Below are 121,896 nucleotides of genomic sequence, written 5' to 3'. Positions count from 1 at the left end.
GTGCCTCTCTCACTGGGTATTTGTTGGGATTAGAAGGGGCAATGGACCAAAATAAAAACCAACCACGAAGCTAAAAAGCTCTGTATGGACGAGGAATCGTTTATGGCACGAGTTCTTCAGATGCGGTCTGAAATTCTGTTTATAGATTCGAAAAAGCTTAGGACAGACAGGGCTTCTGTATCCTGAGAATTTGGGAGACCATTCCTTTACATAGGGTTTGGGTATTTTGTAACATAAGGGACACATCCTTTTAATATTTTTCAGCATGGTAGTATGGACAAGTACAACTCCCTTCTGTCTTCAGGCTATTGTTTTTATCCTGTTTTTGTTTTCTTTTACATGAAGATTCAGTGTCTCAGATTCATTGACTTAAAAACCCATTTTTCTTTAAGGTTTACTCTCTAGAATGTAAAGGGTTTTGAAAAGGAAGTGGTTTTCTTTTGCTCTAGCCAAGGCGATGTTCTGTAGTTTTTAAGGATTTCTTTAGAAGATTGAGTCTAAAGGACTCCTTTTGTGATGTTGACCAGAGTTTATTGCAAAGTCCTCAAACAAAATGCAAGCTTTAGTCTGACCAACCTAATCAGATTAGCCTGCTAGCATGTGGGTGACCCAAATCTGACTGTTGACAACAGAGAACTTTGCTTTGAAACAAGCTGAGCCTCAGTCTGTGATCAGTGTTGTGAGGCACCCACACAAGTTTTCTGGTCTGGCACTGTGGTAATATGTCCTTTTTTATTTTTTTTGAGACAGAGTCTTGCTCTGTCACTCAGGCTGGAGGGCAGTGGTGCCATCTTGGCAACCTCCACCTCCCAAGCTGAAGCAATTCTTGTGCTTTAGCCTCCTGAGTAGCTGAGATTACAGGGGTGTGCCACCATGCTCAGCTAATTTTTGTATTTTTAGTGGAGGTGGGGTTTTGCCATGTTGGCCAGGCTAGTCTCGAAGTCCTGTCCTCAACTGATCCGCCCACCTTGGCTTCCCAATGTGCTGGGCTTACAGGTGTAAGCCACCACACCTGGCTCTGTATCACACCTTTGAATTCACACATTCAGTTTGTAAAATTTTAAAACCAGATGAGTTCATATTGATTTCTGTATCTTCATGATGCTTCTTTTTTTCTCTCTGTTTTCACATGTGATGGTATTACTGAGAGTTCAGAGTTCTTCTCTGAAAGCCTGAAGGGGAGGTCAAGAGATCAAGAGCATCCTGGCCAACATGGTGAAACCCTGTTTCTACTAAAAATAACAAAAATTAGTTGGGCATGGTGGCATGTGCTTGTAGTCCCAGTTACTAGGGAGGCTGAGGCAGGAGAATTGAACCCAGGAGACAGAGGTTGCAGTGAGTCAAGATGACGCCACTGCACTCTAGCCTGGTGACAGAAGGAGACTCCGTTTTAATAAAAAAAAGTCTGAAGGGATTCTGTACTCTTATATTGAACTTGACAATAGTTAGAACCATTAACCTAGATGACTTCAGCCAAATTATGTCTTGTTTTTGTTTTCCTTTTGTGAGAGGGTCTCCTGCAACACAGGCTGGAGTACAGTGGCGCAGTCATGGCTCATGGCAGCCTCAACTTCCTGGGCTCAAGCTGTCCATCCCAGCTCAGCCTCCCTAGTGGCTGGGACTGTAGGTGCACACCATCCTGCCTGGCTGGTTAATGTTTTTGTAGAGACGGGATTTGCTATATTGCAGGCTGGTCTTCAGCCCCTGGACTCAAACAGTTTACCCGTCTCTGCCTCCCAAAATGCTGGGATTACAGGTGTGAGCCACTGTGCCTAGCCCAAATTGTTATATAGCTGTAACTTGTGACGGTCTATCTGTTTCCCCTTTGGCTTAATCTCATTAGAAAGTAATGTTACCGTAGTCCTTGGAGTACAGAAGCTTTCTCTGTACTCTATTGAGTATACTGAGTAGCTTCATTAATTTGGTTATCTAGGTGAGCAAGTCTAGCCTTAGAGTCAAATTTCTAGGCTCCTCAATCTAGAACCTTAAATCTTGAGGTAGAGTTGTGTGTGTGTGTGTGTGTGTGTGTGTGTGTGTATCAAAATTTAAATAACTTGTTTCCTCAGTACTGGAGGCTCTCAGGTTCTGGAGTGTGAAATGGAAATAGCCTTCATAGACATGTTTCTGAGTGTGAGGAGAGGTAGTTCTTTGTCCTGTGACCATTTGAAAGCAAACCAGATTGCCCACCAATGCCTAGAACTTTGTAAGTGGCATCAAGAGATAGAATTGTAAAATGATCCATCAGCAGTTTGGGGCTGAGCACCGTGGCTCAGGCCTATAACCCCAGCACTTTGGGAGGCCAGTGCAGGAGGACCGCTTGAGCCCGAGAGTTTGAAACTAACCAGGGCAGCGTAGCAAGAGACCCTGTTTCTATTTAAAATATCAAAAATGGTTTTTAAAAAAAGCAGTTTGGAATGCTACATATCCTGGCTTACTTACTTTTTAAAAATTTCTACCTTAAATTTTTCGTGGTTGACTTTGAGTGTGTTCTGGGTGCAGAGGAGGAAGAGTAATTTATTCCATGTGCTGATGGCTTTCATTTACTTTCCATTTTGGCGGTAGAGTGGGATGTGGGAAGCTTTTGTTAGGTGAGAGTCAGTCTCTCAGGGTAAATCTTAGAGCTGGATTTATGGCTTTTACTAGTTACTCTGTCTCCAGTGGAGACAGAGATGTTTTTAAGATTTAGCTTTAATGGATGATGCACAAATTGCAATGCAGACTATTGAATTTAAGTCCAAGATCAAGCATACAAGTGGGTAGACTTAACATATGAAGGGGTGTATGGCTGGTACCCATCTCTGACCTTTACTGAATAAATGAGGGAGACAGTGCTGTAGGTGGAATGCGATGGACCGAGAGTTAAGACCAGGGCCCTCTGCTAGTTCCTGCACCTGAAATCTGCAGAGCATGGCTTTTCATTGGCTCAGTGAGATGAGCCCTTCTGGTTCAGAAAAAGTTACTGAGGTCTGTAAAAGCCAATAGGAGATTGGAACAAGAAAGAACAGGAGCGTGCACAAGTCCCAGCAGACATTGCGAGTGGAGACTAATTTTCACCAGTGAAGGGCGATTTTGATAGAAAAGCACAGTAGCTCAGCTACTTTTGGTTTTGACTTTGAAAGAGGAGGCTTTGACAGGAGGGTAATACAAGTGGCCCACCACCTGTTTGGCTCTTCCCCAACAGGCTGCAAGCTGTGGGGAGCGCCTTGCTAACTAGTACCTCCATCCCTGAATCGTCTAAGTGTATTTTACCCAGGACTTGTCATGGTTTATCTGAATGACCAGTTTCCTCTCCTCTTGCTTATTTATCATGTTCATGTTTATATTTTTCACAATGGGGCCTGTTTATATATTCTGAAATACTTCTAGTGATTTTAAGATGCAGCATAACTTCAAGGTCATCTGGATTTTGGCATTCTACTTAAGTTTTCTAATCTGATTTCGTCTTTTTTGTTGTTGTTGTTGAGGTGAAGGTCTTGCTCTGTTGCCCAAGCTGGAGTGCAGTGACTCGATCTCGGCTCACTGCACCCTCCACCTCCCATGTTCAAATGATTCTCCTGCCTCAGCCTCCCAAGTAGCTGGGACTACAGGTGCCCATTATCACGCCTGGCTATTTTTTTTTTTTTTTTTGTATTTTTAGTACAGACAAGGTTTTACCATATTGGCCAGGCTGGTCTTGAACTCCTGATCTTGTGATCCACCTGCCCCGGCCTCCTAAAGTGCTGGGATTACAGGTGTGAGCCACCGCACCCAGCCTGTGTTTTTTGTTTGTTTGTTTGGTATTTTGTATTTTTTTCTGCAAAATGTGAGAGTTAAGCTTGGGAGAATGGGATAAGCTATTGTGTTTTTTGCAGGCAGCTATGGGATACCGCAGTATGTCCCTCCCTCCCCCTTAATTTTGAAGCCTGAGAGAAGAAGTAATATTTTTTTTTTCTTTTTTGGTAAAGATGGGGTTTCACTGTGTCACCCAGGCTGGCCTCTAACTCCTGATCTCAAGTGATCCGCCTGCCTTGGCCTCCCAAAGTGCTGGGATTACAGGCCTGAGCCACCGTGCCCAGTCCAAAGAAGTAGTAATTTTAAGATTCACTGTAGAGTGAAATAAATTTATTCTGAAAAATTTCTGAGAGTTGGCTGTGCGTAGTGGTCTCTCATGAGGTCGAGAGAGCAAGACCATTCTGGCCAACATGGTGAAACCCCATCTCTACTAAAAATACAAAAATTAGTTGGGTGTGGTGGCGTGTGTCTGTAATCTCAGCTATTTGGGAGGCTGAGGCAGGAGAATCGCTTGAATATGGGAGATAGAGGTTGCAGTCAGCAGAGATCGCGCCATTGCACTCTAGCCTGGCAACGGTGTGAGACTCTGTCTCAAAAAAAAAAAAAAATTCTAGGAGTCTTTAGCTCCCTGACCTAATATCCTAATATTTAATATTTTCCCTAGTCATTAAGAAGTGCTTTTTGTTGTTGTTATTTTCCAGGCAGGGTCTCGCTCTGTCACCCAGGCTGGAATGCAGTGCAGTGGCATGATCACAGCTCACTGCAGCCTCAACTTCCCAGGCTCAAGGGATTTTTGATTTTCCCACCTCAGCCTCCCAAGCAGCTAGAAGTGCTCAGCTAATTTTTTAATTTTTGTAGAGACAAGATCTGGCTATGTTGCCTAGGCTGGTCTCAAACTCCTGGACTTAAGCAGCCCTCCTCTCTTGGCCTTCCAAAGTGCTAGAATTACAGGCATGAGCCACCATTCCTGGCCAATAAGTGCTTTTGTTTGTTTGTTTTTTAAGTAGCTGCTGAACACAGGAGAATCTGCCTTTTTCTTAAATCGTGGTTTTTTGAAATCATTGGCATCTGAACCTGTAGCTCTCTCTGGCAGTGTTGTGTGGTTTTAAATGTCATGTGAGCTGAGTTACTGACCTCAACCTACTGACAGCTGAAGGTGTGATCCAGTGATACCAGTCTTGAGGGTCCCTGCTACTTCTAGCAGTCAGTGACTTCTCTTTTGTTTATTTTTGTTTGAAAAAGATAAGGCTCACTTTTTGGCTATGGAGTGGCATCTTGAAATTTTTGACAAGTTACATAGAGCTGAAAAGCAGGATACAAGTTTGACATCTGAAAATCACAGTGTTGGGGCTTGAAAGGACAGTATTGGCATTGCAGCTAAGTGGGAGTGTGAGGAAGTGCCTTCTCTAGGGCAGGTCATTGCTTCTGTTAATGTGAGTTGCCCCTTCCAGTCAGAATTTCCTTAGTATTAGCAAGTGACGCCTGAATTAATCTCAGGTATGACTTCTAACTCTGCAAGAATTATTTTTGTGCAGAGGTTTAGGAGATTTTTCTTCTGAATGTCCTTCCCACTTGTTTTATTGTTACTGTTTTTTTTTTTTTAATTTTTTTTTTTTTTTTTTAAATAGAGACAGGGTCTCACTATGTTGCTCAGGCAGGTCTCAAACTTTTGGGCTCAAGGATCCTCCTGCCTCAGCCTCCCAAAATCCTGGGATTATAGGCATGAACCATTGTGCCTGGCCCTGTTACTGTTTTTTTAACCTGAGTTACTTACGATCATATTTTCATTCTTTTTTAAAAAGGTGGGAGTTTTCTGAACTTTTCCTTAATTAAAAAGTGGGATCATCTTAATAGTTTCCTTTTTTTAATTCATGTTTCTTTCCAGGTAGGGAAAAACATCTTTTTTGTGACAGAATTTAACATATTTTAGACCATATTAAAATATTCATAAATGTATTAACCAGTGAAGATAGTTTATAGTGAAAAATATATACCATTTGATTAATAAATGTGTTATTGGAAAAATGAAGAAATTGCTGTAAGAATTGCTAACATTGTATTGGAAAATGAATGTTCTAAGAAACAGTAGGAAACTCATATTTAGGGCCATCAACCTTTTTTTTTTTTTTTAAATCCCTTCTAATTTATTAATATCTAGTCTAATAAACCCTGATTTATAGGACTTCTGTACCTTTTTTGACTTTTTATTCATCTACTCTTAATATTATTGTACACTATGACAAAATCCTTTGTCTCCATAATTGATAAAATGGAAGCATTTTTATTTTTGTATGTTGGTGTTCTCAGAGTAGTAAAGGCCCACTGTTTTGTTTGGTGGTCACTTAGCATTTGAAAACATCCACTTCCATGCGAAATGTGATTTAGCTGGGTATCTTACAAAATTTGGAATCCAGGTGGCATGGTGGCTCACACCTGTAATCCCAGCACTTTGGGAGGCTGAGGCAGGTGGATCACAAGGTCAGGAGATCGAGACCAGACTGGTCAACATGGTGAAACCCCGTCTCTACTAAAAATACAAAAATTAGCTTGGATGTGGTGGTGGGTGCCTGTATGTAATCCCAGCTACTTGGGAGGCTGAGGCAGGAGAATCGCTTGAACCCAGGAGTCGGAGGTTGCAATGAACTGAGATCACACCATTGTACTCCAGCCTGGGTGACAGAGTAAAACTCTGTCTCATTAAAAAAAAACAAAATCTGGAATCCACGTTCTTGACTGAAATCTCCATACACTTGACTTTCACCAACTTGTTTGCCAAATTGCGCCGTGGACCAAGATTGCAGTGGCTGCAGCAAGTCTAAGCCTGCCCTGAAGTCTGGATTTGTAAGTCTCCCATCTCACATCTCTTGTCTCCTTCCTATTTTTAAAGAATTAGAGCTTATGCAGAGGGCAGAGGAGCCACTGTGCTTTCGCTGTCTTGGAGCCAGCTGGCCTTTTGGTTTTGGTGAAGGCTGTTTTTTATAAAAGGACTCCCTGGTGTCTTCCAGTTTCCCTCCCCTTGTTTTATGTATGATTTTGTATCTGTGCTTGTCCTGGCTGTTTGTGCTTGTAGCTCCTTTCCCTGTCTGCTCTGTAAGTTCATCAACTTCTTCAATAAAAGAAATGTTTCAAATTGGATGAAAAGTGATTGTGTGCTTATGGTTTGTGGGATGGGTTCTGATGCTTCATTTTTGTTCTTCATATGGAATTCTGTCTCATTTCCCTGGTTCTAAATGTGACCAGCAGACCCAGAGTTCCACCTCGACTTCATAAAGGAGCTGTCTTGGACTGGGAACAGTTGCCAAGGTCTTTGCCGAGATGGAAGTTGGAAAGTGATAGCACTTTGCCAGCAAGATAACTGGGGAGATCGAATTGAGTCAGGGTAAGTCAGGGTTTTGGGTAAAAGTTGCCCTCCAAAAGATTGGATAACTCTGCTGAAGACCTCCACCTGAGCTCCAACGCCGCTCGGGAACCTGGAGAACAGTTGTTACCCATGTCCTGGCTGACTTTCAATGCACGTGTATCCCTTAGTCTTCTGCCTGTACAAATTCCTACAACCCTATCATTCTTCTCTCATCCCTAGCATGTTCTCCTAGTGGCTGCTCTAAGTTCTTACCTCTGTTCAAGATGGTTCTCTCCCCACCTGCCTTGCCCTGCCCCTCTTCTGTCAGCTCCAGACAGGTCAACATTCGGGAATAGATCGCGGCAGATGGGTGTGACTTCTGATCTGATCTGTTGCTCTAATTCTAAATATAGAGAGTTCTACATCTCAGCCTTCTCTTCCTTCCCTTCAACGTTGGAGGAATAGTCTTTCTTCTGCCCCTTTCTTTGGGGTTGTCTCTTGCCAGCAACCAGTATTTTTTTCCATGTGGTGCTTTGCCTCTTTTCATGAACATACATACATAGAACCTCTTCTGGTGAAAGTCATTTCTTTATAATTAAGAATATATAAATAGTTGTAAGACTAGTACAACGAATGCCCTTTTGTCCAGATAATTGTGAGCATTTTGCTACATTTGTGTTACTAAACACGTTTTTGTTAAACCATTTGAGAATTATATCATGCCCTTTTAAGTTTACATTTCCTGAGAACAAGGACATTTTCTTATAGTCACAATACAGTTATCAAAAGCAGAAAACACGAATACAGTGTCAAATGATGTAGAGTCCATGTTCACATTTTACATAGTTTCACTGAATAGCAGCCCTTGCAGCATGTCTGTTTTGTCCCAGTCAGGGATTCAATTCAGAATCGTGCGTTGTCTTTCGTTGTTGGGTCTCTTGAGTCACATCAAGAGTTCCTTAGCTAAGGCACAGTTCTCTAACAGTTCCTTAGCCTTTCTTTGATTTACATGGCATTTTATTTTGGCCAGGTGCGGTGACTTATGTCTGTAATCCCAGCGCTTTGGGAAGCCAAGGTGGGCAGGAATTGCTTGAGGCCAGGAGTTCGAGACCAGCCTGGCCAACGTGGTGAAACCCTGACTCTACTAAAAATACAAAAGTTAGCTGGGCATGGTGACGTGCACCTATAAATTCTCAGGTACTGAGGAGGCTGAGGCATGAGAATCATCAGAACCTGTCAGGTGGAGGTTGCAGTGAGCTGAGATTGAGCCACTGCACTCCAGCCTGTGTGACAGAGTGAGACTCTGTCTCAGAAACAAAAACCAAAACCCTTATTTTGTCGAATATCATGTAATTTGGGTTTGTCTGTTCCCTTATGATTAGATTCAGATTATGTGTATTTTTGGCAGGAATACTACTGAAGCAGTGTGCCCTGAGCGTATTGGATCAGGAGGTGTGTGATGGATGTCATTTTGCTCCGCTGATGGTGGTAACGATTTTTATTTTTTGAGATGGAGTCTCACTCTGTTGGCTAGGCTGGAGTGCAATGGCATGATGTTGGTTCACTGCAGCCTCCACTTCCTTGGTTCAAGTGATTCTCATCCGTTAGCCTCCCAAGTAGCTGGGATTTTAGGTGTGAGCAGCCACTGTGACCAGCCTATTTTTCATTCTTTTACAAAAATTGGCATCATACTGTGCACCCTTTTCTGCGTCTTGGTTTTTGTTTTGTTTTGTTGAGACAAGGTCTCATTCTGTCACCCAGGCCCCAGAGTGTGGTGGTGTGGTGTGATTACAGCTCACAGCAGCCTCGAACTCCTGGATGCAGGTGATTCTCCCACCTCACCTTCTTGAGTAGCTGGGATGATACATGAGTGCCACCACACCCAGCTAATTTTTTGTAATATTTTGTACAGATGGGGTTTCACCATGTTGCCCAGGCTGGTCTCAAACTCCTGGGCTCAAGTGATCTTCCCGTCTTGGCCTCCCAAAGTGTTGGGATCACAGGTGTGAGCCACCGTGCCTAGCCTGCAGTTAGCATTTCTTATTAGTACTTCATGGAAATCTGTCTTAGCAGCTGAAAGTCAGATTCATCTTTCTGCATATTTGGGTGATGTCCTAGGTACAGTTGTACTATTTATTCACCATTTCTCAACCTAGAATGGTTCACTTTTGGTTTTTGCTCCTGTGAACAATACAGCAGTCACTCTTCAACAGTGGCCTTTCACAAAGGAGTCATTTAAATTACCACCTTCCTACCCACTCCACTAAAACACATTTTAAAGATTGCCATGAGCCTTGTGTGGTGGCACACGCCTGTAATCTCAGCTACTTGGGAGGCTGAGACACGAGAATGGCTTGAACCCAGGAGGCAGAGGTTGCAATGAGGTGAGATCATGCCACTGCACTTCAGCTGGGTGACATATAATGAGACTGTCTCAAAAAAAAAAAACCCAACCCTGCAGTTCACAGACAAGGCTGAGGCAGGAGATCACTTGAACCTGGGAGGTGGAGATTGCGGTGAGCCAAGATCATGTTATTGCACTCCAGTCTGGGCAACAAGAGCAAAGGTCTGTCTAGAAAAAAATCTTCCATAATCTCACCCTGCCAGAGATAACTGCCATTAATTTCGTAGTTTATCTTTCCAGGCTTCTTTGTATGCATGTGACAACATGTATATGCATATATGCTTAACAGAAATGGACTTAACATTTTATATACAGCTTCTGCAGCTTTTTTCACTGGTAACCTCTTAATTGCCCCTTTCAGTGGCCATTTCTTTCCCTTATCACCTTGGCTTACTTTGTAGCATCCCATCTTCTAGCTGTCTTGTGTGTTTTTTGTTCTTTCTATCCCCTACCTGTAGCCACTCCTCAAGTGTCAGTCCCCAGATTTTCCAGGTATTTTGTTTTATGTGTGCGGGTTTTTGTTTTTTTGAGATAGGGTTTGCCCAGTCTTGTTGCCCAGGCTGGAGTGCAGTGGCGCGATCTCAGCTCACTGCAACCTCTGCCTCCTGCGTTCAAGCGATTCTGCTGCCTTAGTCTCCTGAGTAGCTGGGATTATAGGTGCCACCACGCCTGGCTAATTTTTGTATTTTTAGTAGAGACTGGGTTTCTCCATGTTGGCCAGGCTGGTCTCGAACTCCTGGATCAACTCAGGTGATCCACCCACCTCAGCCTCCCAAAGTGCTGTGATTATAGGTGTGAGCCTCTGCACCTGGCCCTAGGTATTTTTTTTTTAAATTTCTTTCCTTTTCTTTCTCTCTGTTTCTTTGTTTCCCTCCCTCCCTCCCTCCCTCCCTCCCTCCCTCCCTCCCTCCCTCTCTCTCTCTCTCTCTCTCTCTCTCTCTCTCTCTCCCCTCTCCCCTCTCCCCTCTCCCCTCTCCCCTCTTTCCCTTCCTTCCTTCCCTTCCCCCCCCTCCCTCTTGTCATCCAGGCTGGAGTGCAGTGGTACAACCTCAGCTCTCTGCAGTCTCAATCTCCTGGGCTCAAGTGCTTCTCCCACCTCAGCCTCCCGAGTAGCTGGGACTACAGGCGTGTGTCACCACACCTGGTTAATTTTGGATTTTTTGTAGAGATGTCTCTCAATGTTGCCCAGGCTGGTCTCAAACTCCTGGATGCAAGTGATCCTCCTGCCTCGGCCTGTTTTTTAATTTCTGATTGGACAGCCCAGTATCACATGCATTAAACCACTTTCCCTCTTTGCTCCTTTTTCTGGAGATGGTTCTGGCATTTCTGTTAGCTTGGTTCTTGGCTTCCAAGTCTCCTTTCCTTAGGCTATTCTCTCTCCTTTGGTGCTTAGGTGTGAGCTGTTACCAAGAGACTGCTAGGTTAGGGCACTCTTGACTAGCATTCAGTCTTCTTCCTCCAGCTTGTGCTGATGAATTTTATTTTTATTTTTTTGAGATAAAGTGTCGCTCTGTCACCCAGATTGGAGTGTAATGGCATGATATCTGCTCACTGCAACTTCTGCCTCCCAGGTTCAAGTAATCCTCCTGCCTCAGCCTCCTGAGTAACTGGGATTACCGGAGCCTGCCACCTGTAATTATAGGTGTGAGCCTATAATTTTTTTAGAAAAATTAACTAAATTGCCTGGCTAATTTTTTTGTATTTTTAGTAGAGAGTTTCACCATGTTGGCCAGGCTGATCTCGAACACCTGACCTCAGGTGATCCACCTGCCTTGGTATCCCAAAGTGCTGGGATTACAGGTGTGAGCCACTGTGCCTGACTGCTCATGAATTTTAATAGTTGCCCTTCATTTTGTTCAGACTGTCTGGTCAGGTATTCACATTCTACTTTCTGCTGCCAATGTTTGTTTCTTCTCTCCCATGATTCCTCCCACCCCTCTGCCCCCAGGACTCTTCAAGTCAAGCCAAGCTGGCTCACTTGGTCTGTCCCCTGTGCCTGTCTTGGGCTTAACTATTTCTTGGCTGTCCCCCTGCCATCCTAGAGTGCCCTGTGGACTCTTGCCTAGTGGGACTTGCTGATGAGGTGGATTGGCTCTCCAATTACCCTAACAAAGCACTGTCATCCTTCGCATATGGAGGCCTTGCTGACCCAATAGAAACGTTCCCTTTGTGTTCCCAGAGCAGAGCTCTGTTCTGTCTGCTCTCCCGAAGTCCTGACTTTCAAGGGCACTGGACAGCGGGTGGGGAGGGTGTATGCAGCAGAAAGTCAGGGGCCCTCATTTTTCTAATCTGTTTATTGTGCTTGGACCGCCACATGGCCTCCTAAGACCCTTCTACTTCTGTAGAAAGTGTGATCCCCATTAGAAAGCCTCTGGCATTAAGTCAGGAGTAAAGAGACTTGTGAAACCACACGGCTTCTGCAGGACAACTCCTCTCTATCAGGGGGAAGAAAGGCTCAGGTACAAGCCTGGCAAAAGCTTTTTGCTGGAGAAATCTCTGGGAAAAGGGATGCTCATCCAGTGCTTGCTGGGAGTGTCCATGGGCAAGGGGCAGCCACCCTCTCCCTTGACCTTGACTTCTTTTCTATCTTTCTGTGACCTGGTTAAGTCAGCCTTCCACATGGTCCTTACAATGAAGTAGTTAAGTTGACTATGATTCTTTATTCTAGGTCAAGACTAATGTCTTTGGAAGACTTAGCAGAGATCCCTAAACTCCAAAAGGTAAGACTATTATTTGAGCTAATAAAGAGTGGGGCATTCCAGAGTCACCCAAAACATCACTTACCAGCATGGAAGTGCAGTGGTTTCTGCATCAGGGGTTGCATACTCAGATACTTACTGGGCAAGTAACTTTTTTTTTTTTCCCCAAGATGGAGTTTTGCCCTTGTTGCCCAGGCTGGAATGCAATGGCGTGATTTCAGCTCACTACAACTTCTGCCTCCTGGATTCAATTGATTCTCCTGCCTCAGCCTGCCTAGTAGCTGGGATTACAGGCATACATCACCATGTCTGGCTAATTTTGTATTTTTAGTAGAGATGGGATTTCTCCATGTCAGGCTGATCTTGAACTCCCAACCTCGGGTGATCCACCTGTCTTGGCCTCCTAAAGTGCTGGGATTACAGGCGTGAGCCTCTGCGCCTGGCCACAAGTAACTTAAGTGTACTTTTTTCTTATTTTTGAGACTGAGTTTTGCTCTTGCTCCCCAGGTTGGAGTGCAATGGCATGATTTTGGCTCACCAAAACCTCTGCTTCCTGGGTTCAAGCGATTCTCCTGCTTCAGCCTACTGAGTAGCTGGGATTACATGGTGTGCCACCATACCTGGCTTATTTTGTATTTTTTAGTAGAGATGGGGTTTCTCCATATTGGTCAGGCTGGTTTTGAACTCATGACCTCAGGTGATCTGCCCACCTCGGCCTTCCAAAGTGCTAGGATTACAGGTGTGAGCCACTGTGCCTGGCCACTTTTTTTTTTTTTTTTTTTTTTTTGAGACAGAGGAGTCTCGTTTTGCTGCCCAGGCTGGAATGCAGTGGCGCCATCTCAGCTCACTGCAACCTCCACCCTCCAGGTTCAAGCAGTTCTCCTGAGTAGCTAGGATTACAGATGTGCACCACCATGCCCGGCTAATTTTTGTATTTTGTATTTTTAGTAGAGACGGGGTTTCACCATGTTGGTCAGGCTGGTCTTGAACTCCTGACCTTGTGATTTATCTAACTCAGTCTCCCAAAATGTTGGGATTACAGGTGTAAGCCACCATGCCCAGCCTAAGTGTACTTTTAAAGGGCTGCCCGAGGCTGGGTATGGTGGCTCGTCACTGCACTTAGCCTGGGCCACAGAGTGAGACCCTGTCTCTTAAAAAAAAAAGAAAAACCAAAAAAACAAAAAAGCTACATGAGCCAAATGCAACACACCTGAGCCCCGTGATGTGTGGTCTGTACGTGGACTCCACTTTTCCACTTAATTTTAATTTTGTCCACCAGGTTGTGATAATGGTGGGATGGGCTTTAGGAGTTTTTTTTTTGAGATGGAGTCTCATTCTGTCACCCAGGCTGGAGTGCAGTGACGTGATCTTGGCTCACTGCAACCTCTGCCTCCCAGGTTCAAGTGATTCTCCTGCTTCAGCCTCCCAAATAGCTGGGACTACAGGCATGTGCCACCACGCCTGCCTAAGTTTTGTATTTTAGTAGAGATGGGGTTTCACCATATTAGCCAGGCTAGTCTTGATCTCTTGACCTTGTGATCCACCCACCTTGGCCTCCCAAAGTGCTGGGATTACAGGTATGAGCCACAGCGTCTGTCCAGGTTATAGGAGTTTTTATCAAAAACTTTGATTAAAGTTTGTTATGTGCTTGGGGCTGGGGAATCTAGAGATAATTAATACAAATTAGATTAAGTTAAGATTAATTGAATATGCCCTCGCCTTTGAAGAGCTCACTATGAGATGAGGAGTAGTAACAAGAGATGTCATTTATTGTGTAATTATAGTTTACTGGGGCTTCACATGTATTCAGGTGTCATTAGGTCTCAACCACAACACTGCAGGTAGGGACTGTGGCTCTTTGTTTTGCAGATGAAGAAACGTGTGGTTCAGAGAAGTGATATGATATATCTCAGTTAAAATAGCCTGGGCTGGGCGCAGTGGCTCATGCCTGTAATGAGCCACTGGGAGCACTTTGGGAGGCTGAGGCAGGTGGATCACGAGGTCAGGAGTTCAAGACCACCCTGGCCAACATGATGAAATTCCATCTCTACTGAAAATACAAAAATTAGCCAGAGGTGGTAGGGGGCACCTGTAATTCCAGCTACTTGGAAGGCTGAGGCAGGAGCCTGGGAGGCAGAGGTTGCAGTGAGCCGGAATTGAGCCACTGCATGCCAACCTGGGTGACAGAGCAAGACTCTGTCTCAGAAAACAAACAAACAAACAAATAAGAAAATAAAATAGCCTGTAAGTCGGGGAGCCAGGCAGAATTCCAACCCAGAGCTCTGGGGCTCTGCAGCCATGTGCTTCCCCTCAGGCCTTGCTGTCTACATGTATGGACAGACTACACACTTACTGTGCCATGAGGGGCAGATATGAACAAAGACCCAGGAACATGGAAGTGGCAGTGATGACTGTCATGTGAAAGTTATGGAAGAGCTCCTTGGGGAAGGTTCCATCTGAGTGAGAATCTGAAGAGTGGGTAGGCTCACCTTCGGGGAGATGGGCTGCAATGTGTATGGGAGAGAATGTGAGTAAGCACGGAACCCTTGCTGGGCCTGGGGATGGTGGGGCAGGAGGTGTGTCTGGAACGTGGTGCATACTTGAAACTAGACAGGTCAGAGGTGGTTAGGACGTGCTTCGAATGCTGCACTCAGGAGCTGGGAGTGAAGAGTGTGAGAGTCAGGGTAAAGTCATCGATCAGATTTGCGGCCTAGAAGCCAGGAGTGGTGGCTCACACCTGTAATCCCAGCACTTTGGGAGGCTGAGGTGCGAGGATCACCTGAAGTCAGGAGTTCAAACCAGCCTGGCCAATGTGGTTTAACCCTGTCTCTACTGAAAATACAAACAATTAGCCACACATTAGATGCAGTGGCTCATGCCTGTAGTCTTAGCTACTTGAGAGGCTGAGACATGAGAATCACTTGGACCCAGAGCGAAGATCCCGCCACTGCACTCCAGCTGGGTGACAGAGTGAGACTCTGTCTCAAAAAAATAAAAATAAAAAAGATTTGCTGCCTAGAAAGATGACTGGTGCCAGTGCTGGGAGGTGGATGGGAAGAGAAGGCCAAACTTTGGTCTCAGTTAGGGGTGGTCATTGTGCTTGTCCCAGCAAAAGACTAGAGTTCGGGGTGAGCAGGGGTATAGGAGAGGGGAGCTTGTATGTAGGAGATGGATTCAGGAAGAATTAACAGGAGGGATGGTAGAATGCATAGGAGGAAAAGGGAAGAGCTGAAGTTGGTGCTGAGATTCCTAATTTGGGGCCTAGGTTGAGCGGGGAGAGCCTTCATATGCTCCTCTGTTGGGCTTCATGGAGGCAGGGACCCTCACTATGTTCACAGTGTATCCACAGTGCCTGGCACTCAGTCAGTGTGTGTAGACCCTGGGTGAATGAATGAAAGGTTACAGGAGGATGAGCACGTTTGCTTTTTAGTTGGGGCTAAGGTGGGGAGAGTGAGCAATTCAATCCCTTGTCCATTGACTTTTTGAACTAAAGTCTCTCCATCTTCCCAAGGCCCAAAGCAGTGTGTCTCAGTGAGCAGCACTGCCTGCCTGCCACCCAGGTCATCTAGTTGTCCACATTTGGAATCTTTTAGGGGAGGCAGCCTTTGATGGCCTGAGCTTTGGTGACCTGAAACATTATGCTTAGTGTCCATTTGAGTACCCACGAAGGGGCGAAGAGAGGAAGCATCGTGAGGCCTGGAGGGTGGGAAAGGCTTTTGGGGAGATCTGGGAAGAATGAGTAGAAGGAGGAGGTGAGGGAGAACCCCTAGTGGCGGGTCTGGGTGAGCATTGGTGTGTTAGCAGAGGCCAGGCCTGGGGCAGGTGAGCTGATTGGACTCAGATGGGATATCTGGGCTGGTCAGGACAAGATCAAATTAGGGAAGACGGAGCTGGATTCCCTGGGGTCTGTGTCTTCTGTCTTGCTCTGTCACCCAGGCTGGACTGCAGTGGCATGATCTCAGTTCACTGCAAACTCCACCTCCTGGGTTCAAGTGATTCTCCTGCCTCAGCCTCCTGAGTAGCTGAGATTATAGGCACCAACCATGCCCAGCTAATGTTTTTGTATTTTTAGTAAAGATGGTTTTCACCATGTTGGTCAGGGTGGTCTAGAACTCCTGACCTCAAATGATCTGCCTTCCTCGGCCTCCCAAAGTGCTGGGATTACAGGCGTGAGCCACCTTGCCTAGCCCCCTAAGATCTTGAATTCTGACCACTGAAGATTTGAAATGATGTAGTTACTGAACTGACGTTCCTTATAAATGAACACCCCATTATGAGTAAGGTAGAACTTGGCTGTGTCCTCCCTGAGTAACTCTGGGCCTCAGTTGTGGCATCTATAAAAGGGGAACAATGGTTCACTCTCCAAAGTCAGGGGAGTTTAGACTTTTCTTCATCTTCTTAGGTCTAAAAATAGTTAAGAATTGTATGTTTCTGTCCGTTGGTAACATTATAACACTACTTACCTCATTCTTTCTCAAAGAGTCTCTTTAAATCATGTGCTGAGAATGTTTGGCTCAGGAAATTAAAATGCTCAGGTCTGGTTCTTGTTATATTCTTTCCAGCTGTCCATCCCACATGGCTTCCAGAACAAGGAGGCTGTTAGCTCCCCGACACCATCCGGCCCCCTTAGCCAGGTGCTGGACCTTCAGCATGGGTCCCAGCTGTTTACTGAGGCACACCTGGCCGAGATAGAGAAGGTGTTTGAGGAGGACGTCGGCATAACTGGAGGTGAGGCTGCTCTGTAGACTCCATTTTGTGACTTCTGCAACAGGGCAGGATCCAGCACCTGGGGTGTGTGGAGGGTTCAGACATGATCAGCATTTTTTTTTTGAGACAGGTTATTGCTCTGTTGCCCAGGCTGGAATGCAGTGTGTGATCACCACTGCAGCCTCAACTTCCTCCTGCCTCAGCCCCTAGAGTAGCTGGGCTTACAGGTGCGTGCCACCACTCCTGGCTAGTTAAAAAAAAAAAATTTTTATAGGCCAGCTGTGGTGGCTCACGCCTGTAATCCCAGCACTTTGGGAGGTTAAGGTGGGTGGTTCATGAGGTCAGGAGATGGAGACTATCCTGGCCAACATGGTGAAACTCCATCTCTACTAAAAATACAAAAATTAGCTGGGCATGGTGGTGCGCGCCTGTAGTCCCAACTTAATATGTTGTACCAACTTAATATGTTGCCCAGACTTGTCTGGGATTACTGGACTCAAGCGATCCTCCTGCCTTGGCCCCTGGAGTAGCTGAAACTATAGGTACACGCCACCATGCCTGGTGAATGGGGCAAAAAAATTGTAGAGTCAAGGTCTTGCTATGTTGCTTAGGCTGGTCTCAAACTCCTGGGTTCAAGCAATGCCTCAAAGTGCTGGGATTACAGGTGTGAGCCACTGTGCTGTGCCTGACCTCTCCTTTCAAACTTTCAAACATTACATATGTATTGCAAACATTTTGGGGGCTATTTGGGATCTAGAAAATTTTGTAAAATACCCCTAGTCCGAATACCCAAATGTAACCATAGTTAGCATTTGGGTGTATTTTCTTTCAGTTTCATATGTATGGTTTATTATCTATTGCTGTGTGATAGAACCACAATCTCAGTGGCTTAAACCAATGCACCTCACAGCTTTGGTGGGGCAGGAGTCTGGATATGGCTTAGCTGCTTCTCTGTTCAGGCTCTCACAAGGCTGCAATCAAGTTGTTGGCTGGGGCCGGGCGCAGCGGCTCATGCCTCTAATCCCAGCAATTTGACAGGTCAAGGTGGGCAGATTACTTAAGGCAAGGAGTTTGGGACCATCCTGGCCAACATGGTGAAACCCCATCTTTACTAAAAATACAAAAATTAGCCAGACGCGGTGGCATGGGCCTCTAATTCCAGCTACTTGGGAGGCTGAGGCAGAAGAATTGCATGAACCTGGGAGGCAGAGGTTGCACTGAGCCAATATTGCAGCACTGTACTCCAGCCCAGACTACAGAGTGAGTCTCCATCTCCAAAAAAATAAATAAATAAAAAATAAGTTGTTGGCTGGGGCTGTGGAATGATCTTGGGCTTGACTGGGGAAGGACCCACTTCCAAGCTCACTCAGGTTGTTTGCAGAGTTCAGCTGGTTGCCGCTCTGTGACTGAGGGCCTCTGTTTCTTCCTGACTGTTGATGGGAGGCTGCCTTCAGCTTCTAGACGCTGCTCATTGTCCATGCGGGATTCACCAGCATACCTGCCTGCAAGGCTCAAGCCAATAAGGGGGAGAAAAACTCCAGCAAGATGGGTGTTGCAATCTTTTTTATGGTTTTTATTTTTATTAATTTTTTGTGTGGGAGTCTTGCTCTGTCAACCAGGCTGGAGCACAATGGTGTGATCTTGGCTCACTGCAACCTCCTCCTGCGATTCTCCTGCCTTAGCCTCCTGAGCAGCTGGGACTACAGGTGCATGCCACCATGCCTTTCTAATTTTTTGCATTTTTCATAGAGATGGGGTTTCACCGTGTTAGCCAGGATGGTCTCGAACTCCTGACCTTATGATCCACCTGTGTTGGTCTCCCAAAGTGTTGGTATTATAGACATGAGCTACTGTGCCCGGCCTCATGTGTTGCAATCTTATATAACAAATCATGTAATCACATGTACATCCTGTCACCTGTGCCATATTCTGTTGGTTAGCTCAGCTAATTTTTGTGTTTTTAGTAGAGACAGGGTTTCACCATACATTGGCCAGGCTGGTCTTGAACTCCTCACCTTGTGATTTGCCTACCTTGGCCTCCCAAAGTGCTGGGATTCCAGGCATGAGCAATAAAATAAGACTCCATCTCAAAAAAAAAAAAAAAAAAAAAGTGCTTCTGGTCAGGTGCAGTGGCTCATGCGTATAATCCTAGCACTTTGGGAGGCCAAGGTTGGAGAGTTGCTTGAGCCCAGGACATCAAGAGCCTGGGAAAATTCATCCCAAAGTACTGGGATTACAGGTGTGAACCATTGCATCCAGCCTTTATTTTATTTATTTTTTTAGAGACAGGGTCTGTCTCCATCACCTAGGCTGGAGTGCAGTGGTGAGATCATGGCCAACTACAGCCTCTACTTCCCGGCGATCCTCCCACCTCAGTCTCCCGACCAGCAGGCGCTATAGGCTCACACCACCACACTGGGCTAATTTTAAAATTTTATGTAGACCGGGTCTCCCTATGTTTCCCAACCTGCTCTCAAACTCCTACTCTCAAGTGATCCACCGCATGAGTCACGGCGCCCAGCCATACATGTGATCTTCTGTGTGTCCCTCTCAGCACCCACACTGGAGAACACGTGGCAGTGATGGGCCATGGGACTTGTGAGGAAGGGGATGATGTTCTGTCTTCTCTCTTTGAAGCCCTGGGCATGGACGCCTTCATCAAGGCCATGAAGAAGGTTCCGAATAGTGTGTCGGAGGACATGCTAAAGGAGCTGTTTTTGAAGGTGGACTCGGACTGTGAAGGCTTCATCAGCTGGGTGAGGAGGGTGCCCCTGCTGCCTCAGGTGCTGGAGGGAGGCTGGAGGCTCCAGTCCTTGACCAATTGGTGGGGCTGAAGATGGGAGGTCATCATGACGTGGGAAAGCCTCCCTATGGATTCCGGCCCTAGTTGAGGGACTTGCAGGGTGGAAAGGTCCCTCCTGAGACCTTTGTGAGCTGAGTTCCTGGCAGCTTATTCCCCAGGGACAAGTGTCATTGGCTCCTGTGTGAGACCTACTGAGGGTGCAGTGGTGAGCACAAAAGCTTCCTGCCATGTGCCTGCCCTGCCCACCAGCCCCCCCCCATTTGGCTTGGGGGATTCAAGCTGGTACCATGACCATCTCATGGCCCTTCACCATCACTCAGGAATAGGCCAACTTGGCCAGGCACGGTGGCTCACGCCTATAATCCCAGCACTTTGGGAGGCCAGGGCGGGCAGATCACGAGGTTGGGAGTTCAAGACCAGCCTGGGCAACATGGTAAAACCCTGTCTCTACAAACAATGCCAAATATTAGCAGGGTATGATGGTGCATGCCTCTAGTCCCAGCTACTTGGGAAGCTGAGCTGGGAGGATTGTTTGAACCCATGAGGTTGAGTCTGCAGTGAGCTGAGATTGTATCACTGTACTCCAGTCTGGATGACAAAGTGAGACCATGTCTCAGAAAACAAAACAAAACAAAAAAACTTACCTCAATTTGACAGATTGGGAAACTGAGGCATGGGGAAGTTAGGAAAGTTTGCCCAGGGCTTTAGCCTCATCAGCACTGGAGCCAGTATTCAAACCCAGGGAGTGTGCCTTGAGAGTCCCTGTGGTAACTGCAGTCTTGTAGCTCTCCTCAGCATAGGCATACACTCTGGGATTTATTCTTAATTTTCTTGTTTTTATTTCTTTTAATGTTCTATAATAAGCATTTCCTTTAGAACAATGAGGCCAACTAAAAGAAAAAAAAAATAATTTAAACCGGCTGGGCGTGGTGGCTCACGCCTGAAATCCCAGCACTTTGGGAGCCCCAGGCGGGTGATTACCTGAGGTCAGGAGTTTGAGACCAGCCTGGACAATATGGTGAAACCCCATCTCTATTAAAAATACAAAAATTTGCTGGGTGTGGTGGTGCATGCCTGTAGTCCCAGCTGCTTCTGAGGCTGAGGCAGAAGAATCGCTTGAACCCGGGAGGTGGAGGTTGCAGTGAGCTGAGATTACATGGCTGCACTCCAGCCTGGGTGACAGAGAGAGACTCTAGATTTACCCAGTGGTCCTTGTCCACAACCCCCACTTTCTCATTATAGCTTTGTATGATGGCTGCTTTGGGCCTTGGCTGTGTTTTCCAGCAGCTGGGCAGCGGGATGGAGTCGAGTTGCCCCAGTGGCCCTGGTTGTGGGTGCTCCCTGCTGTTAACCCGGGAAGTTTGAACATGGGCATATCACACATCCTTATAGGGGCCTCAGTCTTATTATCCTTAGAGTGAATAAAGGGCTCCCAGGGCAATGCCTGTTGTAGGGGTGATCTGAGGATGCACTTAGCACTTGAGGACGGCTAGGGAGGTGCTGCTGTGCTCTCTCATTTAATGCTGCGAGTAGCCCCTTCCTGTACTCAGGATTCGAGAACAGGTCTGCTGTCCAGGCTCGGCAGCTCACGCCTTTAATCCAAGAACTCTGGCAGACCACTTGAGTCCAGGAGTTCAAAACCAGCCTGGGCAATATGGAGAAACCCTGTCTCTACAAAAAAAAAAAAATGCAAAAGCTAGCTGAGCATTGTGGCATGCATCTGTGGTCCCAGCTACTCAGGAGGCTGTGGTGGGAAGATCACTTGAACCTGGGAGACTGAGGCTATAGTAAGCTGTGATCACACCATTGCACATCACAGCCTGGGTGACAGAGCGAGACCCTGTCCCAAAGGAAAAAAAGAAAAGGCCAGGTATGGTGGTTCATGCTTATGGTCCCAGCGCCTTGGGAGGCTGAGCAGTAAACTGTGATCACACCACTGCACTACAGCCTGAGTGACAAATAAATAAAAAAAGAGCGGGTCTGTTGCTTGACCACTTGCCTTGGCCAGTACTTGGGAAGCGGCCACCAGAGCCCCTTGGAAGAGCCTGGGAGAGATGGAGGGGTGGGGGGCTGGGAATCAGGTTTGCATTCTTGACACCAAAGACAGAGACTGTTTTGCCTCCTTTGTGTTTTCTTTCCGAGGCAGCAAAAGTATGTGGATTACATGATGCGAGAGTTCCAGGGAAAGGAGGACATGCGAAAGAGCCAGTACTACCTGCACTTCCACCTCCCCATGAAGGTCGTCCCCCTGTAAGGAGCCTCTGCCTGGGCCTTGGTGGGTGGGGGTGACTGGACAAGTGCTGGTGCCAGCTTGCATCTAGCCCCTCCCTCAATCCATGACCTTGCTGGTGCTGACCAGGGCTGGCGTCAGCCTGCTGCCTGATACCCTTTGGCTCATTTCAACCTCACGGCCCTGTAAGTGTTAGGGCTAAGGTAGGTGATTTGTCCCCATTTTATAGATGAGGCCACTGAGGACTGGAGAGGTCGAATGGCTGGCCCCAGGCCAATAAGTAGAAAATGGCAGGGCTGCTCTGTTTGGCCTTCTCAGCCCCCATTCCCCAGTCAATATACCGCATCGCTTCTCCTGCTTCCTGTGCTAGTTGGTGCAGAGTGGGTCTGGCAGTTTCATCACAGGGGTCCAGGTGGCCCAGGTGGCAGACACAGGCAGGGATAGGGGTTTCCTTCCAGGTGACAGGGAAGCAGCCCCCAGAGGGGACTACTGAAGCCTGTTTGGTGCATGGGGCCCTAGTTCCCCACTGCCCCTCATCCTCTTTGATCTCATCCTTGGGTTCTGTTCCCCCCTCTACCCTAGAGCACTAGAGCAGTTGCTAGAAAGTGCTGTTTCTCAGTTTTCAGCCTCAGGCTCCACTCTGCTCACCCTCTGTGGGTGGTTTTTCCTATGAAAGAAGCTTTGTGAGCAACCTCTGTTCTGTCTTCTCTGTCACACCATGTCACGAGGAGGCTGGCTGGCTACTTTGCAGGATAAGCTTGCTGCCTCTCGTTTCTGGAGCCCCATCTCATACCAGCTTCTGGGGCCCTTTCTCTTTTGGCCACTGTTGATGATCCAGTAGAAACCTGCGTGGAGGAGGGGGCTATGGTTTCCTGGCCTGTGTGTGACTGTGCGTGACGCTCTGCTGGCTTTTGTCCTTCCTTCTCAGTGGTTCTCTGTTCTGCTGCAGGTGCCCCCTCCCTGAGCTGTTTTTGCCTGAGCTCTTCTCTGTCTCATCACATTCCACAGGAACCATGGCTGTGAGGTGGTGAAGGTGGCATTTTTAATCCACCGGTTCAAGAAGATTGGGTGTTTCCTGACTGTCACCAAAGATGGGATCCTGCAGTTCTGGTCCGAGTCCTTCTCGCTGATCAGCTCCTTTAGGGTGAGTGGGACCCGTGCGCATGGTGCACATATGGGTCATCAGAGGGCCTCTGCCTTAGCACCCCGAAGGTGAAGGTGACCTGGACCCAGGTAGATTCATGGTCTGAGCAGCCTGGACTTGCAGTCACAGCACCTGGGTCCTGACTTGGCTTCCCTGTGGGAGCCGTGCATTTCCCTTCTGCTAAGCAGGATTCCACCTGGATGTCTGTCACATGCAGGCGTCTCCCAGAACCCCTCAAACCCATTAGCCCAAATAGCACGTCCCTTCAGCTGTCCCTGCCTACTGGGTTTCCTTCTCTTGCATCCCCATCTCAGTGAATGGCATTGTCATCCCCAAGACTCCTGTGCTAGGGTCAGCCACTCCCATGCTGTCCCCAGGTCCTGCTGATTCAGGTTTTTTGCCTGATCTAGGCAGGAAGTCATAGTGGTTGTGAGCATGGGCTCTAGAGCCCAACAGCCAGGGTTAGAATCCTGACTGTACCACCTGCCAGCTCCGTGACCTGGACAAGCTACTTACTATATACTCTCTGTGCCTCAGTTTCCTCATCTGTTAAATGGGGCTAGTTGTAGTGTTTCTTCCCAGTGCGGTTGGGAACCCTTGATGATGTAAAACGTGTGGTGCCTGGGGCAGGGCAGGGCATGCAGCAAGTCCCCGCTGGATTTAAGCTGACATCACCATTGTCTTGGTGCTGCCAGCTCCTGGCTGAGAGTAGTAAGTGAGAAGACGCTCAGGAGAACTGCTTTGTACTTGGTCTCTAGGCCAGTCCAGAATCTTCCAGCAGATGAGAAAAGCACTGCTCTCCAGGGCTCTATAGAAAGGCTTATTGAGAATGCAGCCCCCAGAGAAAGGGCTTTCTAAGCCTTTGTAAATGCAGATTGATTCACATTTGCATCAGGGCTCAGCCTTTGGGGAAGAAGAGGCCTGGGTGGAACTAGGGTGTGTGGAGGTCCCATGGCCCTCCTGGGTGCACCAAGAGGGAGTCATGATTGCTGTTCTGAGGCTGTGGCTACCATAGCCCTCTGTTGGTGTCATCCCATGTTGGGTGGCACTGTCGGGGTCAACACCTGCGGGGTCTGTCCTGCAGATCCCAACTCAGCTGTGGATGAATAAAGCACACTGACACACAGACATTATGCTTTGCCAGTTCAGATGAGGGTCCATGGTCACTTACAGACTCCCTGGAGAGTACTGTAAACAGTTGTGACCACCAGCCCCCACCAGCCAGTGAGACTTGCATTTATTCATAAAATTTAACTGACAAAGGCTTGAGTCAATACCACTGGAGTTTGGAGTTTCAAGCACAGGTTCTGATGCCCAAAGCAAACACCAATTAGAGGGTAATATCCCTGGTTGACCTTCCCCTGAGAGGACTATCTGGCTCAAAGGTTACTTTTAAGACCACATGAGTAAACAAGCTAGCTAGATAAACTACTTAAATTCCTTTGTATTTGCACCCTAATCTCTCTGGCTCCTGCAAAGAGACTCTGGCTGCCTTCAGCCAAGAACTACAGAAAAAACCCTTATGCCTTCCAAAAGGGTTTGAGACTATATTCTATAACTTTCTCTAATATTTTTCCCTTAATATTTTTGCTACTACCCTGAGTGAATTCCCACAGCTGTCCATCTTGCTTTTCTGTATGTGGACTGGAGCAGGGTATGTTGTAGCCAGAGCTCCTGCTTGTGGCTGCTACATGGTCACTGAAGCACCTCCAAAGGCTGAAGGGGACAGAGGAAGGCTCACTGGGAAGGCCCAGCAGAGCCAGTTTCTTCCTGGAGGGGCTGCTTTAGCAGGAGTTGGCATCCCAGGACCACACAACCACTGTCATGCAGATGGAAAGACCTCAAGTTTGAGTTGTGGGGAGGCGCTGAGCTCCACTCAAGAGCTATATGATCTTGGGTACAAGTCACTGAAACTCTCTAGGGCTCTTTGATTCTCATCTGAACAGTGTGGGTAGTGGGAGTTCCAAAGCCCTACCAGTGTATGTGGTTTAGACTCTAGCCCTGGGCAGAAGAGAGGGACTCAGGGGGTTTCTGGCCCAGTCTTCATCATCAGAACCACCTGGGGAGCCCAACAGCACAGTCCTCTCTTCTCTTGATGCCCTGAGTTCTGATGGAACAGGCTCCTCTCTGCCCCTGCCTTCCTTACTGCTTCTGAATACCCATCTAGAGGAATTGGTTTACGTTCCTCCCTGCTCCTTCCTCCCAGCTTTTCAGATAATATTTCTTTCTGCTTTCTTCAGTTCAGAGGCTGTGGTGTCATTCAGAGAATAAAATACAGGGCCAGGCATGGGGTCTCATGCCTGTAGTCCCAGCACTTTGGGAGACCGTGGCAGGTGGATCACTTGAGGTCAGGAGTTTGAGACCAGCCTGGCCAACATGGTGAAACCCTATCTCTACTAAAAATACAAAAATTAGCCAGATGTGATGGCGCACATCTGTAATCCCAGCTACTCAGGAAGCTGAGGCACGAGAATCACTTGAACCCAGGAGGCAGAAGTTCCAGTGAGCTAAGATCACACCACTGCACTCTAGCCTGGGCAACAGAGTGAGACTCAGTCTCAAAAAAAAAGAGAGTAAAATACAGATTCCTTAGGTGGCCACACCCATCTAATCTCTGATTCCTCTTCAACTCTAAGCCAAGTAGGCTGGCCTCCCCTCTTCCCTAGGACACAGCAGCTCATTTCTGCTGACCTGGCTTTGCGCGTGGCTTCCCTCGTGCAGAGTGCCAGCCCAATTCTGTCTGTGTGCATGTTACGTGAGCGCAGGAGGCACCGGTGCTGGGCTCCTACTGAGTGCTGGGCACCACCCTCAATGCTTTAACTTTCTTGTTTCTATTTTTGAGACAGAGTCTTGCTCTGTTGCCCAGGCTGGAATGCAGTAGCGTGATCTCGGCTCACTGCAACCTCTGCCTCCCAGGTTCAAACAATTCTCTTGCCTTGGCTTCTCGAGTAGCTGGGACTACAAGTGTGCTCCACCACATCCAGCTAATTTTTTTTGTATTTTTAATAAGACAGGGTTTCACCATGTTGGCCAGGATGGTTTTGATCTCTTGACCTCGTGATCCCCCCACCTCGGCCTCCCAAAGTGCTGGGATTACAGGCATGAGCCACTGTGCATGGCCACTTTAGCTTTCCTTATTCCATTCATCCCTCGCAACTTTGCAGAACGAATTCTTGTTAGTAAGCCTCTTTGACCAGGTGATACCTGCAAATGGAAAACAGGATTCAGATCTATGGAGGGGCAGACAGTGGAAGTCAGTCTTCCTTCCCCCAGTTCCTACTTCCTCTCCCTGCAGGCAACTGCTATGACCAGTTTCGGGGTGGTCTTCCATGACTAGCCTCTCTATATACCCCTCTCCTTTTCTTTTCTTTCTTTCTCTCTCCTTCCTTTCCTTTTACTTCTTTCTTTCTTTTTTCTTTTCTCTTTCCCTCCCCCACTCCCTTTCTTTTCTTTTCTCTTTCTTTTGGTCTTGCTCTGTCACCCAGACTGGAGTGCAGTGTTGCAATGACAGCTCACTGCAGCCTCAACGTCCTGGGCTCAAGGGGTCCTCCCACCTCAGCCTCCCAAGTAGCTGGGTCTACAGGCCTGCCCCACCATACCCAGCTAATTAAAAAAAATTTTTTTTATAGAGATGGGGGTCTCCCTATGCTGCCCAGGCTGGTTTCAAACTCCTGGGCTCAAGTGATTCTCCTGCCTTGGCCTCTGAAAGTGCTGAGATTACAGGTGTGAGCCACTGTGCCCTTTTCTTTTTAAATGTGCGAATGGAAGCATATTATAATGCTGCTTTTTACCTTGGTTTGTCACTAATATCTCTTGGCAACTCTTCTTTATTGGCATGTGCACAGCTCCCTTGTTCTTAGCATCTGGGTGTTGTCGGTGGTGTGGGTTGAGATCAGCTGTGCTTTCCAGGTGGCTTCTGGCCTGTTGCTCTAACAGCAGCTGCCCCATCCCCTTTGAGTACATGCAAACACCCCCATAGAAACGTCTTGGAAACAGATCCCTGGTTCATGAGCTATGCATATTCAAGACTTTGGTGTTTTTTTGTTTTTTTTTGAGACAGGGTCTCACTCTTGCCCAGGCTTGAGTGCAGTGGTGTGTTCACAGCTCATTGCAGCCAAGACTTTGATAGAACTGTGAGACTGCTCCAGAAGGGGATTGTAAAGAAGGTGGTCTTTTTTTTTTGAGACAGAGTTTCACTCTTGTTGCCCAGGCTGGAGTGCAGTGGTGAGATCTCAGCTCACCAGAACCTTCACCTCCCTGGTTCAAGTAATTCTCCTGCCTCAGCCTCCAAAGTAGCTGGGGTTACAGGCATGCACCACCAGGCCTGACTAATTTTGTGTGTGTGTGTGTGTGTGTGTGTGTATATATATATATATATTTTTTTTTTTTTTTTTGAGATGGAGTTTTGCTCTTGTTACCCAGGCTGGAGTGCAATGGTGCGATCTCGGCTCACCGCAACCTCCGCCTCCTGAGTTCAGGCAATTCTCCTGCCTCAGCCTCCTGAGTAGCTGGGATTACAGGCACACGCCACCATGCCCAGCTAATTTTTTGTATTTTTAGTAGAGACAGGGTTTCACCATGTTGACCAGAATGGTCTCGATCTCTCGACCTCGTGATCCACCCGCCTCGACCTCCCAAAGTGCTGGAATTATAGGCTTGAGCCACCGCCCCGGCCCTATATATGTTTTTCTTTTTTTAGTAGAGATGGGGTTTCTGCATGTTGGTCAGGCTGGTCTTGAACTCCCAACCTCAGGTGATCTGCCCACCTCGGCCTCCCAAAGTGTTGGGATTACAGCTGTGAGCCACTGTGCCTGGCCCCAAGAAGGTGTTTTTTAAGCCCATTTTACAGATGGGGAAACAGACTCAGGGAGGCTGGGGAGTTTATCCAGGGCCCCCATCTCTAGTCTTAGTGGTAGTGCTGGGCTCCATGCCAGGTCTGGGGTGGCTCCAGGGCCTCACGTGGCAGGAGTGGTTCACAGGGAGCTGTGCTGGCCTGGGCATGCTTCCCAGCCTGTCTCCTCTGCTCTTCCTCTGGCAGCTTAACCAGACCCAGCAGCTCCACAACCAGCCGATGTGGGTAATCGACATGGTATGTCTGCACAATATAAACCTCGTTGCGATTGCATCTACCAAGCAAAAGATAGGTGAGTCCCTGGGGGCGCCCCAGCCCTGCTCTCAGCCACTGGGGGCCCTGTATTGGTGCCTGGGAGAGGTCTGTTGGCTGAGCAACTGTGAACATGGATCAGAGCCCCTGGGAGGATGGCCAGGTGGTGAGGCCTCAGTGCCGAGTAGGCAGGGGATGGTCAGTGAATGCTCGTGTGACCCAGTGATGTTGAACAGAACTGCATTTACGAGCCAGAGCCCATAACCAGTCTCTCTCCGGTCCCAATTCTATTTCCTGCCTCTTGTCACTCCTAGTCCAGGCCACCTTCACTCTCACTGAAATAGCCTCTCCTGCATGCCATGCTTCCCCTCATGCCCCCAAAGGCAGGATGCGCATTTACAGTGCCCCTCTGCAGAAAGCCTTCACCCTACCCCAGTGCTCTTAGGATGGAGGTGGGATCCTCAGTGTGGTCTATGAGACCTTCAGAGGTCTGACCCCTGCTGCCTCCAGTAGTCCCCACCTGTCCCCTCCCTGTGGTGCTGAGGCCACTGTGGCCTCCTCTCGCCTCCTCTGACAGGTGCTGTGGCCTCAGTCTCTGCTCTGCCATCCCTCCTGCCCCTCTCTCTGCCCCCACAGCCTCTGCTTTTCCTTTGGCTCTCATCTCAGAAGTTGCTTCCTCCAGGAAGCCCTCCCTGACCTGCTAGTCCAAGATCCTCTGTTAGTAAGACCCCGTGAGATTGTACCTCTTCCTTTCAAGGTCCCCCTTTCAGTGTCATCTCACATGCATTAGTGTGCTTCTGTTCAGCACGTGTCTCCTCCTCCAGACTGGAAGCTCCATGAGGTCAGGGACTGCATCTGTTCTGCTCAACTCAGTATCTTGGTGCCTGGCACCTCCTGGCTGCTTGATGACTGTTGAATGGATGGATGATGAATGAGCCTCTGACTGAGCACACCTGTAAGGTGGTCAGGAAGAGGATATTCATACCTGAAACTACAGCTGGCAATGTGAGGCTGAATGGGGGGAGAGAGAGCAGCTGTTCTGGAACAAGCAGGGACTTTGGAATCAGAAGGATTCAGACCCTGGTCCCACTGCTCTGTAGATGTCTGCCTTTGAGCAATTACTTTACCTCCCAGTGCCTCACTTTACCGAGAGGTAAAATGGGGCCAATGATAGATGGCTCCAGGGTGGGTGTGGCTTAGTGGTTAGGTGTGTGAAGCTCCTGGCGTGGTGCCTGGCACAGAGTGGGCTCTTAATCAACATTGACATCATTATGAGGCTAAATTGTGTGATACAGAGAAAGCGGTCGGCCGGCTAGAGCAATCTCTCTGTAATTCACACCTGGGCTTTCCATTGCAACACTTGTTTCCTGGGGATCCAGTGCTGTCCCAGGCATTCTGGCTTTTCATCCTCAGACAGACCTGAGAATTTGGCATTAGAACCCCATTTTTTTTTTTTTTGAGACAGAGTCTCACTCTGTTGCCTAGGCTGCAGTGCAGTGGTGCAATCTTAGCTCACTGCAACCTCTGCCTTCTGGGTTCAAGTGACTCTCCTGTCTCAGCCTCCTGAGTAGCTGGACTAGGGATTCATTTATTTTTGTTGAAAAAAAAGTATTGGTTTCTGGTTCAGTGATGGGCTGGACTGGTCTTCCGGGCCTGTGTCTGTCAGCTCATCAGGCTTCTGGGTGTACAGGCACGCACCACCAGGCCTGGCTAAGTTTTGTATTTTTAGGAGAGATGGGATTTCACTATGTTGGCCAGGCTGGTCTCCATCTCCTGACCTCAGGTGATTCACTTGCCTCAGCCTCCCACAGTGCTGGCATTTCAGGCGTGAGCCACTATACCCAGCCCACAAACCCATTTTAGAGATCATATGTCATCACTGCTATCTGGATGTAGCAGCTGTCACCTGCTTGGAGGCACTCAGTCAAGGCCAGAAGCAGGGGTAGAAGTGGCACCGGTGTGACCTCTAGCCTTTGTGGCTCCAGCCCAGCCCAGCCAGGGCTCCTCTTCTGACTCACAGCCCTCTGGGGTGGCTGGCCATGCAGAGAGGCAGAGGAAGGCAAGAGACTGCCGTTCAGATGTGGAGACAGCCTGGCGGCGAGGCTGTTGCTCATCAGTCTGGAAGTGAGGCTGGATCTGTTGGAAGGAGTCAGATTTTTTTTAAATTGCTCTGTCGCCCCGACTGTAGTGCAGTGGTACAGTCACTGCTCACTGCAGCCTCAAACTCCTGGGCTCAAGCAATACTTTTCCCTTGGCCTCCCTAAGTGCTGGGATCACAGGCATGAGCCAACACATCCAGCCTGGGATTTTATTCCAGCTGCAGTGGGAAGCCATTGGGGGTTTTCAGTGGGGTTCCCAGTTGGGGGGTTTACTCTGTGAACAGCTGCTTATGATTGCTCTGGGGGAGAAGGGCTGAAGGACTGAAGGGGGCAGATTCCTTGGGAGAGCCAGGAGGCTGCTCATTGTGCCTGAAGACCTCCCAGTCATGGCCTGGGCTCCATGTGGCTTCTGTCTCTCCCCCAGAGTTCTTTGATATTAGTGATCACAAGTGTGTCCGGGCCTTCACCTTCATTGATCTGGACAGCTGTGCCCTGGTCATGGACTACTGGTGAGTCTCCCCCAGGTGCTTGGAGTCTTGGCAGCAGCCGCATCACTGGCTAGGGTTGGAGCCCCCTGAAAGCCTCCTGGGAAACAGCCCTGGAAAGATCTCCCCACTGGCTCTGAGGCCCCTGCGTCCTCCTCCCACAGGGTCACTCAGAGCTTGGAGTCATTGTCACTCCCTCACCCAATATGGCCATCAAATCCCAGCAGAAGCTTCTCTGGCTGTGGCTGAGGATTCTGTGGACGTCACAGTCTATTGGGAGGGGTGACTTGACAAAGGGCAGCTGGAGGACTAGGGATTCCTTTATTTGGTTGAAAAAAAAAATGGAATCCTGGTTCAGTGATTGGCAGGAGCTGGTCTGCTGGGCCCGTGTTTGTTGGCTCATCAGGTTTCTGGGCAAGGTTGGAAAGTCTTGTTCGAACTGCCCTTGCTTCCAAGAAGGAGGGAGGCTGTTGGGGGTCCAGAGAGGAAGCAGAGGCTCCACAGCCTCTTTATTTTCTTCTTTTTTTGAGATGGAGTCCTCCTCTGTCTCCCAGGCTGGAGTGCAGTGCCACCATCTCGGCTTACTGCAACCTCCACCTCCCAGGTTCAAGTGTTATTCTCCTGCCTCAGCCTCCTGGGTAGCTGGGACTACAGGTGCCCATCACCACACCTAGCTAATTTTTGTATTTTTAGAGATCGGGTTTCACCATGTTGGCCAGGCTGGTCTCGAACTCCTGACCTCAGGTGATTTACCTGCCTTGACCTTTCAAAGTGCTGGAATTACAGGGGTGGGCCACCATTCCCAGCCCACACAGCCTCTTCTGTTCCTGTGTTTCCCCAGGTCTGACTATCACCGAGGTGTGTTCTGCTATGGGGACGCCAAGGGCAACGTCATCGTCTTCACCTCCGAAAACGTGGCCAGTGGGCTATTCAACCCCCGTATCCTCCCCAGGGCCTCCAAGTGGGGTAGCTAAGATGCTGGGGGAAGGGGGCGGAGGCCTGGGCATGGCCTAGATGTGGGTGCTGAGCCCATCCTGATCCCCATGCCCCCCACTCCCTGTTTCTGCTTGGGAGCCTCTGGGAAGATGTCTTTCTGAGTGCAGGGTGCGTGCCGCTCAGCTCAGAGTGCAGAGGGAGAGGTGATGGGCAGCAGAAGACCAGGAGGGCTGGGGAGAGGGCAGCCTCTCTGTGGATGGGAGGCTGCACGGGTGCAGCCGAGGGGTGCTGGATGCTTCTCACCCCAGGATGATGCCAGTGGGGGGGACCATGGGGAAGTCCCTCATCCACTCTGATCCTGGGTGAGAGCGCTGATGCTAACTTCCTGGGATGGTGGTGAGGAGGCTTCTGCTCTCCTTGGCTCTGGTGTTGCCTTTGGGTGGGCAGGGGCTGTCCAGGAGGTGGGCTCTGTGGGGCTTGGGCATGGCCTGGCTGGCATGGGTGAGTGGGTGCACCAGCGTCTGGAGCACCCCCTGCTGGGCCTACTGTCAGGAGGGAGGAGCTGTGGCTGCAGCGCAGAATAAGAGGCAGAGAGGGGTGAGGTCAGCTGCTCACGCCCCTGCTGGGTGAGCAGGGCGAGGATCTGAGGTCAGGCTCCCTGCCCTGGAGTCTGTGCTGTCAGCCTTTTGTGGGCTACATCCCACATTGACTAAACGCAGGAGGGTCACTGGAGCTGTTATGCCCAGGTCACTAGATCTCCAGAGGACATGGCTCGGGGCCACCTAGGGAACCCATCTGAATTGGAGCCTCTCTGGAATCCAGCCTTGCACGCATATCCACCAGGGGGCCCACACAGGGACATCGACCCCTCTTCCAGCCAGAGATACTAAGCGGGACACCCCAGGGCTTCCCAGGCCTTGCTGGCAGCCCCCTGGCAGGCTTGTTGGGGCAGCCTCCTACGCTGACAGGGCAGGGACAGATCCTGTCCTGGACATAGCAGTGGGCTGGCACCTGCTTGCCTCATCAGCCTTGGGTGCTTGCCCTGCCCTGAGCTGCCCGCTCAGCTGCTTGGGCCTCGTCTCTCTGCGCCACCCTGGGAACTGGCATGGGAGGTTGTGGTGGTGAATGGGATATTGAGGGAGGCAGACGACACTGGAATGTTGGGCAGGAGTCCTTCCATGTCATCTGATTGAAGGCTGGGGACAATCATGAAGATGAGGTGGGCCCAGTGTGTGGATTTGGGAGGAGATGGACGGACCCACGTACGCACCCCAGCTCTATGGATGAGGTGGGCCCAGTGTGTGGATTTGGGAGGAGATGGACGGACCCACGTACGCACCCCAGCTCTATGGATGAGGTGGGCCCAGTGTGTGGATTTGGGAGGAGATGGACGGACCCACGTACGCACCCCAGCTCTATGTGACCTGCAGCCAGTTGCTTAACCTCTCTGTGCCTCAGTTACCTTATTCAAAGGGGTATGGGCCTACTTCATTGATGGCTTTGGTATAAGACATGTGGGACAAGGCACGGTGGCTCATGCCTGTAATCCCAGCACTTTGGGAGGCCGAGGTGGGCGGATCAGGAGCCGCAAACTCTCCGGAGTTTGAGACCAGTATGGCCAACATAGTGAAACCCCATCTCTACTAAAAATACAAGAATAATTAGCCGAGTGTGGTGGTGTGCACCTGTAATCCCAGCTACTCAGGAGGCTGGGGCAGGAGAATCACTTGAACCTGGAAGGCAGAGGTTGCAGTGGTGAGATTGTGCCACTGCACTCCAGCCTGGGTGACAGTGCGAGACTCCATCTAAAAAATAAAAGATCTGTGGAACGTTAGGCACTGAGTAAGTGCGCAGTGACTATGACTTCCTCCCTGCCCTCCCTGGGACCTGACAGCCCAGTGGGAGAGACAGGCAGGTAAACTGACAGCTAAACCACAGTGCATCATAAAGCCGACGCCTGCCTGTGCCCGAGCGCGACCAGCCCCACTTTGGCAGTCTTGGGCAACTTTCCACCCCTCCCTGGAACTTCCTTTGCAAGCTTCCTCCTGCCCTTGCAGGATGGGGCTGGTGACTTTACAGCAGTGAAATGCTTGGCCTGAGCCCCCAGATCGGTGCTTGTGGCCTCTTCCCTCCTCGAGCCCTGGGAGGAAACCTGAGCCTAGAGTGCCCCGGCACTTCTGACCTGCCTCCTTAAGCTGCCCTGACGGAGGACCCACATTTGTCCCTGACAGTGCTGGCCCCACTCATCTGTGTCTGGTTGGCTTGGCTTTCCCCGAAGATTCATCAGTTGCTGGCCTTGAATGGTTTTGGCGGCCGGGAGACTCCAAGCCCCGTGAGGGCTGCACCTGGCATGTCTGAATTCCTCCAGATGTGCTTGTTTTATTTGTTTTTAAGTATTTTTAAAATGGATTTTTATTTATTTATTTATATATTTTTAAAAATTTGAGACAAGGTCATGCTCTGTTGCCCAGGCTGGAGTGTAGTGGTGTGATCATGCCTCACTACAGCTTCAATCTCCTGGGCTCAAGTGATCCTCCCACCTCAGCTTCCCGAGTAGCTGGGACCACAGGCACGCCACCACTATTTCTGGCTAATGTTTTATTTTTTTGATTTTTTGTAGAAATAGCTTCTCACTGTGTTGTCCAGGCTGGGATCTTTTTTTTTTTTTCCAGATGGAGTCTCGCTCTGTCACCCAGGCTGGAGTGCAGTGGCACAGTCTCAGCTCACTGTAACCTCCGCCTCCCAGGTTCAAGCGATAGTTCTGCCTCAGCCTCCTGGGTAGCTGGGATTATGGGCACACACCACCATCCCCGGCTAATATTTGTATTTTTGTAGAGGCTGGTCTCGAACTCCTGACCTCAGGTGATCCACCCTCCTTGGCCTCGCAAAGTGCTGGGATTACAGGCGTGAGCCACCCGGGCCCAGGCTGGTCTCTTAACTTCTGGCCTCAAGTGATCTTCCCACCCTGGGCTCCTAAAGTGCTGGGATGACAGGCGTGAGCCACTGCGCCTGGCCCAGACATGCTTGTTTTAGGATGCATGCCAGGAACTTCTACTTTTTGGAACCTGTGCTTTCTGGACAAGGAGCGCATGTAGTTTGAGGCATGATGGCAAACACCCAAGTGATTACTTGTCAGAATAAAGAGCCTGGAGTCTCGATTCCTCCTCCACTCCAGCAAAGCTGGAGCTCCCTAATGAAGAATCAGCTTGTTTAGATAGCAGCACCAAGCAAGTGTGAGGAGTCCTGAAATCTGGTTCCGTCCTGCCGAGCACTAGCGGGGGCCCTCTGGGAGGCAGCATTGATCTGCCTGAGTCTTTTTCCTGGGGTAGAGCACTCCACTGAGCTCACCAGGACACGGTGAGCTGCCAGTCGGGTTTGGGTGGAAAAGCCTTCTGAGAAGCACAGGAGTTTCAAATCAACATCTTCTGAGGCTTTGCTTGCCAGTAAAGGGGGAAAGCAGCTGATGTGAACCTTGTTTTTTTTCCCTATCAGATCACTGGATCAACGTTTCCATGCAGACACTCTTAAATGAGAAGTCTGCTTTGTACAGAAGTTACTGGCTGAAGGTGAGTTGTTTCTTTCCTTGGTTTGTTACGATGGTAATTATCTGTACATGTGTACCACGCAAAGTAAATGCAAAAAGTGGATTTACTCCCTGGGTTCAGTCTTAGCCCTTGGGGTTTGGTCTCTGGGAACAGGTCGAGGCAGCTGTTGGATCCGGTCAGCTCTGTCTGTAGATAACATCTCAGTGTGGCCCTGCCCCTCTCACGACCGCCATTGCTAAGCCCTGGTCCTGGCCGACAGCGCCTCGCTCCTGGATGGCTGCAGTGGCTTCTGGCTGGGTTCCCCACTTCCTTTCTTCATGCAGCACTGTCTCCATTCAGGGCCAGAGAAATGATGAGTTAGAAATACAGTCGAGTTGGCCGGGCGTGCTGGCTCATGCGTCTAATCCCAGCACTTTGGGAGGCTGAGGTAGGCGGATCACGAGGTCAGGAGATCGAGACTATCCTGGCTAACGTGGTAAAATCCTGTCTCTACTAAAAACATAAAAATTAGCTGGGTGTGTTGGTGTGTGCCTGTAGTCCCAGCTACTTGGGAGGCTGAGGCAGGAGAATTGCTTGAACCTGGGAGGTGGAGGTTTCAGTGAGCCGAGATTGCACCATTGCCCTCCAGCCTGGGTGACAGAGTGAGACTCTGTCTCAAAAAAAAGAAAAAAAAGAAATACGGTTGAGTCACCCCAGTAGCTTCTCATCACATTTGGCAAAAAAATCTCAAGTCCTTACCACGGCCATCAGGACCTGAGGTGACCTGGCCCCTGCTTGCAAGCTCTGGGCTTGTTTCCAACCTTCCTCCTCCCCATTCGCTCTCCTGCAGAGCACAGGCTCCTTTGCTGTTCCCCGAATTCGCTCAGCCCCTTCCCACCTCTGGGTCTCCACATGTGCTATGCCTTCAGGCTGCAGGGCTCTCCCTGAAGGGCCCCGTATTCCCCGTCTACTTCCTTTGGTCCTAACCAGCCATCCTAGGACAGCCCTGCGCCCACCCACCTCTGCCTTCTTCCCTTTGCCCTTGGCATGTGCCAGCCCCCAGCTTTATGTGGTTCGTCCACTGATTCCTCACACTGTCACGTTCACGAGATCCACAGCTCCTTGAGGACAGGGACTTCGTGCCCTCAGTTCTGTCTCCAGTGCCTAAAACAATACCCCTCGCTTGATGGGCTCCCAGTACATTTGCTGCACAAATGAATAAATGAAGGACACACTCTGGGCGGGTCTGCGTGGTCCAACAGGCCTGCATTAACTCTCCCTTTTTTGGGGGTGGTCAGGGTCTTACTCTGTTGCCCCAGCTGGCATGCAGTGGTGTGATCATGGCTCACTGCAGCCTTGACCTCCCAGGCTTAGGTGATTCTCCCACCTCAGCCCCTGGAGTAGCTGGGAATACAAGCACCACACCCAGCTATTTTTTTGATTTGGGACGGGGCCTCACTATGTTGCCCAGGCTGGTCAACTTACCTTGGCCTCCCAAAGTGCTGGGTTTACGGGTGTGAGCACCACGCCTGCTCTTCTGTCTTCTGGGGGAAACTCATTTTGGGCTTAGGTTTCCCTCCATGCTGTTCAGCGTCTCAGGTCTCACTCAGTTTCTTGGATTTGGTGCCTGCATTGCGACAGATGCCTGGTGAGCCTGTGTAAAACCCGGCTCAGGGCCTTGCATGTGGAAAGCACTGAACAAGTATTTGATGAGCCAGTCTCTCCAACCCACCATTTCCATTCTTGTCCTGGAGAGGAAAATCTCCAGACTGGGAGGCCAAGCACTGGTCCAGGTCACAGAGTAGGAGCTGGAGAATTCAGAGCCCAGCCAGCCCTCTCGGCTGCGTGCCATTCTTCTGGGGCTCAAATTGCAGCAAAGTGCTCATGCTCATGGCGTCCGTGCCTCTGTGAGCACTGCATGTTCTGACAGACACGGAGGGTGGCAGTGGGCCAGGAGCACAGCCCATCACAGTGGGGACTCCCTGTGGATACCAGACTGGACGGGGCAGACTCCAGTTCATCCTTTCTCTCCCCTCCCGGGAGATTATTATGGGCCTGACCTTCCCCATCCTCTGACTTACAAGATTTCAAATGAAAGTAGGCTTGTGTGCTTTTATGCATTTTCAGTGACAAGTGGTGGCCAGTGCTGTCACAGGACCTGGGTGAGGACTTCGTGATCACCAGGAGAAAGGCATTAGACTCCATGATCTCTGGGCACCTCCAGCCCCAACACCTGGCCATGTTCTGGGGGCTGGGCCTGGAAAGTGGTCCTTGGGTGGAGTCTTCCACCATTGCCACTGTCTTTCCAGGCTCTCCATCCCAACTGGTGTGAGCAGGTCAAGTTCATCCCCCAGATGAACCTGGTGGTCTCCTGTTCGGCCGTTGAGAAGTCCTCTGTGGTGCTGACACTATTGCCAGCCAAAGCCTCTGAGAAACCCAAGTAAGAAGCGCTTCTCTCCTGGCTGAGGCGGTGGGGTTGGAAGGGAGGCGGGTGGTGAGTGGACCATGGTGAGGGTCTGGTTTCCCTTCAGCCACATGTGGACATTCCTGCCAAGAGGGGACCCATCTCTGTGTTAGTGGCATCTCCGGTGGGCAGACCAGTGGCCTGCAGATGGCACCAGGTCCCAGGAAGCGGGGCCTGTCCTCTGGGCTGACAGTGGGGGATGGTGGTTGGAGTGTGGACTCTGGAGTCTAGTGTCTCTGGCATTGCCACCAGCAGCACGGTGAGAACACAGCAGACTCTTTCATCTCCCAATTTATATGTAAAACTCAGCATGGAAGCCAGCACAGAGTGAGTGGCAGTCAGTGAAATGTTTTCTTAATGAAGGGATGACTATGAGTTACCTTCGCATCTGTGAGCCTCAGTTTCCTCCTCTGTGAAAGGATGTGAAAGTACGTACTTCCAGACGGGCACGGTGGCTCACGCCTGTAATCCCAGCACTTTGGGAGGCTGAGGCGGGTGGATCATCTGAGGTCAGGAGTTCGAGACCAGCCTGGCCAACATGGTAAAACCCCGTCTCTACTAAAAATACAAAAACCTAGCCGGGTGTGGTAGCTCGTGCTTGTAATCCCAGCTACTTGGGAGGCTGAGGCAGAAGAATAGCTTGAACCTGGGAGGTGGAGGTCGCAGTGAGCCGAGATTGTGCCACTATACTCCAGCCTGGGCGACAGAGTGAGACTCTGTCAAAAAAAAGAAAAGAAAAGAAAGCAAGTCCGGCACTTCCTCCAGGGTTACGTGAGTGAATCATCCATGGTATGTTCGGTAACTGGTAGCATTGGTTCTTTGCAGATGGCTCCAATCTGTTTCCTTGGCTCTAGATTCCTCTACTCCCGAGTGAATTTTTTTCTTTTCTTTTGAAAAACCAGTTAATCACACAAGAATGTATTAAATGCGTTGTCCATATGAAAGATGAAAACATTATAAAGAAGGTTGAACTCCTGACAGACCCCCTCCTCATTCAATCCCCATTCCCTGACCCAGTTACCAAAAACCACCACTTCTGTACTTTTATTGTGTAGCTTCTACTGTGCAGTTTCTGGTGGATGAACTGGAGGCGTGTTCTCTTGCAGAGTCTTCCGCTGGGTTTCTCTTGCCCCTCCAGTTTTCCTCCTGCCCCAAGTTGTTCCCTTGAGCCTCTGGGACTGTAACATTTTGCTCCTGCACAGGCTGAAGAATGAGCCCCAGGAGAGTCTTTTTGGGGAAACAGCATGGGCAGAGAGAGAGACTGGGTGAGGCCAGGGTGGAGTTGGGGCAGAGACTGAGGACCATTTGGACCCCTGTCTGTCCCTATCTGTCCCAGTTGTTTTTCAGAGGAAAATTTAATCTTGAGATTTTACAGATGGGAAACCTGAAGCTCAGGGAGGGGAAGTGACTATCTTAGAACAGACACTTGGGCTGGAATTTTATCTTGGGCCTCATTATATGTCCAGTGCCTTTTTTTTTTTTTTTGAGACGGAGTCATGCTTTGTTGCCCAGGCTGGAGTGCAGTGGCGCGATCTTGGCTCACTGCAACCTCTGCCTTCTGGGTTCAAGTGATTCTCCTGCCTCAGCCTCCTGAGTAGCTGAGACTACAGACATGCGCCACCATGCCCGGCTAATTCTTGTATGTTTAGTAGAGATGGGGTTTCACCGTGTTGGCTAGGATGGTCTCAATCTCTTAACTTCGTGATCTGCCCGCCTTGGCTTCCCAAAGTGCAGGGATTACAGATGTGAGCCACCGCGCCCGGCTCTCCAGTGAATATTAAATCAAACAGTGCACTGTGCATTCCTAGACAAGTCCTGGAGCTCCCTGCAGGCTGGGAAGGGGCCTCTGGGAATGTCTGATGTGCAGGGGAGATTTCAGTCTTGGGTTCAGTGCTTTGAATGGGGCTGTGTGGCAGGAGTTTGCTTGGAGCTGTTTCTGAGGCTGTCTGCATGGGTGCTGGTATCATGGTATCGCTTTGTGTCTATCAGGGGTGTCCAATCTTTTGGTTTCCCTGGGCCACATTGGAAGAAGAATTGTCTTGGGTCACACGTAAAATGCACTAACACTAACAATAGCTGATGAGCTGAATAAAAATTACATAAAAATCTCATAATGTTATAAGAAAGTTTGTGAATTTGTGTTGGGCCACATTCAGAGCTGTCCTGGGCTTCGTGAGGCCCCTGGGCCGTGAGCTGGACAAGCTTGATGTATATGATACGTGTTTCATTCAGATCTTGCTTTATTGAGCCCCGATGGCAGGAGGATATCAGGGGGTCACCTCACCAGGGCCAGGAGGGCCTCTGTGGGCCGGCCCTGCTGCCTTCCTGACCTCTCTGCTTCCACTTTCCCACTCAGCTCCGCTGGCCTCCTTCAGGCTCAGGTGTGCTCCTGCCCCAGGGCCTTTGCACAGCTCTGCTGCCCTTGGTATGCTCTTATTTTTAAAATCAATTAACTTTAAATTAATGTTTTTATTATAAAAAGTTTTAAACACAAAAAATAGATAAAATCATAAAATTCTTTCCTATCACCTAGTAGCTAGTCCATGTTACCGTTTCCCCAAGTACCTCAGAGTATCTTCTTACGATATTTGGAACAAGATATAAACACGGTTCTGGGATGGTTTTGAGCAGAGAACCGGTGTGGTCTGACTTATGTATTGCAGGTGGAGTGTCCGTGGGCAGGGGTGGCGATGGAGACTCCAGTGAGGAGGCCATTGCAATAGTTGAGGCTGCATATGATGGTGGCCTAGAGCTGGCTTGTGTTGTGGGGTGGAGGGATTGGTGGTGTATTTTTGGGGTAGGTAGAGAACATATTTACACACACAAACATAGAGACACATACTCCCTTCCTTCCTTCCTTCAGTCTGGGTGACAGAGCAAGACCCTGTCTTAAAAAAAAAAAAAAAGACTTCATTTAGGCCGGATGTGGTGGCCCACACCTGTAATCCCAGCACTTTGGCAGGCCAAGGCAGGAGGATCCCTTGAGGCCAGGAGTACAAGACCAGCCTGTGCAACACAGCAAGATCCCACCTATACAAAAAATTTAAAAATTAGCTGGGTGTGGTGGTGCACCCCATGCTTTCTTGTTTGCATGCAGTACAAAGTACTAGCCAGCAGGTGGCATCATTGACCACTTGCTGGTCTCCCATTTTGGCAATGCCATCTTAGGGCAAAGCCTCTGTGGGTGGGGCTGGCATTGCCTCTGGAGTCAGCCTCAGCCTCCAAGGCAGCGTGGGCCTGAGGGTCTGGCTTCCCGGCAGCCCGCCTCCCCTGAGTTCTCAGATGGTTCAAGCCAGGAGCAAATCTGATGGAGCCAGTGTGGTGATAGGAGCCGGTGCTGTGTGGACCGACCCCTGGCATCTCCCCTGATGCTCCCTCTTCCTTCACCCCTGCCACCACTACCTGGTTGAAGCCACTATCGTCTCCCATCTGAACTGCTTGCCCTGGCCCTCTTTTTTTTTTTTTTTGAGACAGAGTCTCACTCTCTCACCCAGGCTGGAGTGCAGTGGTGCAATCTCAGCTCACTGCAACCTCCGCTTCCCGGGTTCAAGCAGTTCTTCTGCCTCAGCCTCCCAAGTAGCCGGGATTACAGGCACATGCCACCATGCCCAGCTAATTTTTGTATTTTTAGTAGAGACGGGGTTTCACCATGTTGGCCAGGCTGGTCTGGAACTCCTGACCTCAGGTGATCCACCTGCCTCGGCCTCCCAAAGTGCTGGGATTATAGGCATGAGCTACCGCGCCCGGCCAGAATGGAGTTTTGGTGAGAGAGTATAGTAGAAGGAGCTGGCGGGGCAGGATGTTGAGGATGAGAGGCACAGAGCATCTGAGGCTGTGGGGCCCTGGCCTTCCTGGAACTCCTGTCTCGGCCTCTCTGGCCCTCTAAGCCTCTCCTCTCCTGGATTGCTGGTTACTGAGATTTCTGCCACCTCCTGCCATGCCTACCCTTGGTCTGAATTCTGACCCCTGTGCGGGAGGAATCATTTTTTCTTCATTCATTGCAAGGTTTATGGCTGAGACTGTGATAACAAAAGGCAGACTAATGAGAAAAGCATGCACATTTAAGTTTCATGTGACATTGGAGCCTTCAGGAAAAAAAAAAGCAAAGACACAGAGACACTTGTAGTTTTGTTTTGTTTTTTTTTCTTTTGAGATGGAGTCTCACTCTTTTTCCCAGGCTGGAGTGCAGTTGTGCAATCTCAGCTCACTGCAACCTCCGCCTTCCGGGTTCAAGCGATTCTCCTGCCTCAGCCTCCCGAGTAGCCGGGATTACAGGCCTGCACCACGTCCAGCTAATTGTGTATTTTTTGTAGAGACGGGGTTTCTCCATGTTGGCCAGGCTGGTCTCAAACTCCCAACCTCAGGTGATCCACCCACCTCAGCTTCCCAAAGTGCTGGGATTACAGGCGTGAGCCACTGCTCCCGGCCTCCTGTGTATTTTTATGTGAAGTTTGATGAAGAATGGATAGTCATGCTGGACAACGGGACTAGTTCCATCTGATGGTAATGAACTGAGATAGGAGCCTGTTGGTCCAGATTCTCCTCTGTGTCCCTGTGTCTTCAGAAATAAGGACATTCTGGCCAGGCACAGTTCGAGAGGTCAGGAGTTTGAGATCAGCCTGACCGACATGGAGAAATCCTGTCTCTTCTAAAAATACAAAAATTAGCTGGGCCTGGTGGCACGCACCTGTAATCCCAGCTACACTGTACTCCAGCCCGGGCAACAGAGTGAGACTCTAACAACAAAAAAAGAGGGCCGGGCGCGGTGGCTCACGCCTATAATCCCAGCACTTTGGGAGGCTGAGGCGGGTGGATCACGAGGTTGAGAGATCGAGACCATCCTGGTCAACATGGTGAAACCCCATCTCTACTAAAAATACAAAAAATTAGCCGGGCATGGTGGCGCGTCCCTGTAATCCCAGCTACCCAGGAGGCTGAGGCAGGAGAATTGCCTGAACGCAGGAGGCAGAGGTTGTGGTGAGCTGAGATTGTGCCATTGCACTCCAGCCTGGGTAACAAGAGTGAAACTCCGTCTCAAAATAAATAAATAAATAAATAAAAATAAAAAAGAAAGGAAATAAGACCATTCCTTTCTCCTGGTATAGGGTGGGCGCCTATGGAATGACTGTTCTGACCTGCTTCAGGGGGAAGGCGAGTGTGGCCCTCCTGCTGCTTCTGCTGTTGTCTGAAATGCCAAGGTGCCATACTTTGGTGTAGCGTGTCTTACACCCTGTAGCTCCCATCGTTTGTGACCTGTGTGACCTTGGGCAACCTCCTTGACTTTTCCTTTTGGTGCCTCTGTCCCTAGCACAGGGCAGTTCCATCTTGGGCACTGTGTGCGGCGTCCAGCTGACACAGGAGACAGCACCCTGTGTGGGGACCACACGTAGCCAGGGCAGGGCACCTGGGAGCTTCTTTCCGTCCCTCCCTTGGAGCCCCCCACTTTTTTCTTGATTTGTATCATGGATGGGAAGATGCCTGTCCCAGTACAGTTGATGTGAAAATCAAGTTTGTCCTTGGAATGAGGCCAAATGCTTTGCAAATGTTAGGAGCTGTCTCTGCCTGCCTGGGAGCTGTCTCTACCTTGAAGGTGCCATCTACCCCGTGGGCTGCTGGTTTGGGGCTGGGACTGGGCTACTGCTTTGGCTGTGGTGCTGAGCCTGGGCTTGGCTGCAGGGTGAGCCCTGGGTGGTCTCCAGGACTGCTCCTCTCCTAGGGTAGAGAGATAGTGACTCCTCCCCAGGCCTCCTGGGAGGCCCTGCCTCCAGCTCCCCCCACCACAGTCTTAGTCTCAGAGGCTCCCTTGGGGCCACTGCTCCCAGCCCTGCAGCCCTCTCTCCTTTGATATTATAGGTTGTCAGCACTGCATTTAAGGAAAGGAATTCTTTGCTTCGATTACTGTCCAGACAGAAACTTCCTGGGTAGGTCATCTTCAGGTCACCCAGAAGCTGCTGGGGGGAGGGCTGCTGGGGACAGGGGCACCACCTGAGCTGAGGAGACGGCTGCACAGCTCTGGCCTCTGTCTGGCTTCCTCTCCTGCTGCTCCTTTCCCCACTTCTGGGCACCAGGGCTGTGTGATGACAGGCCCCCTGGGAGGCGGCTGGAGGGGCTGGAGCAGGTGGGGCAGAGTCATGAGGGACCTGGCAAGCCTGCTGGGGGCCAAGGACCTGGCCTTGGATGAAGGTCCCCAGTGGAGGCCCCTGGGACTGACACCTATGTCTTGACCCCAGTGACTGGTGGCTACGATGCCTTCATCCGCCTGTGGAACCCCTTTGTCTTAAAGAAGTTCTTGTGGCTGATGAAGGGACACCAGACCTCGGTGACGCACATCCTTGTGGACAGCAGGAACAGCAGCATCCTCATCAGTGTCTCCAAGGACAAGGTCTGCCCCCATGGTCCGCCTGACTCCTTCTGTTCCTCAGGGAAACATACTGGCCAAAGGAATGGTGTGACCTCCCTGCCCACAGCCCCACATCTGGCTGGAGGCCTAGTGGAAGGGGACCCAGGTGGAAGGAAGGTGAGGGTGGCCATGGGCCTCTGAGTGTGTCCCCAGAGCTGGGTTCCCAGGTAACCCAACCTGGCTTCTGACTTTGTGACCCTGGTAAGTCCTTCCCTTTTCTGAGCCTCAGTCTTCCCATCCATGGAATGGGCTGTTGAGTGGTTTAGAGAACCAGCAGCAAAACAGCAGTGCAGCGTCTGGTGCAGGGGAGTTGTGCACTGCGTGACAGCCGTTCCCCCGTGCTGCCCTGCCCTGATCTTTACCTCTCAGTGGCTCTAGTGACCCCTCCTCAGCTGCCTGGCCATCAGAGCTGGGCCTGGCTTTTCCCACATTCCAGGGCTCCCACTCAGGACCCACCACTGTGCTGCTCTGTAGCTGCTGGCTCAGGATACTGCCCCATCTTCTGGGCTGCGGGCCAGCGGTGCTGCGGGCCCTCCTTGAGGGGACAGCTTGCATTTTCTGGGACTCTGGAGGTGGAGAATTGTCAGGGCCCTCAGAGTCACTTGAGCCACCATCTCCAACACATCCATACACCCTCCTGTCTGGCATCTTCCCAGAAGCCCTGGGAGCTGGGATCATTGCCTCTGATGAAGGGTCTGAGTCTGGGGGAATGGGGACAGGGACGGGCTCACTGAGGCCCCTAGTCAGCCACAGGCAGAGGATGCCTCCAAGAAGTGAAGGTCTTGGAAGGACTTCTGTGGGCCCTCTACGGAAAGTTCCTTTGCCTGGGATGAGTGGGAGGGGCTCCTCTGGGGATAGGCAGGCCATTGTGGCAACTGTTGGTAGCCACTCACAGACTGTGTCCCAGACTGGAGTGGCAGCAAGGGAGGGCCCGGGCCCAGCACGTGCTGCCTGGCTTGGGTATTTTGTGCCCAGCCAACTAATTCAGATGCTCTGGCAGGGCGGAGGCCTAGGGGCAGGCTGGGGAGGTGTGGGGGCAGAGCTATGCCTGTCCCTCGCTCACTGTGTACCTGCGTTATCTGAGCACAAGAGTAGCCTCTCTGCTGCTGGGTGTGACGGTGCCAACACCATGCGTGTGTGTCGGAAGTGCTTGCATGATGTGCCTGGCCTTGGTCGCCAGACGTACCCCCAAGGCTTCAGGAGCAGCTGTATCCCCAGCACCCACCCTCCGCCTCTTGTCTGTTTCTCACCCGCAGAACATTCGTGTGTGGGACATGCTGGACCAAATATGCCTCCAGTCCTTTTGTGGGAAGTTTTTTGCCCTGGGAAACTGCCCCATCACCAGCGCCTACTTCTTCGAGAAGGACAATACCCTCATCTGCAGCACCTACTCAGTGAGAGCTGTCCCAGGAGGAAGTGGGGTTGAGGCCACAGGGAGAGGGCCAGGGTCTGGGTCTGACATCCCATGGGACATCCGTCCCTCCTGCTGAGGCTGCGAGACTCTGTGGTCTGGCCTACGAGGGGCCGTGTCTTGGGATTTCCTGAAATCTAGGCCCCCAGCCTGTCACCCTCTATGCAGCCGCTGCTGCTGTCTGCACTGCTCCCACTCAGGTGTCCTCAGCCTCTCCCTCTGGAAGCCACCCTGAACCTCAGGCTGGTTAGGAGCCCTTCCTCCATGCTTTCTCAGCCCCGTTCCTTCCCTCGGCCGAGACCCTCGTAACTGCCCTGTCACTACCACATAACTGTTTTTCCTGCTAAGGTATGAACTCCAGGAAACAGGCCATCTGTGACTCAGGACCCAGTGGGGACCCCTGTGAGGTCTGTCCTCACCCTGGAGGACAGGAAAGATGGGACAGGCAGGAGGGTCTTCCTGTGGAGGATGAGGGCTTCGGGAGCTGCAAGGCTGAACCACAGCCCATAGATGGGAGCAGAAGCCCAGAAAGGAGGCGCAGGTGCCACTCATGGTTGAGCTCCACTGAGGCCTCCCATGCTCAGTGGGCTGGGCCATTCTGGCTGGTGACACGTGTCATCCTTATGCACTTGGCTGGCTCTCCCCTAAAGGCAGGTTTCTTTCTTTCTTTCTTTCCTTGTTTTTTTTTCAAATGGAGTTTTGCTCTTGTCACCCAGGATGGAGTGCAATGACGTGGTCTTGGCTCACTGCAACCTCTGCATCCTGGGTTCAAGTGATTCTCCTGCCTCAGCCTCCTGAGTAGCTGAGATTACAGGTGCCTGCCACCATGCCCAGCTAATTTTTGTATTTTTAGTAGAGATGGGGTTTTGCCGTCTTGACCAGGATGGTCTTGAACTTCTGACCTCATGATCCACCCACGTTGGCCTTCCAAAGTGCTGAGATTACAGGCATGAGCCACTGTGCCCAGCCTTTAGCTTCTCAGAAGTTATAAGGTGGGTTTCTTGAGAAGGAAGGTCGTGGGTTCCTTTATCTCCTTGCTGAGTGCCAGACATTTGTCGAGGACAGCATTTGTTGAATTAAATAGGCCTTTGAAGTCCATTTGAGATCAACAAACCTTACCAACCCCTGCCTTTTGTCGGGATCTGAGAATATATGACAAAGATGCTGTCCCATTTCTCTAGGAACCTAAAGGGTAGAAGAAAAACAGAAATTTCAGTAGAAAGTGTTATGTATTATGGTAGAATTCTGTGCTCGGTGCTTTTCAGAGCATAGAGAAATCCTTAGCCTCGCCTGGGACAAGGGGGAGGCGGGGCGGAGCTTCCTGGAGGGAACACCTGATTGAGCTTTTAGCTTCTCAGAAGTCATAAGGTGAAAGGGATACTGGACTTGGAATTTGGGGTTCCAGGAACACTAGGGTTTGGGAGGCTCAGTCCCAGGGGGCAGGGCCATGGAGTAGGGTCGAGCTATCAGCAGGCCTGCTGGGGGCCTGGAGTCTTGTTGGAATCAGGCCTGCATGTGCTCAGGATGTCTTAATGTCATGGTTTATTGGAAGTTTCTCCTGGCGGCCTGCCACAGTGGGCAGAGCCCTTCTGACAGACCAGCTCTCTGCCCCTTTCCTCACCTCCAGATCGGGATCCTGAAAGGGTACTTAAAGGCCCAGGGGCCTTCCAAAGCAAGGAAGATGACAACTCACTCCTCACCCCTGTGCGCTGTCCTCTACAGCAAGATCTTCAAGCAGGTGAGTGGCCAGCACTGGCCTCGGAGGAGGCAGGAGCGCCAGGTGCCATGGGGTAGGACCAGGCCTCCTGTGTGCCTGGGTCTGTAGTCACCTCCCATGGCACACTGGAAACTCTTACAACTTTGATGGTGGTGCTGGGGCAGTGGGAGAGGAACAGAAAGCACTGCTGCGGATGGGCTGGCGTGGGATCAGCTCTGAGCTCTAACCGTCAGCCACAGGATCGCCTAACTCCTCTGAGCCTCATACCCTCAGCTGAGCGCCTTGGGTCAGCTCTGGAGTGGGCCTTCTTTACGTGGAGTATGGGACGGAGGGCTAGTGATGGGGCGCTCTCCTGGGTTCCCAGAGCGGGTGCTGTTCGTGGGCATCGCTTTCCAGGGAAGCCATAACTTGGCTTTGTTCATTGCAGGAAGGGAGAGAGGCCCAGGCTGCAGGCCGCGCCTTGGTCCTGCGTGGAGTTTCTGGGTTGGGCAGGGCAGCTGGGCACTAGGAGCTGCTTCTGAGGAGTGAGGACAGGAGGGGCTACTGCCCCTCTGCTCTCTCCCACCCACTGGGACCTTTTGTCTGGCGCAGGCTCTGGACAGGGGCACTGCATCGGCTGCAGAGGTGGCCTCAGGCTGCGCAAGGCTGGAGCTCACCACTCTGGGCTTGTCTCCCATCCCGGCTCCTGCCACCAGCATCTCTCACTGCCTTAGTGCTCTTCAGTGCCTTAGAAAGTTTTTTTAAAATTAAAAATAAATTCTCAGCTTTTCTACATGTTCTCATTAGGAGGGGTTGTTCTGAAACAACCTCATCGCTACTTTTTTTTTTTAAGGCAGGGTCTTGCAGTGTTGCCCAGGCTGGAGTACAGTGGTGTGATCTCGGCTCACTACAACCTCCGCCTTCTGGGTTTAAGTGATTCTCCTGCCTCAGCCCGAGTAGCTGGGATTATAGGCGTGCACCACCATGCCCAGCTAATTTTTGTATTTTTTAGTAGAGACAGGGTTTCAGTATGTTGGCCAGGCTCATCTCGAACTCCTGACCTCAAGTGATCTGCCTGCCTCAGCCTCCCAAAGTGCTGGGATGGATTACAGGCGTGAGCCACTGTGCCCGGCCTCACCTGCTACTCTTGCGTTATAACAGTGGTCATGGTGGCAAAATGTTTCATCGAGTGGCTTAGCCGTCCTTACTCTCAACATTTCCCTACTTAGGGGGCAGTTAGTTTATTTATTTTTTTTTGAGGGGGTGGTCATGATTAATGTTGCTTCAGTAATGTTTTTTCCAGATAGGGATTATTTTCTTTGGCTAGATCTTGATAAATGCCACTTCTGAGTTAACAGTTCTTCACCAAATGTTCCAGTTTGAACTGCCCTGTGCTACGGGGCAGAGGAGGTCCTGTTTTCAAGAGTGGCTTATGCTGTAGCAGGGGGCCCTGAACTTCTGTTTTCTCTGTGCATGGAGGGAAGGGGCCATGGCAGGCTGGAGGCCACCTTTGAGAGTGGAGGCCCCGGCCTCTGCAGCAGCCCCCAGCCGTGTGCTCCCCACAGGTGGTGAGTGGCTGCCTGCATGGCATAGTGAGTGTGTGGGAGGTCGTGACTGGCAGGAAGACGATGGAGTTCTCTGTATCTGGGGGCCAGCACATGGAGCTCACCGCCATGGCCCTGGATGAGTCTGAGCGCTGCCTGATCACAGGCTTGCGGGATGGCACGATAAAAATGTGGAACTACAACATCGGCAAATGCCTGCTGACCTTTCCCAATCCGGACCAGCTGGAGGTCAGTCTGGCTTGTCAACTAGAGCCAGGGAGGGCCTCTTGGGAAGCAAAGCCCAGCTCCTGTGACCCTGGGATGCATTACATTTTGTACCTCCGTGAAGGGGTGTTGACCACAGTCAGGTGGCCTGGCTTCAAACGTCCCTGAGCCTCTGTGTCCTCATGCATGAAATGAAGGCAGGTAACAGTGCCTGGCCTTACCGGTTTCCACTAAGGTTAGCTCCTGTTGCATTTTAAATTGGCTAGCACTTCTCATTCCACGTCCCGGCGCTTTGGATTGCATTTTTAGCAGTGGGGTCAGCTAATTCATAGCCACCCATGGTCACCCCTATTTGGTAAATGCCTGATGGTATCATAGGACCAGTCCATGGGAGTAGCATAGGGCAAAGCCAGCATCTCCAACCCAACTGCTGTGTCACAGTCCTTTAACCAGCTCAGAAAGTGCACTCAGCCAGCTGAGTGGTAATCCCAGCACTTTGGATGGCTAGGGCGGGTGGATCACCTGAGGCCAGGAGTTCGAGACCAGCTTGACCAATACAACGAAACCCCTATGTCTATTAAAACTACAAAAAAAATTTAGTCAGGTGTGGTGGAGTTCTAGTTCTATTATTTTCTTTCATCTTCAACAGATTAGTGGGATTATCCATATGAACAAAGTGTTCTACGTGACAGGATGGAGTAAGAGAGTCACTTATTTCCTGTGAGTAGAAAGTGTGCATGGTGAGTAGTTCACAGCAGCTGCATGCTCTCTCTCCAGGTTCCTCCATTCCTAGCTTTCCTGGTGGTTGGAACACCAAGCAGGAAGTTAGCGGTGGTTAATGACGATTGCTTCATCTACGTATTCATCCATCCATCCATCCTTCCATCGTTCACGAGGCTAATACACTGTTGGCTTTTTGCTAGGTGCCTGGGATGGGTATAAACAAGAGCGCTGGAGTCTTTATCCTCCTGGAGCATCTAGTTCAGTGGGGGAATGTCTTAGTCCATTTGGGCTGCTGTAACAATATCATAGACAGAGTTGCTCATAAGCAATAGGAATTTACTTATCAGAGTTCTAGAGATGAAGTTCAAGATCAAGGTGGCAGCAGATTTGGTGAGCCAAGATCATGCTGTTGCACTCTTTGGTGCCTGGTGAGGGCCCACTTCCTGATTCATAGACAGCTGTCTTCTTACTGTAACCTTACATGGTGGAAGTGGTAGGATATCTCTCTGGGGCCTCCTTTATAAGAACACTAATCCCCTTCATAAGGACTCCATTTTCTTTCTTTTTTTTTTTTTTATACGAAGTCTTGCTCCGTCACCAAGCTGGAGTGCAGTGGCACAATCTGGGCTCATTGCAACCTCTGCCTCCCAGGTTCAAGCGATTCTCCTGCCTCAGCCTCCTGAGTAGCTGGGACTACAGGTGTGCACCACCACGCCCAGCTAATTTTTGTAGTTTTAGTAGAGATGAGGTTTCCTCATGTTGGCCAGCATGGTCTCGATCTCTTGACCTTGTGATCCACCTGCCTCGGCCTCCCTAAGTGCTGGGATTACAGGCGTGAGCCACCGCACCCGGCCCAGTGCTCCACCTTCATGACCTCATTGCCTCCCAAGGCCCCACCTCCAAATATCCTCACCTTTGGGATTAGCCTTCAATATATGAATTTTGAGAGCAAAATTCAGTCTATGGTGTTCCATCCCTGACTTCTCAAAATTTGTGTCCTTCTCTGATGCGAAATATATTGATTTAATCCCAGTAGCCCCCCAAATCTTAACTTGTTCCAGTATCAACTTTAATGTCCAAGTCCAAAATATCATCTGAATATCACCTAAATCAAATATGGGTGAGTCTCAAGGCACAATTCATTCTGAAGCAAATTCCCCTCTAGCTGTGAACATGTGATACTAACATGTTATGTACTTCTGAAATAGAATGGTGGGACAGGCATAGGATAGATAAAAGGGAGAGACAGGAAAGAAGAAAGGGGACAGGTCCTGAGCAAGCCAAAAATCCATCGGGGCAATGCTAATAGACCTTAAATCTCAAGGATAATCCTCTTTGGCTGGATACCCTGCCCTTCAGGCCCACTGGGGTGGCAGTTCTGCCCCTGCTGTTTTGCCAGGCAGATGATTGGAACCCTAAGATTCTGGGCTGCCCTGCACCTGCAGATTTGGTAGCCTTGCCACCATGGTGGCTCTATGCCTGGGCCCTGCCCCTGCTTCGCTTCCCTGCATGAGCGCCCTGGCCCTGTGGGGCTGGAATTCCAAGGCTGTGGCTCTGCTGGGAGGCCCTGTCCTTTGAAATCTAGGTGGTGGGGGCAGCCATGTCCTCTCAGCTCTGCTGGGTGCAGTCTGTGCTGTACCAGCATCCACAGGAGCCACATGTGAGTGGTCAAGGAGCATGGAGAATGGAGCCTGTGAAGTTAGGTGATGATCTTACATGGTAGAGAGGAGAAGGGATCTCTCTGGGCCTCTAATTTTTGTTTTTTTTTAAGAGATAGGATCTTGCTTTATTGCCCAGGCTGGAGTGCAGTGGCATAATTACAGCTCACTGCAGCCTTGAACTTCTGGGCTCAAGTGATCCTCCTGCCTCAACCTCCTGAATAGCTAGGACTACAGGTGTGTGTCACTATGCCTGGCTAATTAAAAAAAATTTTTGTTTTTTAGAGATGTGGTTGTGCTCTGTTGCCCAGGCTGGTCTTGAACTCCTGGCCTCAAACGATTCTCCTTCCTTGGCCCCTCAAAGTGCTGGCATTATAGGCATGAGCCTCCATGCCTAGCCTAGAACCTCTTTTATAAAGGTACTGATTCCATTTATGAGGGCTCCGCCCTTCTGTCTGAATCACCTCCCAAAGGCCACATCTCAGAATACCCTCACATTGATGATTAGGTTTTAAGATGAATTTTTGGAGAATATGAATGTTCTGTCTGCATCAAGAAGGCAGATACTAATCAAATGTTAATACTTTCAGTTATAAAGTATATTAAGTGCCATGAAAAAAAAGTAGAAGTTTTTATGCGGGTTGAGTAGATGGAAACCTGATTTCTTTTTGGGGGTGGTGGTTACGAAAGGCTCAGTGAGGGTGTTGTGGGTGGAGTGCAATCTGAAGTGTGAGAAGGAAGGGTCTCAGTGAACTCTTTAGTAGAATGGGCTTTCCAGGAAGAACAGTTCAAGGTCCCTTTCTTTTTAGGGGACCTCGGTAAGGCCACAGTTTCCCCTCCTTTAAACTTTAATCCTTACCTAGGTGTCTGACTGGGGGTGTATTACAGATTTGTTATCCGTAAGATTAGTTTATGTAAAGCCTCTACGACAAGGCCTTTGTAGAAGGCATGTAGTAAGTGCTTAGTAAATGAGGTTAATGGGGCATGGCTTCAGCCCAGCTCCGATGCCTGAGAGTATCCTCCTCTGAGCCGGCTCCCAGAATCCTCTCGGCTCCAGTGCTTCCCCAATGGATGGAGCAATAAAGGCTGAGCTCTCAGCCCTCCCACCTCTGGCATGTGCACAGGTTCCACAAGACCAAGCAGGTGCTCCTGTGTGACCACTGGCAGACCTACCATGTGCAGGACATCCTGAGCATGGCCAAGTACCAGAACCAGTTCCTCGGGACCTCCTCCTACAGTGGAGACATCCTCTTCTGGAACACCAGCACACTCAAGCCCATCTTCAGCTTCAATGCCTCTATAAGCCCCTTGCCCTTGCAGCCCAAGAGGGTATGTTAACAGGAGCACACACTCCTTCCACCCTTCTCTCAGCTATGAGCCAGAATCCTGTGGGGCAGGGAGGGTGGGGAGCACCCTGGGAAGCAGGAGGGATGATGGCGACTTGTTCTGGAGAGGGTGGGGAGCTTGGTTAGGTAGGTGGTAGTTTCTGGAATTTTCCTCATTGGACAGATGAGATGAGAAAATGGAGGCACAGAGAGGTTAAGCACCTTGCCTAAGGTCACACAGCCAAGAAGTAGATCCAAACCCAGGCAATCTGACTCCAAAGGCGCCAGCCTGCCATCTGTAGGTTACTCACTCCCTCCCATTGCCACTACACATTACCCCTCTGGGCTCACCAGTAGGGACTAAGGCAACCCATTCTGTCTCCAAATTTCTGCATCTCAGCAGATCAAAGCAGGAAGGGACCTTAGGGGCCACCTCATCCAGTGGTTTTTCCAAATGTGTTGGGGAGAGATGCTTGGAAGCTACTGCCAGGGGCTCTGGTAGGTGGGGCTTCCCCCAGAATGGCTCAGCTTTTTATCTGTTTTATGCTTTGGAGCCTCCCTTGAGATTAAAGGTAACCCCAAAAATATTTGGAAACCACTGTCCATTTTACAGATGAGAAAACTGAGTTCTTCATGGGAGCAGTGTCCTGCTTGTGGGGACTCCGGGCACTGCAGCTGGCCAGGAATGGGGTTAGAAGCTCTGGGCTGATGTCTTCAAGGGGCCTAGGTTTCTGGGAAGCAAGGCCTGGGCGGCTGGAGGGCCCCGTGGTTTTGGCATTGATCGGGGGCAGCCCAGAATTTACCTCTAGGACACTGCAGTGCCTTAGGGGCTGCTTTCTCCTTGGCACAGGCACAAGATGCGAACTACTGCCTGGCTGAGAGCCGGAGGCCCAGCGGACCCTGTGTGGAACGGGAGAAGTGGGCGTACAAGACCCGCAAGAAGCTCTCTAGTCTCGGCCCCAAGTCTGGGGCCAGTACCAACCTGAGGCAGAGCCTGGCGTCGGCTCCCCCAGTGATGAGGTTCCCGAGAGACAAGAAGTCAGACAGGCCTGTGCCCCAGCAGGTGGGAGTGAGAGCCCAACCCGAAGGCTACCCTCACTCTCCAGCCGCCGGCATTCACACACCTGCTGTGTGTGTGTTTCCTTACTGGGATGCACTTTTTCCAGAGTGCCTTTAGGTCCCTTAACTCACTTGTTTTGACCATTGTGGGCCTGGGTAGGGCACTCTCTGATTTTAGTCCCACTGGAAAAAATCCCACTGAAATCTAACCTGGAGCTGGGGCTTGGTCCCTTCCCAGGGCATGGCTGATACCAGGCCTCAAAGTCTGAAAGCTGAAAGGCAGGACCCAAAGAGAACACAGCCCCGGAAACCAAAAATTGGATGTTAGATCCTGGGCTGCATTCTCAGTCCTCGAGCGCAAGTCCCCTGACCCTGGCCCAGGTGCAGAGGTGAGCCACGGGGGCCTCAGCTACTTGGAGACCAGGCTGCAAGAGTCTGAGACCCAGACACAGACAAATCACTCTCTTCCTTCTCTGAGCCTCATCTCTGCTCCAGGACTAGCCCTTCCAAGAATGGCTGGCATTGTTATTTTACTGGGGGTAAGGAGAAAGAGCAGGAGGAGTTACTTTTCCTACTTGCAGGAGATGGCTTGCCCTTGAGCTTTCAGCCGTGAGGACAGTATTCCAACAGTCAGTGCAATAATCTCTTGTATCGGGGAGGAGGAACCAGCCAGATTGTTCTCACAGTCAAGGTCTGATTTCCATTCCTGGGAGCTGAGGCTTGAGTGAGAACCACCACCTTCCCCAGACACACAATAATTGCTAGGCCTAGGGCAGTCTAGACCTCGATTCAGCATGATCTGCTAGGATATTGTTTTGCTGTGAGATGGGTACACTTTACCGCCAGACACTCATACCATCTTTGAGTTACCAGAGCTTCCACCACTGCTTTCACATCTTCTAGGGCAATGGGTGGATGGGGATATTTGCTCCTCTATCCTTATTTTTATTTTTTACTTTTTTTTTGAGATGGAGTCTCACTGTTACCCAGGCTGGAGTGCAGTGGCATGATCTCTGCTCAGTGCAACCTCCATCTCCCAGGTTCAAGAGATTCTCCTGCCACAACCTCCTAGTAGCTGGGATTACAGGTGTGCACCACCGTTCCCAGCTAAATTTTTTGTATTTTTATTTACTTATTTATTTAATTATTATACTGTAAGTTCTGGGGTACATGTGCAGAACGTGCAGGTTTGTTACATAGGTATACACATGCCATGGTGGTTTGCTCCATCCATCATCCCATCATCTACATTAGGTATTTTGCCTAATGCTAATTTTTTGTATTTTTATTGGAGACAGGGTTTCTCCATATTGGCCAGGCTGGTCTCGAACTCCTGGCCTGAAATTTTCTGCCTCGACCTCCCAAAGTGCTGGGATTCCAGGTGTGAACCACCATGCCCTGGCTTTATCCTCATTTAACCAGGATGGTCTCTTCCAGGACAAAGGGTCTTCCCCAAAGGCAAACTCAAGTCTTTGCCCCAGTTTTGCTGCGACAAAATTTCTGGGAACTTAAAGTGGATGTTTCCAGGATTCACTGAGCTGCTTTTCTCAGGGCAGTGTACCTGCTGCGGGGGCTCGGGAGTGCCACCTCTTTTATCATCTTTCTCTGGTCTCTGATCCCCCATTGGGAAGGGAAACACCCTCATGGTGACTAGGGTGCCCATCTTTCTTTCCTTCCAGAAACCTTCCAGTGCTGCTGGCTCATCCAGGCAGCCAAGCAAGATCCATAGCCAACAGTCCCTTTACAAAGAGGCTGAAACGAGGAAAGGAGAATTGCAGAAGAATTTGTTGCTTCAATCCAGTGCCTCAGTGGAGAAGGTTGGCTGTGATCAACCAGGGAGTGGGATGTGAGCCAGGGAGTGGGCAGTCAGGATGGGGCTTGGGAGGTGTCTTGGAGAGGATGGAGCCACTTGGGATTCTGAAGTAAGAGCTGTGGCGTCTGGGGAGAGCTCCTGTATTAATCTGTTTTCACGCTGCTGATAAAGACATACCCAGGACTGGGAAGAAAGAGGTTTAACTGGATTTACAGTTCCACATGGCTGGGGAGACCTCACAATCATGGTGGGAGGGGAAAGGCACTTCCTAAGTGGCAGCAGCAAGAGAAAATTAGAAGCAAAAGTGGAAACCCCTGATAAACCCATCAGATCTCGTGAGACTTATTTACTATCACGAGAATTGTTGGGGAAAGACAGGCCCCCATGATTCAGTTACCTCCCCCTGGGTCCCTTCCACAACACGGGGGAATTCTGGGAGGTACAGGTGAAGTTGAGATTTCAATGGTGACACAGCTAAACTATATCAGTTCCCCAGGAGGTGGAGTTGGGGTGCCTAGGGAGGTGAGCAGCGTCGCCTCTGGACTGGGGATAGCAGTGTTTCCTCTGGAGTGGGAGGCAGGAGAGGCAGCATCTCCAGACTCCAGTTAAGTTAGAATGCCCTCCTATTAACTGGGAGGGTGTTTTATACCGAACATGAGCTGGGCATGGGTTCATCTCTGGTCTCCTTCCTGTACCTTCTCCTTTCTGACCCTGGACGCCCCTCACCGTGATACTGACTCCCCCTCCTGAAAATACAAATCATAGTTGAGTTAGGATGTGGCAGGCCTGCCCCATCACCCAGCTCCAGGGACCAGCAACTTGAAAACAAGGGGGCTGTGTCCTGAGAGCTGGGTTTTGCAGTGCTGGGAGGGAGAGCCAGGAGTTGCTGCACGTTCTCTCCTCCAGATTCCGAATATTTCTCTCCCTTTTTTTTTCTTGAGACAGGGTCTCACTGTCAATCAGGCTAGATTGTAGTGGTGTGATCACAGCTCACTACAGCCTCAACCTCCTGGGCACCAGTGATCCTCCCACTTCAGCCTGTGAGTAGCTGGGACTATAGGCATGCAGTATCATGCCCAGCTAATTATTTTTGTATTTTTTTTTTCTTTTGTAGAGATGCAGTCTCACTGTGCTGCCCAGGCATAGTCTTGAACTCCTGGGCTCAAGTGATCCTCCTGCCTCAGCCTCCCAAAGCGTTGGGATTATAGACGTGAACCACCATACCTGAACACCATTCAGACGTGAACACCATTCCTTCTCTCTCTCTTTAAGAAAAAAAAACGAAACCTTAAATAACTTTTAAAAGTAAAGATACTAATTTATAGTAAAAAGAAGAAGTGCATGTAAAGAAAGAAAGAAAAGTCCCCCATGCCTCGCCCTACTCCATCCCACCCTCAGCAGCAGCAGTCACTGCTAACAGGTTGGTTTTAGTCTTGTACTTTTTTTTTGACTAGTAAAAAATAATAGCTATGTCCTGCCATTTGCTTTTTTCTGTAAGTCTATAGTGTGGATATACTTTCATGAGAGGGATTCAGATTCATCTTATTCTTTTGTTACCTTACTCTTTTTGTTTTCTGAGAGGGAGTCTTGCCTTGTCGCCCAGGCTGGAGTGCAATGGCACAATCCTGGCTCACTGCAACCTCCGTCTCCTGGGTTCAACCGATTCTCCTGCCTCAGCCTCCTGAGTAGCTGGGATTACAGGTGCCCGCCACCATGCCTGGCTAATTTTGTATTATTATTATTAATAGTAGTAGAAGTAGTAGTTATGGGATTTCACCATGTTGGCCAGGCTGGTCTTGAACTCTTTTTTTTTTTTTTTGAGACGGAGTTTCGCTCTTGTTACCCAGGCTGGAGTGCAATGGCGCGATCTCGGCTCACCGCAACCTCCGCCTCCTGGGTTCAGGCAATTCTTCTGCCTCAGCCTCCTGAGTAGCTGGGATTACAGGCACGTGCCACCATGCCCCGCTGGTATTTTTTGTATCTTTAGTAGAGACGGGGTTTCACCATGTTGGCCAGGCTGGTCTCAAACTCCTGACCTTGTGATCCACCCACCTCAATCTCCCAAAGTGCTGGGATTACAGGCGTGAGCCACTGCACATGGCCCATTATTTTTTGTTTTTTGAGACAGGGTCTCAGCTCTCTTTCTTGCCCAGGCTGGAGTGCAGTGGCACAATCACGGCTCACTGCAACCTCCACTTCCCAGGCTGAAGTAATCCTCCCATCTCAGCCTTCTGAGTATTAATAGCTAGGACCATAGGTGTGTGCTACTGTGCCTGGCTGATTAAAAAAAATTATTTCTAGAAATAGAGTCTCCCTATGTTGCCCAGGCTGGTCTTGACCTCCTGGGCTCAAGCAGTCCTCCCACCTTGGCCTCCCAAAGTGCTGGGATTACAGGCGTGAGCCACCACGCCCAGCTACATGTGTTGTTTTCATTTTGTCCACCAAGCAGCCCTGGGTAGTAAGTACCATCATTCCCATTTTATGGCTGAAGAAACAGGCTCAATGAGGTCAAGTGACTTGCCCAAGATTCTTACTGCCAGAAAATGGCAGAGCCAGGGCCTGATTCTAGGTCTGTTTGATTTTGAAGTTCAAGTTCTTTTCACTCTTTGTGCCACCACTGTTGGGAATTCCTTGGACTTTTTATGTGGCCTGGTGATCTGGGTGTCATAAGGACTTGTATCATGAATCTTGATTGAATATTTGGCCAGAGAATTGCATGTTTCTAGGATTAGAAACACACTCCTGGAAAGCTTTCACTATGTTGTGTTATGTTTCAGTGGTAACTAGTATTTATTGAGCTCTCAATATCTGCCAGACAATGAACTTAACGATTTGCTTGTATCATTTTTTTGTTTTTGAAGTATCGATTGAAGGACTGAATGTCATCGGTGAGATTTGAGGCACTGGCTGGTAGGGCTGTGTGTGTGTGTGTGTGTGTGTGGTGTGGGGTGTGTGTGTGTGGTGTGTGTGTGTGGTGTGTGTGTGGTGTGTGTGGTGTGTGTGGGGTGTGTGTGTGTGGTGTGTGTGTGTGGTGTGTGTGTGTGGGGTGTGTGTGGGGTGTGTGTGGGGTGTGTGTGTGTGGTATGTGTGTGTGTGGTGTGTGGTGTGTGTGTGGTATGTGTGTGTGTGGTGTGTGTGTGGTATGTGTATGTGTGGTATGTGTGTGTGGTGTGCGTGTGTGTGTGGTGTGTGTGTGTGGTGTGTGTGTGTGTGGTGTGTGTGTGTGTGGTGTGTGTGGTGTGTGTGTGTGATGTGTGTGGTGTGTGTGTGTGGTGTGTGGTGTGTGTGTGGTGTGTGTGTGTGGTATGTGTGTGTGTGGTGTGTGTGTGGTGTGTGTGTGTGGTGTGTGTGGTGTGTGTGTGTGGTGTGTGTGTGTGGTGTGTGTGTGTGTGGTGTGTGTGTGGTATGTGTATGTGTGGTATGTGTGTGTGGTGTGCGTGTGTGTGTGGTGTGTGTGTGGTGTGTGTGTGTGGTGTGTGTGTGTGTGGTATGTGTATGTGTGGTATGTGTGTGTGGTGTGCGTGTGTGTGTGGTGTGTGTGTGGTGTGTGTGTGTGGTGTGTGTGTGTGGGGTGTGTGTGTGGTATGTGTGTGTGTGGTGTGTGTGTGTGTGGTGTGTGTGTGGTGTGTGTGTGGTGTGTGTGTGTGTGGTGTGTGTGTGGTATGTGTGTGTGGTGTGTGTGGGGTGTGTGTGTGGTATGTGTGTGTGGTGTGTGTGGGGTGTGTGTGTGGTATGTGTGTGTGGTGTGTGTGGGGTGTGTGTGTGTGTGGTGTGTGTGTGGTGTGTGTGTGGTATGTGTGTGTGTGGTGTGTGGTGTGGTGTGTGTGTGTGTGTGTGTGTGGTGTGTGTGGTATGTGTATGTGTGGTATGTGTGTGTGGTGTGTGTGTGTGTGTGGTGTGTGTGTGTGTGTGTGTGTGTGTGTGTTTATAAGGGCCTGCTGGTCCCTGTCTAAGGCTGGCCCCCTCTGGACACTGACCCTCACCTCTGACTTCAAGGTGCACTGTCTCCACCTGCATCACTCCTTGAGTAGCAGGGTCCCTTCTCTCTTGGGCACTGGTGGGCAGAGTGAAGCACTCTACGGTGGTACGCTGGAGAGAGTCCAGAGTGCTTGGGTCACCTCTGATCTCAGCTTCTCCTTAGTGGAAGAGGGGCTTGGGTGGGCTGGGGTAAGGATGCCTCATGGGTAGTGGGTGGGGGTCTTACCTGTTGGGTCTTCCTTCCCATTCTTTCTGGCCATCCCAGAAGACTGTGGGGCATGGCAGAAAGAGCACTAGGAGGGAGTCCAGGATGCAGATCCAGGACCAGCTGTGTCCCTGACAGTCTTTATTTTTAATTTTACTTATTTATTTTTGAGATGGAGTCTCACTCTGTTGCCCAGGCTGGAGTGCAGTGGTGTAATCTCAGCTCACTACCACCTCTGACTCCTGGGTTCAAGTAATTCTCATGCCTCAACCTCCTGAGTAGCTGGGATTACAGGCTTGTGGAACCATACCTGGCTAATTTTGCGTTTTTAGTGGAGATGGGGTTTCACCATGTTGTCCATGCTAGTCTTGAACTTCTGGCCTCAAGTGACCCTCCTGCCTTGGCCTCCCAAAGTATTAGGATTATAGGCCTGAGTCACTGTGCCCAGCCCCTGACAGTCTTTAGATGAAGCACTTGCCCCTGGCCATCTCTGTAGTAGGGAAAGACCAGATGGCGGGCAGTGGAAAATTGCTCCAAGTTATATGAAGTTTAGCCAGTTACTAGCTGCAGTGGCTTCCTCTGAAGGGACCCACAGGGAGGCTGTTAGCTCCTGTGGTTGAGAAACTATCTGGGGTTCCTGGGCTGAGTGAGACCGAAATACGTGACTTTAGTCCAGCAGTTCTTTTCAAAATGAGCAGGCCAATGTGTTGGAGGGGGCTGGATGCTGAGTGCAAAAGGAATAGTGTTGGTTACCTGTCCCTTGTGGCCACACGGCTCTGTTCTGCCTCGGGCCACCATTCCCACTGTGCTTTTCCCCGCTATGAGCAGCAGATGCCGGCCATGCAGTTGACCCCGTGCTCTGGGTGGGCCGTCCCTCTCCAGTGCTGCCCAAGTCCTGAGCGCTCACTCAGCTTCACCCTGCTGCTCTCACCGTCCCAGGGCTGGCAGAGGAATGGCTGCAATGGCTGCCTCAGCTTTTCCCTAGTTCAGACATGGGACACCTTTGTGGCACATCACTTTGGTGAATCCTGTGCAGCTATGAGGAACCACATTTTAGAAAAATATTTAATCATCTGGAATGCGCTTGTGACAAAATTTAAAACACATCCTTTAAAATGACAGTTAATGACTACTGTAAAAGTTGTGTGCATCTTAATTTTTTTATGGTTTTGATTTTTCAAACAAAACTGGGAACATCTGAAACTATCGTTTAGCTCTTGGCTTTTTTTTTTCAAAGGGGTATGATGTTCCTTGTCACCAGCTGGGTAGGAAGGGTGGGACCGCCATCACCACTCCCATTGGACATCTGGGAAATTGGGGAACCAGGTGGCTGTGGTGACTTGCTGGGGTCCCTCAGCACCATGCGACAGTGGCTCATAGCGCTGCTGAGCCACACCCTCCTCTCTCCCTCAGATAATCTTCCTGCAGACCAGGCCTCGTCTGCCACACACGGCTGCCCTGCTGAGCAGCTGCATGGATGGCTACCTCTATGCCTGGTCCATCCACGGGAATGGGGGCCTGCTGGGGAAGTTTCCTGTGGACCTAGACCCTGGGGACGTTGTCGTGGGTGCCATGGCCACTGATAAAAATGACTGGATCCTCATCACGGGGGATTGTAGAGGATACATCAAGGTGAGGAAGAACCGGCACTGAGATTGAGGGGCTGGTGCCAACCAAGCGTCCGGCCAACTCTTTGCTGCACGTGGCCCTTGCCTGGTTCCTACTCCCTCTGGGTACTGGGTCCATTTGTAAAACAATGCAGGGAGGAGGGTCATGCTATGCTCAGTGACATGAGTGGGGGCTTGGTTCAAAAGGCTCCTCCAAGAAGCCTTCCCCGATGAATTCCAGGCTCCATCATTGTCTTCCACAACTCCCTCATCCCTCAGTCATGTGGCTAATCTAGGATCAGCTGGCTCAGGAGCTGATTTTGTGCCTTGTGGCAAGATGTGAGGCAGGGGTGAGCCAGTCACACTCTGCCTGCCTGCTCATCCTGGAGTCTGGCCTAGAAGATCCCTAAGGCCCTTTCTGGCCCTGAGTGGTGAGGTATCCCCAACAAAGGAAGAGGAAGGGTCAGGAGGAGCCCACAGAGTGAGTTGGGGTCTGGGTCAAGGCATGTGAGGCCACTAACCCATACTTTGTGTCTAGATCTGGGACATCAAGGATTACTGCACATGCCCTGATAAACAGCCATTCCAATCCAGTGGCGCCAAGGTTGTCCCTGAAGCACCCAACAAGTTCCGGTTCTTAATTCCTCAGCAGGTTGGGACCAGCTTCCCATCCTCCGTCCCCTTGGAGGATAAAGAGGTAGGAGGATTACTGGAGGGTTGCTCAGGAAAGTGCCTATAGCCCCACAGATGAGTTAGGATCATCGACTGTCTCATACCCAAGAGAAATACATTTCCTAAAAGATAAGAGCAAAAATGTTGGTAGAATTAGTATTCATAATAATGCCACATGAGAAAAAACCCAAATGCCCATCACTGTAGACTTGAAAATAATTAGAAAAAAACTACAGAATAATATCTGGCACCGGAAATGAATTTAGTCACTACAAAACGGAGAACTCCTCAAACAATTTAGGCAAAAGAAGTTAGACACGAAAGAGTATATATTAGAAATGATCATTTTGTTGGGGGAGGGGAGAGGCTGGAAGGAGTCATGAAGGAGACTTCTGGGGTGGGTGGCAATGTTCTGACTCATCAACGGGCCTGGTCATGCAGTTGTGTTCAGTTTCTAAAGATTTATTCAGTGGTGGGCCGGGTGCAGTGGCTTTTGCCTGTAATCCCAGCACTTTGGGAGGCCAAGGCTGGTGGATTACCTGAGGTCAGGGGATTGAGACCAGCCTGACCAACATGGTGAAATTCCATCTCTACTAAAAATACAAAAATCAGCCGGGTGTGATGGCACGCGTTTGTAATCCCAGCTACTTTGGAGGCTGAGGCACAAGAATTGCTTGAACCTGGGAGGTGGAGGTTGCAGTGAGCTGAGATTGCGCCATTGCACTCCAGCCTGGGTGACAGAGCAAGACTCTGTCTCAAAAAAAAAAAGAAATTTTTTTTAAAAATTCAGTGGTATGGTTATATACAGTTTTCTGTGTGTATATTTATACATCAATGAAAGTTTTAAAAAGTCAGCCAACATAAAAAGGCTTACAGCGAAGAGTCTAAGTCCCATTCCCGTTCCCCCAAAACAGTTCATGTGTCCCTGAAATGACCAGCTGTGTTGATCTTTGGGCATCCCTCCAGTGTTTACTTATGCAAACAAACGTGTAGAGTTATTTTCCCCTACCTGAAGGTAGCCTTTCACGCACACTGGAACTCATCTGGCTTTTCTCGCTGTATGATACCTCTCCGAGACCTTTGCATAGCAGCACATTATCCCTTTTCCAGGTAAATTTGCCTTTAAAAAAATCTTACACAAAAGTGAATAGTGAGTGTCGTTTTACATACGTGAAGAGACAAGTGGGTTGCTAGGTGAGGGGGTCGCATGCATTTGCAATTTCGATAGCCCTCTTGTAGTCTTACATGCCTTCTGAATCTCTGCATGAGTATGTTGTGGCCACTCAGTTTTGGTATGAAGAGAATGTCATTGTATTCAAATATCTTGGGAACTGGTTACCCACAGCGTCAACATGTGAAGAATCTGTCATGTCGATACAATCATTGTAACAATAATATGTACTGCTTGCAGTGTTCCAGAGATGGTGATTAGTGGGCTGTATATGCATTCATTCGTCTCCATGATGACTTGTGAGGGAGATGTTATTTTTCAGATGAGGAAGTAATGAAACCGAAGAGCTGAGAGACTCGTCTAAGCTCCAGTAGCAACCAGTGTAGACCTGGGACTAAACCCTAGTCTGTCTGACTCCAGCATCTGTGTTCCTGACCATCTGCTCTTAGTTTTATAACAATATGTTTTAAACAATTGGGATTATATTGTATGTAACTAGAATTTCATGTATCATCAAATATTTTTTCTTTAAAAATTTTATTAATATTGTTTCAAATGGGCAAATCATAATTATTTACATTTCTGAGGTTCAGTGTGATGTTTTGATCTATGTACACCTGTGGAATGATTAAATCAAGCCAATTAACATACCTACCACCTTGGCCGGGTGCGGTGACTCAGGCCTATAATCCTGGCACTTTAGGAGGCCAAGGTGGGGGGATCACGAGGTCAGGAGATTGAGACCACCCTGGCTAACATGGTGAAACCTCCGTCTCTACTAAAAATCCAAAAAAAATTAGCTGGGCATGGTGGCGCATGACTAGTCCCAGTGAGGCAGGCGAATCGCTTGAACTGGGGAGGCGGAGGTTGCAGTGAGCTGAGATTGCACTATTGCACTCCAGCCTGGGCAACAGAGCCAGACTCCATCTCAAAAAAACAAAAACAAAACCCAAAAAGCATATCTACCACCTCACTTACTTACAATTTTTATGGAGATCCACTTAAAATTTACTCTTTTAGTTAGGTTGAAGGATGCAATATATTATTGACTGTAGTCTCTCTGCTGTGCAACGGATCTCAAAACATTCCTCCTGTCTTACTGAAACTTGGTGTCCCTCTGACCAATAGCTTCCTATTCTCTCCCCGTCATTCTCCACCCTACCCTCTAAGCCTCTGGTAACCATCATTCTCTTTTCTACTTCTTTTTAAAAACCTTTTGTTTTTAAACAAAAGTGCGGTGGCCCATGCCTGTAATCCCAGTACTTTGGGAGGCTGAGGTAGGTGGATCACCTGAAGTCAGGAGTTCAAGACCAGTCTGGCCAGCATGGTGAAACCCTGTGTCTACTAAAAATACAAAATTAGCCGGGTGTGGTGATGAGTGCCTGTAATCCCAGCTACTCTGGAGGCTGAGGCAGGAAATCACTTGAATCTGGGAGGCAGAGATTGCAGTGAGCTGAGGTTGTGCCACTGCACTCCAGCCTGGGCAACAAAGTGAGATTCCGTCTCAAAAAATAAATAAATCAAATCAAATAAAAAAACATTTTTTTTTTTTTTTGGTAGTGATGAGGGTCTCACTATTTTGCCTGGACTGGTCTAAACTCCTGTGCTCAAGGAATCCTCCTACCTTGGCCTCCCAAAGTGCTGGGATTACAGGTGTGAGCCACTGTGCCCGGCCCTTTAAGCTTCTATGAGTTTGACTTTTTACAATTCCATATATAAATAAGATCATGCGGTATTTTTCTTTCCTGCCTGGCTTATTCCACTTAGCATAATGTCCTCCGGATTTATCTATGCTGTCCCAAATGACAGGACTTTTTTCTCTTTTAAGGCTGAATATTATTCCATTGTGTGTAGACACCACGTTTTCCTTGTCTGTTCATCCTTTGACGGCCTTTATGGTGATTCCATATCTTGGCTATTGTGAAAAGTGCTGCAATAAACATGGGAGTACGGAGATTTCTTTGACATACTGATATGACATATTAATCTCTTTTGGATATATACCCAGAAGTGGGATTGCTAGATCATATAGTATTTCTAATTTTAGTTTTTTGAGGAAACCCTGTCCTATTTCTCATAGTGGTTGATACGGTTTGGTTGTGTCCTCACCCAAATCTCATCTTGAGTTGTAGCTCCCATAATCCCATGTGTCCTGTGAGAGACCTGTTGGGAGGTAACTGAATCATGGGAGTGGTTTCTCCCATGCTGTTCTCATGATAGTGAATAAGTCTCATGAGATATGATGGTTTTATGAAGGGCAGTTCCCCTGCACATGCTCTCTTGGCTGCTGCCTTGTAAGATGTGCCTTTGCCCCCTTTCACCTTCTGCCATGATTGTGAGGCCTCCCCAGCCATGTGAAACTGTGAGTCCATTAAACGTCTTTTTCTTTATAAATTACCCAGTTTTGGGTGTGTCTTTCTTAGCAGCATGACAACAGCCCAATACAGTGGTTGTACTAGTTTACATTCCCTCCAACATGGTACAAGGGTTTTCTTCTTTCTGCATCCTCACCAATACTTATTTCTTGTCTTTTTGATAACATCTGATCTGACAGATGTAAGATGGTAGGTATATCATTGTGGTTTAATTTGTTTTTCCTAATGATTAGTGATACTGAACATTTTTTTCTGGAACCTGTTGGCCATTTGAATGTCTTCATTTGAGAAATGTCTCTTCAGGTGCTTTGCCCATTTTCTAATTGGGTTATTTGTTTTCTGACTATTGAGTTTTTTATTTATTGTGGATATTACTCCCTTATCAGATGTGTGATTTGCATATATTTTCTGTCTCTCTGTGGGTTAGCTCTTCACTTTGTTCATTGTTTCCTTTGCTGTCCAGAAGCCTTGTATTTTGTCTAAAATCCCATTTGTCTGTTTTTGCTTTTATTTATTTATTTATCTTTATTTTAAATTATTTTTGTGTCTTGCTCTGTCACCTAGGCTAGAGTGCAGTGGTACGATCTCAGCTCACTGCCATCTCTATCTCCCAGGTTCAAGTGATTCTCCTGCCTCAACCTCCTGAGTAGCTGGAATTAGAGGTGTGTGCCATGACACCCAGCTAATTTTTGTATTTTTTGGTAGAGACAGGATTTCACCATGTTGGCCAGGCTGATGTTGAACTCCTGACCTCAGGCAATCCACCCACCTTGGCCTCCCAAAGTGTTGAGACTGCAGGCGTGAGCCATTGTGCCTGGCCTATTTTTGCTCTTATTACCTGTGCTTTTGGGGTTACAGCTAAATGACCATTGCCCAGATTAATGTCATGGAGCTTTTCCTGTAGGTATTCTTATAGTAGTTTTACAGTCTCAGATCTTATATTTAAGTCTTTAATCCATTTTGAGTTGATGGTTATACTTGAGATAAGGATCCAATTTTATTCTTCTGTATGTGAATCCAATTTTCCTAGTAGTTTATTGAAGAGACTGTCTTTTTCCCATTATGTATTATTAACACCTTTGTCAAAAATCAATTGACTATTAATGCATGGATCTATTTCTGGGTTTTTTCTCTCCTGGTCCATTAGTTAATGTGTCTATTTTTATGCCAGCACCATACTGTCTTGATTATATTAGCTTTACAATATATTTTGAAATCAGGGACTGTGATGCCTTTAGCTTTGTTCTTTTTGCTCAAGATTGTTTTGGCTAGTCAGGATCTTTTATGGTTGCATATGAATTTAAGGATTGTTTTATTTCTATAAGAAATGATATTGGAATTTTGATAGGGACTACATTGAATCTGTAGATCGATTTGGGCAGTATGAATATTGTAATAATATTGATTATCAACACAAGATATCTTTCCATTTATTTATGTTTTCTTAGTTTCTTTAAACAGTGTTTTATAGTTTCCAGTTTATAGATCTTTTAACTCCTTGGTTAAATTTACCCCTAAGTATTTTATTTTATTTTAGTTGCTAATACATATGAGATTGTTTTCTTTTTTTCTTTGGTTTTTTTTTTTTTTTTTTTTTTTTGTGGGGGGCGGTGGAGTCTCACTCTGTTGCCCAGGCTGGAATGCAGTGGTGCATTCTCAGCTAACTGCAACCTCTGCCTCCTGGGTTCAAGTGATTATTCTACCTCAGCCTCTTGAGTAGCTGGGGTTACAGGTGTTCACCACCATGTCTGGCTAATTTTTGTATTTATTGTAGAGACAGGGTTTTGCCATGTTGGCCAGGCTTGTCTTGAACTCCTGGCCTCAGGTGATTCACCTGTCTTGGCATCCCAAAGTGCTGGAGTTGCATTCTTAATTTCCTATTCTGATAATTCATTGTTAGTATATAAAAACACTACTGATTTTTGTGTGTTAATATATCCTGCAAATTTACTGAATTTGTCAATTTTTTTTTTTGAGATGGAGTCTCGCTGTCACCAGGCTGGAGTGCAGAGGCACAATCTTGGCTCACTGCAACCTCTGCCTCCTGGGTTCAAGCTATTCTCCTGTCTCAGTCTCCTGAATAGTTGGGATTACAGGTGTCTGCCACCATGCCCAGCTAATTTTTGCATTTTTAGTAGAGATGGGGTTTCACCATGTTGGCCAGGATGGTTTCGATCTCCTGACTTTGTAATATGCCTGCCTCAGCCTCCCAAAGTGCTGGGATTACAGGCATGAGCCACCTCGCCTGGCCGGATTTTTAATATATAAAGTTATGTTGTTATTAAGCAGAAACAATTTTGCATCATTTTTTCCTATCAAGATGCTTTTATTTCTTTCTCTTGCCTAATTGCTCTGTCTAGGACTTCTAGTACTATGTTGAAAAAAGTGGTCAGAGTGTGCATCCTTGTCTTGTCTGTGATCTTAGAGGAAAATCTATGCAGCATTGAACATGATATTAGCTATGGGTTAATCATATGTGGCCTTTATAGTGTTGAGGGTACATTCCTTCTATACCTAATCTGTTAAGAGTTTTTATCATGAAGGGCTGTTGAATTTTGTTAGATTTTTTTTCTGCATCTATTGACATGATCATATGATTTTTATTTTTCATTTTGTTAATGTGGTCTATCACAGTTATAGATTTGTATATGTTTAACCATCCTTACATCCCTGGGATATAAAATATTCTTGAACACCACACTTTCTATTGATTAAATAATATTTTACTTTATGGAGTTAATACATTTTCATTTTATGGGATTATAATCATTTATTAAGCTTGTTACCTACTATTGGACATTAGTATGGTTTCTGAATTTTCATTATCAAAAAATAAAGAAAAATGAACAAAACCTTAGAAAGACACAAACTACTAAAGCTGACTTAAGAAGAAATAGAAAATCTGAAGATATAGAAAACCTGAATGTAACAAATAAGATTAGATTAGTAATAAAATTTTCCATAAAGAAAACTCCACATTCAGGTAGTTTCACTGGTAAATTATACCCAATATTTAAAGAATTAATGTCAATTGCTTACAGACTCTTCCAAAAGAGTTCTCTATGAGGCCAGTATTACCTTGATATCAAAAGCAAATAAAGGTATCACAGGAAGATAAAACTACAGACCCAATATTTTTATGACTATAGATACAAAAATCTTCAAAATACTAGCAAATTGAAACCAGCAAGATATGAAAATGATGATATACCACAACAAACTAAGATTTATTCCAGAAATGCAAAGTTGGCTTAATATCCAAAATCAATTCATGTAATACATCATATCAACTGAATAAAAAACAAAAGCCATATGATTATATCAATAGATGCAAAAAGAGCATTTAATAAAATTGAACACTATTTTTTTATTAAAACACTAAATAAACTAGAAAAGACAGAAACTCCTTGAACCTGATAAAAGCTATTTATGAAAACTCACAGGTAGCATAAAACTTCATGTTGAAATATTAAATACTTTCCTGTAAAATCAGAAATAAGACAAGACTGTTTACTCTTATCACCCAGTTTAATATTTTACTGGGAGGTCAAGTAGGCAAGAAAATGAAATAAAAGATACCTGTATTGGGGAGGAAGAAGTTAACTGTCACTGTCTGCAGATGACATGATCTGATACATAAAGCTAAAGAATCCATTGAAAATTATTAAAACTAATAAATTTAATAGGTTGCTTGATATAAGGTAAATATACAAAATCAATATATATACACTAGAAATAATCTGAAAATTAAAATTTAAAAATTTCACTTATAATAGCATCAAAAAGAATAAAATATTTTGGAATAAATTTGGAAAAGTAGTGCAAAGCTTGATCTCTGAAAATTGTATAACATTATTGAAAGAAATGAAAGAATGCCCAAATAAATGGAAATACATCTCATGTTCATTGATTGGAAGACTGGATGTTGTTAATATAGCATATTCCCCAAATTGCTTCAATGCAATTTTTATCAAAATCCCAGCTGCTTTATTTTATTTTGTCTTTTATTTTGTCCTCTCTGCTCTTCTCCTCTCCTCCCCTCCCCTCCCTCTTCTCTCTTCTCTCTCCTCTCTCCTCTCCTCTCCTCTCTCCTTCCTCCCTCCCTCCTTCTCTTTTCTTCCTTTTTTTTCTTTGATGGAGTCTTGCTCTGTCACTCAGGCTGGAGTACAGTGGCGCCGTCTTGTTTCACTGCAACCTCTGTCTCTCAGGTTCAAGTGATTCTCCTGCCTCAGCCTCCCGAGTAGCTGGAAGGCACCTTCCACCACGCCTGGCTAATTTTTGTGTTTTCAGTAGATACAGGGTTTTGCCATGCTGGCCTGGCTGGTCTTGAACTCCTGACCTCAGGTGATCCTCCTGCCTCAGCCTCCCAAAGTGCTGGGAGTATAGGCGTAAGCCACTGTGCCCCGCTTGCTTCCTCCCTTCTTCCCTCCCTTCCTTTTTGGAGATGCAAGAGATCTAGGTAGTAAGAAAAAAATCTTGAGAAAGAACACAGTTGAAGGACTCAGACTTCCCAAAACTGAATACAAAGTTACAGTAATCAAGACACGTGATACTGGCATAAGGAAAGACATGTAAGTCAATGGAATAGAACTAAGAGTTGAAAATACATTCTCACATTTATGGTCAATTGATTTTTGACAAGAATGCCAAGATAATCAAATGGAGGGAAATAATATTCTTTTTGAAACATGCCCTCCTGGGACAATAGGGGAAACTTTATTAGAAGAATGAAGTTAGACTCCTACCTCCTAACACACAAATTAACTCCAAATGGATCATAGACCTAAATGTAAGAGCTAAAAGTATAAGACTTAGAAGAAAATAGATGAAAAATATTTGTGACCTTAAATTAGACAGTGTATCTTAGGTATCACCAAAAATAAGCTACGAAAGAGAAAAACAGATAAATTAGACTGTCAAAATTAAAAACTTTAGGGCTGCAAAGGATATCATCAAGAAAGTGAAAAGATAACCTTAGAGAAAATACTTGCAAATCATATATCTGATAAGGGACTGGTATCCAGAATATATGAAGAACTCTTACAACTTGATAAAAAAGACAAATGAATTAAAATATGGTAAAGGACTAATAAGCATATTAAATGATGCTGAACATCATTAGCTCTCAGGGAAATGCATATCAAAACTAATGAGATCCCACTTTACACTCTCCAGGATAACTATAGATAATTGCAATGGTTGTCTGGTTGTCTGGGATGTGGGCAAACTGGGACTCTTATACATTGCTTGATAGAATGTAGAAAGCTGGCTGGGTGCGGTGGCTCATGCCTGTAATCCCAGCACTCTGGGAGGCCCAGGCGGGAGGATCACCTGAGGGGTCAGGAATTCAAGACCAGCCTGGCTATCATGGTGAAAGCCTTGTCTACTAAAATTACAAAAATCAGCTGGGCATGGTGGCAGATGCCTGTAATCCCAGCTACTCAGGTGGCTGAGGCAGGAGAATCGCTTGAACTCGGGAGGCAGAGATTGCAGTGAGCTGAGATCGAACCATTGCATTCTAGCCTGGGCAACAACAGCGAAACTCTGTCTCAAGGAAAAAAAAATGTAGAAAGATGCAGTCGCTTTGGAAAACAGTCTGGCAGTTCCTCAAACAGTTAATATAATATATAATATGTAAGACTTAGAATAAAATAAAGGAAAAATATTTGTGACCTTAAATTAGACCTTAAATTGGTGTATCTTAGATGTGACACCAAAAACAAGCTACAAAAGAAAAACCAGATAATATAAGTGTAGAGTTACCATATGACCTAACAGGTCCACTTCCAAGTGTATACCCAAGGGAAATGAAAACATACGTCCACGTAAAATCTTGTACATGAATATTTATAGTAGCATTATTTATAATACAAAAGTGGGAACAGCCCGAATGTCTGTCAACTTCCGAATGGTTAAAGTATGGTTTGGTGATACAGTAAAATGTTACTTAATAATAAAAAGGAATAAAGTACTGGTGCATGCAACATGGATGAACCTTGAAAATACTATGTTAAGTGAAAGAAGCCAACCACAAAATACCACACATTGGGTGATTACAGTTAAATGACATGTCCAGAGTGTCCATAATATACTTTCTACAGAGATAGAAAGTAGATTAGTGGTTTCCTGAGGCTGGGGGAGGGAGTTGGGGGAATTGGGTAGTGACTACTGGGTAGAGTTTCTTTCTGGGGTGATGAAATGGTCTAAAATAGAATGTGGTGATCGTTTCACAACTCTGAATATACTAAAAGCCATTGAATGAGCATTTTAAATTGGTAAATTACATGTGAATTATGTTCTGATAAAGTTGTGTTTAGGTGTCTGTAAAAATGATGGCGCAAATACTCTTTTACAAATCTTTTTTTTTTTTTTTTGAGATGGAGTTTCGCTCTTGTTACCCAGGCTGGAGTGCAATGGCCAATCTCGGCTCACCGCAACCTCTGCCTCCTGGGTTCAGGCAATTCTCCTGCCTCAGCCTCCTGAGTAGCTGGGATTACAGGCACGCGCCACCGTGCCCAGCTAAGTTTTTGTATTTTTAGTAGAGATGGGGTTTCACCATGTTGACCAGATGGTCTCGATCTCTTGACCTCGTGATCCACCCGCCTCGGCCTCCCAAAGTGCTGGGATTACAGGCGTGAGCCACCGCGCCCGGCCCTACAAATTTTTTTACTTGTTGTTCATGGTTGTTTATTTGCACATCTAGTGATTTGTCCCAAGGAAAGAGCACGTAAAAGAACATAAGCCATTTTAAAGCCTTTAATGTATACAACAAAATTACACTCCACAAGTTTTATACAATTGTGCGTTTCATTGGCCTGTTCTGTTTTATCCTTGACTACCTAAATCATTTATTAGTGGTATTCGTCTGAGGGTCCTCTGAGTCTGACGAGTGCCTTTCTTACAGAAGGTGTTCAATAAATACGTGCTCTAAGTGAGGAAAACATTTTTGGTTGATTTTTAGGTGCAGATGGTTTCTTTTGATTTTAATTAAGATGCCTTTGTTTATTAGTGATATTGACATCTTCTCTTATTTTATTGGCTTTGTATAACTTTGTGAATTGTCTTTTCATGTCCTTTGTCTACTTTTCTGTTGTGGTAACTATCTTCTAAAAATGTTGTATAATTATTTAAAAATATGTTAGGCTGGGTATGGTGGATCATGTTTGTAATCCCAGCCCTTTGGTAGGCCAAGGTGGCAGATCGCTTGAGCCTAAGAGTTTGAGACCAGCCTGGGCAATATAGTGAGACCCCATCTCTAAAAAAATTAAATAACGTAAAAATATATATTTTTATTTTTATTTTCTTTTGAGACAGAGTCTCATTCTGTCACCAGGCGCCAGGCTGGAGTGCAGTGGTGTGATCTCTACTCATTGCAACCTCCGCCTCCCGGGTTCAAGCAATTCTCCTGCCTCAGCCTCCCAAGCAGCTGGGACTACAGACATGCGCCACCACGTCTGTTTTTTTTAATTTTAGTAGAGACGGGGTTTCACTATGTTGGCCAGGATGGTCTTGATCTCTTGACCTTGTGATCCGCCAACCTCGGCCTTCCAAAGTGCTGGGATTACAGGAGTGAGCCACTGTGCCTGGCATAAAAATATATTAAAAGATTAACTCATTGTCTATCATATGTATTACGACTATCCCCCCACTTGCCATTTGTTTGTTAATTTTATTTACGATGATTTAAAAATTATATTTTTTGGTGACCAATTCAGGTTTTATTCCCATGGTAATATTTTCCTTTGCTTGTCTGTCACTTTCTTAGAGATAAGATAAACATTGATTTATTCTTTTATAGGTATTCTATGATTTCATTGAAAATACAATCTTCAGTGCGTCTAGTATTCATTTGTAAGATGAAAGATAACTTAGATTTCTCTTATAGTTCATCAGGTATCCCACTGCCGTTCATTGAGTCATGTTTTCTGTTACCACTCTTAGTAAATTCTGAAGTTTCACATGCATTCGGCTTGGTTTCTGAGTTTTCTGTTGTCTTCCATTGCTTCGTTTAAAGCATGTATTATTCTGACTTTCCATAGTTGAATATGGCTGAACAATTCCCCCTTTGTTAATCTTGTTTTCTTTAAAAATGGTCATTTTTACTCATTTTCCAGTTAAGTAGTTTTACCCTCTCATAGTGAACGTGATTTAACACCCCATTGCTCACCCTATTCCTCTCCCAACACCCAAAATGAAAAACTTTAGAAGACTTAGGCTCTTGCCCCGGCCCCATCATTTTCTGGCTATGTGGGCTTAGGCTAGTTATTGAACATGTCTGACTCTCACTTTCCTCCTCTGTAAGTCAGCGAGAATCACATACTTCCTATAAGGTTGAGAGGTTCAAATGGAATAATCTGTATGGAGGCACTTGGTAAACAATGTAGTAATATGCAAGTGCTTTTATGGTTTTACCTAAGGGGCCGGTGAGGCCCAGAGAAGTGCTGGGACCTAGGTAAGGTCACAAGCAAGTTCATGTGGAATGTATTAAGATTTAGAACCCTAGCCCATGTCCCAGGGCCCTTCCAGTTGGGCTCTGCTGCCTGCAGTCCTGGGTGTGTTCTGATTATTCTGGGTGTGTAGTGGTCTTGGTGTAAGTATTTCTCCTGTACTGTCCCCTATAGGTTGTGGCTGGTCATACCATTTCCCTGGTTCCCCCAATGCTCCTGATTACCTGGAAGGGCCATTTGGATAGTGTGGCAGACATCCTGTATGTGGATGACTTCCAGCTGGTTATCAGCGCTGGCCAGGACCGGGATGTCAAGGCTTGGAAACTCTCCGGTGATGCCATTGGTATGGATCCTGCTGAAGCTCAGTGATGCCCAAGGCCCTTCTTGTCTCTGTCCCTGTCTGAACATAAGCTGGCATGAACTTTGTGCTCTGTGGGGAGGGAGTTTGAGGCCACAGCAACTGCTTTTGCTTAAATATTACTGTCTGCCCAATTGTCCATTCAGCAAACTGTCCTTCCATCCGTTCACCCATCCACCCAATATTATTCACCTATGTATATTTTTGCAAATCATATATATGATAAGGCATATTCCTTTCTCTTTAAAAAAATAAACTTGTTGCAATATATGTAAAGAGAACCATATCAACCAGAAGGGTTAAGCTTCTTGAATTTTGAGAAAGTAAACACATACCCATATTAGTCACCATTCATATCAAGAAATAATTAGGGCCAGGCGTGGTGTCTCATTCCTGTAATCCCAGCACTTTGGGAGGCTCAGGTAGGAGGATCACCTGAGGTCAAGAGTTTGAGACCAGTCTGGCCAACATGCTTAAACCCCGTCTTTACTTTCTCATCTTGCAGTATCGTAACTATGACTATACCCATTGAGCAGCAACTCTAGATTCCCCCTCTCCCAGCCCCCAGCAACCCCCATTCAACTTGCTGTTTCTATGAATTTGACTACTTTAGCTCCAATGTCTGAATCATCTGGAAGGTCTACTTCTAATGCCTATTTCTTCTCTTGATTATTTGTTATATATGCCTGCCTTTTCACATGTCATATATGCAAAAGAACCTCCAAAAACCAAAAATTTCCTGGGCTTTGTATAAATGAACTGTAAAGACTTTAGTTGATAGTTTCCCCCTAGAGCATTTTACTCTTTCCTCTGTACAGGGCTGAGCATCTCCAACCAGTTGGGGATTGAATTGAGTTGGGGCTGGAGAGCAGCTTTAGGAGGACTGTTTGCCTCTGTCTTCTGCTGTCTCAAGGTTGAAATCTGTGTCTGTTTCAGTGGGACTCTCTCCCAATGATCTCATTCTGCTTTTCTCTACCAGCACCTACAACCCCAGCTCCCCAGTGCTCAGCAAATGTCCAACAGGAAAAACAGCTGTGCATTCAGGACTCCACTAGACTTCATTCATCATGCCAGCCACAGTGGATACGAGAAGCTCTGCTGTTTTCTCTATGTCTAAGCCAATTCTGATTCTCACTCAGCCTGTGTGTAGACTTGGAAATGTTCCCTAGATGAGAAGGCAGCTCCCACTGCCAGCTTTTTTTGGAAAGACTTGTCCCTTTCTGTCATCTTAGTTCACCTGGCTCCCTTTGCTTCTACTGCTTTCCAGTGATTTTTTAAAAAATGATTTTGTTACCTATCTGTTTTAATTTTCTTAACTTTAAAAATCCTGCAGCAGGAGACTGGCTTGCTACTCACTATTCTCTGCTCAGGAGCAGAACTTAAGTTTTTCTGTTTTCAATACCTACTTTTTTACTCCAGCCCCATTCCTGCCTCCACCACCCTAAATCTTACATCTGATGGGTGTCTGAGCATTTTATGCCATTGCCATTTACACACAAGCTACCTGAAGCTCAGCTGAGGATCATTCAGTCATTGCCATAGTACTTTCCCCTTCTCAGCCCGCATGTGGGGCAGGATGCTTTAGGCTTGAGCTCCGAGTGTATCCTAGGGCTTCCGTCTGGCTCATCCAGATATTTGTTGTATACTCAGTGTTGTGCCTGGCATATGGTGGGCACTCAACATTTGGGCAAGTGTGGGGCCTGAGGGTAGGGGTTGCTAGCTGACCCTTGAGGGGAGAGGGTAAGGGGCAGAGGGCTTGGAGGAGGGGGTTATGTCAGTCGTCGTTCTGAGCAGCATCTGGTCAAATCACAGGAACGTTTGGCCTGAGCATGTGGAAAAGACTACAGGATGCCCGTGATGGTCTTCATGAACACAGAGCGGGCTTAGAGGAGGAGGGCACAGCTGGCACCTCCTGGAAGGCCTCCCATCTGGAGCTGCAGTGAGTGAGCACAGCTTGCCTGGTCTTCCCTGGCTTGAGGAGGGAGAGGTTGTGAGTCTTCCCAGGTCTCGGGAAGCCTTTACCTGGGTCGGGTAGAGCTAGGCATGGGTAGGGAGGGCCCTCGGAAGGCCAGAGGCTTGAGGGTTGCAGGCAACTCTACTCCACAAGTGACAGCTATGGGGGGAAAGCCCAGGCCCCATTTTAGCCCAGCTCAGCTGAAAGTTTGAGCAGTGAAAGGGCAAAATACAAAAACCCAAGAGCTTGTGTGGGGCCCTGTGCCCGAGCCAGGCCCAGGTTTGCTAGAGCTGGCTTCCCTGCAGAGATCATTGCTTGTAGCCAGATGTCTCTGGCAGAGGAGTGCTCAGGCCCAAGCCCAAGGCCCTGATCCTGAGCAGACATTTGTGTTACTTCCCTGATTTGCAGGGCACAGCAAACTGCTGGCTGCTTGTTCCTCCCCCTGCAGGTGCATCCCCTACCCACTTTGTCCACTCCATCCTTATTCCTGACCAAGTCTCCAGTAATTCAAGTTCATTCAAGAACCTATGTATTGAGATCCTACTGACTGCCAGACCTTGTGCTAGGTTCTAGAGATACAAGACATCCAGACCCAGGTCCTGCCTCAGAGAACTCACAGTTTACTCGGGGAGGTGGACATGCAGACTCATGGCCGTAGCTTTATGTGATAAGTAGTGAGAGGATTAGGAACAGGGATAGCTCAGAGGACCATCCACATGGTTGACTGGATCAAGTAAGGAAGGCTTCACAGGAGAGGCGATGTTGGAGTTGGGTTTTGACATTTAAGTAGGAGTTTGTCAGGCACCCACAAAATCTTTGGCTCCTGTGCTTCCATCAAGGCGTATATGTTGACAGTCCTGTGGAGGGAGATCAAACAAGGCAAAGGCAGGGTTTCCCTGGGGCAGGGGCAGGCATGTTTAAATAGTCCACAAGGGGAGGTCCAGATAAAGCCAGATGGGGTGTCGGGTCTGCATGGTGGAGAGGATAGAGTGGTGGGAGAGTGGCAGGACCTGCTGGGCCAGCTGGATCCAGGCTTTGCAAATGTTAATTCCACACATGTTCACTGATGAGTTCTGGGGAGTTTGGCCTGGGAGGAGGGATGGAAGATTGGAGAGGATCAGGCCCAGGAACGGGAGGGCCTTTCAGGGTTTCTGGGAGGGTTGCCCTGCCTTGTGGTGGGGGGATATCTTGTGAAGGAAAGGCCCCCACACTAGGGAGCAGCGGGATCTGGCCAAGGCCCTGATATACCAGCGGCGAGAGCAGGCGGCGCTGATGGCCCTCCTGCATGGGAAGGCAGATGAGGAGGCTGACGCTTGGGCCAAGCTGCAGAAGATGGCCCTGGTGTCCCCATGGGCCGGAGAACGCCCCTTGGAAGACATTGAGGACAGCTGGAGCAAGTGGGAGTCCAGGGACAAGCAGGTGAGGCTGGGAGGGGAGGGGTGCATGGGGAGGGATGCAGGGACCCCCAACTCTCAGGCTTCACTCTCGGCATGGCTTCTGCAGGTGAGCACAGTCCTGGGAGCGGCGTATAAGCCCAAGGAACGCGTGCGGAATACCAGGTTCCTGTCCAGCAGTGTGCGGTACAGCTGGATGAAGCAGCAGGTGAGGCGGGATGGGGCAGCTCCCCAGCAGGCTGGACTGGGTGCCAGGGGGTCCCGTTTTCACCAGCAGCCACCTTTGTCCCCACACGGCCCTTCAGTGGGGGTGGACAGGAACCTTTGCCCTTTAACAGGATTCTGGGCCATGGACAGGTCTGGGTTGAGTCTGATACGATTTGTTTGCCTAGGCCCTGGCTGAGGTCATTGGGGCAGCTTTTGTCCTTGAGGACAAACCTCAAGAGCCTGTGGGACAACGTCTTCCCTGGGGTAGCCCCTGTCTATAGGTTACCAAGCATTTTCCATGGTTTGCTGGTTAGCATATTTCCCACCCATGTCCCTGCTACCATGGTGCTCAGCAGCAGACCAGGGCATCGTGCCAGGCACATAGTGAGAGACAGGGTAAGTAGAAGGAGTGGCTCTCCATCAGGGACAGAAAGGAGCAGGGGATGTTGGAAAGAGCAGATCTGAGCTCCATCCTGCCCTTTCCTGGGCAGATCCCAGCCTCTCCCAGCTCCCCTTCCTTGTCTGCTGTGGGAGTGCTGTGGGAGCTCCCTCCTCTGTGAGGTTCCCTTGGGAATAAATGAGATGACACTGAAGACCAGATGACCTGCAGGGCCTCCCTGTCCGGGCTGGGGAGAGGCTGGCATGACATGGATTGCTCCCAGGAGCTCTTTGCACTGGGGCCTCATCCAGGGTCCCAGCTGGAGGCCTCATGCTCAGAAGTGGGCAGTCTGCGTGCCCAGCTCACAGGATGGAACCATAACTGGGTGGAAAGCAGGGCTGGGCACCCGGCCTGGTGCTGGGTGGGTGCATGAGCCCACAGACCATAGTTAGTGGCAGCCACAATCCTCTGGACACGTCTTTTTGGCCTGGGAAGACCTCAGGGTGCCTCCTTCCTGAGAGCCTACTCTTGGCCCTGGATGTCCCCGCTCCCCGCTCTGTCTCCTGCAGATCTCGCCCCAGGTTTACCGAAGCCTGCACTTCAGCGAGCTGACGCCCACTCAGCAGCCCGACTTCCTGACCGGCAGGGGCCCCGACCAGCAGGACCGGCATGTCCGCCTGGTGGTCCGCGACGTCCAGAAGGACCTGGTGCCCAGCAGGGAGCAGGCAGCGCTGGATACCATGGCCAGCACGCCCGTGGCCACCTCCTTGTTATCTGTGTCTGCCTCAGCCTCCAGGCTGCTGGACTCCAGCTTGCCCACCTTCCTGAGGCCCCAGTTCTCCGTGCCGCAGCCCCAGTCGGCCTCCATGGCCCATTCCACCCCCTTGGTCCCCTCCCTGGTATCTGAGTCCACCCTGCAGAGGTCAGCGACCCCCAAGCTCATGGTCTCCTCCTTCGAGCAGACCCCAAGGCCTCTGAAGCCCACCTCCATGCCCTCTGTGAAGGGAGGCTCCCACATCAGGTTCTGAGGTGCCCACGCTCTTCTCTAGTCCTCCAGCAGGGCAGCTGCACCCATGGCGAGCCTGGGTGTCCCTGGCTTCTTCCCTCCCAGACCCTTCCCCTCGCCACCCAACTCGGCCTCTCTGGGGAAGTCCACCTGTCTCCTGACCTTGTCTTCTCTTTGGCCCCCACAAGAGAATCTGGAGCAGAAAATAAATGTTCTCAGCTGTGGGCGTCCACAGTAATGAGGCTGGGCTGTGTGTGTGTGTGTGTGTGTTCCTGGCCCCCTTCGGTCCCTCCTTATCTGAGATCAGTCACATCCCCTGGCAAGGCCCTGGGCACAGGCAGAGAGGACACCTGGGTGTGGCTGTTTGGCTTGGAAACTTGGTTCAGCCTCATGGCAAGAGTGAGGCCTGCAGCCATCTGGTGGGGGTTGTGGCTGTCCGTCTGCCCCTGCTGCCTGTCAGCCTCCCTCATCAGCAAACACTCCCTGCCCAGCACCCTGTTCTGTCCCGTGTGCAGAGAGGCCTGGAAGTGTGGTGGGCGGCCCCCCTCCTGGCTCTGCCGCTGTCTGGCTCTGGAGTCCCACGTGTCCTTCCCCTGTGGCCCGGAGGCACCTGTCCAGACCTCTGCTGGGCCCTCAGCCCTCTCGGCAGCTCAAGATCCTGTTCTGAGGCATGTGGGGCCTTCTGGACACTTCACCTGCAGCTGGAAGGGAGCAGGGACAGCCCACTGCTGCTGAGCAAGGGGTAGGTGGGCTATAGGCTGGGCAGGAGGGTCAGTGGAGAGATCCGAGGCTCAGCCCGGAGGGGTGTGTGTGTAGCTCCTCCTCTCTGCCCCCTTCCGTCTCCCTTTACACTTCTCAGGGGTGGAAGGATGGGCTCCCCATCACCACTATGCTGGGAGTTTTTTTTTTTTGACACACAGTCTCACTCTTACCCAGGCTGGAGTGCAGTGGCATGATCTTGGCTCATTGCAATCTCCGCCTCCCTGGTTCAAGAGATTCTCCTGTCTCAGCCTTCTGAATAGCTGGGACTACAGGCATGCACTGCCATGCCCGGCTACTTTTTGTATTTTTAGTAGAGATGGGGTTTCGTCATGTTGGCCAGGCTGGTCTCAAACTCCTGACCTCAGGTGATCTGCCCGCCTTGGCCTCCCAAAGTGCTGAGATGACAGGCACGAGTCACTGCACCCGACTGCAGTGACTTCTCAGAAGGACGCCAGGCCTGTTGCCTCGGGGGCCCGCCCTACTCTGGTCTGACTTCATCTTAAGTGATGACTTCTGCAACGACCCTGTCTCCAAGTCAGGCCACGTTTTGGGGCACTGGGCCTGAGGGCTTCAGTGTATCTTCTTGGAGGACACAGGTCAACCATAACAGCCCTCTAGGTGGGGGAGCAGAAGAGACTATGGCTACACTGAAGATTTTCCCAGTTTCTTTTTTTTTTTTTTTTGAAATGGGGTCTCACTCTGTTGCCCAGGCTGGAGTGCAGTGGCATAATCTCGGCTCACTGCAACCTCTACTTCCCGGGTTCAAGAGATTCTCCTGACTCAGCCTCCAGAGTAGCTGGGGTTATAGGTGCCCGCCACCACGTCCAGCTAATTTTTGAATTTTTAGTAGAGACAGGGTTTCACCATGTTGACCAGGCTGGTCTCGAACCCCTGACCTTAGGTGATCCACCCGCCTCAGCTTCCCAAAGTGTGAGCCACCAGGCCCGGCCACTTTTCCTAGTTTCTAGAGCTGTCAGCTTTGTAGCCGACACCCTCTTCTTCAATCCCAGTTGTTCTCCCAGAAAACTTCAGCGAGAGTCCCACAAACCAGTGATTAACTCTAAGTTACCCACCGCCTCCCTACTGACCCAGGGACTGGTGTTTCTGAGCCAGGTACGGAGCAGGGGTGGCTGTGCTGGATTCCTCTCTTCCATCCTCAGTGGATTTCCCTTGTTGATTTATCCCAGAAGGAGTGGTCTGGAACTCTTTTTCCCTTCTGCAAAAGGATGGAATTTCCAGCATTCCCTCTTTCCCAAAGTTGAAGCAAGTGACAGACAAGCTTTATTAGATGTTCCAAGTGTCAGGCCCTGAACCAGATGCTAAAGGTGCATTTAATCCTCACAGCATTCCGCAAGGTGGATGCCAGTGTTACCTCATTTTGCAGAGAAAGAAACAGAGGCTCAGAGAGGTGAAGTCGCTTGCCCACGATCACGCCAGGAAGTGGGGGAGTTGGCGTTTGAACGCTGGCCAGGCTCAGCTGCTCTGAGTGTAACTGCTGGCTGTCCCAGAGAACATACCCCCACAAAGCTATGTCCAGTGGAGTTGGCTCTGGGGCCTGTCCTGGGCTCTGGCCTTATTCCCTGGGGAGTAAGGACCCCTGGTCCCTCCTGACCTGCCCTGGTGTCTGTCCAGCTTAGCCCAGCCCGTGAAGGGCTTGGTGACCTTGGCCACCACTCGAGGCGGGAGGGAAGTGTCCCTGCCAAAGCTCATTGGCTGATCCCAGAAATCAGCGTCAGTTAACCAAGGCACCCAGTCCTGGCTGCCAGCACCTTGTCCTGCTCCTCCAACGCTGAGCCTGCGTGTATTTGCAGATTTGGAAAGTGGGCAGGGGTGTAGCTGGGATTGGAAAGGAAAGGCAGGACAGGCAGGGCCTGGGGCAGCCGTGGGTCTCTCGAGGGGGATAAGCGAGATGCTTCTCACCAGTCCAGACTCTATTTCCAAAACCCTCTCCTGCCCATGAGCTCATTTGAGCTGGACAACCATCTTCTTAGGCCTTTGCCCCACTTTACAACAAGGCAAACTGAGGCTCAGGGAGGAGTAAGGTTTCACAGCTAGAAACTGATAGAGCTAGGATTCGCACCCAGGGTTTTCTGAGCCAAAGCCCTCGAATCCTTTTGTTAAATCCTGCTCCACATGGCATCTCAGGTGGAGAACTCAGAAGTGGGGAGGTGTTTGGATAAGCTGGTGAAAGGAGATTGAGATCCAAGATGGCCGATCGCTAACATCCTGGGATTGCAGCTCTCAGTGAAGGCGCGGAGAACTAGACAACGCCACACTTTCAGACAAATTCTGGTTGGTCACGGAGCGGAAGATCCCCAGTGGAGGAATCACACGGGTCGCCAGCGCGACTTTCGTGGCCGGCGCGGCGGCTCTCTGAGCAGAGTACACAGGTTCGGAGGACCCACAAGGGCCCCCAGCACGACACCAGAGCCCGGCACAGCGGCTGTGACGGCACCTCGGCGCAGAGGCGCAGAGTAAACGGGACCGGTTCCCCTTCTGACCGAGGTTTGGAGACCCGGGAAGGCAGAGTCGCCTACTACGGACACAAGAAGGAAGCCCGACAGGAGAATCCTGGGCAGAAAAGCACCATCAGTTTTAACGCCGCTGCTCTGGCCCTGGGAACTAATAACCTGGACGTCCACTCAAGAGACCTAATCTGAAAGTTGGTAATTTCAAAGAAGACAGGAAGATAAATTTACAATGACGGGAAGAAACCAGCGTAAAAAAGCTGAGAATACTCAAAGTCAGAACGCCTCTCCCTCTAAAGATGATCACAGTTCCACATCAGCAATGGAACAAGGCTTGATGGAGAATGAGCGCCTCCTGATGACAGAATCACTCTTCAAGGAATGGATAATAACAAACTTCGGTGAGTTAAAAGAACATGTTGTAGCCCAACGTAAAGAAACTAGAAACTTTGAAAAAAGGTTTGATGAAATCCTATTGAGAATAGAGAACTTAGAGAGGAGTATGAGTGAATTAATGGAACTGAAGAATACAATACAGGAACTCCGAGAAGTATGCACAGGTTTAAACACTCGAATTGTTCAAGCAGAAGAAGGGATATCAGAGGTCAAAGTCCAACTTAATGAAATAAAACGTGAAGAAAAGATTAGAGAAAAAAGGATAAAAAGGAATGAGCAAAGTCTCCAAGAAATGTGGGACTATGTGAAAAGACCAAATCTACGTTTGATAGGTGTACCTGAATGCAATGGAGAGAATGAATCCAAGCTGGAAAATACCCTTCAGGATATTATTCAGGAAAATTTTCCGAAACTAGCAAAGCAGGTCAACATTCAACCCCAGGTAATACAGAGAACACCACAAAGATATTCCTCAAGAAGAGCAACCCCAAGGCACATAATCATTAGATTCACTAGGGCTGAAATGAAGGAGAAAATACTAAGGGCAGCCAGAGAGAAAGGTCAGATTACCCACAAAGGCAAGCCTATCAGACTTACAGCAGATCTCTCAGCAGAAACTCTACAAGCCAGAAGAGAGTGGGGGCCAATATTCAACATCCTCAAAGAACAGAACCTTCAGCCCAGAATTTCATATCCTGCCAAACTAAGCTTCACAACTGAAGGAAAAATAAAATCTTTTATGAACAAGCAAGAACTCAGAGATTTTATTACCACCAGGCCTGCTTTACAAGAGCTTTTGAAAGAAGCATTACACACAGAAAGAAACAACCAGTATCAGCCCTTCTAAAAACATACCAAAAAGTAAAGAGCATCAACATAAAGAATTTACACCAACGAATGGATAAAACAGCCAGTCAACATCAAATGGCAGTAACCCTAAATTTAAATCGACTAAATTCCCAATCAAAAGACACAGCCAAAACCCAACGGCATGTTACATCCAGACCTGCTTCACAGGCAAGGATACACAAAGACTCAAAACAAAGGGATGGAGAAAGATTTACCAACCAAATGGAGAGCAAAAATAAATAAATAAATAAATAAATAAATTAAATAAAAAGCTGGAGTTGCAATTCTTGTATCGGATAAAATAGATTTTAAAGCAACAAAGATATAGTGGTAAAAGGATCAATGTAACAACAAGAGCTAACGATCCTAACACTCAGATACGTAGAGACTTAGACACAATGAGACAGAAAATTAATAAGGATATCAAGGACTCGAACTCAGATCCAGAACAAGTAAACTTAATAAATATTTATAGAGCTCTCCACTTCAAATACACAAAATATACATTCTTGTCAATACCACATCACACCTACTCATAGGTTTAAATGAAACATTCATTGGCCATTATTAATACCCATTTTTTTTAAGAATAAAGCAATATTTCCACTCTCCCTCTTTCTCTTCCTCTTTCTTCCTCTCCTTTACTCATTTTTTTCTTCTTTCCTTCACTCAAAAAAAAAAAAAAAGAAATCAACTTGTAAACCTCTAGATCCAGGTCGGCAATGTCTCTCTCATTGCTTGAATTCCTTCCTTCCCTTCCCTCCCTCCCTCCCCCCTTCCTCCCTTCCTTCATCCCTCCCTTCCTCAAAAAAAAAAAAAAAAAAAAAAAGCTGGTGAAAGGCCCGGGGCTGACCCCCTTCTGCCCAGAGGAAGGACACGGGGGAAGGACACTGGGGCTGAGGAGTGGGGTAGAGGGGGTGGCAGTTACCAGGCTTTGGGGGATTTTCTTAGAGGCTGCTGCAAAGCCCTGACCGAGAGGGTGATTCAGGGTTTTCTTTAGAGACCCAATATGCTGACTTGGGGCCGCTCGTCTGGACACCAGGGACCAGGACAGGCCAACCTGTCCCCAACCCCCTGACTCTGGGACTCTTCAAACCTCACCTCAAGGCACCTGGCCGGCCCCATTACAATAACCTTCTGTGACCCACCCTTGAAGGGGTCAGTTGACCCTCATGTGTCCCTTCCCTGCCCGGTGCTGTTCATGCCAAGAGAACAAAATGAGGTTGTGTAAAGCGGAGTGGAACTTGATGTGTCGAGTAAGGCATGGGGAAGGGGAGCACGAGCTCGCAGCACCTTCTCCCTCAGGCCCAGGGCAAAGAGGGATTTTAAGGGCTTTTAGGGCAGGCAAGTGGAGACTGAGCCAGGGATTCCTGGAGACAGGTGGGTTTTTCCAGGAGGGGCTGGACCATGCAGTCTGGTCTTTTGCACCCAGCACTTTTTGTGCCTAGCAAGGAGCATCTCTCGTCCCGGGTGGAGATTTTTGCAGGGTAACGAGGCAAGAATTCAGGTCCAGGTGGCGCTGCTCCGTTCAGCTGTGGCTGGTTCGCGGCTATTGGCTTCCAGTTTTTGCTTCCGCAAGCACAGCTGCGAGCACAGGTTAATGCTGTAGGTTCTGGGGTTTCTGAAAGAATTCAGATCATGCTGCAGTGACGCTTTCACTGTTTCTCACACACTAGATTTGGTGAGTTACAGGAACTGAAATAATTGTCAGGCAGGTCTGAGTCTTGTCTCCTACCCTGACTTCAGCCAACCCTGGAGATGCCCATGCAGGTGCCCAAGATGCAGCCGCCACAGGCCCCAGCGTGACAGGCAGGGTTGAGCTCCACCAAGAGCGAGTGAGCAACTGTGTCTGTCCCACTGCCCACACCCAGCCTTTCCCACCCAGGCCCTACCTGGGATGTCGGGTAGATCATTCCAGAACGCCAGAGTCAGAAGCTTAGAACCCAGATGGGGAAACGGAAGCCAGTGACCCTCAGGAGCTGGCATGAGGAAGCTGGAATTGAGGCCCTGCCTTCTGGTCACTGGTCACCCCGGTGCCTCCTTGAGTGCCCACACCCTTCCTCATCTGTTCTCTGCTTTTTGCCCCAATGGTTTAAAGCCCACTTGGAATTAAACCAAGTGATTCTACTAGAATCTTTTCTGATTCTCAAAGTATAGAAAATTAGAAGAACATTGTACAGCATCAAAGTCAATAAAAACCGTCTAGACTCCATCACCTGGAGATCATTTCAGTGCATTTTTCTCCTAGATTTCTTACCCACCCCCCCCAAAAAAAAGGGTTCATTTGCCTGGTGAGCCACAAACAACTGCGAAAACTCAGGTTTTGATCAATAGGACTTTCATTACTTGGGACAGGTCAGGAGGATGCGGGGCGTATTCTCCAAAGCATGGTATCCTGAGGGAAAGTGACAGGGGCTTTATGGGTGAGGGAGAGGGAGAGGGTGCGAGGGTCCCAGTTGCGCAGATGCAGTGAGTCACGTGTGGCACGTAGGTCTCGTGTGCTGGTGATGAGGCTGCAGTTCCTTCCGGGCGGGAGGCTTCAGCACGGTCTTGAGAAAGTTTACTGGGGTTCATCTGTAAGTTGCCCGTGTCTGTGGGATGCCCGTTTTAACCAACTAGGTAACTGCATTCCACATAGGTTTTTTTTTTTTCCTTGAGATAGAATCTTGCTCTTGTCACCCAGGCTGGAGTGCAATGGCACAATTTCGGCTCACTGCAACCTCCACCTCCCAGGTTCAAGGGATTCTCCTGCCACAACCTCCTGAGTAGCTAGGATTACAGGCATGTGCCACCACGCCAGGCTAAATTTTGTATTTTCGGTAGAGACAGGGTTTCACCATGTTGGCCAGGCTTTTCTGGAACTCCTGACCTCAAGAAATCCACTTGCCTCAGTCTCCCAAAGTGCTGGGATTATAGGCCTGAGCCACTGCGTCTGGTCCCACACAGGGTTTAGGAAGAAATGGGCTGCAGAGAAGGAGACTGACAGGCTGACTGCCAAGTTGATCATGAAATTCCTATTGTCCCTGGAACCCTCCCTGTCTGTGTACAGAGACTTTCTGTTTTTATGTGATTTTGTGCACACAGCCACATACCCTGACACTCACACGCACACTCAGACTCACACACATTCACTCACACGCTCATGCACATGCACAACTCATAACCTCAAAATGGAGGCTTCGAACACATCATTCTTCATGTGAGGAGTAAATGCCTCAATGCTGCAGTTCTCGAGGCCTCACCCACGATGGCTGCTCCCCGGGGGCTGAACCTCTCCAGGATCTAGAGGCGCTGCTCAGCTGCTCTTGAAAGGAGCAGGAATGCACATATGAGGGCGTCCTGCCTGCCCTAAACAGCGTATTGCTGCCCACCAGGCAAAGGGAGAACTGTCTCCCTGGGTTCAGCTGGGCTAAGGGGTCATGGCCACAGCCTGGCAGCCCAAAGGTGGGAGTCCTTCCACCAGGAGATGGACCATGTGGGCACTGAGGGTCATGTGGGGACAGCTTTGTCCTCAGAAAGAAGCCATCCTCGACCTCATTTTTGGGTACCACTTCCAAATTTCACACGTGCTCAACTCTTAAATCTACCGTGTGCGGGTCACTGGGGACACCAAAGTGAGAGAGACCCCAGCCTTTCCTGTTGTGAAAAAGATGCCACCCTTTCCTGCTGAGACAGAATTATTCCTCTATAGGGTGGATGCAGCTCTTGTTAGCTCATCCAGCAGATTGTCTGTCCTGAACGCATACCCACTCCTCTGTGCCAGCCAGGCAGATCTCACAGGAGAATGGACAGATGTGGGAGAAGCAATCCAAGAAGGCTTCCTGGAGGAGGGGGTTGATAAGCCCAGAGCCAACCAGGACCTTTGTGTTTGCTGTTCTCTGCCCAAGAAGGCCTTTCCCCAGATGGAATGGCTTCTCCTTCAGGGTCTGCTCAGATATCCCCTCAAATACCCTGCCACCCCTGACCTGTTTTATCCTCTGATTAGCCCTGACCTTGGATAGGATGGGGGTGGGGGAGGAAAGGTGGCTCATGAAGGTGCCTGGGCCCACTGGAAGTGCTCACCAGTTGCTGACAGTCCACAGGGTAGGTTGGCTAGAAGCCTGGCATTGCCTTTTCCCCACAGACAGCAGTGGGAAGGCAGGGGTGGCGGCTGACTCAGCCATGGCCCTGACTCCTGGCAGCCTCCCGGCCATGTGTGTCAAACTCGCCTGGCCTGTGGGGCCTCAGTTTTCCTAGATGTGAAATGGCAGCATCTGCCTCTCCAAAGGCTTTTCCTACCTCTCATCAACCAGATGAGGCCAATGGAGTAGGAGGCAGTGTGCCCATTTTGTAGATGGGGAAACTGAGGCCCAGAGAGGGCCCTGGCTGGACCCCAGGCCTTCCACTTCTCAACCCTTGCTTTTCTCCCGGCCCACTTGTGGACGAGCCACCATGTTCTTGTCCAGGGAACGCTGCTGCTGTGCTTGTGACCCTGGCCCCAGCCTCAGCGAGGACCTCAGGGAGTGTCCCCTGCAGACTTGGGACAGGGCAGGCCTGACAGTACCCTGCCCATCCACAGTGGGCCTCATGCTGCAAATGAACGTCCTTATTTGCTCCAGTTCCCGGAGTCTGAACCTGTGCAGTCTCCCCCGCTGGCAGTTCCTGGTGTCAAGAGCCTGCCTGTTCACTCATCTGGCTTCTGTTTACGGGACGGCTCTTGGGTGACAGGCTCCATTCTAGGCTCTGGGGGACCTAGTTGGGGGTAAGACCAACATGGAGCCTGCTCTCAAGGGCCCCACATGCAGCAACCAAGGAGAATGATCAGAACAACCAAATGCCATCTGACCCGCGCTGTGAAACAAATCCTGAAGGCTTGAAGAAGGGAACTAAGGAATAGCAATAACGGAAAAACGAAACCTTATGATTTACAGTTGCTATGTAATAAAGTACATTTTGCTGTGTTGTGTGCTGTTTGATATAAAACCTAACCTCCAGCTCTGCTTAAAATGAACTCATTCCCTGTGAAACCACCTTCTCTATTCTCCCCACATTCTCAGCAAAGCTCCCAGGCATCTCAAGACTCCAGTTTCTCTTGCTGACCAGCTGCAAGGTCACAGGGCAAGAATACACCCAAAGAATGTACAATGCGTTTCTCAAAATGCTATTTTCAAATGTAATGCACATCACAAGAAATGTTACAAATTAATTAACTGTCCTTTGTTCCGGCTTCTGTAAACCTGTTAGCTGCTACATCATATTGAATGTATACAAGTACCTCATTTTCTTTCTCCAGGGCTCAGACTTGGGATGCTAATTCGCTGAGCCGGTGGCCACCTTAATAAAATCCTCCTGTTTCACCCATGGGTCTCTCCGGTCTCCTGGATATTCTGTAACAGGCCTTGGGTAGGCGGTGGATGGGGTGGTAAGTGACAGAGCAGTGCTACAGGAGCCGGCTTGGGGAGTGTTTGGGGAAGGGGTGCAGCTGGGAAAGGCTTTGACTTGGGTATTTGCGGGACAGCAAGGTGGCCGGGGCTGAGCGAGCCAGGTGTGGTGGTGGAGATGAGGCCAGCCTTGCAGATCAGGAAAAGGAGTCTGGGTTTACTGCATGGGAGGAGGAAGCCATTGTAGGATTCAAAGTCAAGGAGAGATGGGGTCTGATTGGAGCGGGGCCAGTGAGCAAGGAAGGATGGTGGAGCTGGGTGCAGAGGAAAGGCAGTGGGATTCAGGACGTGCTCAGGAGGTCGAGGCAGCAGGATGTGCCCATGGATGGTAGTGGAAGTGTGGGGAATGAAGGCGTCACGCTCAACTCCCCGGTTTTTGTCCTGAGCCCAGTGCTCAACCTCCTTGCAAAACCCGGGGTCTCAGGGCCTCCTGGGATGGTGCCTGGTGTAGGCGTGCTAACCCTGTGAATTACAAGTCTCACGGACATCCAGATAGGTGGGAAGTCCCCCCTCCCCACACCTTTACAGAGAAGAGTAAAGGTTCAGAGAGGAGAAGTGACTTGCCCAAGGTCACCCAGCATGGAGGCCAGAGTGGGATTAGCACCCAGTCCAGGTCTACTTCTGAGCCTGGCTACTCTCCCATGACGCCCCTGGGACGTCCTCCTGGCTCAGCTCTGTGCTGGCTGGGTGAACATGGGTCTGTGGCCAAGCCTCCTTGAGCTTCACCTGGAAACGCTGGAAGCCTTCCTGATGATTCTGCAGATTTAAATATGAAATGTCACTCTTCTGAGGGGTAGCAGCCTATAAACAGTCCAGGGCTGAAGACTCCTCAGTAAGGAGGAAGAAGTGGCCACCTCCAAGACCAGGTTAGAAAATCCACAGAATCCTGGGCTCTCCAGCAACCTCACACCACCTGGAATTGCACACCTCCTGGGACAGGGGCCTCACTCCCTCTGCAGTTGAACTGTTAGAAAGTCCTTCCTTGGTGGCACTCCCTTCTGCCCTCTGCTCCAGCCCAGCTCTGCCCAGCAGGGCAACCTGGGGGTTGGGAGTATGCCAAGTCTAGCAGCTGTGTTCCCTCGGCTTCTCACAGAGAGACCGTGCCAGCCTGCAGGGGCTCCAAGGCCTCCTGCCTCTTCCCCCTTGGTAATCACAGCCACAGATGCCCATGGCTACCAGTCCTTCCTTTCCCATCAGCAGTAACTCCAGACCCAGACAGCACAGCCTTGAACGGCCTAGCTTTGACCTGGCAGGGCAAGTACTCCGGGAAGGTCCTTGTTACTTGTCATTTTCATTGCTCATCCTCCTTGCAAAACCCAGGGTCTCAGAGCCACCTGGGATGGCCCCTGGTGTAGCTGTGCTAACTCAAAAGCGTCATTTGGGAACTTCCTGTCCCAGAGATGCCTTCACAGGATAATGGCCTCGCTTGGCCACATGGTTGGTGGCAGTGATGGCAGAAAGTTGGCAGGGTAAGAAGGAGGGGTCACTGGGGAGCTCTGCCATTCAGAGCCTTGTCGGGTAAATGGGGCCACTCCTCTCCCCCTCCCACCCCAGACCCAGCCCAAGCAGCTCAAAGGACTCAGGGCTGTGGGGGGCAGAAGCTCCCTGGACCCCTGAACAGGAAGCTTGCCGCAGTCCACTTTCCTCGGTCAGACCCTTCCTGGAGCCTGAGCCCCAGGTAACCACCCAGGGCAAGCACCGGAGAATTAAACAGAGCACCTAGACCCAAGAGGCAAGTAGGGGTCTGGGGGCCTCAGAGTCTGGCCCAGCCTCCAGGCAATGCCAGAGTCCCATGGTGAAGATGAGTGCTGGATGGGGGGATCCTTGGGACTAGGCTCTCCTGCTGTGACCATGGCTGACAGGTGAGCAGTAGCCTCGGCCTCTCCTCTCCGGGGCTGAGTCACTCCCAGAACCCTGGGAGGGGACAGAGACCCGAAAAATAATGCTGAGATTTGCCTGTGGCCTGGGTGCTTGGAGACGTGGAGCGGGATTTGATTTGGAGAAATAGAGACGGTGACCCTTCCCTCTGTTGAGTGTGAAGCGGTTCACACTCACCACACAGCCAGTAAGAGCCCTTCACACCCACGTCCTGGGGGCCTCAGGCCGCCTCTGGCAGGGAGAAGGTGAGGATGGGCATCTCCTGGAGCAGAGGAGGAAAGTAAGGCCCCAAGCCTGACTCCCTTGAGCACTTGGTGTAGGGGCATAGGCCAGGGAAGGGCCTAGGTTCTGTCGCATCACTGGGCCCTTACCACTGTCTGTCCAGGGGTCTCTGAGTCCCATCACCAGGCCCTTGTCACTGTCCATCTGGGGGTCTCTGGGTCTCATCACTAGGCCTTTCCCACTGTCTGTCCAGGGGTCTCTGAGTCTCCTCATGGGCCCTTGTCGCCGTCTGTCTAGGGGTCTCCAAGTCTCAGAGAAGCAGCCTGCCCCAGCCAGGCCTGTTCTGGCCTCCAGGGATTAGTGGATTAGCTAAAGCCCCGGGCCTTGAACTGGGCTTGACGGAGGCGCCACTCTGGGGGCCCTGCAGGTAGCTGGCGCTCTGCACCTCCGGTCCTTGTCTTGGTTGCCTTGGAGAGTTGGTTCCCACCCTGGCTGGCGGCTGACTCCTCTGCGGTAGTCCAGTGAGTGGGCTGAGTGGCGGGCAGGCGGCCAGCCTTGTGCATTGTGAACCTGGACTGGGGGTGGATGGGAGGGAGACCTTTGTTCTCCTGCTGTCCCACAAAGTTTCCTCCCCTGCCCCTGCTGGGCTGAATTAGGGTCCTGTTGTAGGACTTGGGTGAGGCCGGGTCCCTCGCAGGGCCTCAGCCTTCTTGTCTGCGCAGAGGGGCTATTCGAGTGCACCGTGAACCATAATGCTCCACCCAGGGACCGCTGACCTTGGAGTATGAGAGGGAGTGTGGGGTGAGGGGCGGGGAAGGGGTGGGTGGATAAAGGGGACCTGATTATCTGGGCAGGGGCTGAGCCACATGCAGCAGGGCCCCTCGGATGTATGACAGAACTCCCATTCGCTAAGTCCCGTTCTCAGCCATCTGGGTCGGGGTGGGGTGGGCCCTGGGACATTGCTGTAAGGACCAGCATTCAACCCTCTACTCACAGCTCCACAGAGTTGGTTCAGCCAAGCCTAGGACCTGAATGGCTGTGGGAAGAGTTGGGGGAGGGGGTAGACAAAGCATTTTGGGGCCTGGCAGGTCTGGATTGGGGGTCAGAGCATTGCTGTGACTCACTGTGTGACCTTGGGGGGCTGTCGCATCTTTCTGTGCCTTGGTTTCCTAGTGTTTGGGGGAATGTTCAGTCCCCACAGTAGAGAGATTCAGTGACAGGTGCCAGCACACCGTGGATTACATAGTGTTTGTGGACCAGGTGTCCACTTGGGAGAACTATATGAACCCTCAGGAGGGTGGCATGGAGTTGGGAATGAGTGCCACTTGAGTGTCAGACAGCAGGAGCTTCCTCCACTGCAGCTCTGACCACAGAGAATGTCACCGAGGGTAAGGGTCGCATTCATTTTAGCCCTAAAACTGGTAAAGTATCCAGGATTAAATCTGGCAAGAAAAGTGCAGCATTCGTATGAAAAAAGTGAGGACTCTTGACTGAAGGATGTTGAAGGAAAACCACAAGAAATGGGAGAAGAGTTTATGTTTTGAGAAGAGCTGATATGGCCAAGAGATTTGTTCTTCATGCATAAAACCAGTGCCAATCCAGCAGCATTTACAAAATGCAAGTTGACAAGCTGATTCTCAAGTCTGCCTGGAAAACAAAGTGGATGAGAATGGCCAAGAAGGTTTTGAAACAGGAGGAAAGAGGGGGTGCTGGCATGAACACGTACCAAATGTATTCCCAAGCCGGTGTCACAGAGCATGGTGTTGATGCAGGATGACACAGGGCTAGATGAAACAATGAAAGAGGCCAGGCACTGCATGGAGAGCGTTTCCAAGCTCTGGGAAAAGACAGCCGTTCAGTGATAATCCCGTATTGTGGTCTTTGGGTAGTAATATACAAAAATTAAATTAGGTCCCTACCTCACACCATACACAAAAATAAATTCCAGGTGCATTAAGGCTTTTATACATTTATATTTTGTATGGGTTTATGCACTAAGGAGTGTATGTATGTATAAAATGTGCATGTAATAAATTCATGAAAGGCCAGCCTAGCCAACATTGGGAAACCCTGTCTCTACCAAAAAATACAAAAATTAGCTGGGTGTGGTGGCAGGTGCCTATAGTCCCAGTTACTCAAGAGGCTGAGGCAGAAGAATTGCTTGAACCTGGGAGGCGGAGGTTGCAGTGAGCCAAGATCACACCACTGTACTCCAGCCTGGGTGCCAGAGTGAGTCACTGTCTCCCCCACCCAAAAAAAAAAAAGAAAGAAAAAAATTAATAGAAGAAAATACAGAAGTATATGTCTATAAACTTGGAGCTGGGGATATTCTTCCGTACAATGCACACGTCTTAGATGCCATAAAGAAAAGCATTGAGTTGATAATATTTTCGAGAAAATATGTTGAACAAAAGACACTTAAATGACTGGGAAAAAACGCAGACCAGCTGGAGGAATGAGCCTGGGAGGGGCACATGGGAGTGGGGAAGTGGGGTTTCAATGGATTTGCTTTTTACCAAACCTTAGTTTGATTTTGCTTTTTAATAACAACAAGAATGGTTCACATAAAAACTACCCTAAAGATGCCAGGCTGGACGTGTGGCTTCCAGGTCCTCTGATTGCTGGGAGGCAAGAGAGCAACAGGGATGTGAGGTGACCCCTTGAAGCCTATTCCACTGTGAAGCCCGTCAGAGATGAGCCTGGGCCAGGTGCTGGAGGAAGCCCGAGTGCTGGCGTGGAGGCCCGGCAGACGGCCCAGTGGCAGATTCAGCAGCAGGGTGGGCTGGTGCAGGGTGCCCTCCCTGGAGACAGGAATATTTCCGATCTCTCTGTCCTTCTAATGCCCAGCTGGTCCTGTGCATTAGTGAGCATCTCCACCTCCCTGCTCCTGCCTGCTAGGAATTCCCTCCCTCGCAAGCTCTGGTTCCTGCCGCCATTCTGGCTGGGCCAGCCTGCCCTATTCCGGAGCTCTCCCCTCCCGGAGGACTAGGCCTCCTATCACTTGCCTGGGGACAGAGGTTGACAATAACATTGAGGATCATTTACCCAGTACCTCTTGTGTGTCATGCTGTGTGCACAGCTGCTGTAGGTTGCAGGAATACACACTGTTTTCAGCACCTCTGTAAGCTCTCAAGACAATGCTAGAGCAGGAGGGACTCCACTATGGCAAAGATTACACAGACAAAATATGAGTGACCGAAGTTGGGGAAACAATACTTACATACCTGGAAAAACTGAAGTCCAGAGAGGGTGTCTGACTTGCCCAATGTCACACAGTAAATTGTCAGTATGATGTTGAAACACTCCACAGTAGGTAGGGTTGGGACCTCTCACTGATCACTTTGTCTGACACAATAGTCATAATCCTGTCCCCATTTTACGGCTGGGGAGACCGAGGTTCCTAGAGGGTAGAGTCTTGACCGATGTCACACACGGTTTGGGGGCAGAGCTTAACTTGAAGCAGGAAAGGCTTCTCATGCACAGGAGTCGACTGCTTGTGTTTGAGCTCCGGAGCTGCCATTTGTTGGCTGTCACCTGCAGCAAGTCAGTTTGCTGCTTGGAGCCTTCACTGTCCGCATCTGTGAATGGGTCTCCTGGGGCTGTTGAGAAGATGCCTGGGCACCCAGCACAGGATCAACCATTGCTAAGCATCAAATGCTCAGATGTCAAAGGCTAGCCCACCCTCTCTCTTTGGGGCCAAAAGATACTCAGACTTGGTCTGGGAGTAAAGAATAAATTTTAATCTCTCTCAGGGTAGCGGTTCTGGTGAGGCTGCGCCCCGGGCGGGGCCACAGAGCCATGCACTCGCACGCGGTACAGGCAAGTAAAGCCTGGGTTCCCCCAGTTGCTTGAGATCTTCACCTTGACCGCACCGAAAGCCCGGGCTGGCTGGTTCTGGAAGAGAATGTCACAGAGGCAGCTCACCCATAGACTCCCATCCTGTCTGTCCAAAGGTGAGGGGTGGAAGGAAACTTTCCCACTTCATAGGTGGGGAAACTAAGGCCCAGAGAGGAGGCTGGGCTGTCCCAAGGCCACACAACAAGTCGCTATTCAGGAGCTCTTGCTGAAGATGCTGAGGCCAGAAGGACAGACATAGTGTGGATGAGGAAATGTCCCAGCCTTGGTGCCGTGCGATCTTGGGCAAACCTCCACCCATTGTGGGCCTCAGTCCCCCACTCCTGCCCCGCCCCCTGTAAGATGGGAGAGGTACTATCTGCTTCCCAGGATTGCCATGGACGTGAAGTGAGATTTTGGGGCCAGCGGCTTCCAGCATCTGGCACATAGTAACTGCTCTGTAAGTGCAGCCCCTCCCCTTTTTTGCCAAGCAAGAGGGGGTGGAGCCTGTGTTTATTACACTCCCTATCTAGTGTAAAAAGTGGGGCGGGCTTAGCCTTCACTGGATGGCTTCCACCTCCCAGGGAATGACAGAAGGGGAAACTGAGGCCCCAGAGAAGAAAGGCTTGGCCCAAGCTCATGTATAATTTATAGTTGGGGTGAGATTTAGGCCAACAAGTGTTTGATTCAAGCCTCAGGGCCATTCCAGTGGCCACTCTAGACCTGCTTCTGTCTCCAACCCCTCCCCTCAGGCCTCAGTTTCCCCACCTGTGGGTGGATCAGGTGCTGATTCTGGGGCCACCCAGTATGGAGACTCTACCTTTAGAGCCAGCAGCCCCTGCCCATGGGACCCTCTTGCTCAACGTCTGCTGTCCTGGGAAGAAATGCAGCAAGAGGGCTCCCGGGCACATCAGGGAAAGGGGGAGAGGTGGCCACAGGTGGTCGGATATCCCAGGAGTCTCACTTGGCCTTGGGCAGCGGCTGCCACTCTCTGGGCCTCAGTTTCCTTGCCTGTCAAGCAGGTTAGTCATGACTGGGCACCTCCTGGGGATACTGGGGGATGAAGAAGGGGGTCCCTGGGGACAGGCTGCACACTGCATTCAGCAGGGGCTCAGCACAGGCAGCTGTTCGCGGGTACCTGGAGCGGGAACATCTGGATGATGTTTTCCGGCTGAAACTGAAATGCCCCTAGGAACACCTCCTCACTGGGGGAGCTCTCCATGCCCTGTGGAAGCAGAACCATAGAGAAGATGTCAGATACCAGCAAGGCCCTTAGAGGGTGTCTCCCCTCTGCAGTGGAGACTTCACACTCCCCAGGATGGGAGCTTACTACCTGTCTGGACACTGCTCCACTGCAGCACAGTGCAATGTATAGGAAAGAGCACTGGACTGGGAGCCAGAGGCTGAGGGTTTATTTCTAGCTCAGCTACTGACTGGTAGGACTGAGGTGCTTCCCTGATCCTTCTATGGACCTGTTTTACTGAGACAGTCCAGGTAATTCTTCGGACCTTCTTAGCAAAATGGGGGCTCCATGGTCTCTGCAGATTATCTTGGCTCTGAAAGCTTGATTTGAAATAGAGTAGCTGTTTATCCCCTACTCTTGAAGGCTGAAATGGGACCCCAGCCCTGGCCACTTCCAGCCTCAACCAAGTTGCACCCAGCCCCTCCCCTGTGTGCGTTGTGGGGACCCTGTTTACGCCAGCCTGGAATACCACCGTTGGAAGCTTGTCGCTTCAGCTAAGCATGGCTGCCTGCCAGGGAGTGCTCACATAGATGACAAAATCCTTGGGGGCAGTGTCCAGGTTGCCTGACAGTGAGATGGTCTTGGGGATATGCTGCAGCGTGAGGTTGGACAGGTAGATCTTCTGAGCCAATCGGATGGTCACCTGGCCGCGGTCACCCTCAAAGGCCCAGCAGTTGCCAGGTGTCACGTTGGGCTAGAAAAGGCAAGTACAATAAGGGATATGCTGGGGGTGGGTAGGGGGCGTCATCCCACCTTTGATCCCCTGCACTTCCTGGGCCCTCCTGGGTGAACCAGTCCTTTCTTGTCTCCAAAGCTTGGCTCAAGTACCACCCCCTCCAGGAAGCTCTCCTGACTGCCCGTGCAGGGGTAAGCCTTCCCTCAGTTCAGTGCAGTGAAGAAGGGACCTGCTTGGGGCCTCTCAGCCTCCACCCTGTCCCGATTGGCACCCATTCATTCATTCACTCATTCATTCACTCATTCATCCCTCCCATTATTCTTTACATAGTCTCACAATCACCCCATGACTTAGGTACCATCACTATCCCCATTTTGAAGGTGAGGGAGCTGAGGGGAGGAGCAGGACAATGACTGGCCCAGGTCATGCAGGCTGGAAGTGCAGCTCTGGGAGTCTGACCTTGGAACTCTGCATTCGTCACCACAATCTCCTGCCCCACAGATGGGGCAAGAGGCCCAGGGAGAGAAAGAGGTTTGACAGAAATCACCCAGGAAAGGTGTTTACTTGGTAGGTTCTGAGCCTCTTGGAGCCACGGCATGAACAGTCCTTATCTGAACAGTAGATACTAGCCCAGGAGGTGCGGGGGGGGGGCTGTGGGTGTCAGGGACAGCCTCCAGAGGAGCTAGGCCCGGGTAGATGGGGAGTCAGCTGGGAAAGGGAGCTGAGGGAATAGCACAGGACAGGCCCAGGGCGAGCCAGTTTGGTGAGGTGCGGACCTGAAGAGAGCTCAGTCAGGCTGGAGCCAGGAGAGGGCCCCGGAGGGCCAGAGTCTTGACTGGGTAGCTTTTCACTACTGCTCCAAACCTGACTGCAGCCAGCACTCTGCAACCCAGCCACTGCCCTCCCCCGGCCCCAGCCTGGATCTGTGCACCATGCTGCACTCCGGGCCCTGTGCTTGGCCTATGGCCCTGGGTTCTCTCTCCCTGTGGATATGCTCGTCCTTGGCTGCCTCCTCCAGGAAGCCCTTCACCCCGTCCACGCTGAGTAAGGCCAATGCTCTAGCTTGACCCTGAGTGCCAAGATCTTGGAGCTCCTTAAGGTAGAGTCCACGGATAAATGGCCTGCGACCTTTTGGCATTTCCAGGGTTGGCCACTGGGATGAGACTCTTAGCAGGTGTTCACTGAATGGAGGCACCTGCTGTGTGACCAGGACAAGCCCTTTCCCTTCTCTGGGCCTCATTTTCCTCTTCTGTGAGGCAGGATCCTGGAGGGGCAAAGAGCTCAGGTTTGAACTCTGACTCTGCTATGTGCTAGTGACCGGCTGTGAGGCCGCAGTCAAGTGACCTGGCTCCTGGAGCCTCAGTTTCCTCTTCTGCAAAATGGATCTATCATAGGCCCATCCCCTGTGTAGTCCTGAGGTTTCTCAGACCCTCAAGTCTTGAGGGCTGAGTGGTGGGGTCCCTTCCAATGCCAATGCAAGCTGTCCTTCCGCTTTGCCCTACCCTAGCCCCGGCGGCCCCTGTGATCATTTCTCACCTCCTGCCCCTGCCCTCTTCCAGGCCCCACCTAGTCAACAGCCCCTCCTCCTGCCTCCTTCCTTTGTCCTGCATCTGTCTCCTGCTCCTGCCTCTAACCCTGCCCCCACCTCACTCCCTCTGCTCCCACCCCTACCTCTTCTGCCAGCTCCTGTCCCCAAACCCTGCCTGGACCCCTCCCCTGCTGCTGTCCCATCTCCTGCCATCGTCCCTGCCTCAAGGATCATGTCGGGGGGCTGTGCGTAGTTCCATAGCCTGATCCATTTCCAGTAGGAGTGGGCCTTGTCATGGTTGTAGGTGGCTGACGTGTGCTCAAAGTCAATGCTGGCCCCTGTGTGGGAGAAGGTGGTCTCAGCCAAGCAGCCAGGCTTCTGCCTGGTGGAGGGGACCCCACTGATGCGGCCTTCACTATGAGCCGGGCGAGCCCTTTGGATGAGTCACTGGCCCTGTTCTCCTCTAGGAAATGGGATTGCAGCCATGTTAATAATGGTCATCATGATGGCTATTACTTTTTATTTTATTTTATTTATTTTTTAGTTTTTGAGATGAAGTCTTGCTCTGTCCCCAGGCCGGTGTGCAGTGGCGTGATCTCGGCTCACTGCAACCTCCGCCTCCGGGGTTCAAGCGATTCTCATGGTGGCTATGATTAGCACAGCTGTGGTGGTGGCAATGGCCTCCCTGTCATAGGGCTGCTGCGGCACTCTGAGATGAGACGTCAGAGCACGTTTCCCAAAGTGCCTGGCACAGGGTAAGCACTCCCCATCTAACATCTAATGATGACTGATACCCACTGTGCAGAGGAGGAAATCCCAGCCACGAGAGGCTAAGTGAGGCCCAGCACTCAGGGGCTGGGCTGATACCATCTGACCCCATATCTCCCAGAGCCTGGGAGTGTCCGAGTCAGTGGTGCTGCCTGGTAGGGGTCTGTGCCCCCCGCCTGTGGCCCAGACCTCGCCTCCTACCAGCTGTCCCTGACTCGCTCTCACTGGCCTCCTCACAGGGTCCCTTGGCCTGGAAGGCTTTCTCTCCTCACCAAGTCCCAGCCCAAATGTTCCCCGGAGCAGAAGGCCTTTCTGCCCAGGTCCTCTCCCTCCCTGCCACCTGCCTGGAAGCACTGATTCTTTTCTTTTTGAGACAGAGTCTTCCTCTGTTGCCCAGGCTGGAGTGCAGTGGTGCGATCTCGGCTCACTGCAACCTCCATCTCCTGGGTTCAAGTGATTCTCATGTCTCAGCCTCCTGAATAGCTGGGATTACAGGCATGAACCACCATGCCCAGCTAATTTTTGTATTTTTAGTAGAGACGGGGTTTCTCCATGTTGGCCAGGCTGGTTTTGAACTCCTAACTTCAGGTGATCTTCCTGCCTCGGCCTCCCAAAGTGGGATTATAGGCGTGAGCCACTGTGACTGGCCCTGAAGCACTGATTCTTGAGTGCGGGGGTGGGGACAGCTCTGTCCTGCTGACCTGTGTGCCCAGCTCCAGGTTTGGAGAATAGTGGTGGGTGGGGGCGGTGGCAAGGTGAAGCCAAGAACAGCCCGAGCACATAGTAGGGGCTTTATAGATCTTCCACAATGTAGAGGGTCTGTGGATTACTGTGCTCCCTCCCACCCCACCCATCCCTACTCCCCATAACCAACCTCGTCGTCCCAGACCCCCTTGAGAGAAAACAAAATTGTAGCAAGAAAACCAGCTTGGAGCAGAGGTCAGCTCTGAGGATGGACTTCCCAGCAGCAGGGGGTATACCACACCAAGAGTGAAACTCACCCTCTGGAGAGCTTCTCAGGACACTTGAGGCAGTCAGATGGTGGGGAAGGGGGTCACTTACCCGTAGATTTCAGGGCGAAGTCTGGCTTTTCGGTGTAATCTCCTTGTATCATCTTCATTATTTTATGGGCCATGTTTTGCTGGAAAGGGAGAAGACACATGCTGTGCGCTGGTGTGTTGTCAGGAACTGTAATCGCTGTGTGTCCATGGGAGGTGACAGGCAGGATGCCCTCCTCTCCCTGACAGCCCGGCCCTGCCTGCAGAAGCCTGTGGCTCTACTCTGAAAGCCCAGGCGACACAGAGCCACCCCAACCCCACCCAGTGGGTTCACGGGGCTCTTTCAAGTCCACCGTGACCGATGTCATTCAGGGGTCCCAGAGTCTCGGTGAGGTTAAGGCAGGGGCTCTGACGTCAGGACGACCTTTACTGTTGTGGGGCCTTGGGCAAGTTACTGCCCCTCTGAGTCTTGATTTTCTCGCCTGTAAGATGGGGACAATAATCGTGTCTACCTCCCATTGCAGATCTATAAAGACCCTACTATGTGCCGGGGCTATTCTCGATGTCACATATGCTCATGCTCATCCTATCACCTCCCAGCACCCCTAAGAAGTATGTATGTGCTATTGTCATCCTCATATTAAGGATGAGAATCCTGAAGCACAAGGTGTAAGTTGTTCAGGGTCGCACAGCTGGTGTGACGCAGAGCGATCACTGCGGTTCCAGACTTCAGGCCCTTAACCACGCCACTCTGCTGCCAGATGCAGATAGCACAGTAGGTACACAATAAATACCAGCTGTCCTTTTTATTAGACTCTTCACAGTGGTGGAAGATTCCGTTTTCCAAAAATGACTGCAACAGGGTCTCCCATTCCAGGCTCTTCTTTCAGTGTGACCTTCCACTGAGAGGTGGCGTCTAAGTTCCCTTCCCACCACTCTGGGCTTATAGCTACGATGGAAGTGATGCTGTGTGACTTCTGGGGCTAAGTCCTAAAAAACGATATAGCACTGCCTGGTTCTCTGGGGATGCTCAACCCTGGAGGCCAGCTGCCATGTTGAGAGGAAGCCCAGGCCACACGGAGAGGCCACAGGTGGGTGCTTTGATCCGCAGCCCTGAGTTTCCAGCTGACAGCCAGCGTCAATCTCCAGTCACGTGAGTGAATCCAGATGATTCCAGTCCAGCTGTAGAGTCATCTCCAGCCTTCAAGTCTTCCCAGCGGAGGCCCCAGATGGAACAGAGACAAGCCATCCCCACCGTGTCCTGTCTGAATTCCTAAGCCACAGAATCTCTGAGCACAAGTGATTGTTTCACGCCGCTGTTTTAGGATGGTTTGTTCTGCGGCAATGGTAACTAAACAGTAGCCAGGCTGTTACAAGGCAGTGATTACGATTCCATCGTGTTGATGTGCAAACCGAGGCTCAGAGAGGTTGATGAGCTGCCTGAGGTTACACAGCTCCAAAAGGCAAAAAGTCCCCAACTCCTCCCCTCGTTGGCTGGGCAAATTCTCACCTATTACGTTTCAAAACTGGGTCACCAACCCCAAGGAATTTCCCTGATGGCCCCACCCGCTCTCTGCCCCAAGGCTGGGTGCAGGCTCCTTCTCTGGGATCCACAGGTTCTGGGACTGCCTTGAGGACAAGGATGAGCTCTAGTTGATCCCCGATCCTGGATTCCTAGCACACAGTAGGCACACTTAGGGACTGCTTACCATATGACAGGTATTAGCCTAAGTTTACATAAATTAACAAATCTAATCCTTACAACTCATTTTCTAGATGAAGAAACAGAGGCACAAAGACAGTAGGTAATTGACCAGAGTCACACAGTCCCAAAACACAGGATGCATAGTTGGTGGAGAGGAAATTCAAAGCCCAGCACCCTGACTCTAGAACCAGTCCTTACAATCACTACGCTTGACTGCCTTCGTAAGTCACAGCGGGGCTTCCCTCCCCACTGCAGAGGAAACACCTGCCAAGAGCCTCACTGTAGCGAGTGGCTGACGCGGTCTTTCCTCCTGGGTCTGTCTGAACAGAGCATAGGGGGAAATTCAGGAGCACTGCAGATCTATGACTTTGGGACAATAAAAAGGTAAAGACGAGTTTTAGCAAAGTTTTGCTGAATCTCGCACAATGCAATTTCCCTTTGTGAATTCTTTTAAAAATTCAGCTTCTGGCTGGGTGTGGTGGCTCATACTTGTAATCACAGCACTTTGGGAGGCCAAGGCGGGTGGATCAACTGAGGTCAGGGGTTCGAGACCAGCCTGGCCATCTCTACTAAAAATACAAAAGTTAGCCGGGCATGGTGGCGTGTACCTGTAATTCCAGCTACTTAGGAGGCAGAGACAGGAGAATTGCTTGACTCCAGGAGGTGGAGGTTGCAGCCAAGATGGCACCATTGCACTCCAGCCTGGGCAACAGAGTGAGACTCTGGCTCAAAAAAAAAAAAAAACAAAATTCAGCTTCTAGGTAAAGATGACGGATGAAACACATCATCTAATTTTACTTTCTCCCAGCACTCCGTTACAGCTTCAGTAAAGGGATTTAAAAAGACCCAAACCCATATACACAGGCAGCACGGGAGAGGAGAAACCCAGGCCGCGGGGGTGGTTGGGCGTGGTGTGCACTGCAGAAGGGTTTCCAGTTAAGGGCCCGGTGTAGGCTGACACCCAGCTCTTCCCCTGTTCTCTGATTTGGATGAAGATGCATTTTGCAAATACGGCTGCCCAGCACAGGTAGCTTTTTCCCCTCTGCAAAAAGGCACCATGTGTGCCAGTAGTGGCCCTGGAGACAGCAGTAATATTCTGTGCTGGGAAAAGGTCTTGATGTGTGTGTGACAGATCATATGTAGTTTACTGAGAAACGATGGCAAGGAACACCGAGCCGTCCCCGGCGGAAAACTGCTCAGGGCGTTATGGAATAGTGAGCAATGTGTACCAGTCATGCGCTAGTTAAACCAGCTCCCAAAACACAGGATGCATGGCCTTGTGCCCACGGCTTACTCGCAGAGTGCTTTCTAGCTGATTTCTATTTCAGTAGTGAACCAGCACTGTCTGCCTGTTTAGTCTATCTTTATTCTATGAAGAAACACTGAACACCTGCTTATTAAAAACAATCACTTGTTCACAAAGAATAAATATGTGGGTCAGAGTCTGCTCTGGGCTCTCAGCTCTGAAATGCTGTGAGCCCCCTGACGTCCCACTCTGATTCCCACTTTTGCACTCTATCCATGTTTCTGTTTCTTAATTCCTTCAGCGCCACCTGGGCTGGGGTCTCCACGCCGAGCTGGTCTTGGCCATTTTGGAAGTTGTCTTATACATTGTCAGCAGCATCCCTGGCTACCCACTGGATGGCAGTAGCATCTCCTCCTCACGTTGTAACAATCAAAAATGTCTCCAGACATGGCTGTATGTTCCCCTGGGGCGAAATCATCCCCAATTGAGAACTACTGATTTAGCAGAAATGAGAAATCTGCATATGAAACTGGCCATCCTCAAAAAGCTCAGGATTGGTGCCCTTAGGTGCCTCTGAAATTAGGGTGGAGAATTGGGTGTTAAGCCAACTTTGAGGCAGATTCCCTGGAGACTCCCTCTCATTCTGAGAAGCTGAGTGACTTCTCTGTTCCCCAGTAGAAGACTAGAAGTTATTCCCTGGAGAGGGTAAAGCAGAGGGACTCTGTTGGGACAGGTGAAAGTTTCTTAAACAGGACACCCAAAGCACTGCACATAAGATAAGAGATAGTGACATTGGACTACATTAACATTAGGCATTTTTATTCGTCACCATTGAGAACGAAAAGCCACACTACAGACAGGGAGAAGATATTTGCAGTGTGTACCTCCCATAAAAGATGTTTGCCCAGAGCACATAAGAACTCCCACACATCAATAAGAAACAGCACTCTCCCCCAAAAGGCAGCAGACAAAATCCAGATGGCCACTGGATACACGAAAAGACACTCCACATTATTAACAACCAGCAATGCCAATTAAAACTGTAGTGAGACACCACTTCTCACCCTGCCGCATAAAATGAAAAAGACTTATGACACCAATCGTTGGTAAGGATGTGGTACAACTGGGATATACTCGCCACGAGAGCGTAAATTGAAAAACTATTTGGCAGCAACTAATGACATGAACACACTCGTACCTTATGATCCAGCAGTTCTACTCCTAGTTGTATCTACTCCCAAGATCAGTAAGTATGTATGTTCACCCAATGGTATGAAAAGAATTAGAACTGTTCAGGAGCTGGGATCCAAATAACAGGAGGTTCAAAGATCAAAATGGAACGAATGGAGCCAATGGAGCTAATGGTGCTGGGGGAATCCACCAATTTAGTCACAGGAATAAAGGACATTTCTTAGGACTGAAGGCCTGGAGTTTCCAGACTGATGGGTTCCAAAGGGTGGCCAGCCCATAGGCACATCTGTGGAACCAACAAGGACCAGATGAACTAAAATTCTGCAGAGTGGACCACCATTCTGAGCTGTGTTGGCGGTTTTCTTGTCTGTTGTTTTAAATCTCTGGGGGCATTTGATGATTCCAGGCATGGGCTAAGGATCTGGGCTTAGGCCAGATAATGGGCTGCTGCTGCTGTTGGTGAAAGAGAAAGAAGCAAAGTTTTTAATGGTGACAAAGAGCTAAAGTAATGACACTGGGGACTTGAGGAGCCTCAAATATGGCCAGTTTTCTTCACAAGGTAGTAAGTGAATTCCAAGATTGTAATAGGCCACTTCAAAGGTTTCTGAAAGGCAGAACAAAACTTCACATCTTCACAGTGCGTAGGAAACGAAGTCCCTTTGAGGGAGGGCACCCAAAAACACAACAAGCAAGAGATCAAAGCCTTAGAACAGGGAGTCTGTTTGGTGTCAGAACCACCTGGAAGACTTGCTGGAATACAGATGATTGGTTCCCATGTTCAGAGCCTCTGATTCAGTAGGGCTGAGTGAGGCCTATTCATTTCAGTTGCTTACATTTTCCCAGGTGTTACTGATGCTACAGGCACATGGGCCGTACTTGGAGATCCATTGCCCTAGAAGGGGTGGTGAGTCAAGACAGTGCTTCAGCTGCACTTCAGCTGGGGGCATGAAACCAATTCTGGGCACAATTAGAAGCCAAGAATCCAAGTTTGCCACTGGGCCCAGAGACTGTTGCATTCACGCAGGGGTGAGAGAGAAATTTGGAGACCCGTGAGACCTCAAACATATGATAAGTCTTTGCCACTAAGACATTTGCCAAAATTTTGAAACTGCATGGGAAGGAGTCTAAAGAGTTAAGCTTAAAACCTCTAAATAAACCTTTTAAAAAATCTGACCCAGCTCTATCTGAACTAGCTTAATGCATGTCTAGATAGAAATGATAATCTACTTCATCTTCCTTATAAATAAAAGGAGAACTTTCTCTAGTGGAATTGTAATTATTTGGAACAGTTACAGCTGCTTTTTATACAATGTTCAGAAAACACTAAAAGTTACTAGACTTGAAGAGGCAAGTCCATATGACTGATACCCCAAATAAAAAGCAGAAATCAGAGGGAGGCCACAGATGATCCAGCTACTGGATCTAGCAGACAAGCATTTTAAAAATGACTTACTAATATGTTAATTAAAATAAAGGAAAAGATAGAAAACATAGGTGAAATGTTGGAGAATTTCATCACAGAATTAAAGTCTGTGAAAAAAATCAAAGGTATACCTAGAACTAAACAATACAGTATCTAAAATTAAGAACTAAGGCTGGATGTGGTGGCTCACGACTAATCCCAGTTAGGAGGCCGAGGCAGGTGGATCACTTGAGGTCAGGAGTTCAAGACCAGCCTAAGCAATATGGTGAAACCCTGTCTCCACTAAAAATGCAAAAATTAGCTAAGCATGGTGGCATGCACCTGTAACCCCAGCTACTCAGAAGCTTAGACAGAAGAATCACTTGAATCTGGGAGGCAGAGGTTGCAGTGAGCCAAGACTACACCTCTGCACTCCGGCCTGGTTGACAGAGGGAGACTCTGTAAACAAACAAACAAACAAACAAATGAAGAAAAAAACTAAATGAATGGATTTAATAGTAAATTGGAGAGACAGAATGATGCCAGATTATTAGTAAACCCGAAGAAAGGTTAACAGGAAAATATCAAAACATAAGCACATACAGAAAAATAATGACAAAGCAAAGCAGGTAATAGCATATGAATGACATGAAGCACTCTAAAGGCCTTCAAAGCATAGGCCTAGGATAGGTGTATCTGTCCTAGGATAGGACAGATAATGGAAAACAAGAAATATTTTAAGAGATGAAAAGTAAAAGTTTTCCAAAACTATTGAAAAAATGTCAACCCACCGATTCGGTAAGCTCATCAAAACCCAAACCAGGTTACATGTAGAACATTGGAGACAAAAAGAATGTTCTACAAGCTCCTAAGGATAAAAAATAGATCGTATTCAAAGGATCAGTAATAAGAGTGACAGACTTTTTATTTATATCAATAGCAACAGTATAAACTATGATACAGTGGTGGGTTTCTTTCAAAATTCTCAGGAAGAACTATTTCATATCTAGAATTATATAACCAGCCAAACTATCAACCAAGTACCAGGACAGAAAAAGATGTTTTTAAACATACAAGCACTAAAAAAGAGACTTCTTTCACTCTTTTCCTGGAAGTCACTGGGGGATGTTCTCCATTAAAATGAGAGATAAAACCAAGAAAGGAAACTTGAGGTACAGGAAACAGGACATCAGACAAAGAGAAGTTAGATATTTGGGGCAGAATAGCCAGCATCTCACCTCATTGGACATGGCTTCCATCTCCTGGAGCTTGGCAGTGAGCAGGTTTATGCTACCTCGGAGGTCCTGGATTTCCCCACTGTGATGTCGCACCTTCTCCTGGTACAACCTTATCAAGAAGGAGTGATCACAAGATTGGGCTGATTTGTGCTGCTGTTGGTGTTACCTTCAGATTTTCTCTTTGCTAGTTGGCTCTCAAAGAATGAGTTTCAGATTTTCCCACTCTCTTGGGTACATCCCTAGACCCCTTCATCAGGTTCTTATCTCTAAAACATTACTCTTTCTCTTCCTTCTGCTTGGAATATCCTTACACCTAGCTCATTCCTTCCAAATATTCCTGAGTATTTTGTCTGCAATTAAGGATGCTGCCATCAGGTGGTGTCTTGGCTAAAATTTTTTCCAGCTACCCTTTGCTGAGTACTGACTATGGGTCAGGAACTATTCAGGACACTTCACATTTCTTTAGTGCCCATAATTGCCAAGGGCAGGACGGGTGTTATGCTTCATCTAATAGATGAGGGGTCAAAGGCCCAGAGAGAAAAGGTGACTTGCATAAGGTCAGCCATGTAGAACATGAGGGAGTTAGGATTTAAACCCAGGTTTGTCTAACTGCAGAGCATACGTTTATAGCCAATATACCCCAGATTCTGGCTGTAGCTCTGCTTTTTAGGTAATCATACGGTTACTCAGAAGATTCCTCTTACCTCAAGCTCTGCAGTGGAGTAGTTATGCTGTCATCCTGGTGGAGTATTGAGAAAAGTAAGGGGTCTCCTTCAGCTGGTTTAATCTGGCCCCAGGAGAACTTCATCCATCTATTCCCTCACAATCATAAACCCACACATTCATCCACCTTCCTGTTGACCCTTCACCCACCTATAATTCAACCACCCACCTATAATTCCTCCAAACTCTAATTTACTGTCCTTTTAATTTATCCATCCACACCTTCATCCATCCACACCTCTTCTACCCATCCACCCACCCTCCCTTATCAATCTAATCTTCCATCTCCCCAACCTCCCCCATCTAGCTACACTCTAATACATACACCCTAACCCATCTACCCACTCAGCCATCCATCCATCTATCCACCAACCCACCCATCCACTCATCTATCCCATCTGATCTTCCAACCACCCATCATCTCATCCATCTGTTCTCTTATTCATGTATTCATCTAGCCTCCCATTTCTTTCCCTACAGTCCTAATCCATCAAATCCGACCTTCCATCTGTCCAACCTCCCATTCGTTCTCTCTCCCTGCACACTCCCTTCTGGCCATCCGGTCATTCAACATTGATAGTGGCAACCCTGTTGCTGGTACCAAGCTAAACATTGCCGGGGTGAATAGGACCTGGCTCCTTCCTTCAAGAAGCTGCCAGTATAGTTGGAGAGACAGTGATGACCACAGAAAATTATAGGAGGAAAGAGGAATGAGACCACTTCTGCCTGGGTGTTCCTAGAGGAGGTGACACGTTAGCTGGACCTTGATGGATAGGAAGGGGTTCATAAGGAGGAAAAGAGGAGGGGGAGGGACAGGCCCTTCAGATCCCCTTTCTGAGGCCCTCTGAGACTTTTTGCTGACATCAAATAGGGAGTCTCGCCACTTATTCCGTCCTCCTTCCTCCTCAGTTTCATTGCTTTTAACAGGACAGGCTGCCTTAAGTACAGACGTGTGTTCCCTGTTACCACCACCGCACTTTAAGTGGGGCCTTGAGAAAGGAGAGATGGGTCGTCTCTGAGAGGAAGTGACAGGAGAGCCATCTTGGAGGAGGGACTATTGCATCCAATCTTTGAAAGTCACCTCTGGCAGAAGAGATGGGTTCTAGGTGGGTGGCATGATGAAGAGAGAGATTTGGATCTGGGTTAAGTCAGGATCTGATTAGGGGCCTGATGTGGTGAGAATGAGTGGAGCTGTGGAGGTGGTATTGACTCGTTAGGGTGAGACCAGTCAGCCATAGGGCCTGAGGAGGGTGCACGCTCACCTGCCCAACTCTCATTTTTGATGGTACGTGAATAGAAAACATCCAGAATCCTGTGAGGCCATGAGAATAAGAATGAGCCATTTAACATGCAAGATTAAGTGCCCAGGTGCTGGAGTTAAGACATCTGGGTTCACATCCCAGCTATGCCACTTGCTAGCATCGTGCAGCATTGGGGGAATGACTTAATGCTCCGTGCCTCAGTTCCCTCCTCTGTAAAACAGACATAACAGCAATACCCACCTCATGATCAGATGATATCAAACATGTAACATGTGGCCCATAAACCAAGGAATCTGTGGCTCCCCCTTCCCTGTTCCAACTCTATTGGGGATAATTGGCAAAGAAAAGGAGGCACTCTGAATTTTATGATCTCCATGCTGGCTGAAATGCCACCATTCAAGCCACTATTTAAAAGTCTTGGCTGGGGGTGCTGGCTCACACTTGTAATCCCGGCACTTTAGAAGGCTGAGGCGGGTGGATCACTTGAACCCAGGAGTTCAAGACCAGCCTGGCCAACATGGTGAAACCCCATCTCTACAAAAAAATAGAAAAATTAGCCAGGTGTGGTGGTGCAATGAGCTATGATTGTACCATTGCACTCTAGTCTCAGAGCAAGACTCTGTCTTAAAAAACAAAAAAGAAGTAAGGGTCCTGCAGATTATCATAAAGAAAAGAGTTCCAGTTACCTGGGAGGCTGAAGCAGGAGGATCACTTGAGCCAGGAAGTTGAGGCTGCAGTGAGCTGCGATCCACTACACTCCAGGCTGGGCAAGGCAGTGAGACCCTGCCTCAAAAAAAAAAAAGCCTCTACTGAGGTAGGAGAATTGCTTGAACCCGGGAGACAGAGGTTGCAGTGAGCCAAGATCATGCCACCGCACTCCAGCCTGGGTGACAGAGACTCCATCTCAAAAACAAAAAAACAAAAAACACAGTCTTTAAAACTTATTTGTTGTTTTTGATAAAACCCTCAACTAACTAGGAATAGAAGGGAACCTCCTCGCCCTGATAAAGACCATCTATGAAGTGCTCCAAACTAATATTCTATTTAATGGTGAAAGACTGGACACTTTTCCCCTAAGATCAGGGACAAGACCAGGATGTCTGCTCTTGCCAATTCTATCTAACATGGTACTGGAGGTTCTAGCCAGGCCAATTAGTCAAGAAAGAGCAGTAGGCCAGGCGTGTTGTCTCACACCTGTAATCCTAGCACTTTGGGAGGCTGAGGTAGGATGGTTTCAGGCTGGGAGTTCTAGACCAAACTGGCCAACACAGCAAGATTCCATCTCTACAAAAAAAAAATTTAAACAAAAATTAAGAAAATTAGCTCAGGGAGGTGGTGCATGTTTATAGTCCTAGCTACTCAGGAGGCTGAGGTGGGAGGATCTCTTGAGCCCAGGAGTTTGAGGCTGCAGTGAGCTACGATTGCACCACTGCACTTTAGCCTAAGTGACAGAGCAAGACTCTGTCTTAAAAAAACAAAAAAGAAGTAAAGGTCATCCAGATTATCATGCAGAAACGAGTTAAAACTACCTCTATCTGCAAATGACATGATCTTGCATTAAAATTCGAAGGGATCTGAGGTTAGGTGCCTTGCCTCACGTTACAAATAAAAATTGGGTTCAGGAAGATTGCAGGATCCAAGATCAAGGTACAAAAAGTCTGTTGTGTTTCTACACACTAGCAATAAATAACCTGAAAACAAAATTAAGACACCCATTTCTTTTTTATTTTTTTGAGACGGAGTTTCACTCTTGTCCAGGCTGGAGTGCAATGGCACGATTGCAGCTCACTACAACATCCACCTACCAGGTTCAAGTGATTCTCCCGCCTCAGACTCTGGAGTAGCTGGGATTCCAGGCATGCACCAGCATGCGCAGCTAATTTTGTATTTTTAATGGAGTCAGAGTTTCTCTATGTTGGTCAGGCTGATTTTGAACTCCCGACCTCAGGTGATCTGCCCACCTCAGCCTCCCAAAGTGCGGGGATTACAGGCATGAGCCACTATACCCAGCAAGAAACTCATTTCTAATAGTGTCACAATAAAGGTGTTAGGCAGGCCAGGCGCAGTGGCTCATGCCTGTAACCCCAGCACTTTGGGAGGCTGAGGCAGGTGGATCATGAGATCAGGAGTTCAAGACCAGTCTGGCCAAGATGGTGAAACCTTGTCGCCTCTAAAAATACAAAAATTAGCTGGGTGTGGTGGCACACATCTGTAATCCCAGCTACTCAGGAGGCTGAGGCAGAGAATTACTTGAACCCGAGAGGTGGAGGTTGCAGTGAGCTGAGACTGCACCACGGCTCTCTAGCCTGGTGACAGAGTGAGACTCCATCTCAAAAACAAAAAACAAATAAACCAAAAACCAAAAAACCCCCCAAAAGGCGTTATTTATAAAAGATGGTATTATAAAATTCCTATTGGATTTTAAAGCAGGACAGCCGGGCACGGTGGCTCACACCTGTAATCCCAGCACTTCTGGAGGCTGAGGCGGGTGGATCACAAGGTCAGGAGTTCAAGACCAGCCTGGCCAATATGGTAAATCCCTGTCTCTACTAAAAATATCAAAATTAGGTGGGTATGGTGGTGCGTGCCTGTAATCCCAGCTACTCAAGAGGCTGAGGCACGAGAATCGCTTGAACCCAGGAGGTGGAGGTTGCAGTGAGCTGAGATCAAGCCACTGCACTCCAGCCTGAGCAACAGAGTAAAACTCCATCTCAAAAAAAAAAGAAAAAAGAAAAAAAAAATCAGGACAGTTCTCTAGGACTCACTGTTTATTTTCCTATGAGGAGCTGATTCTCCCTCCCTCCCCGACCCCCAGCCTCTACTCCAAAGCCAGCATATTTCAGGGAGGGAGGAGATTCCTTTGCTTGGGAAAGCTAAACTGTGCATGGGAGGTGCGGGTGGAGGCTGGAAAGACCATGGAAAGCCAGAAAGCGGGAGCAATAATGTTCCTAACATGGTTTGGGGAGAGCGTTACAATTTCCAAAGCATTTCTTGGCTTTCAGAATATTTTCATGGTCATCATTTCATTTCATAATTCTCACAGCAGTACCCATCAGGCAGATGGGGAAACTGAGTCACATGGCAGGGCGGTGTCTTGCCCAGCGTCCCATAGTCAGTGCCAGGGTGCAGGGATACCTCAACCTGGGACTGGGCAGGGCCCTGGGACGCACCGAAAGCACAGAGGAGCAGAATGCCTGTCTTCTCCATGAGCTTCTGGCACAGCAGCTTGCATCTGGAAGGCAGGGAGCGGTGGTCAGGGCCGGGTGGGCAAGGCTCTGCCAGGTGTTCACCCTCCTCCTCCTCATTGTCTTTCTCCATATGCATGCTGTTTTCCCCATCCCTTCTTCTCTCCCTGGCTCCACAGGCAACGTTCCCAACCCTCCGAGCTTGGCAGTGTTTTGATGCCTGCCTTTCCCACCTGATGGGGAGCTCCTGAGTGGTGAGTCTGAGCTAGTTTTAAATTTAAAATTTAAACTTCAAATCAATGAATGAGGTGGATATCTCTGCTGGAGTTTGGAAGAATTTCCAAGGACAGGAAGGGAAAAGGGAAAGAATGGGACAGGCCCTCTGGGCAGGAAGAACAGCACGTGCTGGGTTGGGTGCGGTGGCTGATGCCTGTAATCCCAGCACTTTGGGAGGCTGAGGTGGGAGGATCACTGGCATTCAAGACCAGCCTGGGCACTTTGGCGAAATTCTCTCTCTACAAAGAATACCAAATTTATTCAGACATGGTGGCGTGTGCCTGTAGTCCTAGCTACTTGGGAGGCTGAGGTGGGTTGAGCTCCATAAGTAGAGGCTGCAGTGAGCCCTGGTGGTAGAGTGAAAGCCTGTCTAAAAAAAAAGTTAATAGCACGTGCAAATGTGTGGAGGTGGGAACAAATAGGACTCGGAATGGGGTGTCCAGGGAGCGAGGACCCTGGACTTGCTGGCCCAGTGGGTCTCCAGCAGGAAGCCAAGTGAGAGCAGCTTGGAGAGGAAGGGTGGGATAGGATTCTAGGGTGCTGCAGGCCGAGGGGCTGGAGCAATGGGGAGCCACAGTGGGTTCTGGGGTACGGGTGTCTGACAAAAGCCAGGTTTGGGATAGCTTTTCTGGACTGGCTACCAAGGAGAGATCCAAACTGATGGAGGGGCTGTCATGGTCCCGAGCTGCCGCTTCCCACTCCCATCACCCTTCCTTGCCCTCCCCGCTCACCTGCATGTGTTGAACAGAACCCGCTGGGCCTGAGTTCTCAGGAAGAAGGCCAGACAGCTGACCCAGGCTGCACAGGAGACAGGAAAGCAGTGAGTCACTGCGCTCTCATCTTTGTCCCATTGCCAGGACCTCCTGAACTTTCTGGGGCTGGGGGAGGTCCTGGAGCTGGGAGACCCTCTTGACTTGCTGGCTGAGCCCAGGACAGCACCGGGCTCTGCTTGTTGGTACGTACTGGCCTGGAGGGAGTACAGGTCCTATAGGTGGGCGCTGCTTGCCACTGGCAGTTAATAGACAATAGTGACTCTGGAGCACAAAAAGCCTGGAATGGAACAATGTCCATTTCCAGACCCTGGGAGCGTGGCAAGAGCAGGGGCCTTGTCTGCTTCATCCCCGAATGCCCACTGTGGAACTAGGCAAAAAGTAGGGACTCAGGATGGATGGGAAGGTGGGAGGACATAGGGGTCGATGGAGGAAGGAAGAAGAGAATGGCTGTCTGGCTTGGAAGATGGATGAATTGGGAGGAGACTGAGAGGATGGGTGGATGAATAGAGAGAGGGATGGCTGGATGGATGTGCCTGTGGAGTAAGGTCTGGGGGAATTAATGGACTTGACAGGTGGATGGATGGGTGAAACCAGCGGCCGGGCTGGTGGTAGAGGGTTGGCAGTTAACTCCTCCTCCAGACAGCAAGCCTCCCTCCCAGTTGCCCTCTCCAGTCACCAAAGACATTGGCAGGAATGGCATCTCCAATGCGTGGATCTTCAGAGTGCAACCTGCAGCTCCCCACCACCCCTGCAGCCCAGGGCAGGCCTTGCCACCCCCAGGTCACCCTGGGCTGAGGCTGGACCCTCTCCCCAGGCCCATGTTGATGGCCAAGGTGACTCTTCAGTATATACATACACACGCATCCCAGCATGCACTGAGTCAGGCCTGGGGCTTGGGCATTGATGTGGACAGGCAACAGGAAGGCGTCATCTGCAGAGAGCACAGGACAATCACGTCACATCGCTGCCCCTCTGCCCCTGCCCCTGGCTGGGTGGCCCAGGTTGTCCATTTGACATCTCTGAGCCTCAGCCCCTCAGCTCCCTTGAAGATACCAAGGCACCCATCTCTGCTCACTCATGTTTGGGGAGGGGTCCTCTGCCATCCTGCTGGTGTTCTGGCCTCGCCGGGCAATCCTGGAAATGACAAGATTCATGGTCGCATTTTACAATTATGAGGAACATAGTGTCCTTGGAACGTGCATACCACATTCTAGATTGGGAAACAGGTGTAGAGAAGTTTGCCTGTGATTCAGGGACAGATCCAGGTCTGCCTGACCCCAAATCCAGGTCTTCACCAAGGAAAAGACTCAGGTTGCTGTGGCAGTCACAGGTGGTTGTCACCATGTCCCAGAGGTTGGCAGAAGCCTGGTTTTGCCCCTTTGTCTGCTCCTGCTCCATGTGGTTTTAGAGCATCCTGATTGGTTGAAACCTGCTGTCATGCCCCCATTTCCTGTGCTGTGATTGGTTCAAGGGTGGGGAAGTCTACGGGGTGAGGTGAGGTGGGGCATGGGGGTGGTTAGGAGGTAAGAAACTTGGGGGAAAGGTTAGGTTTAGTATTAGCTAAATGAGACCCACAGAAAACGGTGTTTACTCTCCTTCCCCTAGACAGCCATATTTCTGCCTGACACCCGGAACTGTGGTGGCCATCTTGTGACCAGGAGAGGAGACTAAAGGAGCAAAATGATGACAGGAGCCTGGGTCCTGGGTGGCAGAACTGAGGGATTAGCGCACTCTGGAGCCTCCTGCTCTGTGGGACCTCTCGAAATGTGAGATTTTAAAATTTCCTTTTTTTCTTAAGTCAAAGGTCTCTAAACATTTTTGTCATACCCTCAGTGTATTTATGTTTATTAATCAATTATATATACACCCAATTGTGCTAATACACGATCCTTTCCACATGTACAGATTTCTTGATGAAATTCCTGAGGGACATAGACAAAAAGAGGTTGAAAGACATGCAGCCAAGTCTGGTCATTTCTCGTCCCCCTCGCAGATTGTTAGGTATGCTCTCCTGGGAAACACACCTGGATCTGGGTGCCCAGAGACAGGCATCATTTTGAGCTGGATTTCTGTCACCTGCAGCCAGAGACCCTCTGACAGATAACGATGGCGAAATACTTGTTTCCTTGTCTCCTATCAGGCTCCCTCACTAGACCGTGAGCTCCGTGAGGGAAGGGAACACATCAGGCTGGTACCGCACTGTGTCCCCTGTCCTCTGTGCATGGCCTGGCACGTAGTAGTTGCTCAATAAATACATGCTGGAAAGATGGCTGCTTTGCCACTTCCTGGCTGGGAGACTTTGGGAATGCCACTGCCAGACCTCTCTGGTCTCGGTGGCTGCCTCTGTGCAGTACAGTGACAATGCCGCTCACTTCCAAGGACAGGGTGGAGGGGCAGCATTTTGTGAACTGTAAAGGGCTGGGCAAAGGGGGTGCTGCCATTCTCACCTCCGGGGCCTGCGGTTGTTGGCCACATCTTCAAGTAGGGCACCTGGGTCCCCAGGGCTCCTTGAGGACCGTGGCATGGATTTCCTTCTCTAGGACTAGGGATGGAGATGGGGATCTCTGGGAGCTGGTGAAGAGGCAGTGGCTGATGCCTCTGAGTGTCCTCTGAAAGGTGCCAAGTGGAATCTGTCAGGATCACTGGAGTAGTTGGCACTGTGACCTCACAGAGCAGGTGGGTGGAGGGGCAGGGGGCGGGGCTAGTTTCCAGCTTGGCCCTAGGACCTCACCCAGAGGAAGCCATTGTGCCAACTTTCCTTTTTTTTTTTTTTTTTTTTTTAAGAAACAGGTTCACTATGTTGGCCAGGCTGTTCTTGAACTCCTGACCTCAGGTGATCCACCCGCCTCGGCCTCCCAAAGTGCTGGGATTACAGGTGTGAGCCACTGCGCTTGGCTCAACTTTCCATTTTTAAGATGGGGAGGCTGAGCATGGTGGCTCAAGCCTCTAATCCCAGCACTTTGGGAGGCCGAGGCGGGTGGATCACGACGTCAAGAGATCGAGACCATCCTGGTCAACATGGTGAAACCCTGTCTCTACTAAAAATACAAAAAATTAGCTGGGCATGGTGGTGCGTGCCTGTAATCCCAGCTACTCAGGAGGCTGAGGCAGGAGAATTGCCTGAGCCCAGGAGGCGGAGGTTGTGGTGAGCCATGATCACGCCATTGCACTCCAGCCTGGGTAACAAGAGCGAAACTCCATCTCAAAAAAAAAAAAAAAAAAAAGTTGGGGAAATTGAGGCCTCAAGATAGGAAGTGTCATGCTGAGGTCTCAGGTGCTGAAGCTCTGTTAACCCAACCATGCTTTTCCTTGTTCCCTCTATCCCTTCCTGCCCAAGCTTCCCCCGTTTTTCACCGTCTTAGGTGGCACCTGAATGCCACCTAAGACGTGTTGTAATGCTGACCTTCTCACTGGTGGACACTGTGCATAACACAAAATAACACTGCATGTGTTGTTGCTTTAATAAAGTTCCACTTTTTGGCTGGGGGTGCCAGCTCATGCCTGTAATCCTAGCACTTCGGGAGGCCAAGGTGGGTGGATTGCCTGAGCTCAGGAGTTTGAGACCAGGCTGCACAAAACCCCTTCTCTATTAAAAATACAAAAAATCAGCTGGGCGTGGTGGTGCATGCCTGTAGTCCCAGCTACTCAGGAGGCTGAGGCATGGAAATAGCTTGAACCCAGGAGGTGGTGGAGGTTGTAATGAGCTGAGATCATGCCACTGCACTCCAGCCTGGGCAGCAGAGTGAGACTCTGTCTCCAAAAAAAAGTTCTACTTTTTTACTGGGGAAAAATTAAAACATAACTGAGTGGAAAGTTCAGGCTAATTTTTTTTCTGTTAGCCCTGCATGTAGGGAGCTTGACTATTTGGATAGCAAAGCTAAAATGGATTCACTTTTGCCTCCTGGTGAGTTGCTCAAAATTGCAGGCTAACTGCCTATGGGAAGTGGTACGATGGTCCCTCAAAGAGGCCCACATACTAAAACCTGAACATATAAATATGTTAAATCACAAGGCAAAGGGGAGTTAAAGCTAGAAAAGGAATTTAAGTTGCTAATCAGTTGACCTTGAGATGGGGAGAATACCCTAGATTACCCATGTGGACCCAATGTAATGACAAGCATCCCTATAAGTGGAAGAGGGAGGCAGGAAGATGGCAGCACAAGAAGCACTCAGCCCAGCATGCTGGCTTTGAAGATGGAGGAGGGCACCAGGATCCAAGGAATAAGGGCAGCCTCTAGAAGCTGGAGAAGTCAGGTAAGCAATTCCTCTCCTACAGCCTTCAGCAAGGAACACAGCCCTGCCAATACCTCCTTGATTTTAGCCCAGGGGGACCCATCTGGGTCTCCAGAATGGTAAGATGATAAACTGTGTCTTAAGTCACTGAGTTTGTGATAATTCATGATTGCAGCAACAGGACACCAATGCAAGACCCCTGAGAATATTCAGGGAAGGAGAAACTGAAATGCCGCCATTACAATTGTTACAAGGGTCGAGAACGATCCAAGATGGCCGATCGCTAACATCCCGGGATTGCAGCTCTCAGGGAAGGCGCGGAGAACTAGAGGACGCCACACTTTCAGACAAAGTCTGGTCGCTCACGGAGCAGAAGATCCCCCAGTGGTGGAAACACACGAGTCGCCAGCGCGACTCTCGTGGCCGGAGCAGTGGTTCCGCCGGCACCTCGGCGCTGCAGCTCTCGGCGCAGAGTAAACGGGACCGAGGTCCCGTTCTGACCGAGGTTTGGAGCCCCGGGAAGGCAGAGTCGCCTACTACGGACACAAGAAGGAAGCCCGACAGGAGAATCCTGGGCAGAAAAGCACCATCAGTTTTAACGCCGCTGCTCTGGCCCTGGGAACTAACAACCTGGACGTCCACTCAAGAGACCTAATCTGAAAGTTGGTAATTTCAAAGACGACAGGAAGATAAATTTACAATGACGGGAAGAAACCAGCGTAAAAAAGCTGAGAATACTCAAAGTCAGAACGCCTCTCCCTCTAAAGATGATCACAGTTCCACGTCAACAATGGAACAAGGCTTGATGGAGAACGAGCGCCTCCTGATGACAGAATCACTCTTCAAGGAATGGATAATAACAAACTTTGGTGAGTTAAAAGAACACGTTGTAGCCCAACGTAAAGAAACTAGGAACTTTGAAAAAAGGTTTGATGAAATCCTATTGAGAATAGACAACTTAGAGAGGAGTGTGAGTGAATTAATGGAACTGAAGAATACAATACAGGAACTCTGAGAAGTATGCACAGGTTTAAACACTCGAATTGTTCAAGCAGAAGAAGGGATATCAGAGGTCAAAGTCCAACTTAATGAAATAAAAGGTGAAGAAAAGATTAGAGAAAAAAGGATAAAAAGGAATGAGCAAAGTCTCCAAGAAATGTGGGACTATGTGAAAAGACCAAATTTACGTTTGATAGGTGTACCTGAATGCGACGGAGAGAATGAATCCAAGCTGGAAAATACCCTTCAGGATATTATTCAGGAAAATTTTCCTAAACTAGCAAAGCAGGTCAACATTCAACCCCAGGTAATACAGAGAACACCACAAAGATACTCCTCAAGAAGAGCAACCCCAAGGCACATAATCGTTAGATTCACCAGGGTTGAAACGAAGGAGAGGATACTAAGGGCAGCCAGAGAGAAAGGTCAGATTACCCACAAAGGCAAGCCTATCAGACTTACAGCAGATCTCTCAGCAGAAACTCTACAAGCCAGAAGAGAGTGGGGGCCAGTATTCAACATCCTCAAAGAACAGAACCTTCAGCCCAGAATTTCATATCCAGCCAAACTAAGCTTCACAACTGAAGGAAAAATAAAATCTTTTATGAACAAGCAAGAACTCAGAGATTTTATTACCACCAGGCCTGCTTTACAAGAGCTTCTGAAAGAAGCATTAAACACAGAAAGAAACAACCAGTATTAGCCTTTCTAAAAATACACCAAAAAGTAAAGAGCACCAACATAAAGAAGAATTTACACCAACAAATGGATAAAACAGCCAGTCAACATCAAATGGCAGTAACCCTAAATTTAAATTGACTAAATTCCCAATCAAAAGACATAGCCAAAACCCAATGGCATGTTACATCCAGACCTGTTTCACGTGCAAGGATACACAAAGACTCAAAACAAAGGGATGGAGAAAGATTTACCAACCAAATGGAGAGCAAAAATAAATAATAAATAAATAAAAAGCAGGAGTTGCAATTCTTGTATCGGATAAAATAGATTTTAAAGCAACAAAGATATAGTGGTAAAAGGATCAATGCAACAACAAGAGCTAACGATCCTAACACCCAGATAGGAGGACTTAGATTCAATGAGACAGAAAATTAATAAGGATATCAAGGACTCGAACTCAGATCCAGAACAAGTAAACTTAATAAATGTTTATAGAGCTCTCCACTTCAAATACACAAAATATACATTCTTGTCAATACCACATCACACCTACCCATTAGTTTAAATGAAACATTGATTGGCCATTATTAATACCCAATTTTTTTCAAAATAAAGCAATATTTCCATTTACTCTCCCTCTTTCTTCCTCTCCTTTACTTATTATTTTTTTTTTCTTTCCTTCTCTCAAAAAAAAAGAAATCAACTTGTAAACCTCTAGATCCAGGTTGGCAATGTCTCTTTCATTGCTTGATTTCCTTTCTTCCCTTCCCTCCCTCCCTTCCTTCCTTCCTTCATCCCTTCCTTCCTCCCTACCGTCCTTCTTCCCTTCCTTCCTGCCTTCCTCCCCCCCCCCAAAAAAAAAACAAAAAAAAAAAAACAAAAAACAATTGTTACAAGGGTCTTCCAAATGTATACTCCTTCATTTATTCATTCAACAGGTATTTATGCATCTAGTATGGTCCAGGGTCTGGATACAGGGCTGAGTAGAACCAGCTCCCATCCCTGCGGAGGCAGGCAAAGTGGCTGGCAGAACATCAGCATATAGCAGGCGCTCCCAAACGGTGCTTGCCCTTGCTGTCAGCAGGTAGCTGGGATCTGGGATGGGCTGGTGAGAATCTCCCTCCTTCATGTCTACTGGCTGTCACTCAGATGGCTCCTGTGCTGGAAATATTGAGGAAAAGGAAGTGTCTGTGCCGAGAGCAAACACCGAGAGCAGCTTTGGTCAATATTTGCACTTTTATCCACTGAGTCTGCTGTTTGCGTCAGCTATGGTGAGGGCGCGCGAGGGCCCAGTCTTCTGCACTGGTGGACAAACCAAGGCCAGGAGCAGGACGTCAGGGAACTGACAGAAGGCTCTTCTCATGCCTTTTTGCTTCTAGAATAGGGGCAGGGGAGCACTGGTTGGGAGGCAGGGCTGGTTCAAGTGAGCTCCGGTGCTCAGGGGAGGGCTTGATGGTGTCTGTGGTCAGCTTTGTAGGCACTGGAGGGGGCCTAGCACAGGTGGGCCTGGGAGCTGGGCCTGATGTTTGGGCTGGTGTGGAGTCAGTGGGAGTCAGAGTGCACTGGAGTGGGGGAAAGGCCCCAAGATGTCCTGTGCTAATGAAGAAAAATGGAAAGGCCATCACCTACTGTGCACATGTGTATGCACAGACACACAAACACTCACACGTACCTCCCGATCCCTGGAAACAATCCACTCTATGCACGTACACACATGCACCTAACACCACGCACTCACAGACCCACAAACACTCAGTAGGCCAAACCCCACGTATCCAGACATGCACACAAAACTCCCCACTTCTGCCCTCCTGTCGGCTTGTGTAAATAGGCCTGTAACACCATCAACCAAGATGCCAATGTGCCCATTTCATATCCACAGCCACGCGTAACAGCACACATTTTCCCCTGAGGCTATTGTGACCCAAGGCATATGTGTACATGTGACAATGCACACACAACCACACGCACATATCAACACACACATTCCTTCACACGCACACACAGTTCCTTGGGCCCCATCTAGCCAAGGCGAGGCTGGCATTTGTAACATGGAAAGAGATCGTGGACTGAAGCGTTGCGAGTGGAATGTGCATTTGGAGAGAGGCTGGAGTGTTAAGCTGCAGGGACAGGTCACGCACACTTTCTCTTCGGTTCCTTTTTGAATTAGGGCTCGGTTTGTGACTGGGACCAGGGTTCAGCATGTGATCAGGGTCAGGGCTCAGTCACTGGGGTCAGCGCTCAGTGTGTGAATATGTGACAGGGTCAGGGCTCAGTCAGTGACAGAGAATGGTGCTCAGGTAGCCTTCTGCCCCTTCTAAAAGGGAGGGGCTTTCTTGGAGAATTTAGAGGTATGAGGCTTGAGGGGTCATTGCAGCCATCCCCCTGCCTACAGGTGCCTCTGTCCTCCGGGCCTTGCCTGAGCCTGGCTGGGGTGATAGGGGTACTCTCCTAGAAGCAGCTTTCCTTCCAGAGATCTCCTGGCCCCTAAGGCCACAGCTGCCCAGCCCCAGGGGCTTGTCCTGGTTGGCAGCTGGGCTTCACTACTGGCTACGTGGCAGCCCTAATGCACCTGTGGGATGAGACACTTTGGCCAAGGCCGTGTTTACAGGGAAAACACTTG

General features: G+C 49.2%; 2 protein-coding genes across 12 annotated transcripts; one reads left to right on the top strand and one right to left on the bottom strand.

Moving 5' to 3' along the window:
- Window positions 1-7,037: 7,037 nt before the first annotated feature.
- On the top strand, window positions 7,038-79,559 carry EFCAB8 (EF-hand calcium binding domain 8). Of its 11 annotated transcripts, none has more exons than XR_013535053.1 (27): window positions 7,038-7,150; window positions 12,184-12,235; window positions 16,777-16,942; window positions 19,559-19,677; window positions 21,871-21,974; window positions 22,963-23,098; window positions 28,137-28,242; window positions 30,726-30,810; window positions 31,628-31,752; window positions 35,215-35,288; window positions 37,556-37,686; window positions 43,564-43,631; window positions 43,941-44,092; window positions 45,367-45,504; window positions 47,149-47,259; window positions 48,783-49,010; window positions 49,636-49,706; window positions 52,492-52,696; window positions 53,543-53,755; window positions 55,431-55,568; window positions 61,161-61,379; window positions 61,893-62,051; window positions 74,194-74,362; window positions 75,357-76,316; window positions 77,546-77,750; window positions 77,835-77,933; window positions 78,881-79,559. XR_013535053.1 is itself a non-coding variant. In XM_035298098.3 (27 exons), exons 2-27 carry the CDS (start codon window positions 12,194-12,196, stop codon window positions 79,337-79,339), a joined length of 3,741 nt encoding a protein of 1,246 aa, XP_035153989.3. In that variant the 5' UTR covers window positions 7,038-7,150; window positions 12,184-12,193; the 3' UTR covers window positions 79,340-79,559. The 11 variants fall into 11 exon arrangements, 10 of the variants coding, with proteins under 10 accessions (XP_035153989.3, XP_035153988.3, XP_078227248.1 ...); XM_035298098.3 differs by having other exon boundaries at window positions 31,628-31,644; window positions 76,190-76,316; XM_035298097.3 differs by having other exon boundaries at window positions 76,190-76,316.
- A 15,472-nt stretch (window positions 79,560-95,031) lies between these two features.
- On the bottom strand, window positions 95,032-115,971 carry SUN5 (Sad1 and UNC84 domain containing 5). The gene is made up of 13 exons (XM_002747280.6): window positions 115,808-115,971; window positions 114,436-114,494; window positions 114,217-114,291; window positions 113,319-113,385; window positions 112,297-112,358; window positions 109,127-109,176; window positions 107,846-107,880; window positions 107,142-107,250; window positions 100,424-100,502; window positions 98,816-98,931; window positions 96,916-97,083; window positions 96,285-96,371; window positions 95,032-95,206 (listed from the first exon to the last, which is right to left on the bottom strand). Exons 1-13 carry the CDS (start codon window positions 115,882-115,884, stop codon window positions 95,051-95,053), a joined length of 1,140 nt encoding a protein of 379 aa, XP_002747326.3. The 5' UTR covers window positions 115,885-115,971; the 3' UTR covers window positions 95,032-95,050.
- Window positions 115,972-121,896: the final 5,925 nt, after the last annotated feature.

The sequence above is a fragment of the Callithrix jacchus genome, chromosome 5 (genome assembly GCF_049354715.1).
Source record: "Callithrix jacchus isolate 240 chromosome 5, calJac240_pri, whole genome shotgun sequence".
Classification (NCBI taxonomy): Eukaryota; Metazoa; Chordata; class Mammalia; order Primates; family Cebidae; genus Callithrix; species Callithrix jacchus.
Note: the sequence above shows the minus strand (reverse complement) of the source record. Positions and strands in the feature narration are given on the sequence as shown.

Excerpts from the sequence above, each read along its gene's own strand:
- EFCAB8 (XM_035298097.3), top strand. The coding sequence starts at position 12,194 with ATGTCTTTGGAAGACTTAGCAGAGATCCCTAAACTCCAAAAG. Across the intron at positions 53,756-55,430 it reads ACAGGCCTGTGCCCCAGCAG|AAACCTTCCAGTGCTGCTGG; the intron begins GTGGGAGTGAGA and ends CTTTCCTTCCAG. Across the intron at positions 77,751-77,834 it reads GGGAGTCCAGGGACAAGCAG|GTGAGCACAGTCCTGGGAGC; the intron begins GTGAGGCTGGGA and ends TGGCTTCTGCAG.
- SUN5 (XM_002747280.6), bottom strand. The coding sequence starts at position 115,884 with ATGCCACGGTCCTCAAGGAGCCCTGGGGACCCAGGTGCCCTACTTGAA. Across the intron at positions 112,359-113,318 it reads GTTCTGTTCAACACATGCAG|ATGCAAGCTGCTGTGCCAGA; the intron begins GTGAGCGGGGAG and ends CCTGCCTTCCAG. Across the intron at positions 98,932-100,423 it reads CTTCGCCCTGAAATCTACGG|GGGCCAGCATTGACTTTGAG; the intron begins GTAAGTGACCCC and ends TCTCCCACACAG.